Source organism: Arvicola amphibius, chromosome 1, assembly GCF_903992535.2.
Source record: "Arvicola amphibius chromosome 1, mArvAmp1.2, whole genome shotgun sequence".
Lineage (NCBI taxonomy): Eukaryota > Metazoa > Chordata > Mammalia > Rodentia > Cricetidae > Arvicola > Arvicola amphibius.
Window position 1 is genome coordinate 163,161,719 of NC_052047.1, and position 144,179 is coordinate 163,305,897.

The 144,179-nt window shown below is 43.4% G+C and overlaps 1 protein-coding gene and 1 pseudogene across 4 annotated transcripts; both read left to right on the plus strand.

Annotated features, from left to right (window-relative positions):
* Nucleotides 1–8,457: 8,457 nt before the first annotated feature.
* Cemip2 (cell migration inducing hyaluronidase 2) lies at nucleotides 8,458–90,456 on the plus strand. 4 transcript variants are annotated; one of them, XM_038323805.1, is made up of 25 exons: nucleotides 9,258–9,708; nucleotides 11,104–11,166; nucleotides 22,293–22,635; nucleotides 26,664–26,804; nucleotides 27,215–27,776; nucleotides 33,154–33,323; nucleotides 39,434–39,622; nucleotides 41,428–41,597; nucleotides 43,778–43,987; nucleotides 44,247–44,452; nucleotides 44,586–44,655; nucleotides 47,659–47,787; nucleotides 50,582–50,670; nucleotides 56,245–56,376; nucleotides 58,242–58,277; nucleotides 59,139–59,294; nucleotides 64,018–64,195; nucleotides 66,183–66,398; nucleotides 70,445–70,653; nucleotides 75,314–75,496; nucleotides 77,888–78,107; nucleotides 81,260–81,358; nucleotides 85,221–85,375; nucleotides 87,969–88,072; nucleotides 88,374–90,456. In XM_038323805.1, exons 3-25 carry the CDS (start codon nucleotides 22,305–22,307, stop codon nucleotides 88,568–88,570), a joined length of 4,152 nt encoding a protein of 1,383 aa, XP_038179733.1. In that variant the 5' UTR covers nucleotides 9,258–9,708; nucleotides 11,104–11,166; nucleotides 22,293–22,304; the 3' UTR covers nucleotides 88,571–90,456. The 4 variants fall into 4 exon arrangements, with proteins under 4 accessions (XP_038179725.1, XP_038179741.1, XP_038179733.1 ...); XM_038323797.1 differs by lacking the exons at nucleotides 9,258–9,708; nucleotides 11,104–11,166 and adding an exon at nucleotides 8,458–8,550; XM_038323813.1 differs by lacking the exons at nucleotides 9,258–9,708; nucleotides 11,104–11,166 and adding an exon at nucleotides 8,497–8,565.
* Nucleotides 70,661–75,300, plus strand: LOC119810374 (annotated as a pseudogene).
* Nucleotides 90,457–144,179: the final 53,723 nt, after the last annotated feature.

A 144,179-nucleotide genomic window follows, 5' to 3' on the forward strand; every position in this document is an offset into this window, starting at 1 on the left:
TATGGCATTTTGGGAGAATAATTCCCTGTTCATATTATCACAACTTCTCCTTCCCCTACGAAGTCTCATCTCTCTGGGCAAGTGCTCTCCTTATAGAATGCACGTGACAGAGAAAGATATATGTCCAGCCCAGAATCGATGGGAAAGAGAGCACATAAGAATGTGTATGCCAGGAGCCATCAATATTTGGGAAACATAAATAAAATGCATCATCTTTCTTATATAAGGCTTAAAGAAAACAAAACTCCATAAAAAGAAAAAAAACTGAAGAACTTACTTGGCAGAAATTCAAATTCTTCCAAGGTCTGCATTTCTCGAAATCAAAATCCATGCTTGAGTTTCATTTTTCCCTAGAAACTGCGCTGCTCTGTAGTAGCTGATAGTTCAAGAACATGAGGCTAAGCTCTGACCAGAGTGGGGCGCAACACCCCATGGTTTAGGAATGAACCCTAGTGGCACACCCACCTGGGTGTGTGATGGCTTGCTTGCTCGGTTTAGCACAGCTGTGCACTGTTCTGTAGAAGCAACACTTTTTGTCTTGCTGAAAGACTTTGGCCATTTTTACCTGGCCATTTTCTTGAGACCCCAGGTCATTTCTTACAAATACCACTTCCATCTTACTCAATACCCACAAATTTTGTTTACTTTAGAGAGTTTGTCACCATCTGTGCCATTGTAGTTATTTGAATGACAGTTCTCCCCCACCCCCCCCAGTCTCAGATATTTGAACACTTGATCCCAAATTGGTAACAATGCGTGTGGACATTTAGGGGCCCAGGCTTGCTGGAGGAAGCATGACACTAAGGATGGGCTTTGAAATAAAAAAGCCATGTGGTGCTTAGAGTTTCTTCTCTGGCTCACGACTGTGGTGAAGGATGTGGGCCTTCAGCTTCCTGCTCTGGCGGACATACTTACTGCCTGTCTGCTGGCATGTTCTTCCGCTGTTAAGGGACTCTAACCCCCTGGAACCGTAGGCCAAAACAATCCGCCTTTCCAGAAATTTCCTTGGTTATGGAGTTTTATCATAGCAAAAATAACTAATAACACCCCAAGTGCCAGGGCTAGAATCCAGGGCCTTGTGCACACTGGGCAAGAGTTCTTCCATTGGGCTAAGACCTCAGGCCAGTTTGCTGATCAGGAGGGACCCTGCCACACTTCGTCTCTGGTGCTGTGATAAAACACTGACCAGAAGCGAGTTGGGAGGGAGGCAGAGGTTTTATTATGTCTTATAGGTTGTACGGAAGTCAGGGCAGGAGCTCAAGGCAGAAACCTGGAAGCAGGAACTGAAGCAGAGACCATGGAGGAGCCTTGCTTACTTGCTCTCCATGGTTTGCTCAGCTTGATCTCCCACGTAGCTCTTGACCATTTGGTCAGGCTTGGGCTGGGCCCTCCCACCAAAATCATTAATCAAATGCCCTCTGTAGTGGCATTTCAATTGTATTTTAAGAAATAAAGACTGCCTGAAGATCTGAGAGTAAAACAGTCCCACTGGTCAGCCTTACAGACCAGGATATGGTAACACATACCTTTAATCCCAGTAGCCATAATAACACACACTTTTAATCCCTGTAGCCACAATGACACGTACCTTTAATCCCAGGGTTACACAACTTTAACCCCAGCCCTAGAAAGGAATATAAAAAAATATAAAAAAAAAAGGGGTGGTGTGGGGGAGACAGCTCTCTCACACACAGTCTCATTCTGAGATTCCTAGAGGCATGATCGCCATTTCAGACTGCGGTCGAGGTAAGAGTCAGTGACTGGTTGTTTTGGTTTTTGGATCTTCAGGCTGAACGCCAGTTTCTGACCCTGAGTTTTTATTAATCACGCTTCAGCCCTCTAGGCATATCTATAGACTAATCTAATGGAAGCAAGATTCCTTCTTCCCAGGTAGGTAACTTTAGTTTTTCCAACTAGACAAAAGCTAACTATCACAAACCTCTATAAAAATGTGGGGACTTTGTGGTCCCATTTACCTTCTTCTGGAATCCATCAGTGTTTAGCAAGGGATAAACAGCAAATAACTGTGAAATAACTCAGCTCTCTCTGGATGTTCTGGGCAGAATGTAGCTTACCTATAAAAGATGTAGCAATGCAGCAATACAAAAGTTTAGAACATTCTCCTCACTATAAAGCAACTCATACATTTTAACAGTGGTTTTCTGACAGTGCCTTAGATGTAGCTCCCCCACCAAGACAGGGTTTCTTTCTAGCTCTGGATGTCTTGGAACTCACTCTGTAAACCAAGCTGGCTTTGAATTCAGAGACCTTCCTGCCTCTGCCTCATGAGTGCAGGAATTAAAGGCATGTGCCACCATGCCCGGCTGCATGTAGCAAATTTTTATATCCAAATATAATATAAAATCAGATTTTCTACTTTTGTCATGAATGGCATTTTCTTCCTCCCTCCCTCCCTCCCTTCCTTCCTCCCTCCCTCCCTCCCTTCCTTCCTTCCTTCCTTCTTTCCTTTCTCTCTTCTTTTTGTTTTAATAGAGAACTTTTGACAGTTTTGTTTGTTAATATTAAGTAATTTGTGTCTAGATTTATTGAGGCATAACTGACACATAAAAATAGTGTATATTAAAGTTAGGTGGTGGTGTTATATGCTTTTAATCCCAGCACTTGGGAGGCAGAGATAGGCAGATACCTGTCAGTTCGAGGCCAGCCTGGTCAACAGAATGAGTTCTAGGACAGCCAGGACTGTTTCACAGAAAAACCCTGTCTTGAAAAACTAAAATAAATAAATAAATTCTATCTTGAAAGTATATGTGTGATGATGGTTTGATACAGGTGGACCTTGGGTGAAGAGTTACCACACATAGTAGGCCAGTGTCTTTCAAAATAGTTTTGTGCTCATTTTTTCATATTGAAATGTAGAAAAATAATTTAAAAACTGTGAAATCTAACTGTAATAGTAACTTAAAAAATTGTTAATTATGATTTTCCAGTTGACGGTGAGCTTGCAATTCCTAGAGAACTCTTTTCCCATCCAATGGTCTGGGAATGCTGAGGGACTCTACTATTATCTTTGTATTTAAATTGGTTGTCAGTAATAACTTGGGGAATATGGATCGTTTTCTATAATATATTTTGGGGTAATTTTAATAGTGACACGTTACTGGAAATTACACAATTCCCTGCTAATTCTCCTGTTCGGAGAGAACACAAGATTCCCAACCTTTCGAGACAGTGGATTTATACTTCGCTGGGTGCCTGGAAGGAAGGAAGAAATAAAATCCAGGCGCCAACATATGATTCAGGATATTGGTACTATTCCAAGCTGACATTTATGTGCTGGGTTACTCCATTTTGGGTTGCTATGACAAAACACCTGGGCAGCTTCTAAAGAAGGGAGGGAGGTCACAGCTTTGGAAGCTGATGAAGGGCTTGGTGGAGGAGGAAGCTCCAGACTCAGAGGCCCCTAGTCTCACTCTCTAAAGTCTGTAACAACCCATTCCCTTGAAGAGGTAACCTTAAAATATGGACAGGAGAGAACTGCATTAATTCCCCAACCTAATCTAGATCCTCCACTCAGCTTCTCTCTTTATGGGGTCCATCACCTCTCCCATCATCACCTAGAGCAGCTAGCTACTAGCACATGACCCTTTGCGGGCCACACTTGTGCTGTGTGTGTGTGTGTGTGTGTGTGTGTGTGTGTGTATGAAACAAGTACACTCTATTCTTACACAAATTCATTATTTTATTAGAAATCTCTCAGTATGCTGTGTACATAAGCATATTGAAGAGATGCCTCAGCTCTTGTCTTTGTTCTCTTTACAGATGTCACAAAGTACATACAACACAGGAATAGTGAAGCTGAAGGTATTTTAGGCACATAAACTGGAAAATCCAGATTAAGCTACAGAAGCAACTTCATTCAGGTTGGGTGACCTGAAGCAGCTCCTCACCATGTCCAGGGGCAGTCCTCAACTGTGAGAAGAGAACCAGCGAGAGATGCCCTTCTCAGATTCTTAGCTCTGGGTGCCAGCAGCAAGGAATACCACATACGTAAAAGAGGCTATGTAAGTCATAAAGGAAAAATACTAGAAAAAAGAAAAGAAAAGAAAATTTGGAAAATATGTCACTTACAAAGGTTTTTAGAGGTTGGAGAGACGATTCATGGTAGGGTCAAGGGCTTGCTGCACAGAACGGGAACCTGACTCATGTAAATGGCCAGGTGTGGTTGTGTGGCTGTCACAGCTGTGCTGGGGGGCAGAGATGGGGATCCCAGCGGCTTGCTCGGCAGCTCGGCTACCCACTCAGTGCACTCCAGATTCAGTGAAAGGTTCTGTGTAAAAATACCAGTGGGGAGTGATAGAGAAAGGCACTCAGCATCCACTTCTGGGCTCCACATGCGCATGTGTGCACACACCCAGATACGCTGGATACAGCACACATGTACACCTACCACCACCACAACAAAATACTTCATGTGAGATCTTTTTAGATGTTGTATGAGGTCACCTTTTTCTCAGAGTAGAACATCTTGGGTTTTTTTTTTTTTTTTTTTTTTTTGAATGTTAAAAGAGATTTAATTCCTTTCAATCAAATAGAATTTAGAGGTTTGAAGTAGAGTACATACATGCTTTTTCTTTTTGTGGAAAAAAAAAATAAGGAACTCATGAGTTTTAATTACACCGGGATTGCTTACATCACAGGTTAAGGCGAATGGCCAGCAAGCTCGACAGGAAGCACACAGCCTCCATTAGGATCAATAAAGTGTGAGAATATAGTTGGCTGGACACAGAGAAATAAGTAAAGAAACGATGGTCTGTGGACACACAGTTGGGCCACGGTGCAGAAAGGTCACACTGACATTCTGTCATGTCATCGGCACCCAGAGGAGAGGGGCAGGGCTGTTTCTAGAACTTAATTAAGGGTGGATGGAAAATGGCCCATCAACACCTTTCTCACGAATCATTTCCATACCCCTGCGCTCACTGGTGCTAACAGGAACAAGTATGACCAGATCTACACAACCCTCAAAGGACCATTCTGACACTCACAGGGCAAAAGACTGAAGGAACTAGGTTCTAACAGTCTGGAGGAAAACTGCCACATGGAGAGCAGATGAAAGTCAAGGGATGCTCTGTCATCAAAAGGTTTAAAGCTGGAAGCTGCAAAATGCTGAACGGAAGGGCCCTAATTTGCTCTCTGTCTCAGCATGAGGTACTCCCTCTTTTTCCAAGGGTACCTCCATTTCCATCCACCTGACAGGCAGCAGAGGGTAGAGTTTTTTATTTATCTATGACCTTCAGGTATGGTCTGGGTTCCAAGAGCAGCCAGTTTCCTATGCCCCCCTAAAAAAGTCATGGTGAAGGTAATATGATTTAAAACTTCAATTTAGCCTAAGCATGGGGCACTAAAGAAGAGATGATCAGAGACAGCAGTAGCACAAATTGATGAGAACTTACGAGTTGCGTAGTAAGCTGCTTATAGCATTTCTGTGTTTAATTCTTACAGTGATTCTGCCAGCCAGTTACCATTACTATGCCGCTTCAAAAATGCAAATACTTCACCCAGAGAGGTTGGGCATCTTGGTCAGAGGTAGAGAAGTGAGCTGTGGACCCAGGCAATCTGACTAAAGGATCTTAACTCTCAATGAGTTATCCTGCTTCAAGACGGAGAAGACAGCGTCATGACCAGAGTCGGGGTGGAGGGCCATCCTCTGAGCACCCCTTTCTCCTTGATGTTTTTGAACATACTGGTGAGGACATCAAACACCACGTAAGTGGGTGATGGTCCCAGGATGGACCACATCCAACGGCTGCTCCGGAGAGTATCCAAACACCTCACCATTTAGATCCAGTCATTCTGCTGGGCCATGCTTGCCCAAAAGTGGGGTTGGTGGCAGGCATTGAGAGCACACTGCCACACAGCGTCTCCTCTCCTGTCACCTGCTACTCGGCCCTTCCACTTACAGAGGCCACGTGGTGAACAGGCCTAAAGAATATCCTGCCACATGCTTCCTCAGAGCCGGATTCCCTGGGAACCACTGTCATTTTTACTGATGGGGAGTCTGTGCTCTCACTCTGACTCCTTTGTTCCTCCTTTCTTATCAATTTCTTTTGATTTTTTCATGTTCCAGATGAACATCCAAAACAAAGTTTATAACATTTTCAAAAGTAGTCTATGAAAAAGATGTCCAGCCACTCATGACAGCGTCATGACCAGAGTCGGGGTAGAGGGCCATCCTCTGAGCACCCCTTTCTCCTTGATGTTTTTGAACATACTGGTGATGGACTTCAGTTTAGAAGTTAGTTTTAGTTTCACAAGAAAACTGGGCAGAAAACAGACACAGAATTCCTGTCTCCTTAGTCTCCCCAACTCTCGGCATCCATGTCCCTTGGTTTGCCAATGAATACAGAGAGTGGAAGAGCGTTTTACAATCTAAACCACTAGTAAGACGGTTTATATGAATCTGTGATGATTTAGCTATGGAGGAGTTGGCCCACTTAATTCTAAAACACTCTTGCACACACTATTTAAACATTCTAGGTTCAGTGTTACCTTTCCAAAACTGGCGTAATAACTTTTGGGAGGATTTGTATAACACATCTGAAGTCTGAGCAAGGAGCCTGATGTTCAGAAAAGATTCAGGGGAGAGACATTTTCAACAAATTTGGCACAAGTCAGGATGCACGTACCACAGAACCACATTACCACCAACTGATAGACTGACTACTGTGTTTCTAGAGGTCTGGCATTTGAATACAGCTTCACTAGTGTAGTCAGTTCGTAGGGAGAACTCTTTCTGGATCCTTCCAGCTTCTGGTGGCTGCTTTCCTCCCTGGGTTGTGTAACTTCTGTCACCAGCTCCCTGGTTCCACACCTTCCACACCACTGTGTTTTACATTTCTCTCTGCCTTCCTCTCACAAGTGTGTGTGGTTCAGTTGGGGCTCACCTTCATAACTCAGAAAAGTCTCTCAATCAAGACCCTCAATTTAATTACATCTGCAAAGACGCCTTTCCACACCAAGAAGGCAACAGGATTAGAATCTTGATATATAGAGGAATTGTGGTGTGTGTGTGTGTGTGTGTGTGTGTGTGTGTGTAAGAGAGAGAGAGAGAGAGAGAAGAGAGAGAGAGAGAGAGAGAGAGAGCGAGAGAGAGAGAGAGAGAGAGAGAGAGAGAGAGAAAGAGAGGCCAGCCTCTCTTTTTAAAGAATTTTTATTATTATTATTTTGGTTTTTTTCGAGACAAGGTTTCTCTGTAGCTTTGATGCCTGTCCTGGAACTAGCTGTTGTAGACCAGGCTGGCCTCGAACTCACAGAGATCCGCCTGCCTCTGCCTCCCGAGTGCTGGGATTAAAGGCGTGCACTGCCACCACCACCCGGCTTTAAGAATTATTTTTATTTTATGTGTATTTTGCCTGCATGTATATCTTGCATATCTGTGTACCTACCATTGAGGTCAGAAGAGGGCCTTGGATCCCCTGGAACTGGAGTTAGAGATAGTTGTGAGATGACCTGTAGGTTGCTGGAATGGAACCTGGGTCCTCTGGAAGAGAAGCAAGTGCTTTTAACTGAGTCATATCTCAGCAGCCCCCCACCCCCACCTCCAGGGGCTCTCAAGTTCTGAATGTCTCACTTTGAGGCCACTGAAAATGTTCTTCTTCCTTTGCAGTTTGTCATAGAAAATCATCTGTGCAATTATTTTAAGTCATCCCCTTTCTCTCCCCAGAAGGGACTGGGGCTGGAGGTAGCAGATGGGTAAGAATTTTGCACTGTCTCAGAAGTAGGTGGAGCTGCTCCTTGGAAAGCTGAATCTTTCCAAGGTTTTTAGTTAATTGTGGATGCATTCTAGAAGTGGTTCCAAAAATTGCATTTTGCAAACTCCTTTGACTCTGTCCATAGAGCTTTGGTGGGGGAATCCAAGTTTCCCATGATCTGAGGAGATTCTTATTGGCCCCAGTCTGGAAACACTGATTCAGTTCTACAAAGTCCTGAACCAAACCTTGGAACTAGGGTATTCCCCTTCCTGCCTGCTAGTGTGTCATGGTTACAAGGTTGAATTTTTACTAGAAGGGTGGAGAAAGCAAACAAAGAAAGCAAGCCTGAAAAATGAGCAATCCTGTCTTACAGTATTCATTGAAACAGTTCCCCAGGGGGAACACTTCCAACTCTGAATTAAATAGAGGATGATGACTGTCCCGATTTGGCAATCTTCAGCTGTCATTAGCTCTGGACCTCGTGGATCTAAACGGATCAAGCCAGGTCGCGCCCTTCGCTGCTGCAGGCAAGGCTTTTCCTCTGCAAGAGTAACTTCCGCGAGGGGACCAGGTGATGTTAGGGCTACTTAAGCCACCAGACCAGTGTATTTTGGTGTAGGGTGGGCTGAGGAGTGGCTTTCAGTGTTTCATCCCCGCCCCCTGCAAGTTTCAGCCACTCTGGAACACGCGAGTAGAAGGCGTGACCAGACCTAGGTATATTTATTCTGGCCCTTACGCGAAATGCTGGGGCTGCTCCAGTCTCTCTACTGAACACTCTGAAGTCAAGAGCACGCTGCCTCTGCGGGGAGCGCTACGAACCCAGATCCTTGCTGGCCAGGTGGGGGCAGTCGAGGTGCGGTGACTTGAGGCACAGAAAGTTTGGGGTGTGGGGGGAATTTTCGGGGTATTCCTGGGGAATGATGCGGTGCCAAGTCAGCTCTATTCGGGAGCGATTAAAGATCATGCCTAACTGAGGTTTTGGGTGAAGAGAATAGAGATCCACCCTGGGGGCTGGGAGGCAGCGTGGCCAGATCGGAGAAAATGCAGGTTCAGTTTCGAGTGATGGGGACTGTAGGTTCACATAGGTCTTGTCAAGAGGTGACAGGGAAGCAGTATTAGACTCAGCTAGGGGTGATGAGGGCAGAGGATTCGGCTTAACCCTGGAGGTAATGGCTGCCAAGTAGCGTGGTCAGATTTCTGCAGGTGATGGGGCCGCAGATTCAGGTCAGCAGGAGACGACGGGGAACCGATTCAGGCACAGCTAAGGTTACTGAGGAGCGCAGACTCAGATTCAGCCCAGCCGGTTTCCGCGAACGCCCAGGTAGTCGTCTGCAGTCAAGCCCAGGGCGCTGCTTGGTAGCTCTGGCCGCCCGCAGTGCCAGCAGGAGCTCTTCCCGCTGGAGGCAGCGGGAGGCGCTGAGCCTTCGTGTGTTGCTCGAGGTGGGAGGAGCCTCCGCAGGCTCCATCCCGCCCACAAAGCCCCGCCTACCCACCTTAGGCCCCGCCTCTACGCCCGCCTCTCTAAGCTCCCGGCCCCCTGCCCAATCCGCAGCACTCTTCGGCCCAGCGGAGCCGGCGCTTGTGTGGCCGGTGGCGGCCGAGGGGGACCCTAGCGAGCCGCTTCGCCCGCCGACCGGGGACCTGCGCGGCTCGGGAACGCGCCCTGTCGCTATTGTCTCAGGGCCGCACGGGCTCGCGCCGACTGGACGACGATTCCCCTCCTCTTCCTCCGGGAGGGAAGGATCCCTGAGCGCCAAGCCGGGCTGGCTGGAGGAGGTGGCCGCGGAGGCGGAGGGAGGAGCGTTACTCCCCGGTCGCCACTGCTTCTCCTTCAGCGGAGGCTGCGGCTGCCGCTGGCTTCAAAAAAGCGGCGGGTCCCGGGTTCCTGGCCATGGAGTGGAGATCCGCACGCGGGGACACCTGGAGCTCCTCTCCTGCTCCTCGGGCCACCGCGTAGACACCTGAGTAGACCGACGCCAGGAGGGGGGAGGGGAAGGTAAGGTTCTGCGGGTCGCAGGTCTCCAGCCCCGCCTTCTTGGCGGTCCCCGGGGCCGGGAGGGCGCGGACCCTGCTAGCGCACCTTGGCATCCTGCAGGCCTGGCCGTCCCTGCGCTGGCGTTTTTTGCGGAGAAGCACAACGTCCCCGTGGGTCCCAGCGTCCGTCTTCGCCAGCGCCTCCCCGCCGGGGTTGTCCGCACGCACCCGGAGACTCAACCTTTTTCCACGAAAAAGGGTCCTTGGGAATCGGAGCGTGATCCCTTTTCCGCTCACTTTGAGTTCCCGGAGAGGGTAACAATGGCTGTTTTAAAGTCGGTGTGAACAGCACTAAACTTTCAGGAAAGGCTGCGTGGGGGATGCGGACTGCAGTGAAAGATTGGTGGAATGTGCATTGTGGAGTCTTCGCGTCCGCGGGCGCGCGCGAGCTTCTGTAAAGTTTGTGGGGGAGCTTTGTCTCCTAGTCCCCCGCGTTAGTGTGACCCTGATCCTTGTGGGAAAGCGAGGCTTCAGAATCTGGGCATCTTTAAAGCTGGGAACCAGTTTTAGCACAGGACCCCACCCCCCAACACTTCCCCTCTGGTCCTGGCAGAGAACCGGGCTCTCACTGTGAGTGCCCTGAGGGGCTGTAGTTAATACTACTTATTACCCCCCAGCAATAAAACTAAGGCCCTGACTCGCCTGTGAGGGTTGGTGTTTGTCACCAGACCTCTCTCTCTGGAGCGGAAACACCTAACTTAAATCCTCCGCTTAAGACTAGGGCAGCCGACTTTGATATATGTCTCCTTTCATCAGCAGTTGGGGTTAAAGAGAGTGCCTAATATATAAGAACTTCCACTCCGCTCCACTCACTGACTTGGACTCCCCTGTGCCAGTGATGAAGTGTGATGCTGCGTGGTCGAACATGTTGAAGGTGGGCGGATGTCTTGAGAGCCCTTACCAGTTAAAAAAAAAAAAAAAAAGAGGGAGAGGAGTTGGGAGAGAAGTTCCATCCGAGCTGAGGGAGGCCTGAATTCCCACTGTAACCAGGTATATATGCTGGAAAAGGTCTCTAAATCCACATACATATAAATTAAACATACCCTTAGAGATTAAGGAAGCTGGAGCCTTCAGCACTGGTCTGGGAGTCCTACTCGGGTGTGGCCCTCATTATCTTCGAAGGGTTCTTTTGAGTTTGTATTTCTGGGGAAAGCAGAATGTGTACCCGGCATGTTGTTCATTTGATAAATAGAGGAGAGCTTGCCATGGTGTCTTCTCCTGTCTTTGAAATAGCTCACCTTAGTTACTCGTATGTGCTCTAGGGTCAAAGGAGGTCGTGGGTTGGGGCTGGAACTTTGTCTTCTGATTTTATATTCAGTCTGTCCCGTACTGTTTATCTTATTTTTTGTCCTTACAGGACAGAGAATTAAGGTGAGAAGTGTATTCTGATCCATCACCTGTTCTCTATCTGAGAAGTGTGGTGAGTGTGTATATCTGTATGTTTGTGTGTACAAGACATGAGGATATAAATTCTTGGGCTCCTGTGAAGTTCTGTGCAATACTGGTCCCATGGCTAATTGTTTGAGGAAGGTCTCCTTTCTCCATCTAACCTCCCGCTAGTGGATTTCCTGAAGCATTAGAATCGCAGGAAAGCAAAATGTGGCAACACCTCAGTTCCACTCTAGAAGGCACAGCCATGCCTTTCCTCTTAGCTGCCAAGAAAACGCGCAAAGCTAAGTGGGCTTGTGGGCCATCATGAAATTGAAAGGACACCACTTACTAGTCGTGCGCCTCCAGGCAAGCCTCTGAAATTAAGAGAGATGAGCCTGAGATACATTTCAGAGAGAGAAAACCAAAATCACTGTTGAATTGATAGTTTGAGACCCATGTTTATAAATGTCTATACATTATGAGGTGCGCTGAAATAGTTTAGTAGTCTACTCATCTGCCACTGATCCATTCACTGAATACTTACAAATCGCTCATCATGTGCTAGACATTCTGGAAGGACTCTCAGCATGCTCTGTGGTACTTTCTGTTAGTGGGAGAGGGAAGTGAAGGAGTGGCTGGCTGCAGATGGGGAAGCCAGGGACAGGAGATTCCTGTGTGTTTTCCATTGAAGATGAGTAAGACTGTAGCCGAGGAAATGATAGTAACTGGGGACCAAGAACACTAAGATCTCCCCAGCGTTGAGTGGGGACCCTCTGTGCCTAAGCTTTCGGGGGATAATGGAAGTGCCACCTGGAGGTTGGGCAGTAGAACAGTTTCTGAAACTATTTATTAAATCAGACAAAATACTAGGGACTGAAAATTGGCTTAAGAAGTGCCACCTTTGTCCATGTTTTTGAAACAGGGTCTCCCTATAGCCTAGGCTGGCTTCTCATTGCTCAGTCACCATGACTGCTCTGGGGTTACTGGCTTGCCACTACACCCAGCAAAATTGAAGGTGGGAAGTCAGGCAAGGTTTGCTTGGAATGAAGGCTTTGGCAATTGATAACAGTTTACCACTGGGCAAATCCCTAAATTTCTTCATCTGTGTGATAAGTTTTAAAATGCTTGTTGAGTATAATGGAGTCAATTAAATTTGTAATTGATATGCAAATTACTGAATTAATACTGCTAATCCAATGGTACTTTATTCTGTAGTTTTAAACAAGCTATAAATAAATGAAAATTATGGCTTAATGAAACTGGCCTCAGCCGTAGGTTTCTATTTATTGACTTTTTCCAGAATGGAAGCAGGTGTTCGTGCCTGGCTGCTGTCCTGTGATGTACCTCCCTTGCCAAGGCGTCTGCCCCTCCCACTCACAGAACATCTTTGCTGGCTTTGGCTTGTGAGCATTGATGAGAGGGAGGGGCCGTCTGGTCCAGGGCATCACTCTAGAGGGCCTGTCTGAGTTTGTCTCCCAAGGCAGCTCTCTCCGACGCCACTGTCTCAACAAGGTCAACATATGACGAGGGTGGGGGTGGGGCAGCTGTGTTTCTGAGATTATGAAAATCACTCTTATTTTCTCCATCTGTAAAGAGGTATCATTTTCCACCAGACTGTTAAGTGCTCTCCTAACAGCTGCTGTTGTCGGGGTGAAACGTGAAACTGTGGGTGCTACTGGCTTTAGTTCTCCTTTGGAGATGGGTCAGCTGACATTTTGTAAATTGCTTTTGATGGAAACCCAGACTCAGATATTTAAAGCTATAAAGTCTAAGTGGCTCTTTTGGGTGACGTGAATGGGAGTCAGGGTGCCAGACACTGCTGGACTTGCTGAATCCTGGCCTGTGGTTCCAGGGGTCCTAAAACCAATGATAAAGCGAGGAAGTGGAGACCCAAGAGGCTCACTAATTAGGTGAGGTCATGTAGTAAATTGATGGCTGAGCAGGGACAAGAACCCCTTTGTTCTTATTTCCAGACGGTAATTTTCCCCACCTCGCCTAGTTATTCTTTTAGTTCATTTTGCCTTTGTTGGCAATTAGTTATTTTAGTGTTTAAGTAGTTTTCACTTGGGCTTAGAAACCCATTGTACTTAATTCAAAAGGTAGATTCATGGCTTTTCATCTCTTATTTATCCATGTAGTACAGTGTTATTTGATAAATAAGGAACTCGGCATAAAAATGTTAGCTTTACTTGCATTTTCTGTAAACAGGATGCAAATTTGCAGTATTGTAGAAGTGTGCTTTTTTTTTTTTTTCCTAAGAAGCAAGTTCCTGGAAACATTCAGACTTTTTTTTTGTGTGTGTGAATCACAGGATAAAAGCATGCTAGGGATAGTGTGTGTGTGTGTGTTTCCTCTTTGCTCATTTTGAGAGCCTTTAACACTGGTTGTCAAGAACCAGCAAATATTGCATTTTTACGCTAGACAAGGCATATGGCATCGATAGATAAAGAAGGCATAGGGTCTTTAGTAAAATGTCTCTTTAAAAAGTGAAACAGACCCACCTGGAAACTGTAATTACTGTCTCCTTACAAATTAGTCCTTTAATCTATGAGACAAATCTGTTTTGAAATTCCTTCTCTAGACAGATTTGTCTTTTCAAGGTGGAAAATGGTGACCTTTTTACATGAGGTGCACCAAGACTGTTTCTTTGTTTGAACAGTAAGCAAAAGTAAAGTTGTATTTAATAAGAACTTTTGGTATTGTTTGCTTGTTTGAGGTAGTGTCTCAGGTAGCTCAGGCTGGCCTTGAACTTGTCATATGATGAAGGATGACCTCGAACTCTACATCTGTCTCCTTCTGCCTGTCACACTGCCACATGGATGAGAATCTTACAAGTTGCAGAGGAGAGATGGTGGTCTGTGCTTTAGTGCAGCACAGTAGTTTTAGCACTGTGTTGAAATGCTCTTGGAGAATTGCACTTTAAGACGATTCATATTAAGCCACTGAGAAAGGAATAGTTTCCACTGCACTACAAACTAGGTGTCCTTTTGGTCACGTCTGGAAACTGAGTCTCTTGAGTGAACCAGTTACTGATTTGGAAGCTTTTCCATAGTTATTGGCTCTCCTTTTGGAGCCTGGAAACCTTCAGTATTATAATGGTTTTGACTATTGGTTCCAATACTCTTTCCTAAAGAATGAATAGTTTGGCAAGTTTGAGTCAGTAGCAGAAAACAAAAAGCCTATATCCCATTTCAGTATAAGTGAGAAAATTCACTGTGGGCATCTTTTCTTTTGAAAATGCCACTACAATAAAACCAACTTTGTTGACTGACTATGAAGCCCCCACATGAAGCTTAAAAGATTGTACTTGTGTAGTGAAAGTTGTGGCTTTAATTGCTCAATGGGAATGCGTTCATGACCACTCCCAGTGGCATGATCGAATAGAAATAAAGGCGCTTAGCGGTGAGGAACTAGTTCCTTGAGAGGGAAGGGGATGGGAAGCCTTTTCTGCAAGGTTTACGGCATCCTCTCACTAGTGGCAGCTGCTGATTACGTAGCCACGGCATGACCTTCAGCCTTTTTCACCAAGGTCAGCCAGTAACTAACTTTTCTGAGTTGCCCAGTTACCACATTGTCTTATCTTGACCTGGAATTTTCTAGTCTTTTTCATTTTTTGTTGCTGTTGTTATTGAATCTGGGACACCTGAGCTGGCCATGCTTCTTTAGATTTTCAGCCCTCCCTTGTTTAGCTGCACAAAGTCCGGCCACCATCTTGGTCATGGGAGGAGCAACTGCAGTACCAAGCATGTATAGTCTTGGAGAACACCAGGGCAATTTCTGACAAGGTGGAATATGCCCACATTGCTTGGCTGAGGTTTCACATGCTCTGGGAGAAGATCGAGCATGACTTGTAGTCTGGCTTGGAACTCACCTGCAGGTGATGTCATGCCTTCAGGATCCAAAGACTACAAGACACTTCTTCCAGGACAGCCAAGCTATGTAGAGAATCCCTCTCGAAAACCAAACACAAACAAATTAGAAATTGTTCTTATGTTCTCTGATTAGAAAGCTTCTTTTTGGGGTGAAAGACAGTAATATACTTGGGTTATGGTCCCATGATTGAGTAGCCTGGGTCTTTTCAGTTTGGGCATCTTTGATAATCGTCCTTGGTTTGCAAAACAGGCCAGATCATAGTCTGTGAGTCCTAGCATTTCAGGGTTAGTGTGCCAATAGATGATGACCTTTTCATTCATCGGCATGTATTAGTCAAGCACACCTCCTCTTTTGGCCTTTCCCCTACCTTTCAGCTCTGTAGACACAACTTCCTGCTGGCGCTTTCTTATTGGGCAGCCTTTTAAAGGGTTGTCCCTAGCAGCCTGCAGAGAATGCAGCCAGCCAATGCAGGCCACTGGCAGCCCTGCCCTTTGCTGTATTAATTAAATTGGCCTCCTTCAGGTCAGACCCCAGCTTTGGGTTTTTCGTTGGAAGGTCAGCTGCAAGGAGATGACGTGTGGGAGCCTCCATTGTGGGCCTCTGCACAGCCATCTGTCACTGTCAGCAGGTTGGAAGCCTCTCGGTGTCTTTCTAGCCAATGGGGAACAAGGGTGAAGGGGGAGACTGACCTGACCTAAGGAGCCTTGGAATGGGGTGGAAGGAGCTTTTTGAGAGAATGAATGGGGGAGAGGGAGGGAATCTGAAGAAGAGTAATGGGTTTAACAGAAACAGCAAAGGGCCGAGATGCGAATGACTCCCCCTTTGTCTGATTCTTCAGATGGAGGAACATTTGAGATCTGTCAGAAGTAGGATCCACACAATAACAGTAGTGGATCTGCTTGGCTTTTATTTGGGGTTTGTGAATGGGGACAGCTCTCACTCTGTAGAAAGGCTGGCAGACTGCGGGCTTTGTAAGGTAGGAAGAAGGAAACAGAAGGGTCAGTAAAAGCTGACTGGCTAGCATCTGCCCAAGCAGGTTCCTATTGTCTGTGCCTCACAGCAGGAGGGTCCTTCTTACTGCAAGGTCCTCAATTTCAGGGGAAATTTTTGTTTTGAGATCTTCTTTCCTTCTTTGAATTACAGTTCGGTTATGTGGCATTGAGCATGAGTGGCTGAATCCAGTTTGCTTTGGTCTGGTCTCTTTGTCCCATTGCAGGAGCTTATTCTAAAGAAGGCCATTCATGATTGACAGCTCCACAGCCCCACCCAGAGGCCTGTGTTCTCTGCTCCCTTTTGCTTTTATTTCTGCTTGGGGAAGTGGTATTGGCTATATTCTTTGCTGCCTCAATTCCTCCCCCCCCCCCCCCCCCCAGATATCCAGTATTTTTCCTAACACTGGGGCGATGGTGTACCTCAGTCTTGGACATGTTTCAGCTGTTGAAGGACTTAGGGTTATCACCCATTGCTTCTTATGAATTTGATTAGCAGAGTTGAAAGGGCAGGGCTGTTCAGTACATTTATTATTTATTGATTTTTTATTTTAATTTTTAAAATTTCATTTTACATTCCATCCACAGTTATCTCCCGTCCCCCAGTGTATTTATTGTCAGATGTATTCCTCATAGAGTATGAAGGACAGGGTATAAGAATTAATGAAAATACTTAAAGGTCACTTATACAGTTAAAGTATTACTTGGCTGATTTTTGGTCTCAGACATATGTAAATATTTAAAAAAATTTTTTAAAGATGTACTTATTTTGTGTTATTGAATGTTTTGCTCACATGTGTTATCTGTGCCCCGCATGTATGCCTGATGCCCAGGGAAGTCAGAAGAAGGTTTCCTATTCCTGGAACTGGGGTTATATAGATGGTTGGGAGCCACCATATGGGTGCTGAGAATTGAACCCGGGTCCTCTGAAAGAACAGCCTATTTTCTTAACCTTTTGACTACTTCTCCAGCCTCTAAATATCCTTTCCATGAGGGGTCTGTGTCTGCCCAGACGATTACAGTGTAACTTGCTAAGGACATACTCTCAGCGAAACTGAACCAAAGTTGCTATTTCCCGAGGCACACTTACTGTTTTAAATGTAGTTGTTTTCATTATTTCCAATTCTTGTTTTTCAGGTGTTTACTACACCCTGACTATAGCTTTCTAGAACAGTATAACTTAGTTGAAAAGTGATTTTTAGAGTAGGAAAAGTAATGTTAAGTAAAAATACTTATCCCAATGTAAATGATTAGTGGCACTGATTTTTCTTTTCTTTCTTAAAGTGCAGTTAGTCTTTTTAGGGTTGTATGTTTTAAAGATTGCTTATACTTTCCCTGTGCTGTATCTTAATAGACTTCATATATTTTAGAGGTGTTTTTGTTGGTGAGGAAGAGGATGTGAATACTGCTGAGTACTTAGTTTTGGTGATGCTCATCCTATGTGTCCACATTGACCAAGTGGAGAAAGCTGATAGGGGAACATACAGTAATTAGCTTCTGAATCCCTTACCCTTTCATTTCATGGGGAGATTTGTAATCAGGGCATAGCTGTTCCTCGTGCACCTGGGAACCTTGATTGGGTACACAGAGCTTCATGACAGTGAAAGAGGATTGTCTAAGATCAGTTGTAGCAAAAGTCAGCGAAGATTTCAAAGCCAGACAGTTGCAGGGATTGTGACATACTCTGGGGTTGAGACGGGCTGGAAATGGCAGGGGCTAAGAGGGCCAGTGTCCTGGCAGAGTGTGTGCCCTGTCATAGCACTGTGTATGGGCCGTGGGGCCTGTAGTTCTCTGGGGGTGTGCTCATTCAAAGCTAAGATCTTGGAGGAAAGAGCACATAGCTTTTTTAACCTGCTGTTTTCTTCCAAGTAGCCATTATATGTGTAGACATAGGGTTCCTCATAGTGGTTATTTTAGAATAATATATTTTATATTGTATGCTTTAGGAATATAATGTATAATATATATATATATTATATATATATTTCTAAACTACACACACACATACACATGTACGCACTCACCCCTTTCCAACTTCTCTTTGTTCCATAGAAATCTATATGTGTTCAAATACATAATTTTTATGACTTTGATGACATTTAAGTATGTACTTGGAAGTTTGAAAAATTAAAGGTTCTAAAAAGTTTTTGGGTGCTGTTTATTTCTTCTGTCTGTCTGTCTGTCTGTCTCTCTCTCCTCTCTCTCTCTCTCTCTTTCTGTGTGTGTGTGTGTGTGTGTGTAAAACCCTGGTTGTCCTAGAATTCACTTTGGAGGCCAGGCTGACCTTGAACTCACAGAGGTCCAACTGCCTCTGCCTACTGAGTGCTGAGATTAAAGGCGTGTGCCACCACTGGCTCTAAGTTTATTTCTTTTTTCTTTACTTTTTTTTTTTTTTTTTTTAAGATTTATTTATTTATTTTGTGTAGAGCGTTCTGTTTGCTTGTTGGCCTGCAGGCTAAAAGAGGGCACCACATCTCTTTATAGATGGTTGTGAGCCACCATGTGGTTGCTGGGAATTGAACTCGGGACCTCTGGAAGAACAGTCAGTACTCTTAATCTCTGAGCCATCTCTCCAGTCCCTAAGTTTATTTCTTATTGAGCTGTTTTGTGTGTTCAAGCCTGAACTCATTGTTTAGCAGCAGGGACAATCTCCATGTAAAGACAAATTAAATGAGACCCCATAACATTATCCCTTTAAACTAAACCACATACAAACCTGAATGTCATTTTGATGTTCTCTTTGTCATGCCTCTTTCTAAGACAGGAAGTTGAGAATATAGAATCTTAATTGAAAATTCAAAGCAGCTGGGAGCCAACAGCTTGACTGGGTCAGAAGTTCAGATGACTATAGTAAAATGTATTTGCTTTTATAATTTATGTATACCTCTTTTCTGAAATATTTTACTCTTTGTTGTTTGTTTTTACTTCTTTTTAGACACAACAGTGATTACATTGAAGAAATTTCCTAAGATCTTAATAGAAGAGAAAGATTGCCGAGCCAGATTTTAAGAGTTGTGCAGACAGTCTCAGAAACAAAGATTGTTGACTACTTAGTTGACTGTTGTTTCAAAGCTCATTACCCTGCTCAAGAAATCTTTGATTGGATTATGCTGATGTTGTGATTGTTTCTACAAGCCTAAAGTTTCTATTTAGATTTTCTTGGGACTGGAGAGATGGCCCAGTGGTTAAGAGCACTGGCTACCCTTCAGTTGCTGAGTTCAATCCCTAGCACCCACATGGCAGCTCACAACCATCTATAATGGGAGCTGATGCCCGCTCATGGCATGCTGGCATACACACAGACAGAGCACTCATACCAAAATCAAAACCAAAAAAAAAAAAAAAAATAAAAAAAAAATCGGTTCTCTTTAAAATTATAGTGGGAGCTGGGCAGTGGTGACACATGTCCTTAATCCCAGCACACACACACACAAATTAAAGGAGGAACTTGAAAGAGTGTAAACAAGGCAAAGGGATTGCATTCTTTTTTTTTTTTCCCCTCGAGAGAGTGTTTCTCTGTGTAGCCTTGGGTATCCTGAATCTCACGCTGTAGACCAGGCTGGCTTTGGACTCACACAGATCCACCTGCCTCTGCCTCTTGAGTGTGTGTGGGATTAAAGGCGTGCGCCATATGCCTGGCATTTGGCTTCTTACTGAGTGTTCTGTATGACTGGGTGTGTGCATGTCTGATGAAGGACGGCGGGAGCCTCTGCAGTGGGTAGGAGGGTGATTTAGGAGACTGATACCGACTGGGAGCAAGTGTCCTCCATCAGCCTGTGATAAGCACTTGAGTGTGCACCTGCTGTCTCCGTGTACAGAGGACTTTCCCTTTGGTCTGTCTCATCATTTCTTCCTGTCAGCATGAAGTGGAAGGGAAAGTTTTCCACTTGTTTTCCCCCGTGTCTCCTGCATTTCATACTCTGTGACTGAACCTATTATAGCTAGTTTGTAGAATTCCTGCTTGCAGATGTGACTCAACCCATCAGTCAGCAGACTGTGGCTTAGAACTGTATTTTGTAAAAGTTAAACAAGAATGAATTTTTTTCTCTTGAGATAATGTTCTTAGTTTCTTCCAGCTGCAATCAGTGAAACAGATTAGGTAAGTTTCTCAGAGCCTTGAGGATATTGAAGGGTTAAATGGGAAATTACTGTGGACAAGGGCTGGAGAAATGGCTCAGCGGTTAAGATCACTAAATGCTCTTCCAGAGGACCTAGGGACTAACAACTGTCTGTAACTCCAAGATCTGACACCCTCACACAGATATACATACAGGCAAAGAACAAAACAGAACAAAAGATAAGAACAATGCCCATCAAATAAAAATAAATAGAAAGAAGTGACGGGTGATGCCAGCACACACTGTTACCGTGAAGCTTGCGGCCCCAGTAAAACCCAGACTGGGCCTGATCTCGCACTGAAGCTGGAAGGCAGAGGAAACTTCAGTGCCCTTTTGCTATAGGATTTTCAGGATTAAGTAGCTGTTGTTGAGAGTTTGGGAGGCTGAACCCAATTTGGCAGTATTTACTGGGAGAATTATACCTTAATCTTCCAAACAAGTGACTTAAAACTGAGTTGGGAGATGGATGTCTTGGCCTGCAATGCTTTTGTCTGACCCTCATCATTTCTCTCATGACAGTCTCAGCACCGCTGCTTCCTGAGTTAGTGGGACGCCATTTTTCATGAATAATTTACATCCCTAAGTGGCAATCGATATTTTTTAAAGTAATGTATTCATAGTACCATGTCTAGAGTAAACCCATCAATGTGGAATGAAACCTGAAGGAAACATGTTTCTGTTTTATAATTTTAATGATTTTTATGAATTGGAAATAAGATTTTTTTTTTTGCATTTTTTTTTTATTCCAAAATATCATGGAAGTAATAGCTTACTTTTGAGGACAAGAATGGTGGCTCATTTTGCGTTTTCAGCCAGTGGGCTAATGGATTCAGGATTCATTTATGGCGGATGCCTTCTGAGTTTCCATGTTAAGTTGCCGTTTTGTGACACTGATGGGCTTGTTATTCTGTTATTTCCAGAGGACTGGTGATCCCCTGAGCCTCTCACTGCTTTTTGTTTTTTTTGTGGCTACATCTGGTGTGGCACATTATCTCCCGAAAGAGCTCTTCAGCTTGATAAATAGCACCGGCCCTTCTCACCCCGAGACAATGAGGCAGAAAGACAGAAGCTCAAGGGACATCTATCCCACCCCTTTCACAGCAGATCATGACAGTTGTGTCCCCTCCCGTGAACCTGGCACTCAGGAACATCTTCTCTGTCCCTTTCTTTGTTAATGCAGGAGGTCACACTCTGCTTGGCTGTGTTTATTGTTTGCGTCTGCTGCTTGGAACATACAGCAGTTTCCTCAATAGTACCTTGGATGTCATTGAGTTTTCTTTGTCTGAAGTGACAAATAATTTTCATCTAAATAATGACTTTAAGCTTTATCTAAACAATGATTTTAATTCACATATCAAGCCCCATAGACATCATTTTGGCAGAAACACCGACTTGGAGAATGATTTTTGCCTCATGTAAACTCATGATCAATTCCTGATTAGACTTTCTTTGTGTTCCCCATTAATTTTCATGTCATTTGGGTACTGGAAACCCTGCTAAGTGGGCCATTTTATGTTTAATGGGTTTGTTGATGGTTTAGAGCAATCTGGAGGTCCCTGTACAACTAAATTCTTGTCCTTTATTTGGTAGTAGACATGGGGAATTTGTTGTGAGGGTATTGGATGAAGTCAGGTGACTCGGGATACTCTGGAAAGAATGTAATGGAGGAGTTTGGGTGTCATATTTCTGAAGCTGTTGAGCACATCAGAGTTATCAACAGTTACCGTAGCAAGACATTGTATGGTGGAGCTAGCTGGCTCTTCCCTCCCTTCTTCCTACGAAATTAACAGTTTCAATTACAACTTGTTCTTAGTGCTAACAATAATGAACACGAAGAGGAAGTCCTTTGTGTGTGTGTGTGTCAGTTTTTCTCACCTAAAAAAATCATCCTGTATCATTAGCCGAGTGAATTTATTCATGGAAGATTCCAGAGATTAACATGCTGTTGAGGCCTGTTGGGTTCTGATTATGCCTTCATAAATTGTTAAGAGCCTGATCTTTAGAGTCAGGGCCTGGGCTGGTGTGAATCTCTTTCTCGGGCTCAGCTTTTTCACGAACAAAATGGGGCTAAGGTTGCCTACTTGTAGATTTGTTTGAGGCTAGCCTGGTTAACATACTAAGTTCCAGCCCCCCCGGATCTACAGGACTCTGCCTCAAAACCAGGGTACGCATTTAAAACCTTTTCCTTTTTACAGTGACAAGGTATCATGTATGCTGCTGGCTCCAGGGGACACTCCCCTGCTTTCCTGCAACCTCAGAACGGAAATGGCCATCGCTCACCTGGTTATGTTCCTGGGAAAGTGGTTCCGTTACGGCCTCCTCCTCCTCCAAAGAACCACGCTTCAGCCAAATTGACCTCCACCAGCCAAGAAGCCCCAACAACTTTTGCTTTCTCCCCGGAGGAGCAGCAAACGCCAAGGGAGGACCGAAAGCAGCAGAGACACAAGAACACCTTCATCTGCTTCGCTATAACCAGCTTCTCGTTTTTTGTGGCGCTTGCAGTCATTTTGGGAATATCCTCAAAATACGCTCCAGATGGTACGTACCGCGTGCCCATGGCATTGTGCACGCACGCACATAGAGCATGGTCCAAAAGAAGAGCTAAGGAGCGGAGGTAGAATACTTTAAAACAAAACAAAACAAAAAGAAACCTCTTGTTGCTTAGGCTGGCTCTAACACCCTGATGCACGGTAGGATGGGGTGTGACGTCTTATGAATGGGAGCAGTTGTTCGACGAATCTGTGGGAAATTGTAAATGGGAGGGCTTGGCTTTCTCAGCATTTTTGGCCCCACACTGTGTCTCAGGGCTCAAGTTGTTCTTGGAGCATCTCTTAAAATGCTCTTCAGAGTCTTTGCTAATTCCCGTGGGAGTGCAGGACTGTACTTTGTGGGAGCTGCGAGTTCTGGATTGCAGTGAGTTTATTTGCTCATACATACAGTGATAAAGTGGACTTCATTTAAAAAACAGACAAGTAAGTAAAAAAAATTGTTTTGTGCTTTGAAACAGACTTGGTGAACACTGCAAAAAGTTTTAAATGCTTTTTTATAAAGTGTATCCTTAGAAGAAATATATTTATATATGTAAGTTGATGTATTTGCCCAGCACTACCCAATCAGTTCATAGATGAATATTATGTAGGAAGCTTTAGTTTCTTAAATGATTTTTACTCTTCAAGAAGGCAGGTCAGAAATGTAGTGATCAGTGCTGAGTTGGTGAGAATCTGAGTTTAGTTCCCAGAACCTATGAGCGGCGGGACAGCGGGTCACAACCACGTTAGCTCTAGGGGCTCCAACAGGGTTCTTCTGGTTTCTTTGAACACCTGCATGCACATGACGTCCGTTCACAAACATACACATAAATAATAGTAAAAAAAAAGATCTTAAAACTAGAACTGGTCGCATGTGTTTGTAATCCCAGCGCTGGGAAGATGAAATCAGGGGGATTCCTGAGACTGAATGGAGCCTGCCTAGCCTGACTGAGGAGTAACTCTGTGGGCTCCTCTCTTGCCTCCACGTGCATGTGTTACCCACTCCCCACTCCTCAGACACATGCACACACATACATACACAAACACACAGAGGGAGAGAGAGAAAGAATATTTATGGTAATACATTTATTTTGATTGGTTTGGAGAAACTTGTTGCCCATCAACTTCAATATGTTTTCAACAAACAGCAGCTTCATCGAAGTGCCCGTGGAATGATCGAAAACTCAGAGACCCCAGGGCTGTGACATAGAGGGCTAGGCCATTACAACCTGAGTTAAGTACCCCATTTTTTTTTTTTTTTTTGACAAAATTTACTACAGATTTTTGTCTGAGTAGAATTCTCCTTAACTGGATATAATAGTGTAACAGTTAAGGCACCCTTTGCCCTTTATAAAACTTACAAATATTATTTTATTTTGGTTTTCGGGGTACTTTAGGGATTTTGCCAATTTTAAGGTCCTGGAGGGGAAGTAAGTTACCAGCAATTCTAAAAGAATAAACAGGAGTGAGAGAGATGACCAAGCCAGTTGGCTACACTGTGAATTTATAACATTGATTTCCCTTGCATGTAGTATTGGCTTTCTATTCCCGGTTCCAAACACAATAACCAAGTTCTGATTCACATTTTCCAAATACTCATCAGGAGCGGGAAGCTAACTAGTGGGAAATCAGAGCTGCAATCTGTGGCTTTCCTTGGTATTTTCTTAGCCTATCTAGAAAACACTGGGCTCCAAGTGTGGCCCCTGAGTCAGTGTTCTTTAGCTCCCCATGCAGGCGATGCAAGCGGAGGCGATTGCTGGAGACCTCGGGGGCTGAGGTGTTTTATGGTCAGCCCCACTGTGGCTTTTGCTGTTGCAAATGTGCTTACTCCACGAGTGGGCCAGCCTCGGAGTGGGGGCTGGCAGAGTTGCTTTTTAAAGATTCCACACATTTTCTTATTTTATTTTACTGGAATTTTTTGGGTGGTAGTTTTGATGGAGTGTGCTGTCTAGGAATTAATTGCAAGCAGTTCTGAAAAATTGCGTAACTCCTACAGTGGGCTTCGGGTCTCCACAGATGGAAGTCCTTCTCAGTAGCTTGTAACATGTGACCTTTGCTTCTTCTCTTCCACTCTGGAGAATTCCGGCTCTAGGCTTTATGAGGAAAATAGGGATGCTGAAGAGAAGTCATTTGATTTTCTGTAGGGCTGGGGACTGAACTCTGGCCTTTGTGCTAAACAAGCATTTCTACCACCAAGCTACATTGCCAGCTCCAAGGGTTGCCTTCAGTTTAATGGTTTAATAAACTATGTGAAGAGTTAAATAGTAATTATAGATCTGGTATGAGAAAAATAACCCCATCGAATACTTGCCAAGGCCCTAGTTAGCGAGACTAATTTAATTCTACTTGCTCTTACTTCAGAGCGACAGTGTATGGAGATTACCGCATGGGATGCTCGGGTTCAAAAGGCAAATTTAGAATGCTGTCTTCCTTACCAGTGGTCTCTGCTTTCACAGAGGGGCCGTCAGCCTCGGCACAGTGTTTCTTGTTGTCCTCAAGCACATGTCACTCCTTCCTGACTCTGCTTAATTTAAACACAGGGTGACCTGAGTAACCAATGGACTAGGTTGGTGGGATGTATATACATAGATACATGTATTTTTAAAATAGGTTTATTTTTATTGTTTTTAATTAAGCTTATGTGTGTATATCTGCGTGAGTGAATGCCACATATGAGGGTTGATCACAGAGGTCAGAAGAGGGCATTGGATCCCTTGAAACTGTAGTTGTAGGCAGTTGTGAGCCAGATGTGGGTGCTGGGACCCAAACTCTGAGAGCGGGTCCCAAACTCCATGCTCTTAAGCCTTGTTCATTGTTCCATTTCCCAGTCCCAGCATTTCTTGTATTCTTGTCTATTCATGCTCTTCGTTTTTAAGTTCCACCCCTCGGGGGTCTGAATCTATAGAGCTGCCTTAGTACCTCCAGCTTTTTCTTCCTTTGCCTGAGGACACTTATAAATTAAGGACCACATTATTGATCATTTCTTTATTTCACACATGCTGGCTTTTCTCCCAGGCTGGTGTATAGACTTGTAGAAATATGCCCGCCCCCATCTGAACTTTACAAGATTTAAAATTTCTGCTACAGAGTGGACAAAAATCTCCAGCAAATCATGAGTTGTTAGCTGATCAAAAGTGAAGCTATGATTTTTCTTTCCCCTAGAAGTATCTCATACACAAACAGCCATCATTTTTTTTATCTACTATTCAAGAGGCAAGTTACAGTTCTGGTAACGGAAGATTACAAGCGCGGGAATCTCATTTCTTCAGGCGGAACCTCCACATCACTCAACTTGCTAACTAATCTTTGTGTTGGCTTCTCTGCTCTGCAATTTCCTCATCTCTCAAAATGAGAAGTCATTGTTTTGGCCACTTCCCTTCTGTCGTTCCGTTGGGAAAGTGTACATGTGGGGAAAGAGGTGCTGTTTCTGCCTCCTTGATCTCTGTGTTTAGGAAGGAACTTTTGGATATCTAACACGCTCGTTGGAAATTTCTGCAATTTCTCTTTCCATTAGTCAAGGTATTTTGAGAGAGAGAGAGAGAGAGAGAGAGAGAGAGAGAGAGAGAGAGAGAATGTGTGTCAGTCTGTCTGTCGGTCTGTCTGTTTGAGATTATAGGAATCAAATCCAGAACCTCAGTCATGATAAGCTAGCACTATGTTAGTGAGCTCCATTGCCAGCCTATGATTTTCTTCTCTAAAAACAGCATTACAGTGTGGGTCCAAGAGAAATTACTGTTGTTTCCAAAGTAGGTAGTCAGGGGAACTTCATTTTTATCTTGTGAAGTCTGGTCTGAACCAGGTGATGACTTGATTTTGTGCCAACGTCTTTTTTTAATATAGTGAAGAAAAGAGTTCATACCTCTTGTATTTGGGAAGGGGTGGGATTCCCACTCCAGAGGCAGGAGATCAGTGCCTCTGCATTTTCCATGCAAATCTGTGTTCAGTGACAGTAATTCTTGGGCTTGGCTGGTCATGTGGTTTCCTTGTACTTTGTTGGACTGGGTTCTGTATCAGGGGTGTGTTGTTTTTGTTTTGTAGAGAATTGTCCAGATCAAAACCCTCGTCTCAGGAACTGGGATCCAGGACAAGATTCTGCAAAACATGTTGTTATCAAGGAGGGAGATATGTTCCGCCTGACCTCAGATGCTACAGTGGATTCTATAGTCATTCAGGATGGGGGTAGGTAACAGTCCCTGTCTGTGGGGGCCCCATGGGTGCTCTGTGATGTGGGGGTCGTTTGCTGTTCCTCATATAGTAGATCCGTAGTGGATTTTATCTGAAGAAAGAAAGATAAAAGACAAAGGGATGCCCAGTTTTTCTCTTTGCTGCATTAAGCGCTTACAGGAGTGCCTTAAGAGCCTTTATTTTGACTCAGAGCTCCAAAGGGTGCCGTTCACAATGGCAGGGAAGACATGGAGACTGGTGCCTCTTCCTCTAAGGAGCTTGCAGCTGGTCACATCATGGTGGCAGCCAGGAAACAACTGGGATTGGAACCAGGGGGCCAGTCACCCTCCTGGACCACCCCCAGTGATCCCCATCTGCTAGCTAGAACACAGTTGCAAAGGTTCAAGTGGTGTTGCTCCTTGCAGGACTGCTTGTGTTTGGGGATGCTGAAGACGGATCCAGAAACGTTACCTTGAGGACTCGTTACATCCTGATCCAGGATGGTGGGGCGCTTCATATTGGAGCAGAAAAATGCCGCTATAGATCCAAAGCGACAATTACCTTGTATGGCAAATCAGATGAAGGTGAAAGTATGCCAACATTTGGCAAAAAGTTTATTGGCGTGGAGGCTGGCGGGACACTGGAGTTACATGGGGCACGGAGGACGTCATGGACGATGTTGGCAAGGACTCTGCATTCCTCAGGCTTGCCCTTTGGCTCCTATGCCTTTGAAAAGGACTTTTCCCGGGGCCTTAATGTGAGGGTCATTGACCAAGACACAGCCAGAGTTTTGGAAAATGAGAAGTTTGATACCCACGAGTACCACAATGAGAGCAGGCGACTTCAGGAATTTTTGAGAGCTCAGGATCCCGGTCGGATTGTAGCTATTGCTGTTGGAGATTCAGCAGTCAAGAGCCTGTTACAGGGAACAATCCAGATGATCCAGGACCGGTTGGGAAGTAAGCTGATCCAAGGGCTGAGCTACAGGTAGGTAGACCTTGTTCCTCTCTTCCCAGCCCTGCGGTAGAGTCTGTCTCCTGTGAAAGCAGAGAAGAAGGTGGGCAGACAACCACAGACAGCTGCTGCTCATTTCGCTGGCTGCACGGCCACTCCCAAGGGCCTTTCCTATTGGTGCATCAGGTTGCCTTTTGTTTGAACCACAGATTTAACTGTTAGATGTGGTACACAGAACATTCTTGGCTTTGGTTTATGAAGCCCTCTGTGAATTGTCTCTAGGGCCAGTGGAAAGCACAGGGATGTGGTTCTGAAAAACCCTGGGCAGAGTGAAGATAATTTGCCTCTGAAGAGACTTCCTCTTCCCATTACCTTCTGAAGATTCTGGAGCCTAGGCTAATTGAGACCACTGAGCAGCTGAGAGCTTAGGGCACCAGTCCACAGAAAGCCTGTCATAAAAGCCCTGAGGGGTAGCAGGCATGCTTAGGTTTCTGTTTCTTTCTCTTTTGGAATCTTTTGCGTGCTAATTTGATTGGAATCCTTTACGTGCTATTTTGATTCCACTCGCTTCATTGGCTCAGTTCTGTCATTCCGGCACAGGAGAGGCAGCCAAAAGCTGGAGAGCTAAGCTAATCCTTTGTACAGAAGTTATCTCTACTAATTCTCTGGAAGAGTCTCTACTCATCACCCTGGAATTCCTAATGCTGTCTGGAGGTGAGGAAGTAACCGGGTCACCATTTAATTAAAGAAAGAAAGGAAGAAAGGAAGGAAGAAAGAAAGAAGAGAGGGAAGGAGGGAAGGAAGGAAGAAAGGAAGATAAAAAAAAAAAACCCATAGGTAATTCTACTGAATGTTCTTAGGCACACTGGGAAATGTCAGAAGTGAGAGGGCCTCAAAACTGCATGCGGAAATTTCCTTTGGGCACAATGCTATATCTACAGAAAGCCTTGAAGATAATGTAGTGAAGAAAAGAGGTCTATTACCATCTTGAATTGCTTCTTATTCACGTGTTCTTATGAGATGTCAAAACACAAGACAGAAAACCAACAGCTGAAAGCTGGCATGGGCCACAGGCATGCTCCAGAGGCAGGGGGCCTCCAGGAATTAGAGCAGTGTGCAGCATAGGCAGCCAAGAACGGAGGTCTAGACACAGGCGAGCATGAGCAAAGCCTCCGAGGGTTTCCTCTGAGAACACGAATGGAGAAGGGCTGTAATAGGAATGGGAGGCCTAATGGTGGATCACAAGACGGTCCTTCTGTAGTCGCCACCCAGGCCAAGAAACACAACATCAGGAGCACCTCATAGCCCTCCTGCCCCCACTGCTGTGCACCGATCGTTCCTTCCCCTCCGATGACTGTGTCCTCCTGAGCTAGGGAGCGCGCCAGGGTTTAGGTTAGTCCTCTTTCGAGCTTCATAGAAATGGTAGCAGACTAAATAGTTTGTGTCTGGCTATTTTTGCTCACCTCATGAGCGCTGTTCATATTGTAACACATAGGGCAGGCTTTTTCACCATTGTTTGTTTATATATTTTTTTTTATATTTATTTTCCTGAGACAGGGCTTTCATTGTGTAGTTCTGGCTGTCCTGGAACTCACTATATAGACCAGGCTGGTCTCGAACTCACAGAGATTCACCTGCCTCTACCTCCCGAGTCCTGGGATTAAAGGCGTGCGCCACTATGCCCAGCTTCCACCATTGTTTCTTTTCTATTGAATGAATATATTGCAGTTTCTTGTGGATATCAGAATGCCTTTCCAGCTCGGACCTGTTATAAGATGTGTTTCTGTAACGGTTCCTTTACCCATCTACTGATGTGCGCATGCACCATTCTTATAATGGTTAGACCAGGAGTAGAAACATACTCTTGATAAAGGTACATGTCCGTTGTGTTAGTCAGCTTTCAGTAACCGTGACAAAATAAATATTCAAGACTATTAGCTTGGGAGGAGAGATTACTCACAGTTTGAGAGAGTTCAGTCCATGGTCACTTGGGCCAGTGGCTTTAGTCTGTGGCAAGGCAGAGAACATCACAGTCATGATAATGGGTTGCCCCATAGTGCTGAGGAGGTAGAGTGAGAAGAGGGCCTGGCTTGCCAGGGCATGCCCCAGTGATCTGTGCGTGTGCGTGCATGTGTGTGTAGTGCCAGAAGTCCTGCTGGGGCATGGCTCTAGTGATCCGTGTGTGTGTGTGTGTGTGTGTGTGTGTTTGTGTGTGTGTGTATATATGCGTATAGTGCCATAAGCCCTGATGGAGAATGCCCCCAGTGATCTGTGTGTGAGTGTGTGTGGTGTAGTGTGTGTGTTTGTAGTGTGTATATGTGTAAATGTGTGTGTATGTGTGTGAGTATGTACAGGCATAAAAAGAGGGTGTCAGATCCCATGGAGCTAGGTTGTGAGCCGCTTCTGTAGTGCAGATAACTTAGGGTTGGTCTTCAAAAAGAACAGCCAGTGCTCTTAACTTCTCCGCAGCTCTTAGCTGGCCACCCTAAGGCCTCTCTCCCCACTACCTCCTAAAGGTCCAGCTGCTCTTTAATAGCTCTATGGGCTGGAAAATAAGCCTTCAATACGTGGGCCTTTTGGGGGACCTTGACGCTCCGAATCAGAGTTGCAGTTGCTTCGTTTTTTTACTCTTTTCTCTTTCGCTCTTTGGAGGGCTGACCACTCAGCTCCCAAATAAATCACGGACGGAGGCTTATTCTTACTTCTATTTATTTGTTTGTTTTGAGACAGGGTTTATTTTGAGACAGAGTTTCTCTGTAGCTTTGGAGCCTGTCCTGGAACTCGCTCTATAGCCTAGGTTGGCCTCAAACTCACAGAGATCCGCCTGTCTCTGTCTCCCAAGTGCTGGGATTAAAGGTGTGTGCCACCACCGCCTGGCTTATTCTTACTTTTAAATGCCCAGCCTTAGCTTGGCTTGTTTGTTGTCTGCTTTTCTTCAATTATCCCATCTATCTTTTGCCTCTGGGCTTTTATGTTTATCCTATGTACCTTTCTTTACTTCTTGCTCCATGGCTTGCTGTGTAGCTGGGTGCCCAGCCCCTGATCTCTTGATCTCTTCTTCCCAGAGTTCCCCTTCTATTTATTCTCTCTGCCTGTCAGCCCCGCCTAGTCTCTCTCCTGCCTCGCTATTGGCTGTTCACCTCTTTATTAGACCAGTCAGGTGTTTTTAGACAGGCAAAGAAACACAGCTTCACAAAATTAAACAAATGTAACATAAAAGAATGCAACACATCTTTGCACCATTCAACAAATGTTCCATAGCATTTAGAGGTCACAGCAAGAAAGTAACACATCTTGAGCTAATATTCCACACCACAGAGTACCTGCTATGCTTCCTGGTGTAGCTGTGACAGCAGTGGCTTCTGTTCCCCCATGTCCTCAGTGCTTCTGATCTTGTGTCACCAGTGGTGACTGTCTTGACTTTGCTTTTCCCCCCTACTGAACTGCTTTCTAAATTTCCTTTAACACATCACCACTCACCTAATGGAGAAGTTAGAATGGTGTACACCAGCTTCCGTTGTATTGACATTACCTCCAGTGTACATAAGCAGGTACCTCTTGAGCACTGGGTGCTAGCGCAGTGAAATTTCCCACAAGTGGAGGAGGAAGCGGGAGTGTTCTTGAGATAATGTTAATAGAACAGAACATTGTTTGGTAGTTGCTGAGGCAGTTCTGGGCAGGAAAGGGAGCCTCTGACATTCTTCCTCTCCTCGCTACTGGGAGATAATAGTTGAGACACTCTTTGTTTGATCCTTTCTGCTGTATCAAGGGCTAGAAACAGCTCTGACTGGTTCTCAGCCCCTAATCCCCACAGGGGCAGCTGTGGGACTTGGAAGGCTGGAGGCTTGCTTTAGTGAACTTTTTATCTGAGCATCTAGCCATCTGTCTGGCATAGATTACATTTAGTATTTTTCTTCTCAAAGTATGAAATTTACATTTTTTTCTTTTCATGTTTTGAACCAGGAGGCTTAAAAAAAGTTTTCTGGCTTTTGTTGCTATACTTTTTTTCTTTGACAAACTTTGGACACGAGCTGGGGCGAGTCCATTTTGACATTTTAGAAACACTTTGCTTTCTACAGGTAATTGTTTTTTTTTTTTTTGTTTTTTTTAATTGAGATTTGTTGGCTAACAATTCTGTGGTTTTAAGGATGTTTAGAAACTTTGTACTTAGTGATTCTCAACTGTGCCTAAATGCACAGACACTAAAAACTGGTAATGCCCAGGTTGTCTTAGATCATGTTTTCAGAGAGTAGTACCCAAGACAAGAGTGATAATTACTGCTGTAAACTTTGACCTCTAGATTAGGGTGTGTGTGGGTGTGGGTGTGTGTGGTTAGGCCCTTGGACAACCTTTGGGGTTTCCTCAATTGCTTTCCATTTCATATTTTAAGATAAGACCTTCCTTCCACTGAACCTGGAGTCCATAGATTTGTGTAGGGTAACTAGTCAGGAAGCTATAGTGATCTGCCAGTGTCTGCCTCTATAATAGTAGGATCACCCATGTGTGCCACTGGGCCCTGCCTTTTATAAGGTGCCGGGAATCTGAATTTAGGTTTTCTGCCTTTCCAGCAGCTTCTCTACTGATGGAACCCACTCCCTAGACCCTGAGAGTTCTCAGACTACGGTTAGGAGCATCATTCGGCATCACTGGGATATTTGCTAGACATGCAGATTCTCTGACCCTCTGACTCTCAGACTGTGGTGGCAGCAGAGTGGGGCAGCGATCTGATTAGGCATTCCTCCCTCAGGTTGTTCTACTGCTAAGGCTTGAGAGCCACGGTTTACCTCAGTGTGAGTTAGTCTACCTGAACATTCAGGTACTCAGACCCCCAGCATTAACTTTTAAAGCTTTCAGGCCATGAGCTCTATCCCTAGTGATATCATGAAGTCAACCAAACAAAAACAAAACAAATTGAGAAGCAGGTGTGATGGCAGCCCCAGCACTTTGGTTGTGGAGGCTAGAGGGTCTGGAATTTAAGATCATTCCCTCAGCGACATAATTCGGTGCTAGCCTGGGTTACCCAAGACCCTGTCCCCAAAACAAAAACAACCACCAAATACTACAGGAGAGCAGATTGCAGTCTTTTTTTAGGAGACAGCAAGCGATCATGTCTACAATGACACATGCTCGCGTGTGGGTGTCCAGGAAGGAAGTCCGTGATTAACCGATGCTGTAGTCATCCCTGCTTTACCTGTGACAAAGCTGGAAAAACAAGTTTGTGAAAATCAGGTGAATTTGCCTCTGTGACAGCAGCGGCTTCAGCAAAAGCCTGGAAACTGCAGCCTCCCGGGAGGAGTGGGAAATGAAGTACAGATGTTGAAAAGCAGTCTCCCTTGCTATCCATGTCCGCTCCGAGGCTCGGGGCGTATCTCTGGCAGATAACCAGATGTGCTTGCTGTCTTCCTTCTAGGCAAGCTTGGGCTTTAGTTGGCGTCATTGATGGTGGAAGTTCTTCCTGCAACGAATCTGTGAGGAACTATGAAAACCACAGCACTGGCGGGAAGGCTCTGGCTCAAGGAGAATTTTACACCTTGGATGGCCAGAAGTTCTCCGTGACAGCTTATAGTGAATGGATTGAAGGTAGGCAGAGGTGGTTTGAACCCTGGGAGACACGGGTAAGCACTGAGACAGATAGCGGTGGGGCATTACTGTGTTCAAACATCTGTCTGTCTTGGCAGATTTTCCTACTAAACTTAGATCTTGTAGACTCAGGAAGTCTGGACTAGCTACTGATCTATTTTAGGTTAGGCAGTCCTCCTTGGACTATGTTCTGAATCTTGAGTCATAGTGTCTTATTAAGTCGTGTGGTGGTTAATCTTGGTTGTCAGCTTGATGAGTTCTACAGACCCCTGTCTCCTGGGCATGCAGGTGGTTGAGGAAGTAGCTTTCAAGGTTTATGGAAGCAGCAAGACTGACCCACTGTGGATGGCACTGTTCCCTGCCCAGGGTTTGGCCCTCTCTTCACTCTGTGGGCGGACACAGTGTGATCCGCTGCTTCAAGCTCCTGCTGCCTTGAGTTCCCCACTGTGATGGAGTATCCTCTCCGACTGTGAGGGAACAAATCCTTCTTTACATTGCTGTTGTCAGGGTCTTTTATTACAGCCACACAAGTAATAGAAGTAGCTTCGTTTCTTGGCTTTGACCAACAGAGCCAATCTGGTTGGTGTACGCAGTGATTGAACGTGATGATCTGCTTAGACTCTTTATGTAGAGGAGCCAGTAAATGCTACCTTTGGCCACCTGCAGAGGGAAAATCCCCACCCTGTTACTTAGTGCCCCACCTCTGATAATCTAAATATCTTATGGGCAAATGGAAAATAAAGGAGCAATGCAGCATAAAAATTATTTTAACCATATTGTTTAGAATATTTTTTTCCAGCTCACAGTATTCTAGGATTTTCAATTTTATTTTTATTTATTTTTTAACAGACTTAATTCACTTAACTTTTCTTGTATAAAAACCCTTATGTGGTAGCCACAGCTGGAACCTGGGTCCTCTGAACAGAGACCCTGGTGTGGGTTTTCATAAGATGCTCCTGATAAGGAGACCTAGTGAACACAGTCTCTCTCCAGAGGTCAGGGGTCAGGTAGCTGTAGGTTTTAGAGATGGCATCAAAGGTGGCCTTGGCAAAGTTGCCCAGGTAAAGTGCAGCCTCTGGCTGATGTGTAACAGTCATCAATACTGGCCATCATCAGTAGCTTCTTGGGCACAGGAGCAGAGACTATGCTGGTGCCTCTGGGGGCAGGCGTGAGTTGTACCAACACAGAGCCACAACGGACTACAACTTTGCATGGAAGTATGGGACTTGCCAGTCTTGTTGCTCAGTAGCCTCTCTGCAGAGGGACCATAGAAAGCTTGGCTTCTCGGATGGCAGTGGTTATCACCTTGGAGCACTAAATAATACTAAGACCACATGATGACCACTGTAGCCACTAATAGTGACAAAAGCCTTGAACCTGATCCTCTGGCCAGCCTGAGTCTGCTTCTGCATTGCCATGGTCTTTAGAACCTCATCCTTTAGGAATGCACCAGGAAAAAGTTAGTAATCTCAGATATACGTCTTAATAATCCTTAAAACTTTGTTTTTCTTTAAGCAGACTCTCCCTCTACGGCCCAGGCTTGCATGCCACTCATTGTGTAGCCCAGGCTGCTGTGATTTGTTTGGCTAAAGCTTAACACTGGGTATTTGGGGCTGTCTGCTTTTTGAGATTTCTTTAATTTACCCATTTGCTGCCAGGGCTTTTTTTTTTTTTCACGTTAGTTACAGATTGGCTCCTGCCTGTCTCTCTTTTTTATAATCCCTGCCTTTCCAAGCAAGTGTGATATGAAATTAATGTGAGCCGAGCAAAATTAAGAGATGCTTATTGTATCTGCAGCCCAGGTTTGCTCATCAGTGAACCAAACCAATTTTTCATTAATTTGGACAGTTGTTGATAGAAGGCCTGGGATCCCATTCTGGTTCTTCTGCTTCCTTTTGATCAGAGACATGGGATTCACTTCCTAAACCTTAGTCTTCTCATTTGAAGAATGTGGATAAGAAGAGAAACACAGGATAAGGATACTATATGTATCACATGTGAAGTTTTAACATAGTACATGTAGGCACTGAATACATGCTGATGCTGCCACAGATATGACTTGGGTCATAATAAAATCTTTTGTATGATTGTGATTAAACAGTGTTCTGTTTTAAAGCAAATAAATGGGGGGAACGGCTAGAGAGATGGCTTAGGGTTAAAAGAACCGTGCTCTTCCAGAAGACCTGTGTTCAGTTTCTGGCTCCCACATGGCAATTTACAACTGTCTGTAAAGCCAGTTCCAGAGGATCTGACATGCTCTCTTCTGGCCCGTGTAGACATGGCATACATGTGGTACACAGACATACATGCAGTCAAAATATTCATACACATAAAATAAAAATACATATAAATAAATGTTTAAAAAATTAAATAAATGGAATCTCTGACATGTGACAAGAACTCTTCACTGCTTCTGAGCCACGTGGGTTTAAGAGCAGAAGTACCTACAATGGGTGGAGAGTTGGACCCAGCCCTGCTCCCGGCCTCCAGAGTGCCTCAGGCCCAGGTGTTAAACACCAGCCCTAGCTGGAGTTTGGTCCTGTGTGTGTGCAATAGCCCAGTCTACAGGAAAGTTCCAGGCTGGGGCGACTACAGCAGGGGTTGAGTCAGCTCTTCCTGTGTAGGGACCTTAATTTCCACGTCACATTGGCTGCTTGTTTCTAGAAGTGGGAACTCCTGCCATCTGCCATGGGCTGACTTCCTCAGTGACTCTTGCTTTCTGGAAGGGGTGGAAATTCTCCATAGGAAGCAGGAGACTAAACTCACTTCCTTTTAGATGTCAATGAGGAGTGCCAGGTAGAGATTGTTGTGGGCAGGGTTTTTTCCTCAGCCTAGAAAAAAGTGAGAAATTATCAAACACTAAAGTGTTCCCAAGTCCTTTCTGACTTTTTTTAAAGAGAAATAAATTCTAATGACTTTTTAAATAAAAAGTTATTTATTTAGTATAGAATCTTGGACAAAAGTATTGAAATTTAACGTGAAAAAATTGAATATTTCATCATCACTCCTATTTATGGAGTATTTTATTTTATTAAAACCTTAATTTTGGAGTAATGATTTGTGGTAGGATTTCTGATGATCTTTGTTCTTAAGTGTCCTATTTCTATTTTTGGAAGGATATGATATATGAAAATGAAAATCTGTTATAAGTAAAATTTTTTGTTTATTTATAACATTTTCATTTGTAAACAAAATTTTATAAATAAAAATCTATTATAATTTCTGGAGTTATTTGTCTTAGTATACATGAGTCTAAGAAATTTACTGAGAATGTACCCTAAGCTTACTAGGTACTTGTGTGAATGCTTGTATTTGCATGTATGCATACACATGTGTACTTTACAGAAAATACACAGGCAGGGCCGATTGGTCTCCAGTGGCAGACTTCATGACTTGGTCAGGTTAGGCTTTATCTGGCTATCGACTAAGATGGTGAGACCGTATTGTTCGTGTTTCTTGCCCACATTTCCTGTCTCTTTTCCTCCCACCTCAAGTAGCCATATTTTTCAGTTCATGAGAATCAGCATCATCTTTCTGGTTAAGATGATGCTGGAGAAGCATTTATCCAATGCGAATCTTTCTCATCTATCGATTTTGTAAAGCAGCTGTCTTCTATCCTATGCACATTTCCCTGAGAGCAGCTTTTTGCTCATGACATTTTTTAAAGGACAGATATTGTAGGAACAGTAAATGCTTCAACACTGCATTGTGTAAGCCAGAGAGATGGTGGATTAGGATTTCTCTACCCAGTGAGATACCAGCTTTGATTTTTCAAAGGCTAAGTATAGGAGAGACCGCCTAAAAAAAAATAAGTATTTTATTGTTATGATTAACCGCCATGGCCAAGGCAATTTATAAAAGTCAAACATCACTTTGGGGCTTACAGTTTCAGAGGGTTTGAGTCTGTGACCATCCTAGTGGGGACTGTAGCAGCAGGCAAGCAGGTGGGAGCAATAGCTGAGTTCACATCTTGATACAACCATGAGGCAGAGAGAGCAAACTGTTAATAGCATGGGCATTTGAAAGCTCAAAATCCATGACACACTTCCTCCACTCCTAGTTTTTCCCAGACAGTTCCTGCAACTGGGAACCAAGTATTCAGATGTCTGAGCACACGGGCCATTCTCCTTCAAATTTCCATACCACCCATCGGTAGTCAGAAGTTTCCATCATTTACAGTATGTCATTCCCCAGAGGAGTTAAGGCAGATAGGTCACAATCATGTGCTCGAAGGTCACAGTCAATCAGACAGGCTCTAATTGTGACCTGTACTGTGAAGAAGAGAGAGTCGTGAGTGAGTACATGAGGGGCTTTACCCTGCTGCCGTAAAGCCCCTTGCAAGGATGAGGAAGGTATAAGTACTAACAGTGCTTGCCCAAGCCCAGAGCACAGGTTACTTCCAGCAAGGATGGCGCAGATGTCTTTAAAGTCTTGCCATCTCGGTTTGCAGTGCTGGGGGACCAAATTCAGGCACAGTGTGTGTGCTGGACTGGTGTTCTACTTACTGGGCTTCTTCCCCAGGAGTGTCCCAACATTTTATAAATGAGGTAGACAGTAATTTGTTTGGTGAACAAGAGTAGACACTCATCCTAGGCAAAGAATGCGGACTGTGTTTGCCCTTCCACCATGTGGAACTGAGAGAAGGTGGCGTCCAAGAGGAGCCCAGCCTTTACTGACTTTATTGGTGCCTAGACCGTGGATCCTTGCAGCCTCTAGAACTTGGAGAAACTGATTTCATTGTTTATAAATTTTAGAAAGAAATGGTTAAAGCATGCACAAAGCCCAGCAATGAGGCATGTTTGCAGTATGCGTTCATTCCTAGCACAGGGTGGCACTGATGTCCTGTTGCTTCTGGTGATCTGGACCAAATAAAGCCACTGGACATTTCTTTCAGACCTCTCCTGTGTCTGGCTGCTTCTGTTCAAGTGTGATGTGTTCCTGGTACATGTGACTACTTTGGGGCGAGGGTGTGTGGCAGTATTACAGTTCTATACTGGAAGTAAGCAAAGGCTGTCAGCACTGAGAATCTTCAGACTAATTTTAAAGAATAGTTTACTGATATAACAGTTTGTATCATGGCTGGTATTGTGTGGGCTCTCTTCCTTTGGGGACCAGAATCCATATTTTCTTATGTTTATTATTTAGAGACAAATAATTAGTACATGGTTCGCATTAGGGGAAAAATGGCCGAATTGTACTTATTTTAGTTTTTGATTTGTAATTCAGGAACACGTGCTCATGTATTCATTCATTCATTCATTCATTCATTCATTTGCTTGTTTGTTATTTATTTAAGAAAATACTTCTCGGGGCTGGAGAGATGGCTCAGTGATTAAGAGCATTGCCTGCTCTTCCAAAGGTTCTGAGTTCAATTCTCAGCAACCACATGGTGGCTCACAACCATCTGTAATGAGGTCTGGTGCCCTCTTCTGGCCTGCAGACATACACACAGACAGAATATTGCATACATAATAAATATAAATAAATAAATAAATATTTTTTAAAAGAAAATACTTCTTTTTTATTTTTTAATTATTTTTATTGAGCTATATGTTTTTCTACACTCCCCTCACTTCCTCTCCCCTCCCCTTCTACCCTCTCTCATGGTCCCCATGCTCCCAATTTTCCTGGGAGATCTTGTCTTTTTCTACTTCCCATGTTCATTAGATCCATGTATGTCTCTTTTAGAGTCCTCATTGTTGTCTGGGTTCTCTGAGATTGTGAATTGTAGGCTATTTTTTCTTTGCTTTATGTCTAAAAGCCACTTATGAATATAATATTTGTCTTTCTGGGTCTGTGTTACCTCACTCAATATGATGATTTCTAGACCCATCCATTTGCCTGCAAATTTCAAGATGTCATTATTTTTTTCTGCTATGCAGTACTCCATTGTGTAAATGCACCACATTTTCCTTTTCCATTCTTCAGTCGAGGGGCATTTAGGTTGTTTCCAGGTTCTGGCTGGGACAAACAATGCTGCAATGATCATAGTTGAGCACATGGCCTTGTGGTATGATTGAGCATCCTTTGGGTATATAACCAAAAGTGGTACTCCTGGGCCTTGAGGTACATTGGAAAGCACTTCTCCTGATGCCTGTTTGTTTGTTTAGGAATCTCTCTCTCGGGTTTCCGGGTGGAGATTGCAGATGGAGCGAAGCTTCACCTGTTGGATGATGTTAGCAGCTGGGAAGCCGGAGACCGAATTGTGGTTGCCAGCACCGACTATTCCATGTACCAAGCAGAGGAGTTCACTCTTCTCCCGTGTCCCGAGTGCAGCCGTTTTCAGGTCAAAGTTAAAGGTACTGGACTCCTCACTTGACTTTAGGAACACACTCTTTCCTTGGTCTTTGATTCCTGTTCAAGGGCTTAGTGGTAAGCGCACCCAATGCGAGATTCCAGAGGGTGACACACAGAATGCTGCCCTTACAGGCAGTGTTCCCACCATGGGTGTGACGGAGCAGGTGATTGGTGCTCCTCTGTCTCCGTTTCCTTATTAAAGGAAAGGATGAGCACTGGGCAGACTGGTGTTCTGAAGTCCATCCTAGTTTCTTACTATTTATTTATTTGTCAGGTATTAGTAAACCTGACTAACAAGGAATTAATTTTTAATATTAGCCTGTCCTCCCTCCCTCCCTTCTTTCTTTCTTTCTTTCTTTTTTTCTTTCTCTCTCTCTTTCTTTCTTTCTTTCTTTTTTTCAAGACAGGGTTTCTCTGTGTAGACCTGGCTGCCAAAAAGACTAGGACTGTTGCTTTGTAGACCAGGCTGGCCTCCAACTCACAGAGAATCTCCTGCCTCTGACTCTCAAGCACCAGGATTAAAGGTATGTATCACCACTGCCTGGCATTAATATCAGCCTCTCTTAAGTAGAGAAAGTATTCTTTGAATTTCTACTTGCTTGACTAAAAAAAGAAAAGAGATCGTTAGTCATATTTAAAATAGAACCAGATAAGATAATTTGATGAGACTTTCCTCTCCTGCTGTGATTGTGAGTAGTGCAGGTTTTGGAAGAGAGCAGACTTGTGAGGTGCTTACTGTGAGCTGTGAGCGCAAAGAATGGCTGCCATGTGCCAGGCCCTCATCCCCACTCCTGCCTCTGCCCGCTGGTCCTGCCCAAAGGTCCGTGTTTCCCTTCTGGGTTTTAGCACGCTGTTTCCTTCCATTGCTTTCTTACCTCTGTACTCACAATTATACCGTGACGCCTCAGAGCAAAAGCTACAGACACCCTTCAAAAAGTATGTGCTTGCTTTTGAGTAAAGAATGTTGACGTTTGAAACTGTGCTTTAGAAAACTAGTAAGTAGAATGTTAAGTAGAATTCTTAGTTTAGAGTTGGCATTTTTTTTCCCTCTGTGTTTTATTCAGTTTTCTACTTTTCCCTTTTTTGATAATATCAGGCACACAGAAATAAAAAGGAAACTCCCAAGTTACAGCGATACTATCCATCATTACTATCTGGGGAAAGTCCCACACTCCTTCCTGAGTTTAATAGAAAAACATCAGAGGAAGAAAATAAACTTTTTTGAAATTGCTTATAAATTTCCAGGAAAGGTAGCTATTTAAAAGACAGTAAGCAGGAGAGAGATGTGTGTGTGTGTGTGTGTGTGTGTGTGTGTGTGTGTGAGAAAGAGAGAGAGAGAGAGAGAGAGAGAGAGAGAGAGAGAGAGAGAGAGAGAGAGAGACTGGCTAGTGTGCAGATGCTGGCTCACAGTGTGAGGTGGAAGCACAGCATGACATCCTGTAACAAGAGCTGCAAACACCTTTATTTCTCAGATTCCCTGGCATTTGGTTCTTCCTGTGGTCATCAGGTGGCTAGACTTAGGGAGAAGGTGTCAGGCCAGTCCCATGCCTTTAGTGCTAACCATGGCAGGACTGAGCTAGATAGAGAGGGTGAAGCAAGCTCTCTGGCCCTGCCTGGGGCTGAGGGCAGCAGCAGGAGTTCCGGTTTTGGGCGAGCAGTGGATTGACAGTCTGTAAGATCCCTGCCTCTGGGCGTCTGTCATCTCTGAGGTGTTGAGATTGTCAGATGAGGGAGAATGCTTTTCTGGGTGGCTTCTCATCTTCTTTTCTTTGTTCTCCCATTATCCTTCCTTCATCCGGATCACCAGAGACCCCGCAGTTCCTGCATGTCGGTGAGATCATAGACGGGATAGACATGAGAGCTGAGGTTGGAATTCTCACCCGGAACGTTGTGATCCAAGGAGAAATGGAGACCTCCTGCTATGCCGAGAATCAGTGCCAGTTCTTCGATTATGACACCTTTGGAGGACACATGATGGTTGGTCAAAGGATTTGATGGCTTCTGTGATGCCTAGTAGCTAAGTACTGAGACATGTTTAAGTTGCTAAGGAACTTTTGAGTGGTGGAGTTAGGCAGGGTGTGTATATATGTGTTGTGTGGGTGTTATTCATATATATGGATATGGAAAAGACATTGTAATTCTTTTTTAAATATTAGAAAATGTTTAAAAACAAAACCAAATGAAACTAAAAGAGAGCAAGGTGTGGTTGTATACACCTATAATCCCAGAACTTGAGAAGCTGAACCAGGAACATCAAGCATCAAGGAGTTCAAGGCTAGCTTTGGCTAATGTACTGGACTATGTAAGACCCTGTCTTAAACACACACACACACACACACACACACACACACACACACACACACACACGAAGAACTTTGTGCCTTTAGGTAGCCTGGGCTGTAGTTCATCCATTAAGAATTGTTCTGTGAAGAATTGTTAACGTTAGACATCATGAATTACACAGTCTCACAGAGAACACCAAGTTGCACTTGGTCTGCAATTTCTCAGAATCTCCTGGTTCCTTAAAAAGCTGATATTACCAAAGGGTCGACAGTACTAATATGCACAATCAAACTCTGGTTCTATAAAATTTATTGTGTGCAGATTTTTATTCTGGAGAAAAACAAGCAGTTACCTTATGGCAGACAGTATTCTGTGTGGCCAGTTTTGGGGTCTGATCCACATCTGGCTACGAGTGTCTGAGCTCTCTTTCTGGGTTGGGTGGCCTTTGATTATTGGCTTTGCTTCTGAATCTCTGGCTTCAGAAATGCTGGTGCAGAGTTACTGCTTTATTTTCAATTATGTGGTTGAAAGACCCAGTGCTTAAAGATATTGAGAGTATTCCAGCTTCGCATCACAGGGGAGATTTCCCCATAGGGGAAAAAGAGCTTTTCCAACTGAACACTGGTAAGGAGTTAGAAATAAGTAGCTATCCAGTAGCTAAGAAGCTGTGGTGGAGGGTAGAGAGATGAAAGGGAATAAGACTCTGAATGACCCAAATAGAGAGCCTCTGATCTGATTTAATAATCATCTTGGCGTCAAGATGAAAAGCAGTGTACACTTAGTAGTCACCATTAGCACAGTTGGAATTTTCATCTTTTTCTCGTCTGTGGTTATGGGGGGCAAAGTGGATCTTCAGGTTCTGACCCCTTTAGTTTAGCGGTGGCTTCATCATGTGTAGCCTTACTGACACGGTTGAGTCTTACGTGGATTTGAACAAAATACGCAGGTAGGTGCAGTGGTGCACACCTGTCATCCCAGGGCTTGCTAGGCTGAGGTAGGAGGATTCCTCTAAAGATGATGATGAGGCCAGCCTGAGCTACATACTGAGTACCAGCCAGGCCAGCCAGGGCTACATAGCAATGCCTGAGGAGTAAAACAAACCCGGCCCCACCCTACAACTCCCTATCCTACCCTGTCCCACCCCCACCCCTAGAAAGCAGTGCATGATTTTCCCTGTTTCATTTTTCCATATTTCCGATTAGAAGTCAGTCCCATGGCTCTTTGAAACTTGAGTCTGTACAAAGAAGCATTGACTATGGTTTTCCCCTTTCACAGTACTGGGAATCCGACTGGGGGCCTCCCACAATGCAATTGAACACTACGACTGAGCTACATTGCTAGCCCCTAAGGTGCTCAGTTATTAAGTGAGGCTCTAGTAAAACATAAAAGGAAAATGAATGTGCTTATTTTATTGGTGTATGTATGCTTGTGTGGGGGTGCGGGTACGTGTGTGTATATATGCGTGTTCACACGTACACTGCCTGTTTGTGGAGGCCAGAAGTCATTCTTAAGGGTTGTTTCTCAGGAGTTATCCACTTTGATTTTGAGATGGAGTCTCATTGGTACCTAGGACTCACCTATTAGACTGGCTGGTCAGCAAGCCTCCTGAAACTGCCTGTATCTGCCTCCCCAGTACTGGAATCACGGACATTTACCTCCCTCCCTTGTCTCTTTACATGGGGCTGGAGATTGGACTCAAGCCCTTACGTTTCCATAGCAGACATTCTACCAACTGATCCATCTCCCCAACCCCCAAAATGTTGTAAGATATTTCCTCTGTAGACATCTTCTGTTTACATACTATATACGCATGCTTATTCCTTCTTTCCTGTCCTGAAAGGATTCCACTTGATTCGGAATACTTTGCCTTATAGATAGAGAAGAATTTTACTTCAGTCCATCTTTCTTACGTGGAAATGAAACACATGGGCCAGCAGCACCTGGGGCGCTATCCTGTCCATTTTCACCTGTGCGGAGACGTAGACTCTAAAGGCGGATACAGACATCCCGCCTCTGTGGATGGCCTGTCTATTCACCATAGCTTTTCAAGGTGTATCACTGTGCATGGAACCAGTGGCTTGCTAGTAAGTAGCCTCGCATTGTGCTGACGTGGAGCGGTTATTGAAATGTTAGCTCTCCTTATTCTCACGACGCCTCCATTTTCTACAAGTAAGCTGTTTGACCACAGGCTGTGCTTCAACCTGCTCTTACTGAAGAATCTGTCTTTCCATCTGTAGAAGCCTAGTCTTTTCTTAAATAACCACAATTGTCTTATATGATCACTTTCTACGGAAGCCCCAAGCAGTCTGTGTCCAGTGACTTTATGCACCTACATTTCTGCAGATCAAAGACACCATTGGATTCGACACACTAGGTCATTGCTTCTTTTTGGAAGATGGTGTGGAACAGAGAAACATTTTGTTCCATAACCTGGGGCTTCTTACCAAGCCAGGAACTCTCCTCCCCACGGACAGGAACAGTTCCATGTGCACCATCATGCGTGACGGGGTGTTTGGAAACTACGTGCCCGTGCCTACCACAGACTGTATGTGAGTAATTACTGGACAGTGAGTTGGGTGGTGGTCAAGCCCTTTGACTTTTGGGGGAAACTGTTGCTGGGGAGATTTTAAGGGGTAGGTTTCGGTGAAGAATGTTTCAGTCACCTTCAACAATGCCTTGCAGGGCTGTTTCAACTTTCTGGATTGCCCACCCTAACAACCATCTGATCAATAACGCAGCTGCAGGCTCACAGGTAAATTACACTGTTTTGGCTGTCTCCATGCTTCGACTGTGCTGGCTTCCATGACAGTGATGTTTGTGGTGAACGCGTGATATGGTCTTCTGGTGCTGCTTGTCTATTGAGAGTGAGCTGACCGAGGTGATTCTCATTTCTCTAAATCCTTGACAGCTAGGAGCTTCTGTCTAGACAGAAGACCAATGAGAGAACACAGGTGAGCTGGTCTAGGAGTGTGTCATCTCCAGGAGGGATTCACAGTGTGCTCTATGTGGTCTTTCTGGTTTCTCGTGTTTTCGTCTTTGGTGGACAAGCAACACATCACTTCCAACTCTGGTGCTCATGAAAAAGGGAAGCCTTCCCATGTTCTCATTGGAATGAGACAGTGTGTAGACTACTCTGTCATTCTGGTCAAAGAACACATCTTTTTGGTAAGTGCAAGGGCTAGTTTCTTTCAGGGACATCATGATAAAACAGCTAAAACCTCAGCTACTATTTGTTTAAGACAGACGGATAGGTTTATATACACTCAGGAAAACAATTTCTATGAGAAAAAAACCATTATTTTTACATGGTAGAGATTGTCCCAGTGGTAAACACAGGTTAATTTATCCTTACAGTTGAGTGTAGTTCAAAATTACTGATTTATACAAATGAATTTTTAACAAAACTATCAAGACTGTAACTGGGCTGGAAGTTAGGGTGTAGATCTGTGAACATCCGGTAACATGTAAACATCGGTATGTACGCATCGTAGTTGTTTAACATGTTAAAAGGGCTGGAAATGTGTAAAACCATTTCTGAGGCTTCTGTAAAGACAGGAGCTAACGGGAGTGTTTCCTTGAGCAAACAGAATACAGGCATCACTGTGGAACCACTGAACCTGCATCTGTGATGTTCTGAAAACATGAAATGTAACCCGAAGGACTCTGACATTTGAAGACTGTCTTTTGACAGTCGATGATTTCTTATTTCTATTCCTTCGTTCTCTGTCCAGTACCCGAGGAGCTCGTGTGGGTTTGTGCCCAGCATTTCTTACTGGAAAGTTAGGACCGAGAGGCAAGCCTGTAGCCTTGCCTGCTTTAAGTCAGCAGCCAGAACGCTGCTTCCTTTTAGCTTTGCCAGAAGCTGGGACCTCAGAGGAGAGCAGTTGCCCACAGAAGCCTGGGGCAAGTCTGTGAGACGCCCTCCTGATCTTGAGCGAGAATAACGAATGTGTCTCAGGCATGTTCTTCTGGTCATTCTGGAATTTTCTCTCTTCTCTTTAGGAAAACTGCTTCAGTAAAGACAACATTTGTCAGGGCCTTCTTCTCGCAGAGTAGGAGAAGCCATTTCATTGTACCTTACCATTGCCTTTACAAAGCTGTCATCGCCTCTTTAGACATGACAGTGGCTAACAACAAACTGCTGCTGGGTGCCTGTACATCTCTCCCCCCCAAACCCATGGCATCTTGGGAGGACTGCCATTGCCCTCTGCTTGCAGGGGTATGGTCTCAAGCCTTTTCTCCAGCCCCATTAAGTTTTCTTCTGCTGTCTGAATTGCATCCAAAATGTTGAGGTGGCCAACGGTTCTTTCAGGATAGTTTGTTTTATGAAGACCCATTTGTAAACTTTGATCATGGAAAAATGTTGACATTACAGTCAGTTGGGTGTGTAGGTATGTGTACTTTCCACACTCCGTGTTTCCTCTGTGTCCCTGAAGGACTTTAGTATACACTTTAGTATACTGCATGTGCCATATCTTAGTTACCTTTTCTTCTCCATTAGATTGTGAATTACTCGACAATAGTCTTATTACACATAACCACGTAGTGAGCACTAAATAAATACATACTGAATTTGAACCAATATCTTTTTATACTGTATAAGTTTTAAAACGCTGCTTTATCACCATTCCATGGTGTGAATTTATCCTTCACTTTGGGCTGATTATTAATTCAGTTATAAAATGTAAAAAATGGGAATGAAATTAATAAGAACTTTTATTTCTGTTTTCATGTCTCACTTTTAAACTGATCTGCTGTTAGGGCCAGTAGTCCTTCAGTAAAACAGACAGGGTCCACACTGAGAGACAGCACCCTGATTCATACATGTGGCGTTTTCTCCCCCACGTTGGCACAAACTTGCCTGAGAACAGGAAGGGCATTGGAGTTGTTTGAAAGAAGCCAGTGAGCTCTGCCTGCCAGCAGACAGTTGTTTAATAGGCATGACTCATCTATTGATCAGGTTTGGAGGTAAACATGGAAAACCACATTGCTTAAAGGCTGTGCTGTCCCGGTCATACAGAAGGCAAGCAGGGCTCTCCGTCTGCATAACATTTTAGTCTTAGAACGATGGGAAAGCTGGATTTGGGTATTTGCCAGCTATGTCTTTTGTCCAATCGTGTAAGCAAAATTGTATTTGCTTTGAAAAATAAGCAGATATAACTGCTTGGGGATGCTATATAATGTGGGCAACCTTTCTGCACTCAATTCTGAATTGAAAACAATGGGAAACATTTGTTACAGAGGGTTTTATGAGGGTGTTTCACATGGTGGCTTCATAAAAACCGAGGCTTTATATTCATGAAAACACGGTGTTGTATATTTTCTCTCATTCAAAATCTAAATTTAATACAAGTATGTGTATACAGACATGAAAGAAGAGGACGGCAAGAGGTCAGGAAGAAGGTGTCTGTTATGGGATGAGGGGAGGGGGGGACAAGGAAGGGAAGCAAGGAGGGAAGATAAATACCACACATTTTCTTCATAGAAAGAACCTGGATTTTGTGTGTGTGTGTGTGTGTGTGTGTGTGTGTGTGTGTCTGTCTGTCTGTCTGTCTGTCTGTGTATATAATATCCAAGCAGAGGGAACTGTTTGTGGAAAACAGAGAGGCTTGAAGGCGGGCCAGAGGGGGATGGGATAAATATGAGCAAGGCATAGTGATCCATGCATATGAAAACATCATAAAAAAACCTGTTATTTTATACATTTTACAAAATTTAAGAACTGTTTTTAATGACCTCGCTTTTGCATTTGCAGGATGCTGGAATATGGTACTTATTCCACAAAGAACCTACTGGGGAATCCACTGGGCTGCAGCTCCTGGAGAAACCGGAACTCACTCCACTGGGAATATTTTATAACAACAGGGTGCACTCAAATTTTAAGGTAGGCTCTGGCTTTTGACGTGTGTCTGAGGCACAGGGCAGATCCCTCGCTGCAGTCAGGCCCTCCTCTTGCTGCTGTGACAGAGTGGCACAGACAGTACTTTCTGACGAGCAGATGTTCGCTTGGCTCAGGGTTCTGGTGCCTGGGACTCCTAATGTAGGACCAGCATCTGGTAAGGACTAGTCTAGTCACATCATCCCAGGACACTGCATACACTTGCATATACGATCTGTGTAAATCTGTCATAGACTCGTTGATCAGTCCTCTTCTTTCTTGTCACTTGCTGTCTGCCTGCCCGCCCGCCTGTCTGCCCGCCCGCCTGTCTGCCTGCCCGCCTGCCTGCCCGCCTGCCCACCCGCCCGTCTGCCCGCCCGCCCGTCTGCCCGCCCGCCCGTCTGCCCGCCCGCCCATCTGCCCGCCCGCCTTCCTTCTCCCTCACCTTCTTATCCTCAGTGTGAAGTTTCTGGGATCATACATGTTAGAGGATACGTGTCTGAGACTTAGGACTTCTGCTTCGCTTCCCTGCTTCTCTCCACAGTGTTCATTGAATATCTTTTAGCCAGTACTACTACCGAGTATGGGGATGGTGAGATACCGTTTAAGAACATTGCACTTAATTTAAATCACCTACAGGTCATTCAGAAAACGCAGTTTCTGTGTTTGTCACTCGCCCCTCCCTTCCATCGTGATGAACATCCTTGATTCCTTTCTTGTTCACAGGTCACTTTTTACTGCACGTGTAATCATTAGATCTTCTGCTGTGATATGACTCGTATCAGAACACAATTAACATTTCCATGTGGGAGCTTCAGAGGATCCTTTAAAACCTATCTCAGTGTTGGGGTTGGAGAGACGGTTTAGCAGATAAGATGCTTGCTGTGCAGCATGTGGACCCGAGTTAGGATCTGAGCACCTGGGCAAAGAGCTGGATGTGGCTGTGCACTTGTAAGCCCTGAGCTGCTGCGAGCAAAGACAAGAGAGTGGCTGGGGCTTGCTGGCTACCAGCTCAGTCCCAGGTTCAGCAAGAGACCCTGTCTCAAAAGGATCAAGTGAGGAGTGATAAACAGGACAGCTGATGCTCGTCTCTGACCTCCCTACATGTGCACACAGGTTCACTCCCCCCACCACCCCACACACACGTGCACATACAATACTCAGACACCCAAGTCTTAAGCGTTAGGAGAGGCTTTGTATCACTTGAAGAGCCGAGAGAAGGAACAAACTGCTGTGATTGTCATGAGATGGGTAACTGACTAAGGCTAATATTTGGGAAGTAGCATTTCAAAGGGGTAAATCTTTAATTTTTAAAAATGACATTTGTGATATGAAAATGATCTCTAATTCTTAGTGTCATATGATGTGACAATATGCACTTAATTATAGGAGTATTAAATCTGAGTGTATAATTAGGTTTTAATTTGTTAAACATGGGAATGATTATGCAGAAGATTTTATAACTAAAGGAAATTGAATTGGAGTCCTAAGGAGAAAATAGCCGTGTTTGGATTGCTCACCACGAGTGTGCATTCCGACCAGCCCCTGTGGCTCTGCTTGTTGAGGCTTCCTGAACCTCTCCCTGGGTCCAGGTCAGCCATGTTCATTTGCTGCTTGCTGGGTTCCACTGCAGTGTTTTATGGACATGTTAGAAACACATTCAAAATGGAAATCCTTTCTTTTATGCTTGCCCTATTTCTTTGTGTCTATTTCAGTGCATTAAACCACTAGTTAATTCCATGTTTGACCTAATTAAAAAAAATAGCTAAACTTCCCTTCTTGGCCCCAGATGTTCATCAATTACCCTGTGCCGTCACTCTCCCCTTGCCACAAACCCGGGTCATTTCAATTTCCTCCTGAATGACTGAGTGTCTCTCATTCATGTCTGGTCTCTTCCCTTCTGCCCCCTTTAGCCCGTCTTTAGCTGCGTAGTTTTTCTTGTTTGTAGTGTTGCTTTTGGTGCTTTTTGTAAAATCCCTGTTGCCTTACATATTCAGCATACCGTTTTAAAAATATTTATGATACAGAAACTATCTCTAATTAATTCTTGCTGTCATATGCCATGACAACACATACTTACGTTATTAGTTGTAAGAGAATTAGATCTACAGGTGTGTAAGTGTGTGTGTGCATGGCCTGACATGTGGTTATCTTTTCTCTCCCCTCCCATGTTTCTTTTTGTCTGTCCTGTCGTGATTGTCCTATCGAGGACTTATCCTCTATTTCTCCATGCTACCTCTTCTCTCTAGATTTTCTTTGGACAGACCCTTCTGTGAGTATTTTTCTCTTGGACCTTAAGCTGCTCCCTGCTTACCGTTTGCCCATTCTGTGCTCAACCAGTCCCTCCCCATCTTGAGGATTTCAGCATCATGTAGGAGACACATCTGGAGTTCTCTCCCTGCCCTGAGGAAGCTTCATCTCAGTGCCTTTTTGCCACCAGTGCCTCCTGTTTCCCAGTCCTCATGCTTATGAAGCCTTGGGCACAGCTGTTTCTTTAATTGCATGCCCATGACTGTTTGTATATCAGTAACAGCAGGGAATATATTTTACTTGCTAATTAACATATATGCCGTTGAGTGTGCAATAAATAAGTGTCTGTTGAATGAGCAAATGAATAAGCTAACAATAGCCAGGAAAACTGTTGCTTTTCACAGTACCTTTGCTTTGTGGGTTGCTGTACCCGCCTCCCATTCCCAGTTTTAGGTGAAAGGATAAGCTGAAAAATATTTTCACACCTTGTCATGCGTGTGGATGTACCTTAGGCTCTATATTCATTTTAGCCCATCGTTGTGTATTGCAGGCTGGTTTATTTGTTGACAAAGGTGTCAAAACAACCAACTCCAGTGCCTCGGACCCAAGGGAATACCTCTGCTTGGATAACAGTGCAAGGTAGGGCTGCCTTTTCAGTTTACACCCAGGCTTGTCTTCTCGAGCAGAACGTTCAGATTCAAGTACGTGGTGTTCTTTCTGATGCAGCCCACGTAGAGGAAGTTCTGAAAGCTTCTGTAAGAGCTTTGGGAAATCTCTCTGTTGTCTCAGTCCTGAGCGTGGGCTTTTTATCTTAACAAAATGCCAGGGAAATTGATTCCTTTCTCCTTTATCACAGTGGAAATTGATGTTAGAGGGAATTACAGGAGGAAATCAAAACAGAAGACAGGTTAACAAGGTTTCTCATTGGAAACAAGTCACTGAAAGCCCCCCAAAACCTAAGCATCTAGAATTCATGGGTAGTGGTCAAATGGAACATTGCATTGGCTTTATTTCAAGGGAATGGTCCCAGATGTGGTGATTGAGCTGGCTCTGGTTTTTGCTGGTAGCCTCAGGTTCCCCTCCTGGCAGGCTGTGGTACTCTCCCGTGTAACCACATAATGTGTTTGGGATGTGGGTCAGTGTTGCAGCAGGCTCGCTCGTGTGCTGTGTGCCAGCCAAAGTAAATGAAATGTCTCAGGTGGAAATAAAGTGTGCTGTATAATGTGGCAACCTGAAGTCATAGTCAGTAGAGACCATGAGCATACTCTTCATACATAGATTTCAAGTTTATTGACTAGATTATAAGGTTGAATGGGGGATAGATTGCAAAGACTTGCTAGACATTTGGAAGAATAATGACTAGCTTGGTTGTTAAAGGAATAAAGCAGGAACACACAGGAGGTTGATGAGTTTGACTTAATGGTGCGAGGCAGGGTTCTTGCCATGTATTACTAAGATGTGAGTCAGGAGAAAACTGAGGAAAGTGCTCTTGGTGAATCATTTATCAGGATTTCTCAAGGTCAAGTTAAAGCTGAAACCTTGGAGAGCAGTGACCAGGGACCATCTAGAGAAGGCCAAGGTGGAGCACCGGGTAAATAAAATACAAGGCACCATGCGCCTTGCTGGATGATCAACCCAAAGTAGGAATAAAAAGAGCAAATAGATGAGAATAAAATCGGCTGCCCTTGTTTGCTCTCTGCTGCTGTGATAGAAACAGCACAACCAAGGTGGGCGATGGTGGCGCACGCCTTTAATCCCAGCACTTGGGAGGTAGAGGCAGGCAATTCTCCCTGAGTTTGAGGCCAGCCTGGTCTACAGAGTGAGTTCCAGGACAGCTAGGGTTACACAGAGAAACCCTGTCTTGAAAAATAAAAAACAAGAATAAAATCCACCATGACCAAAAGCAATGTGGGGAGGGGAGAGTATATTTCTGCTTCCAGGTTACAGTCCACCTTGAGGGCGGCTGTGGCAGGAACTCGAGGCGGGCTCTTGACGCAGAGACCCTGAGGAATGCTGTGGCTTGCTTGCTCTCTCAGCTCGCCTTCTTATACAGCCTTTTACAGACCCAGGCCCATCACAATTGTAATTACCATTTCGCAATAGACAGCCCAACAGGCCAGTCTGATGTAGGAAATTCCTCAGTTGAGGTTCCTTCTTCCCAGGTGACTCTACTTTATATCAGGTTAAACAGTTGAAGCTAATCAGCGTATTGGTGATGCCAAGAGAATGATGAAGTTGCTATGGAAAAATGGAAAGTTGCCCCTGCTTTTTTTTTCTTCCTGTGTGTGCAAGAGACAGTCTCATGGAATTCCTTCTGGTCTAGAACTCACAGGGTCCTGTCTGCCTTTGCATCCCAAGTGTATGTAAGTAAAGGCAGGAGCCACCAAACCTGGCCACACCTGCTTTTTAAAAGTCTTATAATTGATAGTTTTAGTGAGGTGTGCTTTGTCAAGTTGACCACCAGAAACATTGTTGAACAATTAGCTCCTTTCCCCACCTTGAAAGAGTTTATAGGGGGCTGCAGGGAGGAGGCTCAGCTGGCTCAGTGCTCGCTTTGCAAGTACAAGATGTCAGTTCAATTTCCGGCACCCACGGAGAAGTCAGGCACTGTGGGAGGCAGAGATAAGAGGAGCCCTGGGGAATTGCTGAACAGACAGTCTAGCTGAATCATCAGGCACCAGATCCACTGAGAGACCCTGTCTCAAAAACTAATGAGCGAGTGAAGAAGCCAGCAGACAGGAACATCTGGCTTCCACATGTGTTTGTTCCGTACCCTTTCACGCCTGTGTGCAGAGGCACATGATATTCTGTGAACGTGTTTGATTATATGTATGCACATGAATGGAGGAGTCAGTGGATTTAAGACGCTGTTGGCATCGTAACGAGGTTACCCGGCATGGCTTCAGAAGGTGTTTCCTGTATGGCCAAGGGCATCCTAGGAAGATGGCATTCCTTGCTCTGCACTCCACGAGTTCTCAGACCTGCTTCAAATGTGTGCCCATTGGTAAGGATTAGACTCCATTGGGAGGCTGACCTGGAAAGAAGTAACTAGAGAAGAAGGACAAGATGCTTGGCAGCTGTCTGTGTTGAGTTTTGTGTAAACTGCTGTGTAGACTGTGCCCACGTGTGCTCATGCAACCCAGACATGAGGAAAGATGACAGAGCACAATGAGTAATAAATCAGGCAGTGAATTCCATGCCACGATCGTAGGATCCAGCAGATACATCCAGTCTGTTCCTTAGGGGGAAGCTGACTCACTAATTATCAGATGAGTCTTTCTCCACGGCTGCAAGATGTGAAATAATGGGAATCCAAAGATGGGGACTCCCAAGAGAACTTCATTTGAAGTTGGGGAATTTCATAAAGAACTTTTTAAAAGGGGCGGGGTGAGACATTATGACCAGTTACTGCATCATAACTAATTAGTACATTTAAATCAGAGGAAGTGATTATATTAGTTACTTTTGTCATTGTTGTGACCAAATATTTTACAGGAAGCAAGGGGGGAAGGGTCCATGCTTGTTCACAGTTTAAGGGACATCATGGCGGGGAAGGAAGGCATAGTGGCAGTAGTGAGGTAGCTGGTCACCTGACTTCACAGTCATTGAGCAAGGCGGTGGGGGGGTGCTGGTGGCCAGCTTACTGTTTCCGTTTAGTTCTGTCCAGGACCCCAACCCATGAAATGGTACCACTGGCATTTAGGGTGGCTCGTCCTGTTTCCGTTACCCCAGTATAGAAAATTCATTGCAGTCATGGCTGGAGATGTATTTCTATAATGATTGTAAATCCCATCAAGTTGTCATCAGGATTAATAGTCAAGGGATTGGAGAGAATGCTTAGCGGTTCGGCGTGCTTGCTGCTCTTGAGAGGACAGACAGGCGTTTCAGTCACAACACCTATTCTGGGCAGCTCACAACCACCTGTCACTCCAGCTCCAGGGGACCCAACTCTCTCTTCTAGCTTCTGTGGGCACCTGCACTCTTGTGTTCATACATTCACAGAGACACAGAAATACATAAAATTAAATCTTTAAAAAAATTAACCATCATGATGATGAAAAAAGAGCTGATTAACTATTTTCTTTTTTTTAATTAAAATGTTATTTGTTTATATTCTCTGTACCACCTTTGTGCACCAAAGGAGGGTCTCGGATTCCCTGGGGCTGGAGTTACAGATGTTGTGAACTGCCATTTGGTGGATGGGAATTGAACCCAGGTCCTCTGGGAAGAGCATACAGTGCTCTTAACTGCTAAGCCATCACTCTAGCTCCTAACTGTGTTTTCTAAATACCAAATGAAAATGCTGAAATCAGGGGCACCACTTTGGTGCAAATGATCAGCGACTGGCCTGTATGGCGGAGTCAGGAAAGATGATGAGGCTGTTACAGGGGACCACGTGCTGCGTTATGGTACCGGGATGTCTTCATTCAGGACACTGCATCCTTCCCTCCCAGCTCTTCTTACAGGGGACCACGTGCTGCGTTATGGTACCCGGATGTCTTCATTTAGGTCACTGCATCCTTCCCTCCCAGCTCTTCTAGCTGCTGGACTTCCTTTAACAACTTTAGGCAAAGCTTTTCAGCAGATCATCCAATGTCAGGAAAGTTTTATTGGCCCAGCGTGAGGCCCTTTACCTCGTCATTCTGAGCTAGTTAGGGCACCAGCCGTGGGTGTCATCTTCATCCCTGATGGTCCCGTTCATTCTTCACCACCAGCGTCTCTCAGAAGTACATAAGGGACCTCTGTGTGGTCTTACAATCAATCCATTAACCAAATGTCATCCTGTGATATGTTGCGAGGGGAGAGAAATTGGGGGTGCGGGTGAAGTGGGGATCTGATTACATGGCTTCCTGGTTTCCAGCTTTCACTGGCCTCCCATTGCTTATTGAGTAAAGGGGCACACACGTGCCTCTCTATTCCACCCTTTCCCGCCTCACTCCTTCCCAGTGACCTGCCTGCTGTAAAGTACAGTGGTTGGTGGAGAATGTGGAGCTCCCCAGGCCTGAGGCACCTGTGCTGGGTTCTCTGTCGGCAAAGATGCCGTCTCTCGTTGCCATGTTCGAGCGCCTACTGTGGGCCCACGATGCAGTAGCAGCATCATGCAAAGGCTCCTCCTTCCTGTGTGACCGAAAAACTCAGCACAATGAATTGATTTTTGAAACTCAATTAAAAACATTTTTTAAAAAAAATTTGTTCTCTTTTCTTTGTAATGTGGTAGGCATATGGAATTGAGTTATGTGACCAGTTTTTGACTTTCTTATTAAGGTCTGTGTAAAAGTTGTTGAGTGAAGGAAATGGGAAATTCAGTCTTTCTAACGAAAAATTCAGTTGGTCTTTTAGGTTTAGGCATTTCCAAGCCTACTGAATCTACAAATTTAGATTTGTCTCTCTAGCTAAAAACATCTAAACAGCATACAGTTTAATAACATAATTCATGTAGATTTGTGTTGTAGTTTATGATTAGTTTTTGCAGTGAGCATGTGTTGGTAACACGTGATTTAAATTTTTATGAAGATACACTGAGATGCCTGGTCTGCATATGGCTGCCTTTCTCTGTGCATGTGTTTACAGAAGCCTTAAGAATACAGGAAAGCATTTTTTTTCTGGAAACTTAAATGTAATTGTATTTGAACTTTAAATAATTAAGTTGTATCTTAGCTTTTTTTTTTTGATTTGTTTATTTTGGCCCAAACTACATCCTGCCTCTTGACCCATAGTGAGTATAATAGACAGTTCTGATTTTCCTCCTGACCCGTAGCGTGTATATACATAGACAGTTCTGATTTTCCTCCTGACCCGTAGCGTGTATATACATAGACAGTTCTGATTTTCCTCCTGATCCTTAGTGTGTATATACATAGACAGTTCTGATTTTCCTCCTGACCCATAGCGTGTATATACATAGACAGTTCTGATTTTCCTCCTGACCCGTAGCGTGTATATACATAGATAGTTCTGATTTTTCTCCTGACCCGTAGCATGTATATACATAGACAGTTCTGATTTTCCTCCTGACCCTTAGCGTGTATTTACATAGACAGTTCTGATCTTCCTCCTGACCCTTAGCGTGTATTTACATAGACAGTTCTGATCTTCCTCCTGACCCTTAGCGTGTATTTACATAGAAAGTTCTGATCTTCCTCCTGACCCTTAGCATGTATATACATAGACAGTTCTGATTTCCTTGGCTCACTTCACTTTTCCGCCCTGTAGGTTCCGGCCTCATCAGGATGCAGACCCTGAAAAGCCACGGGTTGCTGCTGTCATTGACAGGCTAATTGCTTTTAAAAACAACGATAATGGTGCCTGGGTCAGAGGAGGAGACATCGTTGTTCAGAACTCAGCGTGAGTATAATATGTAGGGATAACATCTGCTGACACTGCTGGCTTCTTTTGAGGTTTTTATTTTTATGTTTTGAAGACAGGGCAGGGGTGGGGGAGGTGGAATTCCAGGCTGGCCTTGAACTCACTGCGTGGCAATGACCCTGATCTCCATCTTCCTTCCAAGTGCTGTTAGAAGTGAGCACCACCACAGCCCATTGGATTTTTTTTTAAATGAGTAGAATGAAGGTGTTTCTGAGATATATAATATATAATATTATATTATTAATATCATTAGTGCACAGGATTGTCAGGGACCAACCTCGACAAAAATACCTCTCACCAGGGTAAGGGCATTGGAATTTAGAAATATTAGTAAAGAATACAAAGACGCAAAAATAGTAAGACAGAAAAACATAATATTGGGAGGGAGTTCTAGTGAATACTGAAAAATCACCCATATTTAATTTCCAATTGCTTAAAATACCTCTGACCCCAAAAGGTAGGAATAAGACAAAAAACTACATTAACAGGATACAAGGAAATGAATAGACCAGTTGAAAGTCAGGGGCAACATCAATAGTTAAACATTCTGTTGCTAGAACAAAACAAATCATGCTTATGCTCTAGATCAAAACATTCTGAGGCAAACCACTCCCTGGGTGGAATCCCATGTGGTCTCCTTAAAGGAATTGGAACCTTAGTTAGATCCTTAGACTTTTGTTTGAGGTAGAAACATCTACTTCTCTATTCCTGAAACACAAGGTCTGGTATTAGCCACACCTGTTGACAATAACCTTGAGAGAGCAGAACTCTGCTCTAAATCTAGGTGGGACCTTTGTTTGAGGTAGAAACACGACAGCCTTCAAGGAATAGAGGTGAGTTCCAACTCTCTGACCTTTGTTCAGCTGGAAATAGGCTCACATTTTTGGGCTTCCACACAGAATGAACATGGAGAGTGGCTACTGCAGCTCACAGACTGCAGATGTTTAGACTCCTCATTCTGGAGCTTTTGTGGCACTGAACTTGTCTGGTGGCCTGAGAAGGCTTCGGTAGGTGAACCAGAAACCTGGGATTTAGCTTTATATGGGAAACACTATTTATACTGAAGAGCTAAATAAAAATTTTGAAACTCCCTGGGGTTTTTAATTTTAATTTTATTTTATTTGTATTGTTGTTGTTCTTGGAAACTCTTTAAAGTTTGTCTGATCTTCTTGCCATCCACTGAAGATGAAAGTCTTCTTCTAAGTCCAGTTTAATTCGCCTGCTCTTCCGTGTCTTACCAGGAGGCAGGAAACACCTCACTTGTTTTTGTTCATTGTTTGTTTTTGTTGTTGTTGTTTTTCCCACTTGCAAGATTTGGAGAGAGGCCTGGTGCATAGTGAATTAATTTTTAATGTTGACACTCTAGACCATTAGTTTCTTGTCTTTTTCCACCATCTCTGACTGCTTTCACTCCCAAATTTAACACTGTATTAAATCTGTAGGGATGGCTTTGGTCTTAGATTGAAAACATTTGAGGCAAATAGCGTGATAGAATTCTTTCTGAAAAATAATGATTAAAAACAGATGTCTTAACTGATACCCTTATGATGTTTATTATGTTTCAGATACTATTCAAATACTTGAAATGAGTTAGTGTTTAAATTTCTCACAAATCCTATAAGAAAGAGCATATTATTTTAAACTTTAGAGGGAGGGAGTTGAGAACCCAATTGGCAGAGTCGGGATTTGAACCTGACACCTTGCCTTGGAATCAAACTGTGGAGATTGGGAGGTTGAACTTCCATGGGGTTGGAGAGTGATTCATGGCTACACACTGAGGGATGGATTACCTCTTCCGTGTTTTCTGATGACTTAGGTGTGCTGTCATCTGTTTCCTTTTACAGATTTGCAGATAATGGAAAGGGGTTGACCTTTGCCAGGTTTGTAAGGCTTTAAAACATTTGATTATTTTAAAGCTATAAGGTAAAATCAGTCTAAGTGTTTTTGTTTGTATGTTTTGGGGTGGGGGTAGGGATTTTTCTTTATAATTTATTAGTACTAAAAAAAAGAATAAAAAACATCACTCTCTTCTTGGTACCACTAGAGGGCCAAAAAAAACCATATTTTCTTTTTTTTTTTAAAAAAAATAGAATAATTGCATTTATGCCAAAGTTGTAGGTCAATTTTGCTGAAATTTCACAGAAGGGTAGGGTAGTTGTTAACTGTACTTGCAAGAAAACTCTCGATCTTCAGGCTAAAAGTCTTTAAAAACAAACGATGAAAGAGGAAGGTAAACAGGTGAAGATGAAAAATAATAACTTTCCTCCTAGAACCTGCTCTAATGTAGAAATGAGTTTTGGGAACTAAACTTTCCGTGTGTGTGTGTGTGTGTGTGTGTGTGTGTGTGTGCGCGCGCGCGTGTGCCTGTGTGTGTGTGTGTGTGTGTGCGTGTGCCCGTGTGTGTGTGTTTGTGTGTGTGTGTACATGAGTCTCTGTGTGAGCTTTTGTTTTCCCACAGTGCTGAGGATCACACCGGTCCACGCCACTGATGTACTCTGAGCTGCTCTGCACCTCTAGCCTAAAACTTCACGTGTTTCTATATAATTTTCAACTAACTCACTAATTGATGAAAGGAATCTTTATAGTATGAAGATGATTTCTGAAGGTTTCTGATGCACATTAGAGAAAGGTATTAGGTTAAGGTTTTATGCTTTAGCTTTTTAAATGTTAGCCTGCCTTCTTTGGGGGGCAGTTTAAAAGTTCCCCAAGAATGTCTCTAAGCACTGTCCTCTTTTCGCCAGTGATGGGAGCTTCCCAAGTGATGAAGGCTCGAGCCAGGAGGTGTCGGAATCCCTCTTTGTCGGGGAGAGTAAGAATTACGGATTTCAAGGTGGCCAAAACAAGTACATGGGTACAGGAGGAATAGATCAGAAGCCTCGGACGCTACCCAGGAACAGGTGAGTTGGACTTTGGCAGTGGAGAATGAAGCAGTGGAGACAGAGCCTATTCCTGCATTAAGCCTGGAGAGATTGCCTCATTATGGCTCTTTTCCTGTCTTATTAGCAGTGCTCACTATTACCATTGTTATATTGTCTCTTGTCTTCATGGGATTTTAGAGCATTAATAATTATCCATGTCATAGGTTTTCTTAGCAGTTTTATCAAGGAGCTCTTCTTGTTTCTTATCCCTTACATAAGACCTTATATAAGTGGAATTTTTTTTTTCTCTTGATGTTTTCTTCTTCTTGAGACGTAGAAGTTGCCAAACCATAAACTATGACATTAGGTCAGTTTCCCTGCAATTCATGATGCTGGTTTTTCAGAAATAGCCACTGGAAAAGGGAAATTACCTCTGAACAGAGCCCTAGAAAATGAAACTCGGTGGATGCCAAAGCCGACTCAGAACCCAGCTGAGGCGGTGTCATTAAGTGTGTCTGAGATGGTAAGGGATGGGGCAGGACGGGCTGGGCTCTCTGTCAACACAGTCGGAGTCCTTTTTTCTTTCTTGTGAACTTTTTGAAATTGAAAATAGATCCTCCTCTCATACAAAATACCCTAACAGTTTTCCCTCCCCCTACCTCCCCACGCCTCCTGTGTCCCCCAGATCCAGTCCCCCTCTGATTCCTCTTCACAAAAGAGCAGGTTTCCAAAAGACAACAGCCAGACAGGACTAAATAAGATACAATAAGTCAAGGCGAAAGCCCTCCTATCGAGGCTGGACAAGGGAACCAATAAGAGGAAAAGAGAGATACACCCACCCCCACTGTTAGGAGTCTCCCAAGAACACTAAGCTAGCAGCCATAACTACACGCAGAGGACCCGCTGGAGACCCGTGCAGTCCTCACGCTTGCCCCTTCAGTCTCTGTGAGCCCTTGTGAGCTCTGCTTAGTTGATTCAGTGGGTCGTGTTCTCCTGGTGTTCTCCATCCCCTCTGATTCCTACAGTCTTTCCTCCTCCTTTTCTGTGGGGTTCTCTGATCTCTTGGGGGAGAGACCCGATGGAGACCTTCAATATAGACTCTTTGTCTGCCTGAGGGTCTCTGTACCTGCTCCCATCTGCTGCCAGAGGAAGACTCTCTGATGACAGCTAGGCAAGGCACCGATGAATATACCAGGATATCATTAGGAATCATTTCGTTGATTTTTTTTTTCTCCATTTGTGTTTAGTTCCACCCTAGGTCTCTGGGCTACCAAGTCTCCAGTTTCTGATCATCCAGGCAGTATAGCTAGAACATGCACTCCCTCTTGTTGACTGGGCCTCAAGTTAAAGCAGACATTGGTTGGCCACTGCCACATGTTCTGCTGCACCCTTGCCGCAGCTATCTTGCCTGCAGGACAGATTGTAGGTGGAGGGTTTTGTGGCTGATTTGGTGTCTAGGTTTCTCCTTCTGTAGTCTACAGGGCCCTTTCTTGTGCCAAAGACACTAGAAGGTAGGACAAGGCTCCAAGTCCACACCAGCTCGACCTCTATCTGTTCAATGAGCAGTGTTGAAATCGACCTTGGCATTGGGACCCCTCCGTCAGTTTGTGGAGGGCAGTGTTCTGTCCTAGCGTCAGCCTGGGTTGTTTCAGGATCTCCACAGGACTTCCTTTGTCAACAACTTAATGGAATATAACCCAGTCCTACCACTGGAAGCCTTGTCTGGCTATAAAAGACGGCAAGATCAGACTCCATATTCTCTATTACTAAGAGTCCTCACTGGGGTCACCCTGATAGATTCCAGGAAGTTTCCACTGTCTCCCCAATTCCAGCTGTCTCTCATCACACTCTCTCCCCCATCCCTTACCCCCACCCCTCCCATTCTGGTCCTTACCTGCCCCCAATCACCCTCAGAATCTGTTCTATTTTCCTTTCCCAGGGAGATCCATGCCTAACGTTTCCGGGTCTGTAGATTTTAGATTGGTTATCATTTCGTAACAGGGTCTGGGTTACCTCACTCAGGATGATTTTATTTTTCTAGTTACATTCATTTGCCTGAAAATTTCATTATGTCATTTTCTTTTTAAACCTCTGAGTTACACAAACTCCATTGTGTAAATGTACTGCTTTTTTTTTTTTTAATCCACTCTTTGGTTGAAGGACATCTAGGCTGTTTCCAGTTTCTGTCTATTACGAATAAAGTCACAACAAATATAGTTGAGCAAGTGTCCATGTGGTAGAATGGAGTGTCGTTTGGATATATGGCCAAGAGTGGCATAGCTGAATCTTGAGGTAAATCTATTCCCAGCGAGAGTTAAAGCAACAGTTAACACTAGAACATCCTTCAAAGCTTGTTAACCCAGTACCTGGGTCTTAGGCTCACTTTGGTGCTGTCTGCATTATTTTTGTGTAAAAACTGGGTAGAGGAAAACCATGTTCTCAAGACCCCAGTTCCACGCTGATGCATGGTGCATCGAGAATCAGCCCATTTTGGGAATGTTCTCTCTGGGTGTGGTTCAGCGTGAGGCAGGGAAGTTGGACAGACAGACTGTAGGTTTTCCTGGTGTGTCATGCTGGATCCTGTCTGGGCTCTTGTCCTTGTGAAGTAGTGAGTGTGCCACTCTGTAGCAATCCTGTTGTATCATGAGTACTACTAATAAAAGAACTTTCTGTTTTGTATGTTGTGGTGCTGAAGGCTGAACCAGGATTCATACGTTTGGGGAAAGTGCTCTCTGTTCCTCAGTATATCCCCAGCTGTACTTCAAGAATCTTCAGCAGCTAACATTTATCAAGTGCTTGCCAGGGCCTATTTTAACTAGCTCACCTTCATTTAACCCTCACAAGACACAAGCAGATGTATACTGCGTCTTCCTGCTTTATAGACCCTTGCTAAGAAGTGGAGGTAGGATTTGAACTCATGGAGCTTGACTTCATTTCTGTGTGCAGGTTGTTCTGTAGCGCCCTCTAACTGTGCATTTTATAGAAGCACAGGTTGTTGGTGGTACGCGCTGTAGTGTGATGGTGACCAGCTTATTTCCGTCTTTATTTTACACTGACATCTAGTTTTATTTCAAAATACTTTTTGTATCTTTGCTAAGAAGATCAAAGAAACAACAAAAACTTGCTCCTGGATTAATGAATTCAGGTTTTATTTGACTGTGTTTGCAGTCTTGTCTGTGAGGGTAAGTCGTGTTGATTTATGTGCCCAGAGTCTGTGCAGGAAATATAGTTTTAATCGGACAGTTGGGTTCCTTGCTACTCTAAACATGGTTGTGGCCAAACTCTGCCAAGGTCCGGCTAGCTGCTGTAGAAATCCCCTGCAGTATTGTTAGTAAAGACTTCAATAGGTGAAGAAATCCAAAGAATTCAGAATATTATGCTTTAAATAAGATCACTTTATTATAATAAAGTCACCAATTAAAGCACTAGCTTCATACATTCATTCTGGTTAGGAATTATAATCATAAGGAGGAAGAGGGATACATGGAAAACGTTAATCTAGCTAGCCCTCCGACAGCCCAGGCCCGAGGCTTAGATTTCACATTCTCACCTTCGTGTGCATATATGCATGTTTTATTAATTAAAAATTTTCATTTATTTTACACACCAACCACAGTTTCCCCTCCTTCTCCTGTTTTCCCATCCCCTGTCTTCCCTCTACCTGCCCCCATCCTCTTCTCCATCTCTGTTCAGAAAGGGACAGGCCTTCCATGGGCATCAACAAAGCATGGCACATCAATTCGAGGCAGGACCAAGCTCCTCTCCTGTATCAAGTCTGGATGAGGGCAAGGCAACCCAGCATGGGGAATAGGTTCCCAAAAGCCAGCTCAAGTGGCAGGGGCAGGCCCTGATCCCAATGCTAGAAGCCTCACAAACAAACCAAGCTATACAACTGTCACCACACGCAGAGGGCCTAGGTCAGTCCCATGCAGGCTCCCTAACTGTTGGTCCAAAGTCCGTGAGCTCCCATGAGCTCAGGTCAGCTGTCTTTGCCTCACCTGTTTCTATGTCTTTTTTTTTTTTTAAACTATTGTTCTGTGGCTTCACAGAAGGCTTTTTCTGCTCACACAGATTTGTCTGTATGACCAGATGAAGCATCCTCCTCTTCCTTCTTCCATCTTCCTCTGCTCCCTTTCTTCTTTCTTCTTCTTACTTTTTGCATGATACCCAGGACCTTGGACATGTTAGGTAATCACTCTACAACTCCATCAGTCTAAGCTACATCCCCATCCCTAAACCAAGCATCACCACTAAGTTGATTCAGGGAAGTTCCTTGAGAGGCCTCTGTTGCACCCCAAGCAGCATGTCTCTCCCCACCCAGTCTGTTTTATTACCGTGTTTTAATTGTCGCCATAGCACCAATTATCTGGAGTAATCTTTATTTTTATTTCATTACTTTTGGTCTCTCCGAGGATATTGTATTTTTTGCTCCATTAGGACTGTGTCTTGCTTACCACTGTGTCTTGGAATTTTATTTGGTACTTAGAAAATACCAGTCTTCATAAAACATAAATGCTGGGCTGGAGAGATGGCTCAGTGGTTAAGAGCATTGCCTGCTCTTCCAAAGGTCCTGAGTTCAATTCCCAGCAACCACATGGTAGCTCACAACCATCTGTAATGGGGTCTGGTGCCCTCTTCTGGCCTGCGGGCATACACACAGACAGAATATTGTATACATAATAAATAAATAAATATTAAAAAAAAACAAATGCTGTGAAGGGGATTGGCCTACGTTTATTAAATATATCTTGTATTTTACTAGGACATTCCCAATTCGGGGTTTTCAGATTTACGATGGGCCCATTCATCTCACAAAGAGCACGTTCAAGAAGTACATGCCAACTCCAGACAGGTACAGCAGTGCCATCGGCTTCCTCATGAAGAATTCCTGGCAGACAACACCCAGGAATAATGTTTCCCTTGTGAAGTTTGGTCCACAGGTGAGTGCGTTCTCATAACTCCATCACAGGAACTGGAGTGGGGGAGGGAAGAAACACATACCCACAGACAAGGTCTAGACAGGCGGGGGAGGGGAAGAACATGTACCCACAGACAAGGTCCAAACACAGGCTCTGAATCTAAATGACAGGAAGAAATGTGTATATAGTTACGACTCTACTTATACACTCGATCCCATTAAGTTTGGGGTGGGAACAGAAGTCTGGTGTGACTTGGGCTGTTTCGACAGTAGGTGACGTCCTCAGCAGGATGATGACTTACAGTGGTGGCATGGGAAGACTGTCCAGTTTCATAGGAAAAGGTGGCATGTGGTTTTGGAACACTGAGTAGTAAACTGGACATTAGACCCATCTCCACTGATTTGGGTCCTGCCTAGTGGTCACTTTTCTGTGACTTGTAGGAAACTGGGGAATAAAAAGATAGAATAAAGAGACATAATGGGGCAATGGGATAGAAACTGGATCGGACAGAAGATTATAAAAAGACTTAGAATCTGTATTTATGTTGCAGTTGCCCCCAGAATATTTTTCTTAGCAGTTTCACCATTACCCGTAATATACAGGCCAATCTTCTTGGAACCTCAGGCCTGCTTCATCTTGCCGATACCATGATAGCTGTGGTGTGAGAGAGACTGAGCCTCCAGATCCCCGACCCACAGACAGCCAGAACTGGACATAACTTATGGTTCTTTTGTCACGTCCACATAAAATGTGGAGTGGCCTGGTTTAAAATAGGGCTTAAGATAAGTTTTTCCAAGCCTTAGCATAAGAGAAGCCATAGTGATTGCTTCTGGGGCTCCTCCATCCCCCCTATGGTGGGGATGCTGTGGGAACAGTGCGAATGCATGTGAAAGGGGAACGGTAGCCAAGAGCCTGGCGCCAGCTGACTTCAACCAATGCTGTTTTCCATCGAGGGGCTTATCATTTAGTGTGCTGCTGACACACAGGCATCCCTGGTTGAGGAGTCACAGACGCGTTTAGAAGTGCTTTTGTGTGCCCTGTCAAACGTTGGCTCCTAATGGGAAATAGCTTAAAGCTGGAGGTGGTATCACCCACAGCTGACTTTCTAACGGGATGCTGTGTTTAGAAAACAGTTTATGTCTTCTTATTTTTCATCTGCTGTGCTAGGGATTCAAACCAGTGCCTTGCATACCCTGGCGAGGGTGCCACCAACTGAGCTATAGCCCCAGCCTCCCTAGGAAAGGCTTTAACAGGACTCCTCTGCCAGGCATCTTTTGTGTTCAGAGGAGATGCAACAGCAGCTGTTTCCCGGCAGATTCTAGTGCGCTCAGCAGCCCCTTGCCATCTTGAGCCAGCACCAACACTGTGTGTTGGTTTTGGACTATACTGAGTTTTTGCTGGGTGAGACTGTGCATCTGGTTAAGTAAGTAAGTCCTTTGGAGTGAAGTAAAATGATTTTGGTGTACTTTGAATAGATTTTTGTTTAATTCAGGTTTAATTTGCTTACAGAGGAATGCACAGAATCTCACATGTGGAGATTATTTATTTATTTATTTTTGTTTTTTGAGACAGGGTTTCACTGAGTAGCGGCCCTTCCTGGAATATTAGCTTTGTAGACCTGGAACAGGCCTTCCTAGAACTGTTTTGTAGAGTAGACTGGCCTCAGACTCACAGAGATTTGCTTGCCTCTGCCTCTCAAGTTCTGGGATTAAAGGTGTACACCACCATGCCCAGCTACTCATGGAGTTTATGATAGTTTACAAATAAATATGGTTGTTTCCACTTTTTCTTCCCCCCAGCTTTATTAAAGGTGGGAGGGAGGGGAGCATAAAAATAAAACTGCAATTTAATGCTCCCCAGTCAAGCTTTGTGAGGCTTTAGAAATGCTCAGACATGCCGTTTTGTAGGATCAACTGGCTACCATGGTTGACGACATCTGTGACCTGCGACTTCTCCTGCCCAGTGACAGGAGCCTGCATCTGTGATATGTCTGGTTTTCTCTGCCAAGGTCTCTCTGAACGTCTTCTTTGGGAAGCCTGGCCCCTGGTTTGAGGATTGTGAGCTGGACGGTGACAAGAACTCCATTTTCCATGACGTCGATGGCTCTGTGACGGGATACAAGGATGCCTATGTGGGAAGGTTGGACAACTACCTGATCCGCCATCCAAGCTGCGTCAACGTCACTAAGTGGAATGCCGTAGTCTGCAGTGGGACCTATGCCCAGGTAGGCCCGGCAGGCAGTCCAGGAGGAGGATGGCAACACCTTAGGGTGACTGGGGGTTCCCGAGCAGTTTTTATGGGGGAGGTGAGAAAAGCAAGCAATGATGGAAGGGAAAGGAGGAGCACTTTACTCAAAGCTCCCCAAAACCAGTTAGATCAGAGAAGTGGGTAAGTAGGGGAGGTGAGGTAAATGCACTTAGTCAGATAAAGTTGAGAGCTTGGACAAGAGAAGTCACGGCTGGCATAGAGCTGGCCATCCTCCCGGCTGTGTCTTCCCTTCCCGTGGACTGAGACTGTAGGCAGATACCAAAAGTGAGAGTTAGCTCTGATGTTTCTTCACTCCTAGGGTTTTCTTACCACACTCCAAGTATGTCATTTGCTTTCAGTGTCCTTCTCTCTGCCAAGTCTGACGCTGAGACAGAACAGCAGTGAGTCACTGAGAAAGCCTGGTGTTTCAAGGAAAGAATGAGGTTTGGCAATACATAGATGAGAAGGAATCCAGGGAACTCCTAATGATATGATGATAGTCTGTGGAGACACGGAGGGGATAGCACGGACAGACACATGGGGAAATTCTTCTTTGAGATCATTAAGCTAGTGTGTGTTTTAACTGATGAGAGGCTCACTGGCAAAGTATTCATGGTGAAGAGCACAGGCTCTGAAGTCAGGCTGACGGGATGTGAACCCTGGACTTTTGTTATTGCTGGAATGAGAAGTGGGCATATTCAAAGGTATTTTGTGGCTGTGCGTAACGAGGACAGTGACAGGACTGGATTCTTTCCTGTAATACATTTAGCATTGGTCTGGCCTTTGCCGTTTGAAGAGTCGCTGTAAGTCACAAAGCTGGTCTTAACAGTGAGATTTGGGGTGATGGAAGATCTTACAGAACCAAGGCGTCAGTTACTCAGAATCTGGAGGAAGGGGACAGAATCTTCAGCCCCATATTTAGGGCAGTAAAAATGTGGGATTTTATAATAGATGGCCAGGCTAGGCATGGTGATGCATGGCTGTGATTCCAGCATTCAGGAGGCTAATGAAGAATGATCTCTATTTTGTGGTTAGCTGGGGCTACAGAGTATGAATCTGTCTCAAAAAAAAAAAAAAATCAGAGGAGATTACAGAACAAAAGAAGGGGCTGGTTTAACACAAAGAAGGATACTGGAGGAAGAACAAGGGACAAGGGGTGTTTTACATCACACTGGACTTTGAAGGCCCATACCAGATGCCTCTCGTTGTTGTGTGGTTTTCCTGTGGCTTCACAGCCCGCTAAACACAAGTGTATGCATTTGTGGGTTCTCACTCAGTGTTTTCTCAAGTACCCCAAGTTTGATGTGGTTTTTATCTTCTCAGCCTTCTGTAGTTGCCTTAGAGCAGAATTCATCGTTACTCTTTCGACTTTGAAATGACTATAAAAGAATGTTACTCTTAAATTAAAAGAGAAAAGAAGTCTAGATTGTTCTCTGTAGACAAGCAAAAGGCTCAAGAGGGATCAAGGCTGGACAGCATTTCCTGTAACTCTTTGGTGTGGGAATTTTTCATTCCTTTGAACAGAATGGGGGTGGTGGTGACAGAGCACCAAGTCCTTCAGAGGGGACGAGGGGTGGATGGAGAGTTAATTACAGCTAATAAAAAAGAAAAGAGAGTGGTTTAAAATGTGATCCCAGCTCTCATTTTGTTCTTATTCAGATTTGCCCAGATCCACATTAAATGTCCCCTTCAATATTTAGACTCTATGGATTCTCTAAAATTAAAACAAAAGAAAAATAAAGAACCTTTATTCTTTTCCCCCCTTTGGTTTTTCGAGACAGGGTTTCTCTGTGGCTTTGGAGCCTGTCCTGGAACTAGCTCATATAGACCATGTTGGCCTCGAACTCACAGAGATCCGCCTGCCTTTGCCTCCCGAGTGCTGGGATTAAAGGCGTGCGCCACCACTGCCTGCTTACTCTTTTTGTAGCTGCAGTTTTTATTTATTTTGCTAACTATGTGTACTTGTGTGTGTGTGTCAGTGCCTGTGTGTGTGTGTGTTTCCGTGTGCCAGACTGACTGAAAATGGTGAATGCTCACTAATGAAGATGTTATACATGTGTAAAGTATGTGGTATATGGTTATATAGCTTGTAATTTTCATAAGTTCCAGGTTTTTTTTAACTAAATACTACAGATTCTCATTCATTTACTCAGCCCACCATTTGGCTCTTTGGATTTGTAATGCTATTTCAGATATGAACCTAATCATTTCACCTTAGGAAGCAGGGCTGTCATTTTAGTTCTGTTTGTAGCTTGAAGGAAGGCTTGAGTCGTACATGCCTCCCAGGAGACTCTGAGAATTGGGGGGCCATAGGTCAGAAGTTTTTTCCTGAAGATTTGAAATTTGGGCAGAAGCCTGAATCTGTAGCTGTTTGCTGTCTTAAAAGTAATATAGTGTGCATTTTTGGCATAGGACGTCAAGATAGAATTGACATTCTTTTTGTTTGTTTGCTTGGTTTTCTTTTTTGTTTTTTTGGAGACAGGGTTTTTCTACCGTCCTGGAACTCGTTCTGTAGACCAAGCTGGCCCCCCATCAGAGATCTGCCTGCCCTTGCCTCCTAGTGCCAGGCTTAGGGACGTGTGCCACCATACCTAGCTTTTCAGAATTGCTATTCTTTATTATAGTTATTATATTTATGTTAGTCTTATAAGTATTTGAGGGGGAATTTCCATCCACTCCTGACTGGCTTGAAGGTTGAGACACTCAGGAAGAACAGTGCTCATTCTGGGAGCCCATGGTTATGCACACTGCCTCAGCTTGTCCTCTGGCAGAAGGCAGAAGGTGTGTCTGTTTCTCTCTCAAGTGTATGCTAAGTATGAATACGATAATAATCATGTCTGCCATGTCTGTAATAAATATATATTTAAAAGCTGGGGGACAGCACAATAACGTGGTGCACACTTGTAATCCTGGTGCTGTGAAGAGAGGCAAGTCGATCCCAGCGGCTGGCCTACCCCTAATAGATGAGGCCCGTGCCAGTAAGAGGTCCTGTCTTAGAGAACGAGGTGGCCAGTGTCTGAGCAGGAATGACACCTGAGTCATCCTTTGGCTTCCAGTCTCATGCACACATGCGTGCACACATTTGCATTATAAAAGAGTACACAAAAGTGTGCACATGAACACACATATGCACACACACACATACCAAAAATGCATTTAAAGAAACATAATTGCTAATCTTACAAAGTTTCCTGCTTCTATTTTGCATCTTTAAATGGAGTCAGTACACAATTAAAATCTTCAAGAGGATGTATTGGAGATTTATTCTGACTCCAAGAACATAATGTGGAGGAACCAGTATGAGCAGAGTTCTGGAAGAATCCAATGAACTGTGGGTAAAACGTTAGTATTCTGCATATGATTTTGTTCTCCTGGAGAATGTTGCTGGATATTGATTTATTTTAGGAAATTGTTCTGAGGCGTGTCCTGCGGAGGATGCCTTGGCAGAAGGCTTTAGTTTGGCCTGGAACGTGGCTCAAATGCTACTGGAAAAACTTCAGGACTTTCCAGTTTATCTAAGCTTAACATGTTTTTCCAGATGCTGTAGACTGTAGAGAGCTTTTTAACTTTTATTTTTCAGTGGGTGAAAAATGACTTCTTGGGCAAGTGGAGATAGTGGAAGACTAAAGCCCGAGCTCTCAGATATGAATTTACCACCCCTTAGATCAGAGGGGAGTCTTAGATGTGCCCAGGGCACATCAGTTTTCCCTGCCTTGGCTGATTGGTTTCTGTGACAAGCTCTGCAAGCCGCAGCCATTCTCCATTTTGATGAATAAGCTGGCCTGTGGTGGTGGAATTGATGGTGATCTTGGCTAGCAGAATGAGGGTCTGGTTTTAGCCATGTCTAGCTCAATCAGGCTACATCATAAGCATGGCTTAGACCACTTGACCACTGCGTATTTGGTCTGGCACTTGCCACAGAATCCCTTTACAAAGCACAGACTCTTGACATGTACTGGGTAAGTTCTGGGAGTCGTTTAATCTTTTATTCACGCCCCTTCAATTCTTAACCTTTTCTTAAAGGTGTATGTTCAGACATGGAACACTCCGAATCTTAGCATGATCATCACACGAGATGAATATCCATCCCACCCAATGGTGCTTCGGGGTATCAACCAGAGGGCCATTTCCCCGCAGTACCAGCCCGTCGTCATGCTGGAGAAGGGCTACACCATCCACTGGAACGGTCCGGCGCCACGTATCACCTTCTTGTACCTCGTGAACTTCAACAAGTAATGTTTTGATTTGTGTCGTCGCAAACCGTTGCACAGGCAGTCCGCAGAGAAAAGATGACAGGATGTAAAGCTGTGGCATGCACTTTACTCCTGCGGAGAAGCAGTCTGTGCAGGCTGTGTGGATGGAAGTGTGATAGTGTGAATTGATGACGCAGACCAATTCAGCTTTTTCTTTGCTATCAGATGTCATGTATGGGAAGGCTGCCTCACAGTGGGGTCAGCTTTGCTTTTGTTATCTGAGGTAGTTGGGTTGAATCCAGGACCTCAAGTAGGTTAGCAAGAGCTCTACTCAAAGCCGTATCATCTACTCAGAAGACAGTTTTTGAAGCCATCTGCTGAGTCCAGCAGCTTTCTGGTGCCGGCCTCGGTCTTCTGTGGTTTCCTGAGTAAGCATGTGGAAAATTAAATTAAAAGGCTGGCTTGCTTGCTTTTCTCTTTTTTCACTACCCCACCCCCTGCCAGTGGGGAAGAGGAACGATAGAACCTTACTATGTAGTCTACACTGGCCTTGAAGTAATTGTGACAATCCTCCTGCCTCAGCTTTCTAAGTGTGTGATTGTGGTGTGAATCACAATAGCTAACAATAGTGGAAGAATTTTGAGTCCAAGGGTAGGCTGGACAAAAGAAAGTGGCGTGAGTAGTTGGTGATGGCTTCTAGGAAAAGAGGAAGGAATATTGGGGCACGAATAGCAGGTATCTCCACTCCTGCTTGATACTTGAGGTATCCTTCTGTCTTGTCTCGTGTCACTTTTGGTGCATCCATAATAATCCCTGAGTCCCCTGAATGCATTGGTGTTACCCTCAGGAAAATCAGTCAAAGCAGTTTTCCGACCAGTAGGCTTCAAGCCCAGATTTGGACTCTCCACTTCTCTTTCTTTCTGCCTCCTCCCTGTAAACTGCCCATTGTGTGAGCTGATATCTGCCTGCCTGAATGCTGTTTGTCTGTCCCCGTCCCTGCGTCTGCATTTGTGTCCTTAGCAAAGGGCTTTGCTCTATCGACTGAAGAGCACAGAGGGAAGGAAGGTGGGCACTTTAGAGAAATCTTAAACCATTTCACAAGGAATGATGTTTTATAGACTCAAGTCCAACTGTCCCAGATAACAAACAGTACTGCAAGCATCACTACAGGCAATCTTATTAGCCTGTATCCATGTGGCTTCCAGCATCTGTGGTGGATGCTTGTTTTATATGGTTGCTTTCAACCTATTTTCTATTTTCAGCATTTATTACCATAACATACTCTGGTCCAGGAACACAGAAGAGGACATAACTTAAAATTACAACTTAGTTTGTAAAAGTTGATTACATAGGAAATCCAAGGCAAGTGAGGTTGATTGGTACAGTGTTTTAAAGGCAGGTTAATCAGACAGTCTGAGTACACAGTAGGGTAGCAGTCTTAAGTGGCCTCAAGGAGTATTCTTAACTTGGCTGTGAGGTCCAGCAAAAGTTCCAGTCTCACTAAGGATCATGTCTGTGAATCAGGATTCCCCATCCAGAGACAATGGCCCTGATAGGATGGAGCCTGAAGCCATCATCCAGAGTAACCGGAATGATATTTAGTGTCATGAATCTCTCTGAATACCTCCTCTGTGGTATTTATGCCTCTGGTTTTGAGAAGTCCTCTGCCATCCAGCAGAGAGCCAATCTTCCTTGTGTCAAGGGGTTATGATGTGATTGCTCAAGCCCACTCTGGGACTGGGACAACAGCTACATTTGCCATATTAATTCCTCAGCAGATTGAATTACATGTAAAAGCCACTCGGCTTTTCTGGCATCCACTCATGAATTGACTCAGCAGATACGAAACATAGTTATGGCACTAAGAGACTGCATGGGTGCCTCTTGTCTTGCCTGTTTGGGGAGCATGTTTAGGTACAGAAGCTGTAGATGGAAGCTTCCCAATATCATTGGGGACATCACCTGGCCAGGTGTTTGATATGCTTAACCTGAGATACCTGTCCTCCAACTACATCAAAATGTTTGTACTGAATAAGGCAGATGAAACGTTAAGCCATGGGTTCAAGGACCATAGCTATGATATATTTCAAAAGCTCAACAGTACCTGGTAGTTTTACTGTTGGCTGCAATGCCTTCTGATGTTCTTGAGGTCACCAAAGAAGTTCAATGAGAGACCCCATTCATATTCTTGTCAAGAAGGAAGAATTGACCCTGGAGGGTATCCGCCAATGTACATCAGTGTGGAACGAGAGGAATGGAAGTTTGTCACACTGTATGATACTTGTCACACTGTGACTTGTGTGATACTGTCACCCAGGCAGTAGTCTTCATCAGTACCAGAAGGAAAGTGGGGCTCACCGAGAGGATGCATGCCTGGGATTTCCCTGTTTCTGCTATGTTTGGGGATATGGACCAAAAGGAACAAGACGTAACCATGAGGAAGTTCCGGTCTGGTCTAGAAGAGTATTAATTACCCCTAATCTGCTGATCAGAAGCTGTCAAATATGACTATTCCATTAGCAGGGCAAACTACATCCACAGAATTGGTTGTGGTGGTCAGTTTGACCATAAAGGTGTGACTTTTAACATGGTTACAGCAGAAGACAAGAAGATACTTAAAGACACTGAGACTTTCTACAACACTTCCATTGAAAAGATGCCCCCACTCCCACCCCTGCCCAGTGTTGTGAACTTCATTTGAGGGGGTATCCTGCTCCCTGGGTTCAATCCTGGAGAACAGCTGTAAAGAACAGCTGGAATGGGGAGGGAAGGAAGCCAAGGGATATAAATCTTGTTTTGGCCAAGCTCTTGGGATTCTATGAAATTGATTAGCTTGTTTATCTTATTGGCTATGAAGCTTTGAGTTGTTGCCTTTGCTTAATAAGCAATTGAAACGGACTGGGAGTTTGGGGATAAGTAGCTCACTTCCAAGGCTGGGTGCTCACAGTGGTGGACACCGTTGGTGTGAGATTGGTGGGGACTGCAAATTAGCCATCATTTCTTCTCGAACATTGCAGCTTACAAGTGTCCTACTGATACCACCAAGCCCCAATGCCCAACTCATTCCCTATGCTAATCCTTCCCTTTCCATCCCATTGCTAGCAGAGTCTCATTTTTGGCTCCTTAATGTCATCCAGATATTTCCAGTTCAGTCTCCATAATTTATGGCTGAATTTAGGCCACCAACACCTTTGCCCAGATGCCTGCAACAGCCCCCTGCTCGGTCTCCCCACGTTCAGTCCTGGTTCCTGGTATGATTTCTTCAGGCCCAGCCTGATATTGCCAGGGAGCTGCAAAGAAGCCAATGAGGAAAGAAGCGTGGGAAGGGTGGGGAGGGATGCCAAAGAGAGTCCATGCTCTGCAAGTTCTGTTGAGTTGGATCATGGGTTTGAGGACAGATGTTCCAGTGAAATGCTGGACAGGTGCTGTAAAGTGCAACGCAAACTTTTCATTCAGTTCTGGGCGAGTGAGACTTTTGAAGGGTAAAAGGAGTGAGCCTAGAAGTTTAAAAAATCAACACGAACTAGGAATAAAGTCATTTTTTCCTTGCCCAATTAGCTAAAAGTTCATAAAAATTTCATGACGGGCAGAGGCAAGAGGAAGAGATGAATAATTTTTCTGAATTTAGTGCAATTACAGAGAGGTCATACACTACTTCTGAAGCTAACACTTTGAAACTTTAAATGCTGTACTTATTAAATATAATAAGGAAAATACAGACAAACCTAAAAGAAAATTGAGTAATCCTTAATCCTAACTGAAGCAAGGCAGATAAACATTATAGTCCCCTTTCCCTTCACCCTCAGCCTTTCTGACCTGTGGATGGACCGTAGCTGTTTCATCAGTCATGAACATTGAGGATTTCTACCGTGCTCTGCTGTTATAAACGATACCTCATAGGGCATCCTTGCTTTCACAGCCTTTTGTCTACATTCATGTTTATTCCTTAGGAGATTACTTGGTAAAATGTATGAGTAGTATTAAATTCTTGCTGTATGTTAAAGTTCTTTAGAATGATAGAGAAAGGTTATGGCAAGGACGGTGGTGGTGGAGCCCTGTGGATATAATTAATGCATTGAACTCTACAATTGGAAATGTTTAAAGTGAAAAAGTTTAGGTTATATTTTATCTTATCACCATAAAAATGTCACATGAGAAAATGCCAAAAGAAAGAAAATATTTTATTTTTTTTTAAAGAAATAATTTCCTATCTAAGAATGTTCAGGAAGACCAGTACAGTAGTTTGGTGGTATGGATAAGTGGCACGTGCCGTCATCTCTCTCAGTGTGCCACTGGGAAAGCAGGGTGTTTGGGTTGTTGGTTGCTTCACACTAGTGTAACTAATTGTGCAACCTGAACTGTATCTGTTTGGAGAATACGTTATCTAACTTTAATTCACAAATAAATTCCAACTTCCCTTGAAATTTTTTATATTTTCTCTTTATATTTATATAAATATAAGTTTATATTTACATATTTAAATTATAATATTTAAATATTAGATTTATATAAATATTCTCTACTTTGGTCGATCATATTTCTGTTCTAGATACATTAATACAAGCTATTTGGGCACCAGTTAAGTGTTTCAGGCTCAGGACTCAAAAGGCAGAGATGTCATGCTTGAAAGTTCCATGTGCTGCAGCATTCTAAAGATGCTTACTCAGGTGTGAACTTTCTCTACTGTCTCTCCTTAAAGGGACGACTGGATCCGAGTTGGCCTCTGCTACCCATCCAACACAAGCTTTCAGGTTACTTTCGGCTTCCTGCAGCGGCAGAATGGCTCTCTGTCCAGAATGGAAGACTATGAGCCTGCACAGTCGATGGAAGAGCTGCAGAGGAAGCCATCCGAGAGGAGATTCTATTTTGACTCTGGCACAGGGTAATTCATAGAAGCAGTGAATGAGAACTAATGCTGTTTTTCTTTAACAATGAAATTCCTGCTCCTCCGCATAGCTAAGAACGGATGGGGTGTGACAGTTCTTTAGCAGAGCAGTTGGCGCGGGCACTTGGGCATGTCGCTATTAGGGGCTAGGAGCACAGCTCAGATGACTAATAAAATAAAATAAAATAAATAAATTGTTGGAAGTAGGACTCAAGTGAAGATATTTGCTGTTTACTTATTAAGGCAGTTTAGGGGAAGAGATTATCATTGTCAAGAGCCATCAGTAGGCCCAATTGGAAATTACTTTGTTCTTCCACAACAACTCTGCAATAATTACATGAGATACTATTTATATTTCATTGGAAGTCCATTGCCCCCTTCGAACTTTAGGTTAGTTCTCAAGCTGACCATGAGTTTCTGAACATCACTGTGTAACTGTGGCATATTTGCTTCCAACTTTCTCTAGGCTGCGTCTTTCTACTTTTTAATTCTTATCCTGCTCTCCTGGGGTCCTGGTGGCTTTGTCTGCTTTTGTCCAGTTACAGTCTCTGAGCCTGTGGGCTATGGTAGGCTTGCTTTCCTCTTCTCTCCAGCAAGTAGCATGCTCCCTCCAACTCTATCCGTAAGCTGACCGGATGCTGTCTGGGCGTAAAGATACAGATGAAGACAGACTCCATCTTGGCAGTAGATTTGCAGTCACTGAAGTTATCAGAGAGGGAAAAGCTTAAATGCTGTAAGTCTACAGCAGTGTAGTTAGCGTGCCTTAGTGGGTTACTCACAGGTGAGCTGCTAGGACAGTGACATCCTGCAGAGGCCGCACGTTAGCTAATTCTTGAGCAATCAAGGGGAGGTGGAAACAGCTGGGTGAGGAGGCACAGGCAGAAGAAACGGTGTGCAGATGCATGGAGGCATGGACTAACATTGGCATGGCATGTTTGGGGAGACAAAAAGTTCAGAGTGGGAAGAAGTGGGAGCAGAGTTGCTTGGGGGACGAAAGTTGGGGCCCTTTGGTAACTATCTGGTTAGCCTCTGTTTACGAAGCAGCTCATTTGCCCTCCGGTACCCAGCAGCCAGTGTGGTAAGCTTAAGAGTCTCCAAGTTTCGACCTCTAATTAAATATAAACAGTCTGACTGGACATTTATTTTAATGACGACAGAATTTCCACACGCTTAGCTGAATTTTCACAAAAATAAAAGGAACAACCAAATTTGTAAGGACATTCCAGTGGTCACAAATTAGTGACTGTGCACGTACAAAAATGGGACATTGTTTTCTGGTTTGGTTATTAAAAACATCTAGCGTCTGAAGATCTTTTTCTTCTTAATTCTATTCATTTTGACCATTTAAATTATATACTAAAAGGCTCTTGCCCATTTAGGCCCCTATTATTTTTTAAGTATTCGCACTAAAATTACTAGATGTTTGGACCGTTACCAATTTCTTTTACCTTTTTTTGTGGGGGTGGGGGGAGACGGGGTCTCCCTATAAACTCTGGCTGGCCTGGAACTCTCTGTGTGGACCTGGTTGGCTTTGAGCTCACAGAGATCCATCTACCTGTCTTGCCTCCGGAGTGCTATAGTTAAAGGCATGCACCACCTTGCTTGGCTCTTACCTTTTAAAACCAATTTATTACCATGTTTTTGTTTATCTTTGAGAATGTTATACAACCGGCTTAGATTGTATGCTACCTTTCAGTTGTAACTGTGCCTTGACCTCATCTTAAAATGTGAACTCTTGATTAATCAGTCACTTTTTATCAAGTCCCTTGCATCTTGACTCCTCCGGTTTGGAAACACGAGGTTTGCAGACAGTGCTGCAGCTTTTCTTAGAACGCACGTTTCCCTTTGGTCTTGGTAGGGAGACTTGAGTTCAGAACTGGCTCTGGCCCCGTTGAGAAGCATGGACCCCAGGCCATGTGCTCTTGGAAAGCGTCCCAAGGCTTTGATTGTCTTGACCTTAGTTAAACAAGCCACAGTTGCTACTTTATTATCCCTCTTTCCACAATGATTTATGAGCAACAACCACAAAAGGAATAGTTGATATTAATTTTCCATTTCTAAGCTCAATATAAATATAGTTTTCAAGTTTTTGAGGCAAGCTAAATTCCTTCCTCTCAGATGACCCCTTGAACTAATTTAAACCAGAAATCAACTTGGATGTCTTTCAGGATGATTGAATCAAAGTATCACAGCGCTCCCTGAGGCAGCCATCTGAGACACTGTGGGGATAAGGAGGAAAGTGAAACATTTTATTAGCTTTGCAATTTATTTTTCTTTTAAGGAAAAGTTTGTTTATTGGAGAAATATCCCCTTGGCCATGAATCAAGTTGGGAAATTTTATGCTTCTGTGAGGAACGAACATCAATTGACTTGGTTTCTACTTTACAGGTTATTGTTTCTGTATCTTAGAGCCCATAGCCACAGGGATGGTCACAGTTACTGTTCATCTCAGGGATGTGAAAGAGTCAAGATTCAGGCAGCAACAGACTCCAAAGACATCAGTAACTGCATGGCCAAAGCGTACCCACAGTATTACAAAAAGCCCTCGGCGGTCAAGCGCATGCCAGCCATGCTTACAGGACTCTGTCAGGGCTGTGGCACCCAACAGGTAAGCAGGGAGGAGGAGGGGACCTGTGGAGGGAAGTCACAGTTTCTTGTCTTGGCAGTAGGAGTATTTGGCTTTGGAATCCATCGTGCAACTTTATAAATACTTGCCGACCCCTCTTGGATTTTGTCTAGAGTGTGTTGCACATAAGAAACAAACAGTTCTCATGTATATCAAAAGTGTCTATTGTCTGGATAGGTTAATTTACCTTGATTATGAGTTTTATGGTTTGAAATGGAAGGTTATTGTGTGGTTAAAGTTGTTTCCTAGGTTTAAGATTCTGCTCCAATATTACCATTGGGTTCATATGTCTAAACATGTTATAAAATGTTTTATTTGTGTATGTATGTGTTTAATGTTTTTTGAGACATGGTCTCATCAATTGAAGGATAGCCTTGAATTTGCTATATAGCTTAGGCTGACCTTGAACTCCTCATCATTCTGAGTACCTTTTGGGTGCTGGGATTATAGGCATATGCCACCATGCCCCATAATTCTTTGTTTTATTAGTAGTGTGAAATTGCAGCTCATGTCAAAACTTATTTCCCTTTTTAAAGATGTATGGTCATTATTTTGAAGCATATGCTATTATATTTTCTTGTAATTGAAAATGCAGACTGACTTTGGTAAAAGTGCGCCTGGTCAGAATATATCCCAGTTATCTTGAAGAAACGTGGCAGTGGAAGTAAACTGCTAGAATTGCACATAAATGGGGTTCCAAGGACAGTCACACCAGTTCCAAGTGAAAAAGAAGTACAGAACTAATGGCCACGTGACATACTTAATCTTCCAAGAAACAAATAAGTGAAGGAAAAGATGGTTCGGACAGTGCGTTTCTGGGCCAGCATCCACTCTGTACCCGCTTCCCTTGTTATTTTGTTTTGTTTTGTCTTTTGAGCCTGAGTCTCTGTAGCTCAAGCTCACTTTGAAATTTAGGTCCTTCTGCCTCAGCCACCACACTTGCTGGCAGCTCTTCAGTGTCACTCACTGTCACCACCTCACTCTCATATTTGTTAATGATCTTTGCCTTCCCATTCAAGTAAAACAAAGCCACCAACCAACTCCAGACTCCATGTGCAGGAAGAGTGCTTGCATGTGGGTATATGCTTTTAGATAGGGGTTCTTGCCTGGCTCATGTAAATTCTTTTCTTTTCCTTGCTTTGTTCAGAATGTAGAGCCTTGAACATTCTAAATGCATACTCTACCACAATGTATACTCTACCATGGAGATTCCCAGTCCCATATAATATTTTCACTTTTAGGTAATATTGGGGAAGACATTGAATGGTGCAGTGTTCATAATGTCCTTCAATACTGAATATAAACTTGTTAACTTATAAACAGACTGCACTTTTGTTTCCTGGCCACCCAGACCCAAATAATCACACAGAAACTATATTAATTACAACACTGTTTGGCAAGTGGCTCAGGCATATTTCTAGTTAGCTCTTAGATCTTAAATTAACCCATGTCTATTAGTGTATGTATTGCCACGTGGCCATGGCGTTACCTTATTTTCTACATGTCTTCTTTCCTCTGCAGCTGGCTGGTGTCTGCTTGACTCTGCCTACTCTCTCTCTATATATCTCTGTTCAGATTTCCCATCTAGCTTTACTCTGCTAAGCCATCGACTAAAACAGCTTTATTCATCAACCAATAAAAGCAACACATATACAGAAGGACATCCCACATCAATAACTTTTCAAAATAACTTGATCATCACTGGTGTCCTTGGCTTCGTCTCCTACCTTTAGCATTCTTAGTTGTTATACCCACAAACATCTAGAAGAATTCATTTTTTTAAAAGTGTTGATGCCAGGTGTGGTGATATGTGCCTATAATCTCAAGTACTTGAGGCTGAGGCGAGAGGATTTCCAAGTTTGAGGCCAGCCTGGTTTACAATAGAGAAAACCCACCTCACAAAGAAAAAAGGAAGGAAGAAAGAGTGCAGTTGATTGGCTGTGCAGCTGTGAAGCATTTGAAGTGTTTGGGAGCATCATGTTTACTTGGAAACTTGAGAGGAGTGTTTTTGTTATATCTTAGAGCCACACACATGTGTATTGGGAATAATTAGAAAGATTCACATAGTTCTGCTCCAAACTAAGACTCAAAAGACATACTCAACTTCCAAATGTTGCTTGGTATGATGATGATTATTCTTCCATGGGACTGTTGATGGTGATCTGTAAGGACTGTATGCTATGCATCTGCCTGAATTGTGACTGAGACACATTGGTTGGGGAGGTGGACTTTAGGGACCAAGGGTAAACTGGAGCAGGGAAAGGGAAAGGTGAAGGTGGGATGGGCCACATCAGAGAAAGCAGAGAGGCAGGAAAGAACGGGGGTACCTGTGGAAAGTGGAGGGCCGTCCTGGCTCTTGGGGTGATAGGACAGAGGGAAATGGGGGCCTGTGTGTATTGACTGGCTGTGTTTATGCAGCACTTTACAGACACTGGAGAGGGGCTGAGACTTGGCCCTGTTCCGGACACTAGAAGCTGGTCAACAGTGTAGCCCTCCATAATCCTTGGTCCTAGATTGATGAATCTCAGCTCAGGATAATGGATCTGGAAAAGATGTTTTAAAAAGATGTGTTCCAGGACGGAAGAGATGGCTTGCTGTTCTTGCAGAAGATAGGAGTTTGATTCCTAGAACTGATATAGGGTGGTTTGGTTCACAACAATCTGTAGCTCCTCCAGGGGATCTGATGCCCTCTCTGAGCCTCCTTGGACACCTGAACACGTGCTCATACTCATACAAACACACACGCTGGCATAAGTACATAAAAATGATAAAGAAATCATCTTTAAAGAGATGTGTGCCTGTTTTTCCATGACATACTTGCAAAGATTTACACTTAGCACATATTACTGAGTTAGTTTTATTGACTTGATTGTGTGGGAATGCATGGCGAGCATGTGATGGACCAACTAGCCAGACCCCCAGCCACTTTGATTTCATTAACAAGATTCTTTGAAACTGTGATTGTTCCAGAAATCCAGAAGCATACACTTTGTATGATCTAGAATTTCAGGTCATGAAGTAGGTGTATAAAGTTCAGATAAAGAAATAGCCACTTGGGATAATTGAGTATGTTTTGAGGGACCTGTGGGACGTTGATACAGTTGTCTTCAAAGATGCGATGTGTTATTGTCTAGATGGTGTTTACCAGTGACCCTCACAAGAGCTACCTCCCTGTACGGTTCCAGTCACCTGGGAAAACAGAAACTCAGCGAGGAGAGCCATCTGTTATTTCTGTAAGTACAGTCTGGCCTTGCCTCAGTCTTTTGGGGCTGCTGCAACAGAATGCCATAGACTATGTAACTTAGAAGCAGCAGAATTTACTGCTCACAGTTTCAGAGCTAGGCAATTCGAGATGGAGGCTGTGGTAAAGTGCTGTAGGGCAGGGCTAGGTTCCTGGCTCCTAGACTGCCCTCCTCTGTGTCCTGTAACGTCTCGGGCTTACCTTCAAAGTCTCATTCTAAATGCAATTGCCACAAAGCCTAACTACCTGAGTTCAGTCCCTTGGACCCACACAGTACAAGGAGGAAACTGACTCCTCTAAATTGTTCTCTGACTTCCACACTCACCCCATAGTACATACATCCCCCATATTATACACACACACACACACACACACACACACACCACGTAAATAAAATACAATTAAAAAAAAGAAAAACTACATCAGGAATTTGCAGAACTATTTCCTCAATTAGAGCAACTTAAGTATAGCTAAACAAATCATTGTGAGCTAAGTCGTGGGTTAGAAGTAATATTTCAGGAAGGACTGGCATAGCGGAGAGAACCTGCCGAGCTCTTGTTAACTGTCAGTGTAATAGGATTTACTCTTAATAGACAGAAGCAGTGTCTGGTCAGTATGAAGTCATTTTTGTTTTGTCTTCTCTTTTATTGATGAGAAATTAATATTTGGTTATTTTGGCTTTCCCCTTTTGTTTTTATTATCTCCTTTTTCCCTTTCTTTCTTTCCTTTCTTTTTCATAAGTAGCCCAGGCTGGCCTGACAGTCACGGTCCTCTGCCTCAGAGATCCTGGGTGCTGAGATTACGGCGTGTGCCCCCCCCCCCGCCCCCGGCATTTCTTTTTCTTGACAAGATCCCAGGCTGTGCTTAGGGAAGGTTTTGTGAAGCAGGGTAGGTGATACAGTTGGCGGTAGGGAGAGGCAGGCCAGCGTGGCCGCCAGAGGCCTCAAGGGCCTCCTCTCAGCAAAGCTGGATTCTCGACTGCCTTAGAAAGAATTTTAGGACAAGAAGCCAACATTAATGAATTTATTAATAAGTAGAGCGTTGCAGTTACTTTTGTTGCTGTGAAGAGACCATGACAAAAGCCACTTAGGGAAGAGTTTATTGGCACTTACAGTTTCAATATGACCGTCATGGCAGCAGGTAGGAAGCATGGCACTGGAGAGGTCCCTGAGAGCTCACATTGGGAGCTGAGAGACAGCAACCAAAAGGGGGCGGAGAGGGGAGAGAGAGACAGAGACAGAGACAGAGAGAGTGCTATCAGAGGTAGGAGAGGCTCTATGCCTTAGCTGTGAGAGTGAGCACAGAGAGCAAGGGTGGCGCCTGGCAGAGGGCAGAGGGAGCACTCTGGAAAGTAGAGGGCACAGTTGAAGACGGTGTAGGCTTCTCAGGAGCGTTGGACCTCATTTGTTTTTCAGTTCTGTGCTGTTCTAACTTGTATTGCTCAAAAGACATCATTTGCAGCGGTGCCTGAAGATTAAACGTAAGCATGGAAGGAAACATACGAGTTGGCTTTCTTACTCTTTTTGTAAGTGAACCTATAAGGTGGTTTTGTGAGATGCGTTTTTAGGGTTCAGGGTTGTTAGGGTGCTAACATGGTAAAACTCACAGTCACACACATTCTGACCCTATGTGGCGTGTTTTCTTTAACTTCTTTAAGATATTTAGGAAGACATGTGCTGTCTTAGTGGGCAATTTTCATTTATCCGTTTCCTTGCCGTGTCTTGACTCTCCGCCAGGTTTCAGGGTGAGGGCTCCTTTCCCTTCTCATATTTCCTTTTTTTCCTCTCATTCTGTTTTGCTTCAGTACCTTATAACTTAAGTGTCAGTAAAAGACCCACTTTGCCATTTTGATGTCGGAGGAGAGCTATGTTTGGAGGAGGAAGGAGACATTCAGTGGTGTTGGTATTCCGGACCTAGATGCTGAAGGGTTACGTGTGATGGGTGCCAGCACCTTAGCGCTGACTCCAGAGCCCTAGTCTCAGTGATGCCCCAAGTGTTCATGGCTGAGGTCTGAACACGTCAGCGTCACCTGTGCAGCTAGCTGGGAGCTGCCCTGTGTCGCTTAGAGCATGTTATGTCGCCGGCAACAATTCCTGGGGCAGACTCTAGCAAGACCTCTTACCGTTTTCCCATTCATAGCCTTCTTTTTACAGAGGAATTTTTGTAAAAACCTTGGATATATAAATATGTAAAATAACTACACAAATCAAACACTAAAAGACATGTATTTCAAAACAATTCTTGGTCTGCACATAATTTTACTAAGTGTTGTCAAAGATTAAAGTGAATTTGAATAGTGAGATGGCTGGGTTTGCTCATTTTCACAAAAGGAATTAAATTTTGACGGCATCTCTGATACTTTATGATGCAGAATATCTTCAGTGTTTTTTGGAGTTTATCCATATTTCGATGTTATAGTCATTAATGCTGAGAATTCCACCTTACATAAATACGTAATACAAAATGACAAATGGATCTTTAGGACCATTTTAGAAACTGTTCTAATCCTAGGCCAAAATTAGTAGATGATTTAATTTTTTTTTTAATGAGACACAAGTTAACATTTCTAACAAGGTTTTAAAATCAAACATTATAACACAGTTCAATCCAAAGATATAACAAGCTGATACTTTGTAGTAAGGAGCAGACGGGCTGTGTCCAGCCACTCGGCTCCTGGTCACCGGCTAGCTTTACCCCGAAATAATTACGTGGAAACTGTATTCTTTTAAATACTGCCTGGCCCATTATTTTCAGCCTCTTACTCACATCTCGACTAACCCATATCTAATAATCTGTGTAGCACCACAAAGTGGTGCCTTACCAGGTAGATTCTAGCGTACATCCATCTTGGGCTGGAGCTTCATCGCGTCTGGCCTCTCTCTGAGGAGAGGCACGGCGGTCTGCCTAACTTAAGAGAGGCGTAGCATCTGACTGAGCCATCTACCTCACTTCCTTCTTCCTGTTCTGTCTACTCCACCTACCTAAGGGCCGGTCTATCAGATGGGCCAGGCAGTTTCTTTATTAATTATCCAATGAAATCATCGGATAGATAGAAGACACACCTACATCAATACTTATACACAGAGAAATGATGGCAGGAAAATATTAAAGGTTTTTCTTTTTCATAATTCAACTATTATTTTTCTACCTGAGCAGAAAACTGCATTTAACCTACTGCAGATGGTAGTATGCAGCGTCCTTGGTTCAGCAGAGATGTCTGTTTTTTTTGTTGTTGTTGTTTTTTTTTGTTTTGTTTTTTTTTTTTTTTTTTTTTTTTTTTTTTTTTTTTTTTTTTCGAGACAGGGTTTCCCTGTAGTTTCTAGAGCCTGTCCTGGATCTAGCTCTTGTAGACCAGGCTGGCCTCGAACTCAGAGATCCGCCTGCCTCTGCCTCCCGAGTGCTGGGATTAAAGGCGTGCGCCACCACCGCCCGGCCTAGCAGAGATGTCTGAAGCAGCGTTTTCTGGGATTATGTGACTGATAGCATGCACAGTGTAAAGCCCACATGTTGGATGTGCAGAACCAAGGTTTCAGTAAAGTCACAAGATGCAACGCGATGGAGCACAGCCAGAAATACCCCAGATGCATTATGTGTTTTATTTTTTTAATGGATTTTTGGGTTTTGTGCATCTAAGAAGCCTTTCAGTCGTGGGACTCTACATTGGATCATGGCCTACAGTTGAAGAAGCTGAAATCTGCAGGATAATGGGTACCATTTTAGGCATTGCAGGGAGACAGTAAACCAAACATGATACATTCCGAAGCCTGGGCTTAGAAGGAACTAACCAATCTCAAGCATCCTAGGGATGTTTCCGAAATGGAGATGGCAACTTTAAGGTACTTTTGTATTCTCAGGTGAATGGTACAGACTTCACCTTCCGGAGTGCAGGTGTGCTCCTCCTGGTTGTGGATGCCTGCAGCGTTCCCTTCCGGTTGGCGGAAAAAAAGATGTTCCTTCCCGTGGATGTCAGTCAGATGGAAGAGTATTTAAAGACTAGCATCCCTCCAAGGTAGGTCAAGCTTGCCCTGCACCAGAGAAAAGCTACCTTATGATGTGACTCCTCATTGCCATGAGGCTATGTTCACTCCATGAGCCTTTCAGGCTCTGTGTGGTAGTTTTTTCTTCAGTGGCCGCTGGTCTCACTGATGGACTGTCACAGAGCATTGTACAGTGATTGGGATTCAGGAGGTCATGGCCCAGGTCACTTGGTATCTGGAAAAGAGTAACTTTTTAAGTGGCTGAGTCCCAGCTCTCTTTTAAGAACAGGGTCTGGTTTTTGTTGTTGGTTCATCTCTGAAGAAAAGAGGCCCTGGAGGACGTTTCTCTTTCTGGACTGACCGGGCTGTGTGTGAGGACAGGTGATGAGCTCCAGATCCTGCTGCTCTGTGAGGCTGGCCTGGCTTTCTAGCTGTTCCCATTGATCTGATGACGTGTGTTCTCGTAGCCTGCAGAACTGCTCCTGATAAGTCCCATAAAGTCTTTAGAATATTTTGGAGTAACATTTACGTGTTGTGTGTGGAGGGGGGCATGGTGTGTGTGTGTGTGTGTAGGAGGTCATTTCTACATAGTCTTCCCTCAGTATCCAGAGAAGTTTGGTTTGAGTTCCCCCTGCAGATGCCTTGTCCCTTATTTCAGATGGTGTAATATTTGCATATAACCTTCACAGTTCTTCTTTATACTTGAAATTCTCTATCTGAATACTGGGAAGATCCATGGAAATGCCATGTTACATTGTATTGTTTAGGGAACAGTGCTAAGGGAAGGCATGTGTTTGTATCCAGTACACATGCAGATGTTTCCCCCTGTCTTCCACTGTTTCCTTTGTATGTGACAGGAATGTGGGTCCATGCATGCCAGGGTGCACATGTAGAGAACAGAGAATATCTTACAGTTCTTCTCTTTTTACCATGTGGGTTCTGGGAATTGAACTTGGGTTATTGGACTTGAATGGCAAATACCTTCTTCACTCACTGCCATCTGGTTGGTGCTTTTTCCCAAATAAATTGGATGAATGACTTATTGAATTTATGTATGCAGTGCCTGTGACTATGAGGGTCAGCGATAGGGCTATCTTAGAGAGACTTTTTAGAGTGAACTATTTTGCCAACGGTCTGCTGGTTATATTACTATGTTTAGTTTGCAGAAGCTTATGCATTGGACCCTAGGATTGCAAGGAGTGTATATTGCATTTTAATACAGGGTCGAGAAGTTACAGGGCAAGGATCAGTAGTGGTAATTTCAGTGTCCTGGAAGCAGAGACAGGAAGATCGCTATAAGGTTCAGACCAACCTGGACTGCCTAGCAAAAGTGAGCCAGCCAGAGCTTCCGAATGAAGTTCTAGTGCAACCGACAGTGTTTCTTTGAGAGCTTATGGGTAGACTGCATGCATGCACCCATGTGTTCGTGCATGCGTCATACATGCATGCCTGGGTGCATCTGGTAAGGACCTCTCCAGACTGGCCTGGTAATTTCATCCTGTTGAAGTTCAGAACTGCAGGACTTCTGTGGCCAGTCCTCTCCAGTAACTCTGAATCCCATCACCACTGCTTTAGGAAGACTACAACCAAGTGCACATGTAAGCACTTGTCAAAGCCCAAACGAAGTCAGTGTCTGCATTGCTAAAGGAGTTGCAGCCAGAGTTAAAGGAGGGATTCTTTTTCTGAATGGAAATTAATATTACAAGATATCCCTAACTAAATTAGATTATGCAAGTAGCACACTTTTCGTACGTGGGAACAAACAGCTTACTTATCTGTAGTACTTGGCAGCTGGTATTGCGTCCACTTTGAAGAGTGGTAAGCTCTTTTGAAAGAAATTGTACCAATGCAAATAGCATGTTGGTCAGATACTAAAATAAACCATGAAGTCATAGCAACTATACCAGGAAACACTATACATTTTTACTATTGTGTGTCTATGTTTGGGCCTGGTGCCTGCAGAGACCAGAAGAGGGCATCAGGTACATTAGCACTGGAGTCACAGGTGGTTGTGAGCTTTCATGTAGGTATCATGTAGGTGGAACAGCAACTGCTCTCAACTGCCGAGCCACCTCAGCAGCCCTAAAGATCGCAACTAAAACAAACAATTAAAAAAAAATCTTTAAACCACAGAGAATGGCTTCCGTTTGTTTCTGTTTGTAGCACTGTTACTGTAGCATACTGGAGAGTGAGTCTAGGGCCTCTCTATCCTAGACCAACAAACACTGCACCAGTGATCTGCACTCCAACCCTTACATTTACATTTTAAGTTTGTGTTTACCCATTCCTAATAAGGAGGTAATGGCACATAAGATAACAGAGCACTCTAGAGAATAGACCAGTCCTTGAACGGCTTGGTTCCAGTCTGCCCTTGCACCTATGTGACTCTTGGTTTTCAATCCTTTGGGTTTCCCTGTGTTACTGCCCCTCCTAAGAACATGAGAGGTTCCCTTTGCAGCAGGGACTTGAGACTTGTGTCACCGAGGATGAAAAGCATCTGGCCTGTTTTCCTTCCTAAACTTGCTTTTGTCTACTGTTCTTCCATTGCTCTCAGTCCTAAAGATTCTCAGGAAATCCGTGCTGAGTGATCAGCGTTGGTTCTGATGTTCTAACTTTGACCCACAGGTCAATCGTTCTGTTGAGCACAAGAGGAGAAATCAAGCAGATGAATATCTCTGATTCATTAGTACTTCTGGGATTGGTCAAACCAGCACATCTTCATAGCAAAGGTTTGTATTTGCAGTATCCTATGACGTCCTTAGGATGTGGCAGTGGAAATACTTTTATGGTGCTGCTTGTCTGCTAGACTGATTTCATGAGCTCTCCTTGAGTGTCTTCATAAAGGACCGTGTCCGAGGAACTGTGTTGAGATATGGCTGTCGTTTGGGTGGCAAGAATTCCTTGCTGACACAAGGAAGTGGAGGTGTTTGTGTGTGTGTGTCTTTGTGTTGCTCAACTCTGACTCACCTCCCTCATTATCTTGCTGAAACTGGTAGCTATATACTTCAACTTTTCTCTCTTTCTTTATAGGTGGTATTGTATTTTTGGGCTTCAGCGGAAACTTTAAACCGTCATGGACTAAGCTGTTCACCAGTCCTGCTGAGCAGGGCCTGGGAGTGCTCGAGCAGTATGTCCCTTTGCAGATGGAGGACTATGGGTGTCCCAGGGCCAGCAATGTCCACAGACGAGACCTCGAACTGTTACAGCGGGCTTCGAAAGTGCTTTAGAAACTTACTGTAATTTAAGTGCTGGGAAAGAAAAAAATGTGAACTAACTTATTTAATTTATGACATTTTAAGGTGACACTGTTAACCCAACAGAACCATTTTCCTGTTTGAGAAAAAAAAAGTGAGAGAGAGAGAGAGAGAGAGAGAGAGAGAGAGAAAGAACTCAAAGCAACCGCTCGAGTGCCAGCTCGTGCACCTTGGCCTTGCACAGATGGTAAAGAACCCTTTGTCTTCCTGAGGCTGCTGAGTTCGGAGAGCCGTTCTCTCGCCCCTCGCACCCACCGATAAGCCGGTCAGCAGCGCTTCCCTTTCTGTATAGTGGAGTGTGGGGAGGGCTTCCCAGCGGCTGCTGTAGCACCTTGATACTTGAAGTCTAATGTTCATTGTGCAGTCGACTCCAGTGGCTGACCTTCAGTGATGCTGGGGGCTCATTTCTGGACAGCCGGTGAGGGCTTTAAATGGCCACTCAGGCCCAGCACATGCCCCTCCTGCCTGGCCACGTACTCTTTAACTCATTTGTCTATTAATTGCTTTTGGGGGTTCACCTTTGAGCTCTTTGAAAGGTGAACCATATTGGGACAAAAGGGCTTTTGAAATCTTTTTGATCTGTGACCATTGGGCAAAAAACAAACAAATAATAACAACAACAAAAACAAAATGATCACTTTTACCCAGGTCTGAAGTTGGTGGACCTTTCCGCGGCTTTAATCCCTAGCCCGTCTTGACTGTATATTTGTATTTAAAATGAAGAGCTGAATTGACTTTTTAAAAGAAGCAAGCCACTTCCCAAACTGTAAGCCCCTGTCATTTTAACTTGCCAAAGGGAGCTGGGTATGGTGGCACATGCCTTTGTTCCCAGCTTTCCAGAGGCAAATGGATCTCTGGAGTTGGAGGCCAGCCTGGTCTACATAGTGAGTTCCAGGATAGCCAGGGCTATGTAGAGAAACCTGTCTAAAACAGCCCCTCTTCCCCCCTAAAAATTAACTTGCGAAAAGAAATATGTCCTTGGTTTTGATCTTGTACCTGTATTTTGGTGTGTGGATTTTTTTTAAAAAAAAAGTTTCCCTGCTCATCATCCTACCGGGAAATCCCAGAGAACTCACTGCTTCTCCATAGATATTGTTTCCAAGTGAGGAAGGAGACAGCTTTTTAGGTCAGAATCATGGAGACAACATGAACCTCTTCATAGCCTTAAAAGCAGGAGTCTCTCTTCGTGAATGTAGTTGTCGAACACAAGAAGAAAGGAGGCCGTGATGTCCAGTGCCCCTCCTACTGGGCTTTTCTCCAGCCAGTGGGGACACACGTGGCAAAGGAGGCTGGTCTGGCAGACAAGGAAGATGCGTGGGAATGCTGCAGTGCAGCGGGGAGTTGCATGGGTGAATAGCTAGGCATGTTAGGGCTGCTACTAGCAATGCAGACAGACAAGCTCATCTTCCTGTGTGAAGGGCCGAGGCTGATGCCTGTACTGTGTGTCTCTGTGACTTGTGTTCCTTGACAGAACATGCTACCTCAAAGTGCTGTGACAAACCATGCCGACTGCAGTGCTCACAGGAAGGGCACATGTCTTAATCAAAGTCTGGTTATTTGTTTGTTTGGGTTTTTTCAGATGTGGGTTTTTGTTTGTTTTTTCTTTCTTTTTTTGTACAGTGAGATCTTATCTATTAGATATATTACCGGGTAATGGTTCCAGAAGGTGATTGAATTGTGTGTGGGAATGTGTGTGTGTTATATTATGACTTAAATATATTTGATGTGTGCTTTTTTTAGAGTTCAGGTTTTTAAAAAATATTTAGAAAGGGTTGCAAGTTTCAAGACACTCAGTTTTTCTGATTTATGTACTAATAATTAGGGCCTAAGTTAAATAAACAGATATACATGTGCATGTATTTTGTGTGTGTGTATTCGTGAATCTCTGTAGTTGTTGAGATCTCAGATTTCAAGAAGGTATTGGCGGAAATAAAGGATGACCACCCATACAGATTTGCAAGACTGTATTAAAAGGTCAGGGAACAAATTTCTCCAAAAGAGGAGCCTAGCCTTGGCTGTGTGTTGGAATCACCTGGAGAGCCTTAAAAAATTCACAGGCCTGGGTCCCACTGTCTGTCTTTCTCCCAGATTGGAGTTAATGAGTTCATTGATTTTAGGTACAAGCTGAGGCACATGAGGTGTTTTTGTTTTTGTTTTTCTAAGCTCCCTGCAACCAAATTGGAAACACAACCCAGATTCCATCTGTAAAACCATTGTGATTAAAAAAGAATTACACGGGGCTGCAGAGATGGCTCAGCAGTTAAGAGCACTGGCTGCTCTTCCAGAGGACCTGGATTCGATTTCCAGCACCTACCTGGCAGCTCACAACTGTCTGTTAACTCTGCTTCCAGGGGATTTGACACCCTCACACCAATGCACATAAAATAAAGCTAAATAAATATTTTTACAAATTGCATGTATCTGTATGTTATTTTGAGATACCTATGTCACTCACAGGATTCTCAATCCTAAGTATTTTACTGTTATTACTTTTTGAAAGACTTTCTCCTCCAGATAGGCTTTCTCTGTGTAATGGCCCTGGCTGTCCTGAACTCACTTTGTAGGCCAGGCTGGCCTTGAACTCACAGAGATCCACCTGCTTCTGCCTCCCAAGTGCTGGCACTGAAGATGTGCATTACCGCACCCAGCTTAAAAGTTGTTTTGTTTTTTTAATTATTGATTCTTTGGGACTTTCACGTTATGTACCCCAATTCTGCTCACCTCCCGGTCCCCCAATATCCTCTCCTTACACCTGAAGCTCCCCCAAAGAAAACAAAGCAAGGTAAGCAAACAAACAAACAAACAAAAATAAGAACAATCCCCCTAAACAAAACAATAATGAAAACAAAAACCTTTTTGCTTCTCCTTTCCTGCCTCTCCATCACCTCTTCATTCATCCTGGTGGCACTGGGGGCCTAGGTGTGTCATATAGTATACCCCTTGGTCCTATCACCTTACTAGCAATGTTCATTGCATTGAATCCCTGGTCGGGTGCCTGGCACCATCACGGGATCCTCACTAGAACTCTGGGATGCCCTGTTGTTGCCTTGAGTCATGGAGATCCTGTGAGTATTGTTCCATAGAGTCCCTTCCCAAGCTCCAGCAAGTCCTCGATGGAGTAGATGCTAGGGTGGGACAACCCACCACCCAGGTGTGGGCTTGGGTTGTAGCTGAGCTGGTCAGTCTGAGCCACTGGGCCCACCTGTGTCAGGCACGGGGTCAGAGTCAGCTCCCCTTCGTCCATGCTGGATTCATCCTCACTGTGCGTGGTGAGGGGTGGGGCCATCTCTCCAGAGTGCAGGGGCCAGCTCTTTTGCTGTAGTGTTCAGTGAGATACAGGGCCAGCAAAAGGCGGGGCTGGCTCAGCAAGGCCCTCTGATTTCATATTGTATGGTTCCCAAGGCCTTCTGTGGTGACATGGGCCACAGACATCAACACAGACCACAGCTGCATGTGGACCACGGACTCAGACATGGCCCTCAGTAGCAGTTTGGATCGGAAGACATCCTGGCCCTGGGCAATGGCCACTCAGGTAGGGTTGTTTCTGGTGACCACAAGGCTGCCGAATACTACCAAGGCCTCAGGTCGTAGCCTCAACCCTGGGCTTTTATGTGACCTTAGGTGGCAATATGGACTGAGGCTTCAGCAGAGCCCAGCCACAGTAGGGCCAGATATGGTCCTTGGTAGCAGCTGGGTCTAGATGTCATAACTGCCCCAGGTAGCAGTGCAGGCCACTCGGGTCGGCACGGGCCCCAGCAGCAGTATGGCCCTCAGACACCAACATAGCCTTCACGGTAACGTGTTGGGAGCTGTGAACCCCCAGATCCGGAATTTCTTGTAAACAACGTGTTATGCTTGCAGCTGCTCTGAGCACGAGACCCTCAGGAGTTCCTGATGGCAGGGGAGTGATTTCTGGTGGATTTGGCTGGGGCGTGGCTATCAGTTAAGGATCCCTATATAAGCTGCCCCTGGCCACAATAAAGGGGCATCCCTGTTTCAAGGATGACCCGTGTCTCTGTCTGTGTGTCTTTGTGTGTTTAAATATCCAGGCCCTTGCCGGGCTCGTGAATGGTCCTGTAGTGCGGGAGCCGCAATAGGGAGTAATACTGTCACGTAGTACAGGCGGGCGGAACAGTAACGAACCTCGAACATCAGCCCAGACCCTGGCTGCAATAAGGCCACGGACCCTGACGTAGCCCTCAGCTGCAACTCTGGCCCCGACATCACCATGACATTGAGTAGAAGTGCAGGTCACTCAGATCTGCATGCATCCCGTCTCTCGAATGCCAACCTGGACTCAGGTGGCTAACCTGACCCTGGGCATCCTCATGGCCCTCAGTGGAGACAGGAGCCATGGACATCAACATGGACCCTGGCTACTGTAGAATCAGGGACCCAGACATGACCCTTGGCAACAGCTTGGCCCAGACAGCAACATGGGTGGCAAGCAGGCTTTCAATATCTGCCCACCCCTCACCGCCTTCATTTCTTCCCGTGTCTTTCCGCAGTGCACGAACCATTCTGCTACCATTTTGCTTCTCTTTCCCTCTCATTTCTCCACCACATATTTGCTTTTTATAATGAGGCTCATCTGCCCAGTACCTCAAAGGGCCAGGTGGGCCCACGGCTGTCTACTTGCCGGCCAGAGTCTTAAGAACCCAGGCTGGCTAGTCCTCGTCTGAATGGAATTGCAGCAGGTGGGGTGTGGATGTGAAAGACTTCTTTAGAAGCCCTTTTCAGTCTGTAGCGATGGTCTTTGCTTATTAGTCACACAAATCGCCACTGAGGCTTCCCTGTGCTCTTCTTGTGCAGAGAAATTGTATTCTAAGGTGGTTTACAATTTGGTGGACATTTTCGATCAAGCGAGGGCCTTCCCTGAGTTCCAGAAACGGGGCTGTCCACAAACCAGATGACTGAGAAGCACGGTGGCTTCCAGATGTCAACCCGTGGTTGTTTTATGCCTTTGACAGAGGGTCTACCTGGGTCCGCGCTGCAAAGATTATTTTGAAGGGTGAAGACTGTCTGAGAAGATGAAAGGCAGGTGCACGGCCTCATGGGAGATAACTCCCAAGCTTCCTCCAGGGTGATGTTTACGTGGGCAGGGGTTGGAGACAGGCTCAGGGCGCCTCTGCTTTTCAGCTTCACCACGCCCTTCTCATAGCTTTACGCCATTAGCACAGAGCAGGTTACTTTGTGTGGAGGAGGGGAGGGCATGGAGGAGATGGGCAAGGGTTGAGAGCTCCCGGTAACTGAGTTTTCATTCTGTCTGAAGCAGCCCAGTGGAAGGCCTTCCTCAGGAAGGCACGCACTCAACCCCAGGGCACATTCCCTTCCGTCAGACAAGTGCTCGGATCCCACTTGAGAATCCTTATTAGCTGTGTTCTGCAGAACTGGAGTTCATCCCCCGCAGTTCTTTTATTTACTGTTTTAACTTAAACCTTCCTGTGTAGCTCTGGTTAGCCTCTTGCTCTAGGAGATCTTGGCTCCTCAGCCTTTTGAGTACTGGAGATACTGGAAGTTCCAACACCCAGCTTTGTCTAGGGCCTTGTACAAGCCAGGCCTCTGGAATTCTTACCGAGGTTGCAGGTACTTATTTAGTCATGTTTAATAACCCGAGGAATTCTAGAGTGAAGAGCTTTAATAGGGTAACAGATGATTGTATCATTACTGTTCCTCTGACATGCCTACTCTGACATACTCCTAATGGGAGTAGACGCTCTGGGGCGGAGCTAGTCTGTGTTCTCTTCCCTGCTTCCCGCCTTTCTCTTCCTCCCTGTCTCTCCCTTTTCCCACTTTCTCTCCCTCTCCCTTCTGCTTCCCTCTTACCATATCTTATCCTTCCTGTCCCCCTAGTACTGGGGGTTTAATACAGGGCTTTACGCATAGGCAAACTGCCAATCTAGACCCCAACCCTTTTCAACCATGAAAAAAGTCCTTGAACGCCCATCCTGGATCCTTGCTTACAAGAGACAAGATGTTACTCACAGTTTGTTGGGTGGGTGTTCTAAGTCATTTGGAAAAAAAGGTTTTTTTGTTTTTTTGGTTTTTTTTACTTTTATTTAGCTTCAATGTGAGGAAGCTAGATGATTTAAAAATACTTATTTGGGTCCTGGTGTTAATCATGAAATTCACCGGAGAAAAACCAGTTCCACAATTTTGGCTGCGTTTAAGCAAGGTTTTATTAAAATTTTAAATACTGACCAAGATATAATTTGGATAGAACAACCACCTGCAAACTTTCCAGTTGTGTGGCGTCAAGACACGTGCTGGCGTGGTTAGATGGACAAAACCCATAGGCCACCATACTTTCCCATGAGGCTTTGTTGTTATTTTCCAAGAACTACAACTCCCAGAATCCCAGAATGTTACCTGGCTCTTGGGCAGGTGGGGCTTATAGGTTAATTTAGGGTCTAATACTGTCACATGCTTATTGTTACATGGTATAATTGGAGAGAACTTTGTTTTCTGAATGAGCAACTCTGCCCCAAAGGACCTCCAAAGATAATTACATGAGCAAAATGTTTTAGCTGAAAGTGCTATGAAGGTTGGGAAGTATATTTATAGATTAAAATTTTCATAAATAGATAAAATGATTGTCTTAAATAAGAAAAGTGACACACTGAAAGACCACCCCAGAAACAGGCAGGAGCTATGATCATGGTTCCATAATTCGAGTTACCAAACTAACCTGATAACTCCCCACCCCTTTGGAGTTAAAAATGGTGAATTCTTGCGTCTCTGTTTTCTAGTGATTTGAATTCCACAATTGCATATACAAGGTCCATTATAAAGTTTTGATATGTATACATGAGATATTGATCTGCTTCGGGGAATGGCCATATCTATCACTTGAAGTTCATCATTTATTACAGTGAATGTATTCAAACTCGTCGCTTTGAAATATTGAATACATTATTGTTGATGGGGGAGTGAGTTCTGGTGGTCTGTGGTTCTGCTGAGAGCTAAGAACGGCTGTTGGTTTTAGGTATGTTATGAAAAGGAAGGCCTTTTACTGTGTGAAAATTACAGGCAAATGATGTTCCCGCGTCTGTAAGTAAGGTATAGCCGGAAGGAACCCCGCCGAGCTCATTCATTCATTGTGTGGTGACTTGGTAATGTTGAAGGAGGCTTTTGCCCACAGGGCCCCCAAACTCTTTCCTGGAAAAGTTTGCTGAGCCCTTGGAGCAGAGCCCATTGGCCAGTTTCCTTGTTTTGTTCTTTGTCAACATTTAGAGAACTTAAAAAGTAGTAAGGAAAAAAAAACCTGCAACAGAGTCTCAGGAGGCACTTGAAAGCACAGGCTCTGTCCTTCCCCCCCCCTCACTGGAGTCCCCAGCAGGTGGAGCAGGCCATGAAATTGCATTGTAGGCTCTCCAGGTGCTGCTTAAGAAGGCTGCAGTTTGAAAATCCCATAGCACCTAGTAAGACTCCCGTTTCTTCTCCACACTTCATACCGTGCAAACACATACGCCTACATGGATGGAGAGTCCTGGACATTCTTAGCTCTCTGGTTGCATCTTTTGAACATGTCTCCCCCAGAATTTGCTTTGACTGATTACTGCCAGCCAGATTTGACGCACACCAGGGTAGGTGGCAGTGACTGAGACAAACTTTTATACGAAGCCCCTGATCAGCTTGCCCCTTGATGATGTCTGAAATTCTCACCATTAAAATTATTCCTTTGGCTATGGTTATCTCTGCTTCGAAATCTCAGGCATCTTTTGGATTTCACAATTCTTTTTAGGTTCTGTAAGGAGATGAAAGAAAAATATGTAGCTAGCTATGACTAGAATGCAGGATAACAGGCACAGGTGTCTCGGTTTCTGGCTACAGAGAGATTTCTCTTGTATGTATCAAAGCTCTGTTAATACGAATGTGTTGCCTTGAGGTCATGAATGACCAAACACAAGCATTTGCTTCATAAGCAAATACCTATTAACATATGAGCTTTGTGGAAGCTGGCAAGAGGTGGTTGGATGGACTTAGGGATAAGGAAATTGATCCTTGACTGGGGAAAGGGTGGGACCTTGGGTGGGCATGCCCATTCTCTCTTCTCCCATCAGCTCAGCAGCGCTTACTTTCTGAGGGAGGCACCTAGGCCAAGATGACTTCTGAAGGAGGAGAACATGTCTCAGAAGGTAAGGAACATGCGTAACTCCCAACACTGGAAAGAGAAATAAGTTCTGATGGTAAAGAAGGCTCATAAGAGAAACCTTGTTGGTTCCTTCAAAAAAATATGTGTACATACACACACATTTCTGAAGTCAGTTTAAGGAAGACGGCCCTTAGCAGTTAAGGGATGGAGGCAGTGATATGCTGGGTAGCTATTTGCTATAGCTATGATGAATGTTTTGGAAGCAACTAAGGTCTGATGCCAGTGAAGGCATTTAGTGATGCTGCTGGGAGCAGCATCATACTTCTGATCCTCAGCTTTCTCAACTATCACGGGGATTATAAACACTTTGTGTCATCACAGGAGGCACCAAGTGAGAATGGCCTTGGCTCACAAGCAGCTGGCAATCTGAAACACTTGCTGGCCATTTAAAAATCTATGCTAGAGTTACTGATACTTGTAAATTCTTTAGTATTTTATAGCAGCTAAGAATTAGGACCTCAATTTTAAAACAAGCTTGCAAGATGGTGGGGGCCACACTGAGGCAGCCCTGTGCTAAGCCTTTGCCCTTGTCTTACTTGTGTCTGGGCAGCAGCACCTGGAAGCCGGCAGTGCTTTGTTCAGGGAACTGGTTTGAGCACCCACAGGAGGATTACGTTTATGCTGGTGGTTCTGAGGGCCCCACAACTCACTAACCCAGATGTTATGGACCCAAGCTATGAAATGTGGAAACGACTCTTCTACAATGAAACTATGTGACAGCAACCATTCTACAGCTGGGCAGTAGAGCTTTCTGCTCTTGCCAGTCTCGGGAGGGGCAACTTGAGTCTAGCTAAATAGTTTGTCTCTTCCAATCCCCTTTGCCATAAAGAAATGGGATGAAAACACCTCATAGCTAACCATCTCAGCTTTTTTTCACTTCCTACGCAAGAAGAGGAATTGCTAGCATTCAGCATAATGGTTTTGAGTTAAGGTTTTTGTACTAAGCTGAAACTCGATTGCAGATTGGGGAAAAAATGCTGTTGGTAACAAACCTGCCTGTGTTTTTGTCCATTTCTTCATGGTCACATCATATCAACACTACTTGCTCTCTCCTCAAGGTTTCAAGAAGTGGTGGTGGTGGTGGTGGTGGTGGTGGTGGTGGTGGTGGTGGTGGTGTGTGTGTGTGTGTGTGTGTATGTGTGTGTTATTGGCAAGACTGAATTCCCAGACCTCTTTTGTAACTCCGTGTCATGTTTATGAGTTCCCTGTTCACTACTTGGGGATTTTTAGTCCTTGCTAAACTAATTCAGAAACGGGTGCCATGTCCCAAATACATTCTTATTTGAGCAGTAATTCCACTTAAATATCTGCCCACAATACCTACAGTGCTAAAAGGAACGCGTACCTGAACATTTTAATTATCTAATCTGGTTGATTTGTAAGGCAATTTTCCCACCCACAGATTGACCTAAATGCAAAAGTGCAGCCATCTAAGTGTGGAGAGAATTATAAACCTGGAAGGGCCACAGCCTGGAAAATGAGTCACTGAGTAATTCAGTCAAGACCAGCAACAGGATGTGAGCACTTGGATTTGAAAGGGGTCCATGTGTTGAGCAGGCATGTTGTAGATGATAGCCGATTTTCCCGGTTTAGGTAACTGTCCAAGAACACAGGCCAGATAAAAGCCACAGTCAGGCTCTGCAGCATACAGTCCTTTTGGATTTGAGCCCAGGGATTTAGCCACTAGAAAGCATACTCACCCCGACCTCTTTCTGGAAATGTTCTTTGTTTGCAATGCCTTGCATTTCTGCAAGTCACCTTTTTCAATAGCTAAAAGGAAGATATTTGGTAATTATAACTTTTTTCCTATTGCATTTCCATGTTGGAAACACATGGAGGGGTAGGGATCCAAGTGGGGAGATATCACACAAACATGATGGAACTCAGGGAATTGGGGAGTTTACCCATATGGAGGGGGTTCTGAATGATTTCAGAGGAAGGGTTGTTTAACTAATCTCTAATTTCTAGCTCTTGTAAACTCCTTGGAATGAGTTGGTTTTATCTCAATTAAAAATGCGTTGAATCCCAAGTCTCTGGATAATATATTGGCTATATTAGGTAGTCATCTTCTAAGTCATCCCTTCAATACATAGGTTGTATTCTATTTGATGAAAATGACACAAGATTATTTACTCTTATTTGGTCCATTAGCTTTGTAGAAGACACATGATTATTGGGAAACACAAAAGTTAGCCAATTGGACTTTCTCTCTCTCTCTCTCTCTCTCTCCTCTCTCTCTCTCTCTCTCTCTCTCTCTCTCTCTCTCTCTCTGTGTGTGTGTGTGTGTGTGTGTGTGTGTGTGTGTATGAGGGAGGAAGGGAACTGGGGTAGAGGTCAGAAGACAGCTTCCAGTTGGTCTTCTTTCATCATCTTTGAGAAAGGATCTCTTTGTTGTTTGAAATTGTGGTACATACTCAGGCTAGTTGGCCTACAAGATTCCAGGGATTACCCCATCTCTTCCACACCCTCTCCTATTGTGTGCTGTTTTTGCTCCTTTTGCTTTTTTGGGGGCCCGCCACCCTGATCCCAAACAAGTCACACATGGAGGCTTATTCTCAGTTATGATTGCCCAGCCTTAGCTTGGCTTCTTTCTTGCCAGCTTTTCTTAAGTTATCCTGACTACCTTTTGCCTCTGGGCTTTTATCTTTCTCTGTTTCTTTTTTCTTTCTTTCTTTTTTTTTTTTTTTTTTTTTTTTTTTTTTTTTTTTTTTTTTTTTTTTTTTTTGGTTTTTCGAGACAGGGTTTCCCTGTAGTTTCTAGGGCCTGTCCTGGAACTAGCTCTTGTAGACCAGGCTGGCCTCGAACTCAGAGATTCGCCTGCCTCTGCCTCCCGAGTGCTGGGATTAAAGGTGTGCGCCACCACCACCCGGCTCTTTCTCTGTTTCTGTATACCTTCCTTTACTTCTTTCTCCAAGGCTTGCTGTGTAGCTGGGTGGCCCCTGATGTTCCCCTCTCTTTGTTCTCTTGCTCCTCCTCTTTCTTGGTTCTCCTGTTTATCCTCTCTGCCTGCCTATCCTTGCTCCTGCTTCACTATTGGCCATTTAGCTCTTTATTAGGATCATCAGGTGTGTTAGACAGGCAAAGAATCACAGTTTCACAGTTACTCAAATGCAGCATAAACAGAAGTAACACCCCTGAAAATAATATTCCCCAACTCTGTCCCATCTCATTTTAGAAGCACTGAAATTGTAGGCTTCACTCCGCCCGGTGTGACGTGGCTTCCAGGGATCAAAACGCTGATCTGCGGCATGCTTGCTCAGCAAGGGCTTTCCCCAGAGACATCGCCACAGTCCAAGAATAAAATTGGAGTAAAGAGGGATGTGAAAGAGCAATGGATAACTCTGGCTTTTGCTGGGAGAGGGGGAGGTTGTCCCAACATGCTGGGTCCCACTTGCCCTCAAAGAAAGCCGACAGAGGGGCTAGACACATATACCTTAAGGATTATGGTCACTGGCTGCTCTTGCAGAGGACGCGAGTTCAGTTCTCAGAACCCATATGGCCTGTTAATATGGGTAGAGGAGGACTCAAACAGCTGCCTGGAACTCCAGCTGCAGGCATTCCACCACCTTCTTTTGGCCACCTGTACTCAGGGGCACTCACCTATACACAGGCACACATTCATACACATAATTAAAAATAAAAATAACTCTTAAAAGCAGCTGAAAGTAATGACAAATAGCATGGATTTAAGCCAACACAAGACTCAGGGCTCAGCCAGTTTTTTCGTTGACCTGAGCTTTATAGATAGAGGAAAAAAGAACTGGGCTGGGGCTGGGGCATAATTAAGTCAGCTTGATCCAGCTGCGGCATGGTTGAGCACTATCTCAGTTCTGGTTTTGAAAGGTAATTGGAAGAAACGATTGCTTTGTAGAGACAAGCTGGTTTGCATAAGGCCTTTGCTCCAGCACAAGAGTGACCAGTCTGCAACGATTTGCTCTTCTTGAAATTCAAGGTGGCTACAAATTTAGCAGTGACTAGAGACCTTCAGGTACCATTTGGATATCTGGGACAGGACACTGTAGAAGGTAACAGTAACATACCTCAGTTAATCTTATCTTCTTTAGCCTGGAAGAGGCATGAAATAGGTAAGATATCAGCAGCTCAGACTCCTGGAGTGATTTTTTTTAAAAAAGAATTTATTTATTTATTATGTATACAATGTTCTGCTAACATGTACACACCAGAAGAGGGCACCAGACTGCATAATAGATAGTTGTGAGCCACCATGTGGTTGCTGGGAATTGAACATAGAACCTCTGGAAGAGCAGCTGGTGCTCTTAACCTCTGAACCATCACTCCAGCCCTTCTGGAGTGATTAATGCACCTATGTTCAGAGCTGAGCGGGAATCTGACCCAGTTTTAAGACAAAGGAGAGAGATACAAAATGAAGACGGGATGCCAAGATTGTACCTTGCTTTTAGTCACCTGTGGTCCCAAATGAGTCAGTGCCTTTTAGCAAAAGCAGTTTCTAAGTAGTTGTTATTTTTACCTTTAAACTTGAAAGTGGGAGCCCACGGACTAATTGCCTAATTTCTGAGTTTGTTCTGAGTGTGATAGGGAAACTTTCAAAAGCAAATTCTGCCCATTGTAACCATCTGTCTTGCGTTGTAACGCCTTGTCTGTGCGTGTGAGTATGCATGCATGGGTGCATGTGTATGCGTGTTGCTCATATGTTTGATAATTTGTTTCTTGTGCCAATGTCATTAGCTTGTTGAGGAGTACAGAAGTAGTGTTACATTGTGTGTGGGAGACAGTCCTGTTCACAGGCAGAGTCAAGTCTCCTGCTAATTAATTACTATGCTGAAGTTAGCTGTTCAGATATACCCACCTGCTTAGTGTAAGCTTCTAAGTTTAGAGTGAAGGATGGTTTAGCCTCTCTGATTAGATTTCTGTGAGTCAAATTGTCTTGAAATGAGCTGTTGCCCAGGGGGTGTTAAATTGCCAGGGGCCACATGGGCTAGAATGGACTGTTAAGGGGAGGAGTCTCTGTGTTCTAGGATACTTTCCTCTGGAGTCTTAACACAGCATGTTTACCAATGCCTGGGACCGTGTATCTTTCATATATGTGGTATGAGCATGTGTGCTTGCACATGTGTGTGCTCATGTGTATGGAGGCCAGAGGTTGATATTTTGCTCTTCACCTTACGTACTGAGGCAAGGTCTCTCACTTGAGCTTGTATACCTAGCCTTAATTTGCTACAGGTATCTAATCTCTGCTTCCTGAGTGCCGAGGTCAAGGCTGCTGTGCCTGCCTGGCATTTACATGAATCATGCATATCTGAATTCTGGTCTTCATGTTTGCATGGTAAATGTTTATTTTGTTGAGCAATCTCATAGACTCAGGATTATATTTTTCAAAGTAAGGTTTATGGGCCATTTCCACCTGAACCACAGGTTTATAGCTAATATTATAGATTCATGGTCTATATTCTAGATGGATTGTGTTAGCATCTTGGATTAAAGCTCACAGATTTGCATTTATACAAGCAACTTAAGCCTCCATAGAACCTGTCAGATGTAACAAGGCCGACAGTACAAATGAATGGCTATAGGACAAATGATTCATTAAATAACATAAGAATAACTGGATTCCTTACCTCAAATCACAAAGGAAAATAACTTTCATATAGATCAAATATAGAACTATAAACCTTTTAGGAGAAAATGTAGGAGAATATCATTGGGGCATTGAAACAGAGAAGGATATTCTCAATGTCTCAAAAACACATCAGAGAGGCTGAAGACATGGTCCAGAGATTGAGAGAGCATACTGCTCTGGCAGGGGGCCTGAGTTCAATTCCCAGTACCATTGGGAGCCTTGAGGGATCCAGTGCCCTGTTTGCCCTCCACGGGCACTGCATTCACATAAACATACCCACACACAGACATACACACAAGCATACAAAAAATAAAAATAAATTTTAGATAAAACAAGCAAGTATATGCATGGTAGTTCTACTACAGTATAGCCTGTTTTAGTTCATTCGTGTTCCTGTGACATACAATATGCTGGGTGATGTAAAAGGAAGAGAAGTTTATGTCTTTTACAGTTCTAGGATTGGGAAGTCTGAGTTCAAGGTATGGATAGATTTAGTGTCTGGCGAGGGTCCCCATTATAATTCGTAGACAGCAGCTTCTAACTGCATCCTCCCATGATGGAAGGCGGGGGGCAGCTCTCGGACTCCTTTGATAACAGCATTGCTCTCATGAGGCTTCCACCTTCATGTCCTAGTCACCTCCCAAGACTTCCTACCATCATCACTTTGGGGGTTATATTTCAATAAGTTAGATTTAGGGGGACAAGCATTCGTATCACAGCAAAATTTAATACACCTGCCTGACAGAGGAGATCATGAAGAAAGCCAGTAGACCACACAACTGGGCGAAGCATTTATGAATACAACCAGTAAGTGGTTAATATAAGGAATATTTTTTTAAAAATTAGATAGAAGCTGGGCCCTGGTAGCACATGCCTTTAATCCTTGCACTTGGAAGGTAAATGCAGATGGATCTCTGTGAGTTTGAGACCAGCATAGTCTACAGACTGAGTTCCAGGGCAGCCAAAGCTCCACAGAGAAACTCTGTCTTGAAAAAGCAACGACAACAAAAAAGTTAGGTAGATTTTTAAGGAAAGAAAAAAAACCCAAAAAATGGGGGAGGGATATTCATTATAACACAAAATACAGGAAATCTGAATGGGATACACACATAAAATGTTTAACTTTGTTAGTAGTCATAGAAATGAGATGGCATTCAAAAGATTATATCTATATAAGATGAAACTCTGGGATACATTGTCAGCTAAAAATGAGTTGGTATACTTTGAGAACAAAGTCTAATTTGTAGCTAAAAGCTTCTATCTATCTATCTATCTATCTATCTATCTATCTATCTATCTATCTATCTATCTATCTATCTCTATCTATCTATCTCTATCTATCTATCTATCTATCTATCTATCTCTATCTATCATCTATCTATCTATCTATCTATCTATCTATCTATCTATCTATCTATCATCTATCTATCTATCTATCTATCTATCTCTATCTATCATCTATCTATCTATCTATCTATCTATCATCTATCATCTATCTATCTACTGATTTTTAGTTAGGGTTTATTTGTGTAACAACCCTGATTGTCCTGGGCTTTGTAGACTAGGCTGGCCTCAAACTTACAGAGATCTGCCAGCCTCTGCCTCCTGACTGCTGGAATTAAAGATGTGCACCACTACTATCTCTGGCTATTTATTTATCTGACTGCTAGAACTAAAGACATGCATCACCATGATCTCCCAGCTATTTATTTATTTTCCATCAAGGTGCTGGAGGTTGAACCCAGGGACATTCATATACTTTCTAAGTGTTATGATAATAATGTTTGTATGTGGGAAGTTCTTGTTCATGGGACCAAGCAAACATGAAGATACATTCATTACTGCATCAAAAACTCTAAAATTTGAATATGATCACTACTGTGGGATACTGTAAAGATTTTTCGTTCATATTGGTTTAATAAAACACGGATTAGCCAGTAGCCAGGTAGGAAGTATAGGTGGGGCATCCAGACTAGGTGAATTCTAGAAAGAGGAAAGGCTGAGATGCTGTCACCAGCCAGATGCAGAGGAAGCAAGATGACAGTGCCTTACTGAGAAAAGGTTCCAAGCCACGTTTGCTAAACATAGATAAGAACTATGGATTAATTTAAGTTGTAAGAGCTAGTTAGTAATAAACCAGAGCAATAGGCCAAACAGTTTATAATTAATATAATCCTCTGTGTGTTTCTTTGGGACTGAATGGCTGTGGAACTGGGTAGGACAGAAACTTCCATTTGTAAATTAACCATCAATGTGGGGCTGCACAAACACAATGTAGTGTACTCATACACTTGACTGCCATGTTGTAGTAACTAGGAATAAATTGTGCCTGTGCCATCCTTGTGGATGCATTTAGAAAACATAAAAAGTGAAAAATGGATATATGTGAAATGATAATAGGTACTTATGATTGTACACTTAATGTTGAGAACTCATGACCCAATTTTATATCATTAATGAGAGAATTTCTTTCTACTCTTGTTAAATTTGGAGATTCATTATTTTATGTCTCAGAATGCTGAGGCCAAAACCTCTCTCAGGGGCTATCTCGTATAATTTCCTCTATAATTTTTTTTTTGAAAATTTCACTATTACTATGCATGTGTGGGCACACATGACAAGCACCTGTGTGGAGGTCAGAACAAGTTTGGGGAGTCAGTTCTCTCCTTCCACCTTTACATGGGTTCTGGGGATCAAACTCAGGTCCTTAGGTTTGCAAGACAAGTACTTTTCCTGCTGAGCCATCCCTCTGGCCCCTCTGCTATGTTTTTTTTTTTTTTTACTGGACATTAATTTTGGGGTAGTTTTAGATGTACAGAAAGTCTGTAAAGGTATTACAGAAGATTTTGATTTAATCACACTTATTTTCTCCTGTTATTCATGCCTTACATTAATATGGGTTGCTAGTTTGTTATAAATAATAAAATTGTGCTCATATAATAATTAAGGTTTATACTTTAGTCATAATTTTTTGTTTGCTTTTGAGACAAAAATCTCATATATCCTAGGCTGGTTATGAGTCAGTGATTTTGAATCACTGCTTTTGAATCTTGAATCAGCAACACCACTCAGGTTGGGGGCTGTGAAGATGAGAATGGCTTTGAACTTCTGATCCTCCTGCTTGGTTTATAGGCTGGTGGTGCCAACACATTGATTTGTGTAGTTCTGTGAATGGGAGCCAGAGCCTCACACATGCTAGAAAACTGCTCTTCCTGCTGAGACAGACCTGCTGCCCCATTGTTTGTGTTGAATGGATTTTCACTTCTAAGCATTAGATTTCATCCACGATATCACATCTAACTCCTTCCTCCTGTCTTTTAGGAGCCTCTCAAGTATAATAATCTGCCTGGCTTTCCTTAGGGTTATTTCTTGTTTATTTTGTTTCTTTATGACTTTGGTGGATAATTTTATTATTATGTATAATGTTTCTTATTGGCATCTACTTGATAGTTTTCTTGTGTTTACAATGGGCTTGAGGAGGAAATATGTAACTGTAATGTGCCAGTTTTGTCACATGGCAAAGTGTACATATTGTTAACTAGACATCCTGTTGCTGTCACCTTTGACCAGTTAGTGGAGGACACTCTGTAAGGTCTCACTGACAACACCATTGTATTGGCAACCCTCCTTCCTCTCCCATTCTCAAGTCTTTGGAAGGAAATCACTGTGTGTAACCCATATCAGTCTTCTTTATAAAGGAGGAATTTTATCGTAAAACAGTAGAGATTTGTCTCAGGTCAGAGTTAATCATAGTCCAAGGTATGGTTTGGCCCAGAGAAGAGTTACTTCATCCATAATTAGATAATTTCAATCTTAACATAATTTGAAAATCACTGTGATTCAAATATTTTTATTTCATTTAATTTTACATTTAATTTACATGTCAATTAAGACAGTGAATTCAAATATCACTTTCCCTTTTCAACAACCCTTCTATCCAGTCTAGGACTTAGATTTATTAGCTATGATATTTTCCACATTAATATATTATTCCTACATTTCCTGGAGCTGACTTCAGAATGAGCAAAGGAGGATCTGCACTAATTAGAGAGTATGACAGAACTACGACCAAGTAATAATGAGAAGATAAAACTCCATGGGAACCAGAAAAGTTTACCAAAAGGCTTCCCCAGCATTTGCCATCTGGTGAGGAAGCTCCCAGAGTCCTAGATCTCGGGACTGTAGCAAGGAAAAGGTCCATCTGCGGCTAGTTGGTCTTCTGGGGGTCCCAGATTTCTTGATTCCTGAGAGCAGGCATTGGGCTTAGATTCTATAACATGCTGGGGAATGTGACCCAGAGCTCATGCCTAGCGTGTGCAAGGGCCTGGGGCTGGTTGTTCATAATACGGATAGAGGATAGGTGGCTGGCAAAGATTATCATGTAGGTGCTGGCTCGGTCATCAGATTCTAGATGCCGAGGCCTGCGAATGGCACACCATGTCACCATGAGGACCACTCTTGAGTAGGAATGAAAATGATTGCAGAGCAAATAATGAAGTGAAACGCGGATGAACAAATGGAGAAGTAAAACAGAGAGCACAGATTTAACAAGTTGTCATCATCAAATAATGACAGAACTTGAAAGGGAAAGTATCGGCTCAGGACCCCAAGACCAAGTTCTCAGCACAAAGGAGATTTGTTTGCCCCAGAAGGACGATGGGCAGGGAATAAGAGACAAAGGCAGGAGCTAGAAGACAGAAAGAAGGGGAAGGGAACAAGGGAGAGGAGGAGGGGGTGTTTGTCCTGAAGGAACAAAGGACTGCCTCTATACAGAGAGGAGACAGATGTGGCCCATAGGAAATAAAGGTAAAGAAGGGAACCCCATGTTAGGATGAGGTGTTTAATTTTAATTGTTTAGTTGAGCAAAAAGGGACTTTTGACTTCTAGACTTCGATATTTTGGTAGCTGGACCTTGGTAGACAACCTCAGGAGGAAGAAGTGGCCAAATAACTGAATAGACCTTGGAGGCTAGCTTCAGAAATGTAATCTATCTGTTCTTAGCAAGGCAGAGGGAATGGGAGGGGAGGGCAAGGCTTGCCAGAGCCGTGTTTGCAGTGCCTGGGCTGGCTAGAGTCCCTTTAGAACGATTTATGTTTCATAAGAATCTGGAAACCAAATACTCTGGGATAAAGGAAGAGTCTTGAAGAAGTGGGGAAGAATTTACGTCTAAAGGCCCTGCCCTTTTCAGTGAAGAAAGGAGATGCTGATTAACTTGACTCTGACAGTTTATTAGAAATCTAAGACTACATGCTGAAAAGAAAATCAGTTGTATAATTTCTACATTGGGAAAAGAAAGAAGGTTAAGAAATGGATCTGTCTAATGTTTGTTAGCAGAAAGAAACAAGAAAAGCAGAGAATAAAATGCTAAGAGGGTAGATAGTAATAATTATGAAAATTAATAAGGGTTAAACTACTAGTAACTAATTTTTGTAGCTACTGATACAGAAACCTCTAATGGTATGGAGAAGTAAAATACAGTTTGTGTTGCTTCCATAAATAAACTTACACAGAATAATTAAAAGCAGCATATACACTGTATTAACTATAAAAGTTGGTATAACCATATCAATAATATCAACATTAATAGTACAAATCTTAGTAGACTTCTTAGAGAAAACAAAGCCCAACCTGGTAATAAAAGAGTGCGTTAGACACAACTACCCATTTGCAGAAATTCCTTCATCGATGGTGTCAGATGAAGGACCTAGTTACAGTGGTGGATCTTGAATATAGAAAATAAATAGCATTGTCCCTGGGTACGTGACCCAGGGCAGCTGGAGCAAGATACCTGCCCCTGTGACCAGCAAATATGTGCGGAGAGATGAAAAGATGTACACTGTGGAGAGATGGGGGAGAAAGAGAGGAAGAGAAGTGGAGTGGTGGCTTCACTGTGGAGACATGGAACTGGAAACCCAATGGCAGTGGGGAGCAGGCCGACACCAAGAGCCTGTGCAGCCACCTGAAGCCATTCTTACAGGTGTAAGATGGAATCTCAGAGTTGTTTTGATTTGCATTTCTCTGATGACTAAGGATGTTGAGCATTTCCTTAAGTGTCTTTCAGCCATTTTAGATTTCTCTGTTGAGAGTTCTCTGTTTAGGTCTGTACTCCATTTTTTTTTAAATTGGATTATTTGTTCTTTTGGTGACCAATTTCTTGAGTTCTTTGTATATTTTGGAGATCATCCCTCTGTCCAATGTGGGGTTGGCGAGGATTTTTTTCCCATCCTGTAGGCTGCTGTTTTGTCTTGTTGACCATGTCCTTTACTTTACAGAAGCTTTTCAGTTTCTGGAGGTTCCATTTATAGCACATTTATTTTATACATCTGAATCGAGGGGGTGAGTTTGTTGGATACAGTTGGACAAAGAGAAGGCTTTAGCTGATGTTGTAGGAGGTCTACATAGGAACAGTCTCAGGTTTTAAACACTGAGGAGGGGATAGCTGCAGTGGAGACTTTTGTACACACTGTCAACATCCACATACCACCAGGGGAAGGCTTAGCCATTCTCTTGAGCCTTACCTGGGGAAGAATTTGCCAGACTAACCTGGGAAATATGTTTCCATTCCCATGGGTCAGATATTGGCGAGTACCCTAATTGCCATCAGAGATATTCTATCCATTAACTGATGGAAGCACTGCACCAAGCTCTGGGAGTCTTGCTGAAGAGAGGAAGGAGGGATTGTATGAGCCAGGGTTTGTCATGGTGGGAACCCACAGACACAGCTAACCTGAGCTTGTGGGGCTCTAGACCAACAGTTAGGGAGCCTCCATGAGACTAACGTAGGCCCTCTGCGTGCGACAGTTGTGTAGCTTGGTCTCTTTGGAAGGCTGCTAGCAGTGAGATCACAACCTCTCCCTCACGCTTAGCTGGCTTCTGGGAATCTGTTCCCCCATGCTGAATTACCTTCTCCAGCCTTGATACAAGGGGAGGAGCTCAACTTGATGTGCCATGCTTAGTTCAAGCCCATGGGAGGCCCGTCCCTTTCTGAGAGGTGATGTAGGAAGGGGAAGGGGGCATATGGGAAGGGGAGGGGAGGATGGCTGGATGAGTGGAGGGAAGGGAAACTGCAGCTGGTATGTAAAATAAATAAAAAGTTAATTTAAATAAAATTAAAGTTCTCCCTTTTCTCTCCCTCTGTCTCTCTGTCAGTCTCTCTTTCTCTCCTCAATAAGCTCCACACCCAAACTAAAAAAATAAAATAAAATAAAATAAAAGTTTAAAAAAGATATTAGGGTTCTTGATATGGTCACACCCATGTTAACAATATGCATTCATTTAGGACTTTACTTGTTCCCCATAGGTGTATACACACACATGCATGTACACACACATACATACAATCAGAGTAAAAATAATCATTTAAAACAAAAAAACACATATGAAATGAAGAATTAATATAATATCATTAGGCTTCTTTTTTAGAGACAGTGTCTTGATAGACTTGCCTGGCACTTGTAATCCTTTTGACATAGCACTACCACACTACACTGAGAGTTGTTTTGTTTTGTTTTAAGATAAAAACATCAAGCTAGCTTGGGGATGTAGCCTATTCACTTAGTATGCACGAGGCCTTAGGTTTGATTCCTGATACCACATAAATAAGGCATGGTGGCATGATCATGCTCTCCCAGAGCCTCTGCAAGTAGAGACATAGGACTCAGAAGCTCAAGGTCATCCTAGGTAATGCATGTAATATAATATAATGTAATATGTAATGAGTTCATGGCCATCCTGGGTTATATAAGACGCTGGATCAAAAGCACAGGTAATAAAACAAGAAAAACCAAATCTCTAGCAAAGTAAACTAAAACTGAATCAAAATCAGGAATTAAAAATAATTACAATGGAAACCATAGGAATTACAAATGATTATTAAGGTTTATCATATATGCCAACTAATTGGTAATCCTAGAAGGAATGGATAGATACAATATAATGAAGTTGAGGGAGAAGAATTAGAAAATCTTTGTCAACCAATGAAAAGATAGGTGATTAAATAAGCAATAAAAAAGTCTTCAAATAAAGAAAAGCTTGGAGTCTGGTAGAATCACTGCTAAATTCTTTTAAATATAGTTAAAGAAATAAACCTTTTCAAACTAGACCCCAAAGCTGAAAAGGAGAAAATCTTCCCAAAGTCATTTCACAAGGCCAGCATTATTCCTGTCTGTAAAACCAGATAAAAACATAGTAAAAGAAAGAAAGAGGGGAAAGCCACAGACTACATACTTAATTAACATGGATGCAAAAAAATCATTAACCAAATATGTGCACACTAGATCAGTGAGAAAGCTCAACAGGTACGGTATCATTGCCATGCCTGATAACTGAGTTTGATCTCTAGAAGCCATGGAGTAGTAGGAAAGAACCAACTCCTTCAGTCTGGCCTCTGACCTCCACAGGCACTCCCTGACATATACAAGCCTCCCTCCCAAAATAAATGTAACAAAAAATTGAAAAAGTGTGAGGGTACTGAACTTGGTAGCATGTTGGAAAAACCTTATGCCACACGATCAGAGACTGATACAAGATGCAAGGATTTTCAATATGTGATACATTCTATTAACATGATTAAATGATTGTTTAATATGCTAAGGAAAAGTATTTGACAAAATGTAACATCCCTTCACGTTAAAAATTCAATTTGTTGTGTATAGAAGAAATATACTTCAACATATAAAAGGCAACATATGCCAGACCCATACTTCACATCATATTGAACAGGAAAAACTGAAGCTTTCCTCTATGATACGGAACATAACAAGATTGCCACTTTCATGTTGCATGGACTGAGACTTCCAGCTAGGGCCACTAGACAAGATAAATAAAGGACATCAGATATGAAGGAAGGGTATCAAATTGTCCCTATTCGTAGCTAACATGATCATGGATAAAAAGAAACTTAGATTACTCCAAAACCTGGTAAAATTAATAAATGGATTCAATGGGTTTTTCAAAGGTAAGGGATACAAAGTCAATACATAACAATTGCTTCTTGAGGGTTGGAGAGACAGCTCAGCAGTTGGGAACACCTGTGGCTCTTTCAGAGGATGGGAGTTCAATCGGTTCCCAGTAGCAGCAACAGGCTCACAATGGCCTATGACTCTAATTCCAGAGAATCCAACCCCTCTTCTGGGATGTTGGAGTATCTGCACTCACACAGATGCTACATGCTCATAGAAATAGATAAAATTAGAAACAGTTCGTTGCTGTTGTATATAGAAAAGCTATCTGAGAAGAAATAAAAAAAAATTAGTCCTACTTGAAATAGGTACAAACATTTGAGTTGAGAATATTGTAACCAACGATGTAAAAGATCACTGCAATTGTAGAGGCCCAAAAATGTGAGCTTATTTCCCCCTTGACCAAAGGTCAGAGAGTTGGAAATTACCTCTATTCCTTCAAGCTTATTTTGTTGCTACCTCAAACAAAGTACCCACCTAGATTCAGATCAGAGAGTTCTGCTCTCTTAAGGTTATTGTTAACAGGTGTGGCTAATAGCCAGATCTTGTATTTCAATAATAAAGAAGTAGATGTGTTTCTACCCCAAGCAAAATTCTAAGTATCTGACCAAGGGTCCGGTTCCTTTAAGGGAGGTATCATTGGATTCCACCCAGGGAGTGGTTTGCCTACAGAATGTTTTGTTCTAAGGTGTGAGCGTGACTTGTTTTGTTCTAGCAACAGAATGTTTATCTATGGAGGTAGCCTGTGACCTTCATCTTTCCTTGTTATCATGTTAATGTATTTTTTTTTAAATTTTACTTCTGTCTCTTGGGGTCAGGGTGTTTTAAGCAATTGGAAATTAAATGTGGGCAATTTCAGTATTTACTGGAACTCCCTCCTGATACTATTCTATGTTTTTCTGTTTCATTATTTTTCATGCATCTTCGTATTCTTTATTAATATTTCTAGGTTGTTTCCAGGTTCTGGCTATTACCCCTACCCTGGCAAGAGGTGTTTTTGTTGAGGCTGGTTCCTGACATGCAATGAAAACCATAAAATAGAGCTCAAGGTGTAATTCACTGGTAGAACTCCAGCATGCACAAGGCTCTGTGTCCCTGCACAAAAACCAAACCAAACCTACAGAAACACTTAGAAAAAAAAAAGATATGACTAAATGAAAAGATTTCATTCTATGCTCATAGATTAGAAGGATAAATATTTTAAAAATGTTCATACTGTCCAAAATGATCTACAGGTTTTATGTAATCTTTACCAAATACCAATAACATTCTGTCCAGAAACAAACAAACAAAAAGCAATGATAAAATTCAAGTGCAACAAGAGGCCCCCCCCCCCCCCCGCCAGTAGCAATACTGAACAAAGCTAAACCTGGGCGCATTACTCTCTCTGATGTGAAAATGTACCATACAGTTATGGAAGTACAACCCAATGTGGTTCTGACCTTTACAGACAGACTCAAGGAGTTGAGCATAGAAAATAGGAATCAGTCCATGCATTGATATGTGATCAGTTTTCAACAGAGGTACCAAGAAATAAATCTGAAGAAAGGACATACTCTTCAACAAATCTTTCCAGGGAAAGATCTGTACTTTTAAAACAAAGGTAAAGTAGGTCCTAGAAACTGCACTTCCCAGAAAAAACAAAAGCCATGCCTGTTAGAGCTTTTACAAGACCAAAGGAACTCTGTGGAAAGTTAAAATGTTGCAGAACAGAACCAAATGATCTTGCTCTATATTTAGTCCCCTTAAGAGCTTGTCACTTCACACCCCTTTCTGAACTGTGGGTACAAATGCCTTTAAAAGCAGATCTTTGTAGACCACTAGCTTTCCTCCAAGCGAAAAACTAAAATGTGATCAGACAGGCCTGAGACCTAGGCCAGTTCCCCCTGTTTTCTGTAACCCACCTACTTGTAGTCCCTACCAATGTCAGGGCCATGATTGATGACTTATTTTTTTTCTGGAATAAATAGAATCTCAAGTAGATCTTTGCTAGAAGGTTGAGTAGAAATATGACTAAGAAGCTCTCCGCAACCATCTCATGTTCCATAGTGGAACATTCTTCTGGTTCAGTCTGAATCCAGTTCTGAAGCCGTTGTCCTTCACATATGGCTCAAGAACAAATTATCATTATTCTCTTTGATGCAATAACTCCATTTTGTATTGATAATCTCTACCTCTCACAATAAAGAGAAATAAGTAAAGTAGATTGATAATTTGCATGTAAGATTTACAAACATTGAAAACAGAAAATGGAAAACTTGATGATTCTTTTCTCCTCATCCTCCTAACCTAAAGAACGAAAAGAAGAACGAGGCGGACGGAGGAGGCGGCGGAGGAGGAGGAGTCAGAAAAAAAGATAAAAGCGAAGAAAACGGACTAAACCACAGCCCCTCCTACCGACCTCTCCTCCTCCTCCTCCTCTACACTGTCCTCCTCCTCCCCCATCCCCCTCCCCCTCCCTCTTCCTCTTCCTCTTCTTTGGAAAGCACTCAAAAGCACAGGCAGCAACAGGAAAAAAAATCACACATATCGATTTATGTTAAATAAAAAAGTTTCTGCATAGTGAAGAAAATAATTAACAGAGTAAAGTAGAATAAACTTGTAGAATGGGAGAAAAATATTTGCAAGCTAAGTCCCTGGCAAGTAATTAATGTCTAGAATATATGGAATTTAGTAACAAAAACTCCAAGTAATGTAATTAAAACACAGGCAAAGGGCTTGAGTAGATGCCAAGTGAATATACAAGCCAACAAGTACATGTAAAAAGAGCATATCATCTATAAAAATTAAAACCACAATAAGAGTCCTATCATTTCACCTCAATTAGGATGACAAGCACAAAACAAAGACCCAAAATATTAAGTTCTGGCATGGGTATGGAGAAATAGGTTTATTTATATGCCATTGCTGGGAATGTAAATTGGTATGGCTGTTTGGGTAAAGGCTTTATTCCAGCTTTTGTCATCCATATATCCAAGGAGTTTGGAATGTTTGGGTGGAGGCTTCACCCCAAGCCCTCCCTCCCCCACACCCCTCGCCCAGTTGCCTCCGTCCAGACTTCCCCCCCCCCCCCCCCCCCGAGAAAGCCTACCAAATGATGATCCCTCTCCAGAGATGCTCAAGAGCACTCCCACAGGGTATTTAACCTGCACCCCCAGAGAACAAACACGTGGTCTCCTCAATTACCCCTGGGACCACCCAAGAATGCTGTGCTCAGAATAAACCTGGATTTATTGATTCAGCTTGATTGGCTTATTACATCAGCAGGGGTGGATTTCCATTAACCAGAATTAAACTTCACAATGGCCATTAGGAGCTTCCTCAAACAATAGAAGTATACCTTGCATCTGGTCTAGTGGTCTCGCCATACGCATCCATCCAAAGGAAATCAAATCAGATGCCAAGGTATCTGAACTTCTATGTTTATATTGTAGCACTATTCACTATTGTCACTAAGATAATAATGAAGATAGGTATCCACCAATATATGAGTAGATAAGGAAAATACATTGTTGCATGTAGTCAAGAGACAACTGTTTAGCCACAAAGGAATGACATTCTGTCTTTTGTACCGACATGGATGAGTCTGGAAGACATTATATAATATGATATAAACCTGGTACTAAAATCTGATACTGCCTGATCTTACTTCTGTGTCAAATTATACAACTGTTTCCAGAGAAGTGTAGAATAGACTCACCATAGGCTGGGGAGGCAGGACAGGGATGATTATGAAAGATAAGTCAATGGAGATAAAATTATAGCCAGATAGGAGGAATAGGCATGAATGTTCTATAGCCCAACAGGGTACATACCACAGTTAATAACAGTGTGCTGTTTACTTCAAAGAAACAAGAGGATATGGCTTGCTTTAACTTAAGTGATAAACATTTAATGTGATGGGTGTGTTAAATATCATGTTTTGATTATTGCCTGCTGTGTACATGTAACAACATCACATTATACTTCATAAATACATGTAAGTCTGTGTCAGTTACAATGAACAACAAAACAAGATCAATAGAGAATAGGTGGGCATAGAAAGGACCATTTTAAACTTATGGCTGAATCAAGGCAAAGAGTAGGAAGGTAAGTAAAAGCTTCCTTGAGTTATCAGAAGCAAACCACATAAAACCAACATTTAGCTGTTCGAAGGGAGAAGGCTTCTGGAAGAGTCTTCAGTGATGTCTGATGCTGCTGAGATAGTCAACAGAACAAAAATCCAACAGAGGTCAGAAGATTCCAATATGGACTCCCCACAGCGATTTATTCACAGAAAAGGAAGTTTTGTATGTAGTGAGAACAGGAGCAGGATTTAAAGTCTGTCTTTTAGAAGTTCTTCCCAGCTTCCTAGAGAGGAAGTTAAGTTTTTTGACACCAGGGGATCTTGGAGTATGAATGCAATTGGTGAGGCTCTGTCGAGGAGGTCAGAGTGGGTTTGAAGAAGGACGCTTAAAAAATCCCACACTGGTTCAGAATTGAGAATAATAGAGGGCTATTTATTGAAGGGTAGACTCACAAGGCAGAATCCTCTGCCGGAACAGAGAACAGCAACTGAATCCCACAGCTGGAAAAGAGGTAGGATGCACGCTTTACATCTGCATAAATAGTATAAGAGGCCACCACCAAGTGGGCGGGTAACTTAAAAGCTACTGGCTGTAGGACTTCCTACAGCATGGGTTTGCCCAGAGGAGAGAATTTGGGACTGAGGTGGGGAGCAGGTGACAATGTTGGCTATATTTAGTCTTCCCTTCACTCCATAGTGTTACTTCCAGCATTCACTTTAAGGCCGAGTTGTTGAACATAAATTCTGGTCATATCCTGGGAATTTTTTCTATCTCTACCTCCTATGACAGAGTTCTGCTGGGTATTGTAGTCTAGCTGCATCCATGATCTTTTACAATATGAACTACATTGCTACAGGCCCTTCTGCCTTTTAAAGTTTCTAGTGAGAAATCAGTTATTGCTCTGATGGGTTTTCCTTTATATCTCACTTGTTTTTTGTTTGTTTGTTTTGTTTTTCTCTTGAAGCTTTCAATACTTTTTTAATTTGTTATTTATTTATTTATTTATTTATTTATTTTGAGACAGGGATTCTCTGTGTAGTCTTGACTGTCATAGAACTCTCTCTGTAGATGAGCCTGGCCTTGAACTCACAGAGATCTACCTGCCTCCGTCTCTGCTGGGATTAATGCATGCCATGTTACCATCGCCTCCCCCCAATCCATGTTCTTTGTTATGATAGTAGGTGTTTTAACTATAATGTGCCTTGGGGAAATTTCTCTGTCTGGTCTTGTCTATTTGGGGTTGTGTGTGTTTCTTGTATCTATATAAGGCATGTCTTTCCTTAATTTGGGGGAAGTTTCATTCTATGTTCTTTTTGAAGATCTAGTCTCAGCCATTGACCTGGGGTGGTTCTTCTTCATCTATGCCTACAATTTAAAGATTTGGTCTTTTCATGGTCTCACATAGTTCTTGTAGGTTTCTTTAGTGTGTTTTATTTTCATTTTTTAATATTCTTTGTTTCATTGGTCCAATTCCTCTACTTTATCTTCAAACTTGATCCATTCTATTTATGAAGCTTTTCCTTTAGTTTTTAAATTTGGTATTAAAATTTTTAACTCCATACTGATTTCACCTTGAGTTTCCACCAATATTTCTATCTATTTACTGAATTCAGTTTCCAAATTCTAGTATTTTCTTCCTGATCTTATTCAGCCATATATCTGTGTATTCTTAGGTATCACTCAGGCATTTATTGTTATTCTCTAAATCCAATGAGGTGTTTGTCTTCTTTAAATTTATTGAATTATTTGATACAGTTCATGATAGTTCTTTTAAATTTGGTGGCCTGGGGTTTATCAAGGTAATTCCTATTAAAGAACATTTCTATAGGACTAGTGGAGTTGGTGGAAGACATGTTGTCTTGATTTTTCATGTGTGTTTGGTTTTGCCATGTGACATGGGCATGTAGACTTGCTTTTGGTTGTGTGCTGATGTAAGATTCTAACCTGTCTTAGATTGGGCCAGTGCAGGAACCACGTGACTAGCTAGGCAGGTAAAGCTGGTGCATATACTGCTTCATTGGATGTTAGCCAGGAAAAGCCAGTATTGAGTGTTTGAGCCCTAGTCTGGAGGTAGCAAGGTGGGTGTGGAAAGGGCAGAGAGGGGAAGGGAGGAGGGACTCACCAGGCAAAGCGAGTTCTTGAGACACAGCCCTGGAGCTGTAGTCTGCAGATGTGGAGATGGTGGTGGGTCACACCAGCATCTTACTGCTTTAGGACGTCTCTTGGGTATCCTAAGGGGCTTAGTAATCCAACGTGCCTTCCGCTGATGCCTTGGCTCGTGATAGTCATTCTTCATGCATCTCAATCACAAAATTTGTCCACATGTTTCTTAGCTCCTGTGAAGCTCCCAGCTGTTAGAGAATGCATTCCTTCTTTTGTTCCCACAGCATCTATCTTTCTGCTCAGTGTCAGTATCTTCTGCTACATACAGTGGACTATTCCTTTCCCTTAGATAATGTTGATCCTGTTCTACCCTATTTCTGTGACTTTCTACATCCTCAACACCTCTTGATTAAATGCCAGATTATATTGAAATATTTTCAGAAACACCTAAGCGACAGTTAACATCAATATCACAGAACCAATTTGTAAAAATGCCGTAGGCATGTTGACCTTCATGGTGTCAGGGCAAGGTAGTGCACAGGTTTCACTGCCTTGTATTCTTACTGAGGCCAATTTGGGTTTAACTAGAATCTTATCTCCTTAATGGAGAATCTTTATGGAAAATTACCAAACTCTATTCTAGGAGCGCAAGGTCAGGATGTCCTAGCTAACTTATCTTAGCTTCTTGTCTCTTTGTGCAGAACCCTTCCTCCAGCTAACTGCTTATCTCAGCTTCTGTTCTACTGCTGGCTTCTGTGAAGATCCCTGCAGCTGCCAAGTGAGATGGCAGGATGTTTTTAACCTGTGTTCTGGAGACTCAGGTCTTCACCTCAGCCTCCAAACACTTGGGTGTAGTCCCAGCTGACTGGAATTATTAGTTCTAATTGGACCAGGTGGTGGTGGCATACACCTTTAATCCCAGTACTCAAGAGGCAGAGGCAGGCAGTGAGTTTGAGGCCAGCCTGGTCTATAAAGCAAGTTCCAGTACAGCCAGGACAACAACAACAACAACAACAACAACAAAGAGTTCCAGTTGGTTATGAATGCTGAGTGGTCATCACATGGTGACATCATATGAATCACTGTGGTTCAGCGCAGTCTACATACACTAACAGTGACAACTTTTCACCATGTGTTGATGACAGAGAGGGTAAAACACAACCCCAAGTGTAAAATGGAATTACTAATTCAGAGATGTTAAAATCTCTGAACAAAAAAGAGCATCTTAGTAGTGCTGGAATATGAAGGTAATTTATATATGTCACCATTGAAATTTATAAAATTCAATCATAATTTTGATAAACCCATTCCTACTGTCTATTGAGCACTTCCAATAGATGCTAACAGAGTTCCCTTGATTCTAAACTTTTCTTATATTCTTTCATCTCTCCCAAAGGAAGCATGAAATACCCCAGAGACCAATGCTCTACGAAGGGCAGAAAATAAACACTCTATATTTTGTCCCCAAATAGCTTACACAGGTCTCATCTGCAGATGTCATTTTGTTCCTAGGCAAAACTGTATCTGATTTAATTTCTGCAAGTTTAACTTCTTAATTTTTATTAAAATATTTGTTTTTAATTGAAAATAGATTCTTTTTTTCATACACTATATCCCGATTATAGTTTCCCCTCCTTCCATTCTTCCCAGTTCTTCCTCATCTTCCTCCCATCTGGGTCCGCTCCCTTTCTGTCTTTCATTAGAAAAAGAACTGAACTGGCTTCTATGAGATAACAACCAAATAATGGCAAAATATAATACAATAAAATGAAGCAAAAACTTTCACATTGAAGTTAAACATGGTAACCCAACAGGAGAGAAGAGTCCCAAGAGCAGGCAAAAGAGTCAGAGACCCACTTGTTCTCAAAGTCAGGGGTCACAAAAATAATAAACCAATAGCTATATATATATGTGGAGGACCTGGTACAGACCCATGCAGGCCCTGTGTTTGCTGCTTCGGTCTCTGTGAGCTCATACAAGCCTTGCTTAGTTGATTCAGAGGGCCTTGGTCTCCTGGTGGTCTCCAAGCCCCTGACTCACAGTCTTTTTGCCTCCTCTTTACGAGATTCCCTGAGCTCTGAGGGAAGGGACGTGATGGAGCTCTCCAACTTAGACTCTCTTTCTGTACAATGTCTTGCCGTGGGTCTCTGCATCTGTTTCCATCTCCTGCTGGAGGGAGCCTCTCTGATGGTGACTGAATAAGGCACAGATCTATGAGTATGGCAGAATACCATTAGGGATCATTTTATTGTTTTATTTGTTGTTGTTGTGTTTGTTTTAATACCAGTGATATTTGACTTTACTCTAGGTCTTTAAGCTATCTAGTCTCTGGTTCTTCTTAATTTTTAGGGAAGGGAAAGAAATGCCTTTCTGAAATCCTGGTCACGGATCAATAACACTAGAGAACCAGCAATCACCTAGTTCTAGAATAGCAGGCTTCCAGATTGAACAGCTCCTGTTATAATTTATATTGTGATACACGAGCTATGCTTCACGGAATTATTCTCTGGTGTGAAGGGAAAAATCAGACCCCAGTCAAGCAAGCACAGTCAGATTGCTGGTAAGTAAAACCTCGTGCTTGGAAGATGCGGGTTTAAGTGCCAGCTGAGTGTTCCTGACACTGCACATTTCTGAAAACAACCCCTGTCCTGTTTCTCCTCTGCCTTCCATCAGTCACACCCACTTCTCTTCCTTCCAGTGGCTCTGCTTTGTTTTTGTCTCTTGTTGTGTCAAGGTTGGTTTGTTCTGTGGAAATAACAAATGCCCGGATTTCCTGCTTCCCAGAGCTCTGGGGTGAGTTAAGTCTACAGATGTTTATTCGTGGTGACAATCCCTGTTGGCCGGTTTTGTGTGAGGGCTGGCTTTGCTCTGTGAGGCTAGCTGAAGGGGAATCCTAGGAATTTGCTTTCATTTAGATCAGACAGTTGAGCCAATTGAAGAATGCTTGCCCACTTCTCTCTGCTCTTGCAAACCTTAGAACCAAATTTTGTTTGTGCAATCTGAGAACATTTTTTTGTCTGATCTGGTAGGGAGTGGAAGATATTTGCTCAAATGGAGCTCTTTGTTCATCTTTTCTGATCTATTTCATAGGAAAATTTTCATAGGAATTCTCGGAAGGGAACAAATGGCTGTGGCAGTGAGCAACATTTGCGCTATTGGTTGTTCCAGAGGCTGATTCTGTGGCTAGCAGGACAGCCAAGCGGGAGGAATGTTGACAGTCTTTGACCCTGTCTGGCCACGATGCTAATTGTTTCATAAGGGGACCTTGGTATTTGGGTTAGGGGCCTTCACTGGTTTCTTTGGTTAGACACAAGCGAACTCCTGAGACCTATTCATGAGGGTTACAGTAAGGGAGCATGGTAGAACTCAGCTTTAGAAGGTAAACATGACTAGGTGCCCCTTTTCTGACAATCGCTTCCCCTTTCTACTTCTAGGCTTGTCAGCCATTACCTAGTGATGCCTGCTTGGGCTCCATTTCCATGTATGGAGGGGCACTTATCTGGGAGGCAAATATAGGAAGCTGTGGTCTATAGAGCTGGCCTAGGAAGCAGGCATGGATGTGGAAGCTGAGGCAACGGGAGCAAAGCTCAAGCAGTTTACAGGAATCCAGAGAACCTGGGAAAAACCTCAAGCCCTGAAGTCTTTGTTTGGAAAGTTTTGCAGGATAAAGGCTGGCTAGGTCTCAACCAAGCTTTTCCATCAGGGTTTCGAAACAAAACTCTGAAGAAAAGAAATAAAACAATTCTTAAACAAACAGCATCTCTCTTTCCTTTTGGCTGTCCAGGTTTTAAGTTCAGGGAGAGGATTGGTGAGCTGAATATGGAGATGTGTTCAGTCTCTGAGTAAGAAGATGCATCCCATCTTGAATCACATCAACATGGAAGGGTTGCATGGATTGCTTCCTTAGGCACACTCTCCCAGACCCTTGACCTTCCTGTGAACAGTGCAGCCTTGCATACGTTAACCCCAAAGACGGGAGGAGAACGGTCACTGACATAAATCATCCTGGCCAAACCCAAAGCAAGCAATTAATTAAAGCAAGCTATTTAATTTGTGAGCTTGGGGCTCCTCCTGCTAAGACGGGGTTCAAGAGGTCAGCACTGGATATGAAGAAGGTTCAGGGGTAGGAGGTTCCTGTAGTCAGATTTTGCTTTAGGACACCACTCACACATAACACAGAGACTTATTATTAATTTTGAAAGCTCTGCCATAGCTTAGACTTGTCCCACCAGCTCTTATAAATTAAATTAACCCGCTCTTATTAATCTGCTTACCACATGACTTTTTACCTTTCATTCTGTATGCCCGACTTCCTGTGTCTCCATGGATCTCCTGCACACTTTGATTCATCTCCTCTTGCTTTCTCTCCCCAGAAGTTCTGCCTATCTCTCCTGCCTGGTTATTGGCCATGCAGCTTTTTATTACACCAGTCACAGCAATCCACCTTCCCACCATGTGAAAATATCCCACAACAGGTTTCTAAGTGGTGGATTTGGCCATCAGAGTAAGTGGGGTTACAGGAGCAAAGCATCAGCATACACTTGAGTCCTAATGACCTCCTGAAACAAAGACTTGGCTACAAAGTGTGCATAACGAGGTAGTCATTGTAATGATTTAATAGCGAAAGGTACCTTGGGAGGTTGGAGCCAACTGGTGCCATAAAGTCACACCATGCAACAGCACTCATGTTTGGGGAGGAAGAGAGAGGCTCAGAGGCAGCCTCTGAGTTAGCAAAAGGAAGAAAGAGAGAGGGAGAGTGGGGAGAGAAGGCATTTGCTTTTTATAAGGGGAAATAGCACATACACATAGGAAGAGTTCATGACTAGAGGTGGGAGTAGCATCTTGGTGCTGCAGACCATATGTCCTGCTATTGCTTGGACCCCAAAGGCAGGTCAGTGTAAAACAGTCAAAAGGACAGGCAGTCATAACAGGGTAGTCATAGATGGTCATATAACCTGAAACAAAGGTAAGATTGTAAGATGATTATAAACAGCTTTTTGAAACAGACATGGTTGCTATTCCTGATACAGGCAGTACAGAACCATTCGTAGTTAGGGTTACAGGTGGGCATAGCCCAATCCTTGAAAAACAGAAGTTTAATCATAAACAAGAATGATTAAGAATGATTAGTTTGTCTTTATTATAAGATGGGTTTTAAACCTAAGTAAGGCCAGGGGTGGTAGCACACACCTTTAATCCCAGTGAAACAGGCATAGCTCTATGAATTCGAGGCCAGCCTGGTCTATAGAGCAAGTTCCAGGCCAGCAGGGGGTGTTATACAGATACAGAGAAATCCTGTCTTAAAAAACAAACAAAGAAAAAATCTAATATGGAAGCATGCTGGTTCTTCACATATATCTAGAACATTTCTCAAGGGTATTTTTTCCCCAGGCTATGTTTTTTTTTTTCTTTGAGTTGCCTTGTCTTATGTTAAGAAATATAGAAAATACAGATTGATTGTGATTATTATTTCATCAGTTAATTTATATTATTTAATTTTGAGTTTTTTAAGCTAATGATAGAGCACAGACACCCCTGCCCCTGCCATTCTCCCCACCCCTGAACTTTTCCTGGCCACCTTAAAGGCTATGGTAGATAACTCTAATGTTGATCCAAGCCAAGACCCTGGCTATTTTTATCAGGTGGCAAGGAGAGCCAGAATGGGTGGGTAAACTGAGTGTTCTTGCCTTTCTCTTTCTACCCTTCTAACACTTGCTCTCACTCTTGGAGGTGGTGGGTGGATGGATGGGTTGGGTGCGGTGGCATAGGGTTGGCAGGCTTTTCCCTTTCCCTTCTTGAGGCTTGACAGCTCCCTCCTGATTGGTCACATTCTATATCTCATTTGAATACACACATAGCCAGTCAGGGTCCATCTGGTTTTGTATAAAGAAGAGGCACGCAGGATATTCACCAGGCCAGCTCCCAGGTCTGGTCAGGGCCTGGTCCCCAGGCCTTTCTGTCCTCTTCAGGAAGGAAAGCCTGAAACCAAGATCTCACAGTCAGGTGTCTGGCCAGATTCGGGTCCTCAGTTAGGTTTGGCCAGAGTCAGCTCCTATGTGTTCTTGGAGAGGCAAGTCATTTCTTAAGACAAATTCAACACACACAGGCAAACTCACCCAGATTCCCTCCGCTCCTACTTTCCAGACAGGGTGTTTGTTCCCGCCTTGAGAGGCCTCTCATCTCCATTTGAGAGCTTCCATTCTGTTCTTGCCTTTAAGATCTGTTGCTTCAGCTGCAAGCAGGGAGCTCTTCCTCATCTGCCAGAGATGGAGATGTGCCGCTCCTGCTACTTGTGTGGGACCTGCTTTCTGCAGACTTGCTCTGTGCAGAACTGTTTGTGATGGGCTTTGCTGACAGCTCTCTCAGCTGGGCGCCTGCTGCCTGCTGAGAACCAAGGGTTGCAGCACAGCATGCAACCCCCCCTCCCCCCCCCCGACGGGTTGACATTCTCTTCCACATTCCCATTCAGTGTTCTACTCTTTGGTTTTAACTCTTTCCTCCTGACAAGTGAAAGTTGCTCGGGTTGCCTCTTTGCCTGCCCCATCCATCTTCAAGGGGAGAAAAGACATGAATTTAAGATAGAAACAACTCTCTGCAGGGCCTCTCTGGTTTGCACTGGCCAGCTTCAGACTTACTATGTAGTCCAGGCTGGCCTTGAACTCATAATTCTCCTGCTTTGCCTTCCCAAGTGCAAGGATTATAGATGTGTGCCATCATGCCTGGATCAAGAATTGATATGCTTTGGGTATTTATTTGACATTTTTCTTTCATGAATTAATGTTTTCAACAGAAGGAAGTTACCACAAAAACACCTTTAGAAAAGTTGCTAAACAGAATTCATTTTTTGCACTATTTCCAAAAAATTAGAAGTAAATGCCAAATGTATTATATTGAGATGGGTCATTAGGCCCACACATGGAACATGGGGAAAGTATCCATCAGGTGCTGACCTCAATGAACCATGACATATGTGCTGTGAGTTCTCTAACAGTTCTTTACATTTCATCCAAAGTACTTTATAGTGATAGTTGCGGCGAACACCCCTGGCCAGCAGGGAAGAACGACCACCGAGTCGAGGATTCTTCTCAAATCACGCTTTATTGGAGCCTCTTGGTTGAAGGGAGAGCAGAAAGCGAAGGGCCCAGAGCACTAAACTTATAAAGGGAGAGCGGACACGGGTCGTGCCTGGATTGGCCCCCGGCCACGGGATTGGCCAAGATTACTGTGCACTACTGCGCATGCCAGAGGTTCCGTCTACAGCCTTGCCATATATGGAGTTGTTTACTCGGTGGTGCAGGGGCTCGGTGCCATCTTGTAATGGCGGCCAGCAAATCGGCTCCCTGCAGATAGTGTATAGGATGTCAATATTGCTCATAAAAAGTGGGACTTTCAGGATACTTGGTGTGGGTCATGAAGAGATTGCACAGAAAATGACAGTATTCTAATTAATCTTCCATGGTTACTATGTATCTGTTAGGTTTTGAATCTCTCAGGCTCAGGTGTTTGAATACTTGGTGCTCCAATTATTCAGCCATAGATAAGTCTGCACTTTCGTGTTCTAAAGGTGAGCATGTGCAGATGGGCCCCCTGGCATGGAGATGCCTGAATGTTAAAGGGCCCCCGCATGACCCGCATGCATGGTTACATCCACGTATGACTCAGCTAAACCCTTGCGCAGCATGCATGAGTCGCCAGTCATCTGCATCATCAGCGTGTGGCGTAGTCATGCCAACTCCCTATGCACACACACTAGGCAGCTTTTAAAAGCTGGACACGCCATCTCCCCCCCCCCCCCTCCCTGCACACCGATCCTCAGGCCTGTACGCACGCCCTCTAATAAACTCCTAAGCGGGTTTATTGCGTCTTCTGTGTTTCCTTCTCACTCGCGCTAGGTAATTTCACCTGCTAATTGTGCTGTTTGGGGATGTTTGGCCTATTTGTTAAAACTAGGTCTCTAGAGCTGGGCCTTTGAAGGTTTTCTCTGCTGCAGGTTCTGCTCTGCTTATTCTGACTCTAGGTCTGTGCTCTATGGGCTGCCGTGGCCTCATGATCCTCCTATTATGAGAAGAGAAGCTGCTGTTGCCGAGTTCCCTGCTATGCTTGACTGAAATCCCTCCAAAATAGAAAACATTCTTCTACTAGTCTCGTTACGTATCTTCCACCTTGTGCAGTCATCTCACACTCCTTGGCTACTCTCCCACACCTCTTCCAGGCTCTTTTCTCTTTGCTCATCCAAAAGCACTCTTGATGTGTGTTGTTTTTTAAAAAAATGCTATAAAGTCCCAGGCGGCATCTGTAAGCAGGCAGCGGGCTCTGGAAGCAGCCAGTCCCAAGGCAGAGACGACTGTGGGTCCCTGCAAGATCCCCGGCAGCCATGTGAGCAGGCGGCGAGCTCACAGAGCAGCGGGAGCCCAAGGCAGAGACTCACGGGTCCTGAGCAAGTGGGGCCCAAGATCCCCGGGCAGTTTCCCAAGCAGCTAGCGGTGGGAAATGCTGGCAAGTCCCTGGTGTGGCTTGCGGCGGGGATGGGGGGGGCTGGCTGGCAGAAGACAGAGACATAGACACAACATATTGAATATTTATTGGGTTATGGAGGGGAAAGAGAAAAGGGGGGCAGAGAGATAGAGAGAGAGGGGGAGGGAGAGGGAGAAGAGAAAGGAGAGAGAGAGAGACAGACAGACATGCGTGCACATGCCAAGGGACAGGAAGAGAGAGATTCAAGATGGCGGGGCAGGGGGGGGGGCGGTCGCTGGGAGTGGGCGTGGCTTGCCCCTAAAAGGGCCAGAAGAATAACAATGTGTCCCAAAAACCAAGACTATGTCCAGCAAAAGAATTCCTTGTTTCTGTTACAGAGCTCTTAACTTCTGTTTTTTTCCTTTGATTCTCAGACTTTATGTCTCTCTGTTTACATTACCCATCTATCCTTGCATGCTATAAAACTTTTTTTTTGAAAGACCTTTACATATTAGTCATTGGTTATACCTTAGTATTCTCAGAGACTCTGAAGCATGCTAGAGTTTGAGCAGCATTCTTGTAGAATTATTCAATGTCTACCTACCTAAACAAAGGCCTTTTTCTAGCCAATGAACAGACCCCACATGACTGGAGGCCTAAAAATGTGAGCCCATTTCCACCTTGTCTGAAGGTCAGAGAGTTTTAGCCACACATCCTAACCCAGGATGTGATTACTTGGTTCTTTTGACATTATGATAGCCCGCACATTTAGATCCACTCCATTCTGACAGATGGTCAGTATATGCAAGCCTACTTTTTATCCTTCTTTATAATTGGAGGTTTAACCTGGGGAGTGGCTGCCTTCAGGATACTTGGTCTAGGGTGGCTTCATTGCCTAAACAACAGAATGCTAATGATGTGATGTCTCAAAGTGTTGAAGCAATTAGCTGTTTTGAGCTGTCCTTTGTATCATGTTAAAGAAGTCTTTTGTTGCCTTCTTCCCCTTTTTATAATTGGTATATAAAAGTGTATGGAAAATTAAATGCAGGCAATTTCAGTATTCACTGGGACTCCTTCCTATGTTTCTGTTTTATTATTTTCAATCGCATCTTCATCCTGTCTACTATTTTTCTGATCCTCATACCCCTACCCTGGTAAGTGGTATTTTTGTCAAAGCTGATCTCCAACAAATGGTGCCCAATGTAGGGCCAACAGGTGAATCCCAAAATGCACAGAATTTTAGCCAGTGTACAGGGGTATACATGAGGGACATGAGTACATGAAGAAAATTACATCACAGGTGTAGAAATAAATAATAATAGATAATAAAAAAGGAGAGAGAAAAGTGAGGCAAAAAATTGAGTGTAAAATTTGTAAATAATATTTGTGAATGTGGGACAAGGAAATAGTATTCCACTATCTGTACAGTTGCTTGGATGTATTTTGATAACCAAAGGAGCTGGGGTGAAACAAACAAATGCAGAGACTTTTAGAGTTTATAAGTATTATACCCTCCCCCTACACACACTCACACACACACACACACACACACACACACACACACACACCTACCTTCTGGCTGCTCTGGGACTCACCTTCACCCAGACAAGCTGTGATCACCTAGCCACAGCCTCTGCCAGTGCTGAGTGGGTGGGAAGAGAGAAGAGAGCTCAGAACATAGTCCAGAGATGGCCTAGGTTACTGTTGAGATTGTGGGTAGATGAATCTGACCCATGCTGTGCAGTGGAGCCAGGAGAGGCAGGAAACAGGAAAGTTTGAAGGGCTATACCTTCCACAATCAGCACCCTTAGCCAAAACATCTACAGGCTAATTGGCCCTTGAGCCAAGGAGCCTATATGGGTAAATGGCTTTTAACAGAGGAGAGGATACTGAAATTCTCCTAATTTTGTGATTACAAGGTTTAAAATAAAATAGAGGTAATAAAGAAATAGGTGTAGCTATACCTGCCTAAGCTTGTCGTCATACATGGCAGTCTCAGAACCACCATAATGGTGGGCACCTGAGACCCTGAGCTAAATTTGCCAGCTGTGGCAGGACCACTGAATGTTGCCTGTGCCCTGTCCAGGCACAGCAGGCAACAAGGGACCGTTTTCCTGATTCCAAGTCCCTGGCAGGACATGGCTAATGGGAGAGCAAACACAACTCTACTTTAGCTATGAGCACAGATCCCAGTTCCTGGCTGACAGGACTCTACCTTCTTTGATGTACTCAGCTAGAATATTTTATTGCCTATAGGAGAAAGGGCAGGGAATGTGTCAATGGTGAATTAAACATAACAGCATTTGGGGACCATTAGTCTCTTGATTTGTTGTTTGGCTTCCCAATCCTTGGTTACCTGTTACTGGATCTCTCATTAAAAGGAGTGAGTTTTGCTTATGTTCCTTTGAAACAGTCTTCCCATAGTCTTGACGTTTGTATCGTTGTTATCTGGGTTCAGAGCTCAGGGTTTGCAGTGACTTTCTGTCAGCAGCTTGGAAAGATGACTTTGCTGTGCTCTGGCATCTGGGGCAGATATGAAGTCTGTTGTTTGTCTAATGAGCGCTTGCTAACAGGAATTCATCTTCCTCTGTGTGATTTTGAGAGGTTTTCCCTTGGTGTGAAGATTTTTCCCTTTGTGTTAGGGTTCTACAGTGTCACCGTCTCCTGTGCATTTCCCACTATTCTACGATGTCACCGTCTCCTGTGCATTTCTCATTATCCTTTTCTATTTTTTTTTTTTGGTTTGTGTCATTTTACAATGTGAAGATTTGTGAAATCCTTAAACTTTGCTTTTGTGTTGGCTCAGGAGAGTTGAACTTGGGCGTTCCCACCGTGCGGCAAGTCATTTACCTGTTGAGCCATATCCCCAGTCCACATCATCCGTCTTATAGGCAATACAGGAGCAGACCAGAAAACTCTTGCATGTTTCAAAATAGTTCCTTTGCAGAGAAATTGTTCCTGGAGGGAAAACTCGCAAAAGTGCAACCATGTTGCCACATGGATGGGTCCCTGTAGAAATTTTAACTCCCAGACATGTCTACATCAAAGCAGTCTGCCAACTACATTTTAGGGTTTCCTAGTCTTTCCCTTGGAAGCTGCTGTTGACAGATTTACCTTCTTGTAAAGTGTTATTCTCTGCAATCCGCCATCTGTATCTTCCATTTCAGAGGCTGCAGTTCATTCTGTGACCTCGTTTCTCTGGTGGATTTAAGAGGATTTGTTCATTTTCATTTTGCTTAGTCTTTTGTTTATTAAAATCGGATAATAACTGCCCATCTTATACATGTAACTAGAAACTATAATTTAACATCATTCTTTATACTCCAGAGGCTTTGAGAACAAATCAAAGGCTCTTTCCAGATTGTGTTTGTATGAGGAAGCACTATAAATCTGTTTTTTTGGGACCTAGGGATGGAGCTTGGTGCTTGAGTGTTTTGCCTGGCACATACAAGCCTTTGGGTTTGATTTCTAGCAGCACATAGTCTGCAAGCTGCACGACTTTAGACTTGACGTTACTGGGGCCATGAAAGAATGAAGGAAGGATAGACACTTAAGATGGCTATATAGACTTGTTTATAAGTTTGCAGAGGATACAATAATTTGTTGATGACTTCTTTATAATTGAGAGAGTCTATGAGGTCAGACTCCCTTGCGATCTAATTTGACAGCTGGTTCTTTGGTGAGGACATGGCCAAGGATCTATGGAATTATATATAAGACTCCATAAACCTAAAGTAAGAACGAGAATAAAGTCCGGTTCCTCAGCTCTGTGTACATTCCTAAAACCCTTCTCCTGTTTCTTCTCAAGCAGCCCAGACCATTGTCCCTTCCTCCGGAGACTAAGGGCACATCTCCCAAACACAGTGTAAAGTCTAATGAAGCTGCGAAGTTCTCACACCGCCCTGTGGCTCCCCTACATCTCCCCCAGCGTACCAACACATAACTGTCTCTAGATTCTTCTGGTCCCATGTTTTACACCCAACACATGGGAATTTGCCCCCTCTTATCTTAAACTGCTGCTTCTGACAGGAACATTAAACTACACAATGCTCTGGGCCAACTCAGAGTCAAAGACAAAAATAGTGCTTGGTGCCAGGTGGTGGTGACACACACCTTTAATCCCAGCACTTGGGAGGCAGAGGCAGGTGAATCTCTGTGAGTTCAAGTCCAGCCTGGTCTACAAGAGTTCGTTCCAGGACAGGCTCCAAAGCCACAGAAAAACCCTGTCTCGAAAAACCAAAAAATAAAAAAAAAAATAGTGCTTGGAACCATTAAGTTAGAATTCAGCAAAAATGGAGAAAAGACAACAGCAGAGGCAAATGCTAGAAGGAGCAGACATAGGAGAGTGGAAGGTAGAGAAGATGAGGTGCAGACTCCCAGGGTGCGTTCATCAGGATGCTCAAGAGAAAGGAAACAAAGCAGATCAAAGTGATGTTCACAAAAAATAGCAGCCAAAACTTTGCAGAGTTTAAGAAATTCATAAATCCACACATTTAATAGGACACACAAGTGAAAGGAATAGGTAGAATGAACTGTAGAGGAGATGGCAACCTCACACAGAGGGAAAAAAATCCTCACACGAAGGGAAAACCTTTCAAAGCCACATAGAGGAAGACAAATTCCTGTTAGCAAGCGCTCATTAGACAAACAACAGACTTCATATCTGCCCCAGATGCCAGAGCACAGCAAAGTCATCTTTCCAAGCTGCTGACAGAAAGTCACTGCAAACTCTGAGCTCTGAACCCAGATAACAACGATACAAACGTCAAGACTGTAGGAAAACTGTTTCAAAGGAACATAAGCAAAACTCACTCCTTTTAATGAGAGATCCAGTAACAGGTAACCAAGGATTGGGAAGCCAAACAACAAATCAAGAGACTAATGGTCCCCAAATGCTGTTATGTTTAATTCACCATTGACACATTCCCTGCCCTTTTTCCTATAGACAATAAAATATTCTAGCTGTGTACGTCAAAGAAGTGGAGTCGTGTGGGGTTGGTCTGCTCATTGGCTAGGAAAGAGGGCTTTGTTCAGAGAGGTAGACATTGAGTAATTTTGTAGGAATTATGCTTCTAGTTACTGGGAACATATGAGTATGGATTCATCCTATGAGCATTTGAGCCATTAGTTTTGGAAAGCTTTGAAGAATCCAGTTTTAACAGTTCCCAAAGGAGGCCAGTTGCTCTGGAGTCTACATTCAGAGGTCCAACCTGCTCCCTCTGTTAGAAAAACAGTGTAACTGAACATCAGAGCAGAGACGGAAGAGTGGACATTAAAGAATACAATTCCAGGGGATGGAGAGTTTGCTCAGCAGGTAAGAGCACTACCTGTTTTTCCACAGGATCTAGGTTCAATTTCCAGCACCCACACGGTGGCTCAGAATTGTTTGTAACTTCAGTTCCAGGGGATCTGATGCCCTCTTCTGTGGGCCCCAGACACATAGTAGTATGCATACATATATTCAGACTAACACATATGCATAAAATGAATATTTTAAATAAAAATGTACAAAGGCTTTATATATCTTCCAAGTGAAAAAGGAATAGAATGTGTGTACTTAACTTGAACTGGAGCCAAGAGAAACCTTGTGGGAAGGGGCTGTGAAGGGATGAGACAGGCATCTAGGAATAGAAGTACTAGGAATAGGCTGTTGGTTCTCCTGTGGGCGAATATCCAGCAATCTCTAGTAAAGATGGGGACTTGTATCACGTCAAAGTGAAGACACCTATTCTCTTTACCCAGAATTCCAAACCCACTTATGAGGAAGCTATAGAAACTTCTGCACGCAGGTGTTTCTGTTAATGTTTGCAGCGTTGCTTATGATTAGAAAAAAAAACCTGTCATTAGTTCACCCTACAACCAAGCAGTGGATTCAGTCTCGGAATTTCAAACAAAATACTATAAATCAAAATGAAAAGTGTTATGTGACTGGAGAGTCTTTAATGTTCTATATCATATTTAATTATTCACTCCACATTCTTTATTTTGTAAAATTAAAAATTGTGTTTAGGGTGTATGTGTGTGTGCCTGTGTTTATGCATGCTTTACGTGTGTGTGTGTGTGTGTGTGTGTGGTTGAAGTGTTCACTTTTGTTTCTCCACCATGTGAGTCCCTGGGATAGAACTAAGGGAGTCAGGCTTGCAGCTGTTTGCCTTTAAACAGTTTTACAGGCCAGACACCAAACACATTGAATCAGTTTAAAACTATACCTGAAACTATAAAGAACCTGTCTTGAGATACTTAACATGCTTTGTTTACTTGATATGATACTTAATAAGAAAATTTAATGACACCTTGGCATAAATGACTTTGAGAATCTAAGCATTGGGTTAGACATGATTTATTGTTTATCTTAGGAAAATATGCAAGAGATTAGAGGATATTTACATTCCTGTTATCATGACTTTAAAATTAATTGATGCTTCTTTTGTGTTTTGTTGTCAAAGAATTATCTCTAAAAGCCTGTTTACCTAAAATCTAAAGACATGTTGTATCACCGGAAGGCATTTTTATCGTAGTTATTGTCTCAACCTGGTGAATTGTGAAGCTTGTGATGTTGTATTTGTTTTTAAAAATACTCCTTAAATTACTTGTAATAATTGTGCACACATGTACATGCATGCATGCATGCTTGTGTGTATGTGTCTGTGTGTGACTTTGACTTGGAGAAATCAACATTGGTAGCCATTCTGTTCTTGTTTCAGCCAGAAGATAAAAGCTGTCCATTAAAATTAGGAATAACTTTTGAAAACTCATTATTCTGTTGTTGAAATTAGGAGTATAATGACAAAAAGCAATGATGCTATTATTAGTCTAAAAACTATAATGAAAATACTAATTTTTCAGGCATGTGTAGCAATATAGTAAAAGAACCAAAATGAGAATGTAAAATACAAATTATAGATTATGTGCAATAAATTGGTGTTTATTAAGCAATGAAATTAATGGAGATCATTCTAAAGATATTCCACACATCACTCTTTTACCAAAAACTGAATTGTCACAGGAATATAAATGTCTATTATGCATAATATATCTTAGTGATAATTATGAAATACAAATGGCAATGATGATGTCGATGATGTTAGAAAGGAAGGAGCTCTGATGCTATCTGATACAGTTCTGAAAACTCATGATCTGATGGAGATGGGGCAAATAGCATTTGTTGAATATAGTGTGGGTACTTACATATGTGGGTGCTTAGATTTTTCAAAAGGTCATTATATCTTTAATGAGTTATAGAAGATGCATAAATAAATCTGTAAAACCATATTCATTTCTCATATATTAACTATATATATGTATATGTTGTTAACCAATTCTTTACAGCAGATGCCTCATTTCCCACCCCACATAAGCTCCTATGTTTTCATACAAATGCTGTGTGACCATATGAAAGCCCAGGGATGTCACATTGTTCTGGACACTCTAGTGACTTCTTAATTGTCTTTGATGTATCACAAGCCACATGCTCCCTTTTGATGCTCTCCCAGCAGCACCCAAAACTGTCAGCTGATGCTATCCAGACTGTCCTCAAGAGAAGTTCCTTTCTAGACCTAGTACAGTCACTCCAGAGAAACAGAACCAAGAGTCAGTCTCTCTCTCTCTCTCTGTCTCTCTCTCTGTCTCTCTGTCTCTCTCTCTCTCTCTCTCTCTCTCTCTCTCTGTGTGTGTGTGTGTGTGTGTTAGAATTTTCCATGGCAGGCTGGCAGTGTGGACATTCCCATGGGAATGTGGGTTGTAATGCCGAAAGGAGGGAGATGATTCCATCTTTGGAGACCTTAGTCTTAAAGACTTTACCCAATTAAAGGAAGCCTACCTATAAAAAATGGTTATCTGCCTTATCCAAATTCAATTTGGTGTGTACTAGAAGTAAAAAAATAATAATGTCATGGAATCCTTGAGGCTGTTGTTTGATAAATAGCTGAATAATAGGCAAATTAATCTGTAAATTTAGAATTTGCTGTTCCTTCTTCCTCTCCATTCACCAACTAGAACCTGATGGATTCTTACCATTGTCTTCAGTTTCTATAAAACAATAGCCTTCCAACAGCTTAATCCAGCAATCTGTTAGTCTGTGCTCCTAACTCTTCTTTTTTTACACTTACTCCAAAAATTCTTCTTAGGGATGCCCTCTGACTTCATTTTTTCACACAATATGTACACACACACACACACACACACACACACACACACACACACACACACAAAATCTTCTTTGGGATATAATTACAATAAAATAATTTTCCACCTTAAAGGAAGCCACATTTTATGCTCCATCACCCTCACCCTCCAATTGTTGCTGTATCTGTCCCTCTTATAATAGCTTCCATTCAATTATGTTGCTAAGAGAAGGGTCTTTTAAATAAAGGAAATGTTTCCATGCTAACGGAAAAGTTGTGGTGGATTCTTTTGAACCAAGACAGCCAGTTTTCATAAGTAGTAAGTACACATTGAGTGATACAGATATATATGTCTTTAGTTTTTGTAGTGTTGGGGGTTGAACCCGAGCCTGACGCATACAAGGCAAATACTCTACCACGGATCTTCATTTGTCATTCCTCAGACCAAGTATTTCCAAGCAATGCTCTGAAAGTCACTTTCAAAGTATTTACATGTGAAGTAATGAATCTTTGTTAAGTTCAACATTTGCTTTTATGTGAATTTCTTTTACTGTTTTTAACCTGCTGCAGATGTGTGATGACTTCAAGTGTAACTGAGATAAATAAAGGCCCAGCCCAAGAACACATTTAGCACACAGTGAAGTGAAGACAAGAGAGCACTTAGCAACGCAGAAATGGTGCAGAAGACAGAAGAGTCTGAAAAGGCTCCATCTCAGCAGGCTCTTTCGTGGCATAGGCAAGGCAAGTTATTTGGATTTAAGTAAACATGCATGCAGCTCTAGCTTCTGGGATGTGCTCTTCGAAGAAGGTATTAGGTCGAGTAAATTGGTCAGAGTGAGTTATCCAGGAATTATAATATCAAAATATCAGTCTTCATAGAGTAGTTACTGTTTTAGGTGAAAATGTCAGTTTACAGTGATCTTCCCTCCTCAACTCTTCTCCTTTTCTCCCCTCACTTCCCCTTCGTTCCCTCTTTCCATATATCTTTGATGTTGATTCCGCCTGTGCCCTGCTCTGTTGACTATGGAACTCCTAGCTGGGTTTATTGCACCACCCTTGAACACATGTGTCTAGACATTGCAAAAGCAATTTGACTTGAGACATCTAAAATGGATGAACATCTGCATTGGTTCCCTTTTTTCTGTTGCTGTGATAAAAACACTATGACCATGACAACTTATAGAAGAGAGGGTTTACCTTGGCTTACAGTAGTAGAGGGATTAAGAGCCCATTGACTGGGAGGCATAGCAGCAGGAACAGGAAGCTGAGAGACCACATCACTATCTGAAAGCATGAAACAGAAAGGGAACTGAGTGTGAGTCAAGGTTTTAAGCTCTCAATGCCCATCTCCAGTGAGCTACATCCTCCGACAAGGGTGTGCTGCCCCCACAACTTCTTTGATCAGCACCACCAATTGGGGACCAAGTGTTTAAATGTTGGAGCCCATCGGGGACATTTCTCATCCAAACCACCTCAACATCTATTATAAAATTGATTTCCTCTCCTGTTTGTCCTGTCATTGAAGGCTACCACGGTCTACCCAGATGCTCAGACCAAGCCCTGGATAGCTGTCAGTGACTCTTTTCCCTGCCTATGGTAACCATTTGCTCATTGACAGTCATGGTTTTTGCTATTCAGTATCTCTTGGAGCCATCTACTCATCTGAATTCCCACTGCTGTGCTCATAATTTAGGCCATCCTGTTTGATGGCAGCTCTCACTATCCAATGGTTTCTCCACATTCAGGCTTGTTCACCCTTCAGTCTTTTCACATGCTACCACTGCAGTGACTTCTTAAAGCTCACACCTGGTCCCCTCACTCCTTCAGCTAGATTCATATGATCTCTTCATTGACATCAGCTTGTTATATAAACTGATTGATAGACACATGGCCTCTTTGCAACCTTTCCATCTTCCAGTTTTGATCAAACTGAAACCTAAACCAGACACAGTTCCTAGCAGATCATGTTCTATTGGGTTATTGTGCTATGCCTATGTTGTTCCAATGACTAGGGTTTTTTTGTTTTATTTTGGGTTTTTTTTTTTTTTTTTTTTTTTTTTTGATTTGTTGTTTTTGGCCCTTTTCTGTACTGGAATGGCCCGCTACTCAGCTGTTACTTTTAAACAGCTTCCTTGTTTTCTTTTCTTAATGTAGCTTTCATTGATCCAGAGGCTCCAATAGCATCATATAAATTATTAGATCTAACAGTTATTACACCAGACACTTATCGGATGTCAGGAGTGCCTGAGGTCCATTAGCCAGGCTTTATGCTTTTGTTTGCAGCTCCTGGAGAAGGGCTTGCTGCCAGGCATAGAGCACACACTTAGTGCACACACGTGAGGGAATGAAGGCATCTAGACTTCCCTAAGAGCTGTGCTGATAGCTGCGATCCAGACTGGCTTCTTTTCAGGCTGTGTTGTAAAAATAAAGAGAAAGGAAGTAGGAGAAAGAAGACGGATTTCTCAACAGATACACAATGTCTCCTGGACAAATGAATCTTCTGTAGAGGCTTTCTGAAAGGTTTAAATTGACAACTGAAGTAGGATCATGAAAAAAAAATCCTCCTCTCAAGTAAGGTGACATAAAGTGTCACCAAGATGCTTTTGTATAAATAAATAATAGCTAAATGCTAAGCTTGAGACTTCCGAAAGGAAACGTGTTCCAAGAAAGTCAAAGGTTGAGATTCTTGAAATCTAGGCAGGTGTGCTTAATAGTGAGTAGCCTCGCTAACAATTTGAGATGTACTGAGCATTTCATAAGCATTATGTTAGTCTTCATATGGCATGACGGAGAATGTAGACTGAGTACATCTGGCAGATTCCTGTCATATCAGCTGGTTAGGAGCTGAGCGCTCTCTTTAGTCAATGAAGGGGCTTTTCTCAGGATGCTGAGCTTAGCTTTGCTGACACCGTGCAGGCAGGATGTGAACTCCCTAGCACCACACCAGCTCTTACACAGCTGGAGTCACATGGCCAAGGCGCACTTCCATCCTGGCTTCCTGGTTGCTCTTGTGGGTTTCTCTATCAGGAGCCTCTGGGGAGTAGGAATGTCAAGAGCAGATGCAATAGTTGACTAGGGGTTGTGGAGGGTTTTTACTTAATCCCACCTTTCATTTCCTGTGTGGTTTGTGGGTGTGAGTGCTAAGAATGTACTTCCTCTGCATAATGAGGAAGTGGCAGGGCCAGGCGCCAGAATAACTGATCAGAATGCCCCAAGGAGTGGAGCTAAAGCAAGAAACGGAACTCTCTTCAGATACTCAGTGCTTACCTGAGACATGTGATGTATGTGTGTGTGTGTGTGTGTGTGTGTGTGTGTGTGTGTGTGTGTATGTGTGTAAAAGACAGACAGGGAGCAAGAGACTGTCATCATGATGAATCTATAGAAATCTGCCATCACTCTTTTGAAGTACCTCAAAATAGATGTTCCTGATGAATTTAGAAGACTTCTTTTTTTAACTAATTATTATTTTATTTTGCTATCAAAAATTTCTTATTGATCTATTTATAAAGATGAAAAGTAAGAAAAGCTTGATCACCTAACACGCCTCTGGAAACAAGAACTGGAGCTTGAGTTCCCGAGTAAGAGCCCTAACGATCCTGGGTGAAGAGCGTGGCCTCCGCTGCCTTTGACCAGCTTGAAAGAGCCCATTGTAAAACACTCTGTAGTTTCCAGCTGGCTTTTAAATCATCATGACTTGAAATTGTGCAGTTGCAGTGAGTGGACGTTTCAACAAGACCCAACTGGATGGCTTGCAGCCTACCCACTCAAGGAGAACTTCTGGTCAGAATTTTCTGTGTCAAGCATATGTGAAAAAGAATCATTGTGCTGGACAGACAGAGAACAAGGAAGGAGAAGGAAGGAAGAAATGGAATGGAGAGGAGGAGTGAGTCTGGAAAAGAAAGTTGGAGAAGGGAGGGAGGGAGATGGAAGGCTGGAAGAAGGGAGAAGCTGGGGTGAAGTAAGGGGAAGAGGAAGGAGCATTAAAAAGAGAAAACAAAAAGGACAGAGGGAAGAAAAAGGAAGGAAAAAGACAAAGTGGGAAGTGACAGGAAAAGAAGTGACTAGTTCGGTCCCTATTGCCATGAATTCTTTTGCCATAAACTGTAGTAGGAGCTGTGGGCCGCTTCCCACCGCCCAGCTCCTGGCCGCCTGGCTCCTGCACAGCTAGCTTTACACCTGAAATAATTACACGGAAACTGTATTCTTTTAAATACTGCCTGGCCATTAGTTTCAGCCTCTTACTCACATCTTGACTAACCCATATCTAATAATCTTTGTAACACCACGAATGGTGTCTTACCGGGAAAGATTCAGCACGTCTGACCTGGTGGCTGGCTTCATGGCAACTCTCTCCCTGAGGAGAGGCATGGCAGTCTGTCCCAGAGAGGAGAGGCAGGGCTATTCCACCTATCTAAATCTTTCCCTATCAAAATCCCAAGGCAGTTTGTTTATTAGCCAATGAGAATCCTCCATCAATAAACAAATTGTGAACAAGAATCCCTTATTAAGAATACTAAATAAAATGTATAAAATAAGAATTTAAAAAGACAACACTAAGAACAAAACCTCCCAACAAACAGCAGAACAAAATGAGAAAGGAACTCGCAGAGCAGAGGGAACAACTTAAACAAAACAATGCCATTGTAAAACTTAATTGGAAACATAAATTAGAAAGAACAAAAAGCAGAGCATGCACAGCTGAAAATCAAATTATTTACATAGACAAACCGCTGGCGACAATCACAGTGAGCACAGGAAAAATAGGAAGGTTGAAAGCTCTTAGGACACGGGGCCTCAGGGTCACTCACCTTGCTGAGCCCCATGTTTGGTTGGATTCCCAGTATGTGGACACTACCATATTTGCTATTCAGTGAGCTTGCTAGACTCGCTCTCCTCAATCCAGCTCAAGCAAAAACTCATCTTGAAAATCTGACTACTATTTATTTGTTAATTATTTACATATCCTGCCTCCTGGAACAACGATCCTCCTGTCAGGACGGTGCTTGGCAGAGGGTGAGAGTTTCTCCGTACTGCAGTCTTCTTTCTGTGCGATCTCCTGGCAGGTGAGGGGCCTCAAGCTGTTAACTGCGCTGACTACCTTTCACATCGTGGTTGACCCAGCAAATTCAAAAACCGAGGAAAACAAGCCCCTAAACAAACCACCACTGTGATTAAGCTCACCCATCTCCTTATTCTGAGTGTCTGAATGGGGTCAGATTAACCAATAGAAATTGATGCAGTAGTCCCACTTTAAAGTTATGTTCACAAACACAACACCGATACATCTTGGTTTTCTGTTTTCTCTAGGAAGGTTCTACTTTCTCTCTGGTTCCTAATAATAACAAATCCACTTTTCTCTCTCACCATTAGCGTCACTGTTCTATGCTCACTCAGCTGATCACTCCCCTTCTTATTTCAAAGCAAACAGATGGCAACTTGCTCATCTTTTCCTGCCATGGTGCGGATACTTGGTTCTCATCTTTCTTAATAACAGCAGCTAAGTGGCCTTGCCATCTCTTGGAAGACACTTTCTGTCTGAGCTTCCCGGACAACAGGCATGACTTTTCTGTCCTCCTACCTCTCAGCCTTCAGCTACCTCATTGGATTCTCTGCTTCTGATCTCTGCACTAGCACATCGAAGACATAGTCCCATGTCCACTTCTCTGACCGTTTGGAGGACTGTTCACACTCCTCCCCACTTTTGCTGTTTTTCTTTTTTTTTTGTTTTAAAGATTTATTTATTTATACATACCGTGTTCTGTCTGTCTGTAAGCTTGCTGGCCAGAAGAGGGCACCAGATCTCATTAGAGATGGCTGTGAGCCACCATGTGGTTGCTGGGAATTGAACTCAGGACCTCTGAAAGAGCAGTCAGTGCTCTTAACCTCTGAGCCATCTCTCCAGCCCTGCTGGTTTGTTTTTAAGGTGGGAACTGCTCATGCATTTTTCTTCAGACTTTTCAGGTGGCTGTGGTCTACTGAGGACAGAAAGGTCCCTCAGCTGTTCTAGGTGATTCCATCCATCTTTGTGGCCTGCATTTCATCTGCACACTTACTGCTTCTAAATCTCTTCACCGAACTCTGGCTTAAACACAGAGACTTTGGTTTGAGGACTTTTGAATAGGTAGCTCCAGGGTGACGTTCAAACCCAACGTGTCTAACCCTTCATCCTTTTCCCTCTCAGTAAACCGTGTAAATGTTAACTCCATTGTTCCAATGGAACAAAACCAACCAAGGGCAAGCTGAAGACACACTGGGGCTTGGTCTTGTTTCTGTCATTTTCCCACTTCATTCCTCGGACTGGTTTATCAGTGAATGTATTCACTCCCATAACTCATGCCCTGTTTGCTCTTTGCCTGTATCTGTTTGCTTGTCATCTCTTGCTTGGATCCATAGTCACCTCCTAAATAGAACTACTCCTTCGACTTTCTATGTCACCTCTCCTTTCAGTCTGCTTTCTAGACAGGACCCAATTTGATGGTCTAAAATTGTAAACCAATCCATATGTTTCTGTCTCATTCTTCCAGTGGCAAGGGTTCAACAACTCGGATTCTAAGCATTAAGTTGTGAAATGGTCCCCTCTCATTCTCATCTTTTCGCTGAGCTTTGTTAATTCATCTTGAAACCAAAACTTAGGACGCTATAGATTTCCCTTAACTGGGCAGGAAATAAACAGAGAAAGATGCAAAGCCTGCAGCAGGCACGGAGCCCAACAACGGAAACATGGAGGGTTCTGATGACGTCTTAGCTTGGGCCTGCCTGGTGGGGGTGAAGGACACTGCCACTTCCCAGGCATGGCGGGTCAGATAGGAGTGTACTATCAAAGGAAATGACTTGATATAAACAGAGACGCCCAGATCAGGCGTAGATGAGACATTGTCACGGTAAGTGGCAAGTTACGGACACTCAGATTCATTTCCTTCCTTTGTTGTGTCCAAAGGTTTCTCTGTCCCAAGCTTCCTTTGTTAAAAAGCATATATCCATGCTGGTCCCTCCACATTCGCTTTAACTTGGTCAGCTTTAGATTTCAATTGTCTGAAGGCCAGTGACTAGCAGAAGATCGTGTGGTTTTGACTGAGAGCAACCTCCTTAAACCATTTCCATATTGTATGCTTCCCATATGGAACTTACATTTCAAAAGGTCCTAGTACAAATATGCATACACACATGCACGCGCGCGCACACACACACACACACACACACACACACACAGAGAGAGAGAGAGAGAGAGAGAGAGAGAGAGAGAGAGAGAGAGAGAGAGAGAGAGAGAGAGAGAGAGAGAGAGAGGTTTTCCTGGGATGAACATGCTTTTCACTGGCAATAAATACACGTTTCAATGATGGGACTGATGATTAGTGCTTTCGAAGGCTAAATCCAAGATATAAAATCCAAAGGAGAAATCATTATGGAGAGAACTAGATGAGAGAAAGGGCCGTAAAATGATTGTAAAGGTCCTGATTGAGAGTTTCATTTACTGCGATGTGCCCTGGCGATGGTAGGAAATGCTGATAGGAGTATTTCCAGTCAACATGTCCTTTCAGGATGTTTCAAGAGAGGGGAAATCGTTCTGAGAAGTACTTACTGAAGGCTTGCTATTGCATATGCAACTTCAAGGCCACACCCAGAAAAGATTGAAAGACATGCCCAGGGTAAATGTCAGCTTCATCCTGTGGGCACCCATCACTTACAGAGCAAGCACAGCCACATCCTAGACTAAAGGAAAGTTGATATTATCTAGTAGCTTCTTTTTAAGGCTATATTTAAGGATGGGGGAGGTTACAAAAAGAAAGAAAAGGAAAAATTATCTAAAGTCTGTCTGTGTCATTTTTTTAAAAATGTTCTGACCGTCCAAGAAAGGTCTTGGGATATGTTTTCCATTGTGCTGAAATCTAAGCCCCTGTTATCTTCAAGAAGTAAGGCTGATCTCACAAATGAAAGGTTAGGGTGTTTATCGATAGCAATCATTTATAATGGTGCAAGCCATTGCAGGAACTGTCTAGAGTGTCATTACAAAGGTGCAGGAAAAGAAACGCTGTGCACAGAACACAAGCGACCGCCCTGCCGGGTCATTTCCTCACTTCCTGCTGTGCCTTCACATATACTGTTGGATCTACAGGCCATGGCCAGATGACAGCATTAACTGATGAAACTGGGCAGCCATCTGAGGTCACGTCAGTTATAACGCCAGAGTTCATCAATGGGATAAAGGCAGTAACGGGAGTGGCCCTGCTTGAAATGCATCTCCTTGTTATTTTGCAAAACCGAGGCATTCGAAGGGTTGCTGCAAGTGGCACTGTGGAAAGTATTTTCCAAGGGGCTGGGTAGAGGGTGTGAGCAGATTATAAGACTCCAAATGGCTTTGAACAAAGTAGAGATGTGCAGTTTCTACTACACATAGCAAATTAAGTTCCAGATGTTCGCTGCTACAAAAATCTCTACCAGATGTCTGGACTCGTGGTGGCTGGGGATGTTTGTCATGCATGTAAAATACTCCACACCTGTTCCCTAGAGGCTGCCCTCGTCCCTTTTCATCTGTGTTGGTTTGCTAATCATGTAGGGATGATGAAAGAGTTAGGCCTCTCTTCATAATGAAAGGGGCTAGGAAGAACGTAAGACTGTTAATTACTTTATTCTCAGAGCCAGTTAAGTAAATGACTGTAGTGTGTGCCTCTTGGGACAGTTTTGGAGGTTTATTGACTATATTGTTTCAAAATTTAGGATCCATTTTTTGGAGCTAATTCATAGTGGAACAAACCCAATATTAAGGACAAATACTAACATTTTGCATAGTATTCTCATTTATAAACAAAGTAACCCCCATTGTACTGTAAACTTCATTTGCTAAAGAGCTGCTTACCTGTAAAACTTCTATTCATATACATTAAAGGATTGCTTTTTCTTTTTCGTTACAAGCAGCGCGTGAAGACTGAATCCTGCTAGAACGCTAGTGCCCTTTGGGTTCTAATCATAGACTGTTAGGAGCAGGGCGGACACACCTAGCCCCCTAGACACATAGGAGTTGGTTCACAACATTAAGGCTGCACATCAACCAACCTCCACCCCCATCCACTAAAAAACAATTCTTGTTGTCCTGATCACATGTAAGCTGTTTTCCAAACTCTATCTCATAGCATAGGACACAGATAGACTAAGCCTGCTTCCTTGCAATACAGGACTCCCCTGCTTCTCCCAGGAATCTCTTGGGATACATACAAAACTGAAGCCCCTTTCTTCCGAATCTCACTTTGCCACACCACCTGTCTGCCTTCCAGTGTGTGTAAACTTTTCTGTGAAGGGCAGTTCAATTTCTATGGAACTCCTTTCTCTGGTCTCTCTCCAAAAGCCGTCATGTCCCTGTCCTCTCATGTCCCTGCCTCTGCCCATTGCCCACCAGCAGGTAGAGCACACAATGTGGGAGATGGAAACTTCATTTAAGCAAATCACCTCTTTTGTGGCATATTTCAGGTCAGGACCTATGTTGAAAGTCAGAGTCATGTCTGTAATCCCAGCACCTGAGGACAGACAGAGGTAAGAGGATTATCACAAGTTCCAGACCATTCAGGGCTGCATGATGAGACCCTGTCTCATGGAACAAAAATGAGCTAGCAAAAGAGCTTAAGACCATTGCTATTTTGAGTGTGTGCTTCCACTTCCTTGAGATCACAGCTGCCAGTTGCTGCTACAAATAACTGACTCCGTAGATTGTTGCGTGGACAGAGATTAGGCAAGAAGAGGGAATGAAAATGGCTTTCATTGAAGTTCCTTCTGCCATGAAATTGCACACACACACACACAAGTACACATTACACACAAGAATATGCACACACATGTGTATACACACATTCACAAACACAAGAACAAACATATGCACACACGTACACATATACACAGGCACATATAAACATATACACATGTGCACATGCATGCACATACACAAACACACATATGTATGTACAATTACATCCATGTTCTCTTTAGATGGCAAGACAAACTGTTTTTTTAAAATAAACTTTGCCTTTTGAAGTCTGTTTTTTTAATGATAATCTGAAAAATGGACTTCTTTTTTCAAACAAGTTAAAGTTTATGGGAAAACTGAGCAGGTTTTGAATCCCTACATGTTCCAG

Bases quoted from the DNA above. Each gene is read 5' to 3' on its own strand.
- Cemip2 (XM_038323797.1), top strand. From the start codon at position 22,305: ATGTATGCTGCTGGCTCCAGGGGACACTCCCCTGCTTTCCTGCAACCT. The intron at 64,196-66,182 runs GTGAGTGCGTTC...TTCTCTGCCAAG, and splicing joins TTGTGAAGTTTGGTCCACAG to GTCTCTCTGAACGTCTTCTT. The intron at 70,654-75,313 runs GTAATGTTTTGA...CTCTCCTTAAAG, and splicing joins TACCTCGTGAACTTCAACAA to GGACGACTGGATCCGAGTTG.